A 144179-nucleotide genomic window follows, 5' to 3' on the forward strand; every position below is an offset into this window, starting at 1 on the left:
ATAATGAGTTTTGCATTTGTATGATAATAGGCTTAATGCACAAGCTGCATGTGAAAAATATAATAAAAATGGAGGTGTGACTTCAGAAGTCATAAGTAGTCCCATTGGAAAAACAGAGTGAGCAGAAAATGAGGAGACAGGTGGCAAGTAAAAAGCCTAAGAGGCAGCCAGCCAAGCTCTCTGAGAAGATGCAGAACATTCAAGGGTAAGTGTACCAGGAAAGAAACATGCCTGGGCCAACTTATGACAATTCCACAAAGAATTTTTCACTGTGTTATGAACGGCAGCATCCAACAAAACAACCATTCCTGTCACCTTCCTTTCCAGGAGGTGATAACTGATCCTTAGGAAAGTTATTCTACCTTAGCAGAAGGATGGCTTCACGTGGCACAGTATGGTGCATGACTGACTGGGCACTTGATACCTCGCTGCTTTTATACCAAGTGACTCTCCTAGGAAAAGTGCTGAGCTTGTGTAAAGTATTTCACTATAAAAATATTACGAAACAGTAAAGGCATCATTCATTGTTGGAAAGCAAGTCTCCCTACATATTTTCATTTGGGAAATTTACAGATTTCTGCAAAATCTCTCAAATAGGTCACCAGAAACGACTATGAAGAAAAAAAAATGCCAGAGTTGCCTCTGATGCCAGTTGCCCCATTGAGCCTATCTTTCGTCAGCACTAATATTACCCCTCATTTTTCTTTTTGGTCTTCTGAGACAAAGGCTAATAGATGCAATGACTTTCCAATAAATCGTGTGTAGAAACAAGAACTTGTGCACAGCAGAAAAGGAGGGAGTACCATTCCTTCCAGCAATGGCATGTGAGTGGCTTCACCCCATCTTCAAGTTTGACACTCAGGATTCACCCCTCTGCAGTACATTTGGCTGTAATGCCTTGGCTTCATTCAAGCCTCTGCCCAGCAATTGACACACAAAGGTGTAGGGAGCTGCCATCACCCATCTCCTGGCCCAACCTCCTCCCAAGTCCCAGTGCTTGGGGTAAGTCAATGCCAAACCTCTTTTGTAAGCCAAAAAAGCAGTGCTCTGAGAGGTCTGTGATGCTGGGAGAACACATGTTTTCCACTACAGCACTGCATGTGAGATCTCTCCTGGGACATAGTACAGCACTGCTTTTTCTCTTGCTTTAAATGTATTTGCAGAAGGCCACCAGAAAGTAACAGAATTTTCTAGAAGAAAAGTATGTCTGGTTCTTGTCTTGATGTAAATGAGCAAAATCACCACATTAAGCTTCCCAAAATGCAGCTTTTCACATTCACCATTTGCTTTTCCAGCCCTTCAGAGGCATTGCTTTGCTTCTCGCTGCTCCAGTCCAGGAGAGCACCGATGCTCAGGGGGCAGAGGAGCTGCCTCCCAGTACCAGCCCAGCCATGGTCACTAGGCATCAGCAGGGTTTCAGGACTTGGAGCACACATTTAAAAGTTGTATTTTTCCTAAACACATTTCTGCATACATTTAATTATTTTGTTGAACTGGAGCCGTGCAAGTGAAGGAATCTTTATTCTAAAAAAGTAAACAGGGGCAGCTGCACATTCCTGCAATTATCAGTAGGAAAACACTCTTGACTCCAAAGGAGGAAAAAAAGCAGGATTGTCCAAAAGCACTTACTTGCTCTCAGTTTGGCTCTTTTTGCCTCAGCCTTCAAGTGAATTCCTGCAGAAGACAGTTTTGGCCTGAGCTCATAGTGGCATGAGCCCACACACTCTGGATTTCAGGTGTAAATACTCTGACAACATAAGAAACCAAAAACTAGTGGTGTATTAAGCTTATGTGCTGAACATCCCAGTGTTATTTGCCAGGAAAAGGCTAACCCTAAACATACTGCTTCTCCCAAAGCTGCCCCAGGGACTCTGCAACTGCAGCAGCCTGGACCCTTGCTCAGCAGCACCTTAATCCAGCTTTGCCACCTCTCCCCAAAGAATGTTGCTGTCTGGAGACTCCTGGAGCTGTGGGATGGGTACCAAGGGGAGCCCCAGCCCCTCCATCCCACCACAGCCCTCAGCTGGGACATCCCTCAGATTCCCAGACCCAGCTAGGCTCATGAGAGCTGTCTGCCCCTCAGCCAGCACTTCCCCAGGAGAGTTATGTTTCTCCTTAGCACCAGCAACTTCCTTCTTCCTTTCACTTCCACCTTTTGTCACATTGAAAAAAAAATTACAAGTATTTCTTTAGAAGATGACAGATCAGTTTTATATTCCCCTCATCTCAGCACTCCTTATTTCCCCATCTTTCAGCTGCTCTTCTCTTGCTTCCTTCCTTTGCATCCTTTGAAGGCTGAAGGAATAACATCTCCGTCCCCTTGCTGGGATGACTGCCAGCACCCACCCTCCCTTTATGGGGGGTAAGGGATCACAGAATGGTAGGAGCAGGAAGGCACCTTTAGAGATTATCTAGTCTAACAGCCCTGCAGAAGCAGGGTCACCTAGATCAGGTCGCATAGGAACATGTCCAGGCGGGTCTTGAAGACTTCCAAGGAAGGAGACTCCACAGCCCCTCTGGGCAGCCTGTGCCAGGGCTCCCTCACTCTCACAGTGAAATAGTTTTTTCTTATGTGTAAACAGAACTGTTTGTGTTCCAGATTCATCCCATTACCCTTGTCCTGTTACTAAACAACATCGAAAAAGGGATGCCCCAACCTCCTGACACTCACCATTTAGATATTTGTAAGTGTTAATAAGATCCCTCCTCAGTCTCCTCCAGACTAAACAGCCCCAGTTCCCACAACCTTTCCTTGTATGAAGATCCATGAGGGAAGACACCCTCAAAGCATCACTGAACCAGTGCGAGAGATGCAGCTCTTGCTGATCAACTGAAGCAGCTCAACCATTGCTGTTTATCTAAGCCATCTGGGTAACTCTCTCTGACTACATTGGGGTGAGAAGCTAACTTGGAGGAGGGAAAGGGAGGGAATTCAGTTTTCAAGAGCTTCTACCAACATGAACCATCATCTTGAGACAGCTTAGAGAGTGGGTGAGAAGGCACCCTGGGATGGCTTCCCAGGATGTGGGATCCTAGGGAAATGATAGAGGCAACACAAAAGGGATACCAGCCCTTAGTCTGCAGTGTTGTGGGGAGCTGCTGCTGGCACCCACAGCAGCTCAGAGAGTGGAGCAGGCAGTAGGAGAAGCAAGAGAGGGAGCACTGACAGATGGTCACAGAGGATGCTCTCCAGTGGGAGATAGTAAGAAGGGAACTGTATTGAAAGGATAATGCATCTCTAGCTACTATAAACTCTGCTGACTCAAATCTGGTGTTCTGCTCAAAGCAAGCTTAGAAAAGTCAGACAAGATGCAAAACATAAAGGAGATCATCACTGCAACATCACTAGCCTATAAGCTACATAGGAGAAAGTCAGGACTGTATTCCCAGGAGATGAAAACTGCTCGCTCAGCAAATGGAACTGCTTGGAGTTATTAAACACATCTAAGCAAAGTCTCTCCTACTCCCATCTATACAAGTGGTTTCATTTTGCAAATGAATGACTAGTCACCATGCCAGACAACAAGGAGGTAGCAGGAAGGTACTCACCTAGATAAGGATCAGACCTACTTGAGACCACCCCAAGCCAACAAAGTAAAACAAAACAGCAAGACCTTAACACTTATATGTGCTACTACTGAGCAAGATGCAAGGTGATTTTCCCTCTCTCTCTCAGGCTTTTTGTAGGAGTTAGTAATTAATTATTCTAATTACAAAAAGCTGAGCCTCCTCTAGCAGCTGGTACCCTAATACAACCCTTTTTCCTTGGGCTGTGGGGAACAGGTGGCTCAAAGGGTTTTCTATCCACCACTCTAGCCTTAAGTAACAGGAGTGCTTCATGCTAGAAAAATAAAAACCTGAGGTGGGAACTGAGGAATGGAAATAAGAAGAATTTGATTAATTTTCACACATTTGAGTTACGCATATGGCTCACAGTATATGAAATTTCAATTTGGGCTTTTAATAGATGAAAAACTACCAGTGTTTGTCATCCAGAGTGACCAATACAAGCTGAGTTTTTTGTGTTCTGTACTTGATATCATTTTTCTTCTTTTTTCCTCATAATACTGAGTTTCACTGAAGTAATAAGTGCCTGGGGAGTGAGTGTCAAGCCCTGATGGGGTGAATCAGTGCTGTTGACATTATGGCAAAGAACGCTGAGCTCCAGCTGCTGGCAAAGGTGCATGAGCATGCAGCCCAAGGGATGCACACAGTTGTCCTGGGCTCGTGAAAGTACTGCCAAAAAACCGTGACAGGCTGGGATCGAAGAGGAGAAATGCTTTTCCTCCCTCCTTCCCAGTGCTCAGGTTGTCAAACTGTGCCGTCAGGCAATTCAAACCAAACAAAACACCAAACAAGCATTATTGTCACTTGTCATATTTATATTTTTGATTTTATTTTTAATTTTTATTAAAAAAACCCAACCATTATTAAAAATGAATCATTTACTGGGAGGCTTGAGCCAGGGAGAATTCTCACTGCAATCTCATGAACAAAACACAGGACAGTTAAAACCCATAGGCATAAACAAAACCCAACTTAAAAAACAACAACCCCAAAACTGACAGAACAGTTCAAACCATAGCTTATGATTATGCAGTTTCCTCAATGTCAATAGAGAGCCTTTTGTTACAAACCCTCAGTTCAGAATTTCATGGAAGACTTCTAAAACACAGGGGAAGAAAGAAGCATGTGCTTATTTAAAAAAAAAAAAATAATCCCACTCCCTCAAAAAAAAACAGGAAAAAAATTGCTTGGGTAATGGTTAATGAATTCAAGACATTTACTTCCTCCAAAGAAATTGCTGTTTGCCCAGCTCTGGCTGATGTATTTGCTCAGAAAGCTGAATATACAGATTTTTTGGCAAGTCCTTCTGCCGAAAATTTCCCAATTCTGGCATTGGTTTGGATAGGGTGTTCAGTGAGATCATACCTATCTTTCCACTTCGAGATCCCAGAGTCTGCAGTGCCAGTAGGTTCCACTGGACTGGGAGCCCGGATAAGAGGCTTCAATTCAGCCCCTTCCAGTCTCCCCCAGTGAGACAGCACCAAGGTGAGTTCTAAGCATCTCTAAGCTCCTGAACCAGCAAAGAATTAAGCACCTGCCCTTGTACATATGTATGAAGACCCAAAAATGCAAATTAGTGACTACTTTGTAAAAAAAAAAAACCCAAACAAAACAAAACCCACCAAAACCTACCCTCAGCGTGGGAACTTTAAAGTCAATCCCAAGTAAAAATGGTCTTAAAATATATACATATATATATGGCTTTTCATCTTTCCTATCCATTTAATTGGAAACAAAAATAAATTTAAGGGTGATATTTGGTTTTTTACAAAGGATTCTGTCCTTCTCTGGAGCTGTCAGCCAGAGCGGATGGGATGGGATGGAGGCACTGACTGCGACGGTCACGCCACGGCTCAGAATGCCCCTGGGCTCTTCATCCTCGCTAGTAACCGGGAGTACACAGGTGCTGCAAGGAGAAGGCCACGTTGGGTGGGACAGATACACAGCATTTCCCCATCCTCTTCCCTCCCATTTACGCTACATCTTGTTCGTAGCAAGACAACAGAATAAACCCCTCTTCAAGGGACAGGGACATACAGAGAAAATTAGAAACAAGATAGAGAAGTTGTTTTACCTAGTCGAGGATTCCTCTGAGAAACCTGCATGGAAAGAAAATGTAGGTTTTGCATAAATACAACAAATCTCTGTCAGATACAAGAACAGTTTGCACACCAATATACTTATCTAGGTATATATATGTAGATATACTAGGTATCAAAAAACTATGGATGAATGACTCCTCAATACCAGAGACAATATTGGAGGCTGACACAAAGTACCATGCCAAGGTTACATTCACAGTGAGCTGCAAACTGTAGGCTTCACATTGCAAAATGTGTTCTTTCCTTTATAATGCAGTCATGCAAGAAGAGAGGATCAGTCATTCCATGAAAGACATACACTCACTCTCTTTGGAAGTCAAAGTCTGAATGCGACATTATCTTCTGATCTCTACTCATAGAATACCGTTCTACCATTCTATAGGGGTTGGAAGGGACCTTTAGAGATCATCTAGTCCAACCCCCTTGCAGAAGCAGGGTCACTTAGATCAGGTCACATAGGAACATGTCCAGGCGAGTCTTGAAGACCTCCAAGGAAGGAGACTCCACACCCTCCCTGGGCAGCCTGTGCCAGGGCTCTGTCATCCTCACAATGAAATAGTTTTTTCTTATGTTTAAATGGAACCTTTTGTGTTCCAGCTTCATCCCATTATCCCTTGTCCTGTTGCTAGATACAGTAGAAAAAAGGGATGTCCCAACCTGCTGACACCCACCATTTATAAACTTCTAAATATTACATAAATATTACTATTACCAAAATGTAATTCCAGTAGTTTTACAGTGAGAGATTTTTTTTTTATCTTTTACCTTGGATAACGCAGATGCTTGTTTGAAGATTTCTAATGCGGGATCTGCAGGCTCATCACCTCTTTCTTGTGGCCTTGAAGCTAAGGGTGGGACACAGATAGCACTGAAATAGTCTTCAAAGCACAGAGGCTGCTTCCTTTCATTACATTGTATTGAAAGTGCTGTAACAGGCTAATCCTTCTCAATAAACTGAGGCAATTGCCATGTGTCACCACTCCCTCCCAAAGCAACTCTGCTCTAATGATGTGGCTCCAGACATTTCTAACCATGGACCTACCCTGTGGCTGTAAGACAGAGTTCACGGCATAAATCACACCATTTGTGGCCATGATATCGCTCTCAGCAACAGGCTCCTTGTTGACATGTATTACGTTATTTTTCTGTTCAGGAAAAAGAAAAAAGGAAAAAAAAGTAGAAAATGAGAAACTTTTGTCATCAGCAGTTTCCAGTGTTATTAAAAAACCCCTCAGTTTGCATTCATTCGTTCATTTACTGGATGGCTCTAGGCGTTCTCATTCCTCTTGCCAATTATGGAGTAAATAAAAACAAATTATAGCTTGCCCTGGAGTGGCTGGCCAGCTTCAGAGCAGGGGCTTTCTGCAGTAGCCCAGTACATCCACCAGTTCCCCATGGAGGTAGCATCAGGCGAGGCAATCAGCACTGGACATGGGCAGAATGTAGCCTGCTAATTGGCTATGCAGTATCCAATGCCATTGGAATCACTGGCCTTTCTATTTTTGCCCTGCATTTTCTCCCTTATGCATAAAGTGGGTCTTAAATCATTTACTATCTGAAACACTTTTTTTTCTCAATAGAGGATCCTCCACTTTCTTGATGTAGTGCAGAATTTGTGGAATGAAATCATACATCTCAATAAATCCTGCTGCATTAAGGGGACTCATGCAGAGATTATTTTTGTTATGCTAAAAAGGATATGTTAGCTGAACAAGCTATTTGTTTAATTTTTTTTAGGCTTTTCCCCCCATGACTCAGAGTTAAATTTATAACAGCTCCTGGAAATCATTTACAATTGGTCTTCTGGGGAGAAAGCTGAAGCACATTTCAAGCCTGCCAGCTTGTCAAATTGAACACATGGCAACAGTCCCTCCACTACAGCCCAGAAAACACTGGTGGGTCTGTGCATACATTCAGAAGAGGTTCCCACACCATACAAATGAGCATTGAGGTACTTTGGTCCTCGACACAGACAGCTGAACACAGATCACAGCCCTGCTGACCGTAACAACCCCTCAAAGTTGACTCACCACACTGACTTCCAGTTTATCTCCCTGCATGGACTTCAGCCTCACAAGGGCACCAACTGCACCGCTCACCAGGATCTCATCAGCCACATGGAACTTGAGGATGTTGGCAAGTTCCTTGGCATTACCTGGGACAAGAAATCATTAACATTTGCAAAACAGCATCAGCATTTGCTTCCCGTATATCATGTGCTGGAATGAAATGACATGGAAAATACCATCATTTCCTGGAAGTGCAAGGAAAAAATGTAAAATTGGAAAGAGCAGGCAGCAGGACCCTGTTTGGAGCTGGTCAGGACATTGGGGTCATTCCTGCCTGGGCAGGTCAGCATCTCAGCAGGTCTGGAAGGACACTCTTCCAGTGTCCCACTTTGGGACATCTCAAACCTGCCTTGTACAGAAATCTCTATCTCTTGGTTTTTCTGTCCCTCATCCTCTAGCTGTGCACAGCATGAATCTGCTTCTGTTGCTGCTTTCACTTCCCAAAGAAGTCTACGGGAAAAAAAAAAGACCTCTGTGAAACAAGGAAGTAGATAGAGCACTCTGGTATCTATGAATGTCAATACTTTCACCCATGCCAGCATCACTTGGCAATAATCCTCACGGCTGAAACTGCAGGTTTTCTGGGTAGGAAGGGAATAAGTGCAGGAGAAACGTTGCTAATGGCTCACAGATTGCTGGCCAGATCCTCACCTCACTGGGTCTCTATTCATCTAGCCATGCCTTGAAACTGATTTTAAGATGATAAATGCTTCCCCTTTGCCATCTATTTTCCAGAAGAGGCAGTGGTATGCACAGCAACTCTCTTCCGCCTTCTCCTTCAGAAGGTGCAGCATCACTGACAAAACTCACAGACAGATAATGGGGAACAGCTAATAGAAAAGATGGCCTAAATCTACAAAAACAGAGCAACTCCTTCTGCAAGGGAAACTATTTCTTCCAATGCTCGTATCGTGACCTACACTGAGAGCTTTTTCCATTGCAGTTGTTCTGGGGTGGCCATGGTTCACACTGCATACCCTCACCAGCGTGATTCACTTCTTCACCAGGTGCATAAGCTAAATATTTGTGTGAAAAAAAGAAGAACGTCTGAAGTGTCCACATCTGGGATCTTTCATTCCTGCAGCTGTTTACAATAGCTGCAAAACAATCCTGAGATATTTATATATGAAGCGCTACACTGGATGCGCAGCCTGATATGACCAGTTCCTCATCCCTGCACTTAAAAGGATAACCAGCTACCATGGGCAGATGCTTCCCAAATTATGATGTCAATGTTTGGTTGGGCTTTAATGACGAGAAGACGTTACACTCAAATACCTGACATTGTTTCCAACCACAGCCAGTTTTCAACATGAACAAGATGAAAGATTGTGCTGCTTATCCATTAGAGTGTTATTAAAGGTCCCCATGACTCTTTCCACATCCAGCCTGCAAGCTTGTGCTACTCAGGATATCGGTCTCCGTCTATGCTAGACTGCAATATTTGTTGTCTTCTCAGGATCAGGCCAAACTTCCTGTTTTGTCCATGGACACATAGATGGAGCAACAGTTCCATCCTTTTACTACTTAAATTTCATACAGTATAACTTGAGGCTGAATGTAGACTGTGTTTTCAATTTGCAAAGCTTCCTTTAGACACCCCAGTCCTATGTGGTTGACAGCCACATTCTCACTTCTTTTCTCTCTAAGAAAGGCAGAGACCTCATTGGTTCCTCTAGAAACAGCTTTGGGTTATTGTGCTTACACCAGCCAGCACAGCTAAACTGAAGCCATAGTAAGTTTGCAGCACACACCACAAACACATCTTCCAAGGAAAGTATAAACTCACGCCCATACTTCGAGTCAGAGTTCAGTGCCACTGCCCATCCTCAGCTTTCTGCTGGAGGGGGCATATTCAAATCAGTTGTGTAGGAAGCCCATTGCAACAGATAGTGTCAGAGAATCAGAAAGTTAGTCATTCCTCCCTTGCATCAGCCAGTGACACACAGCAGCTCTTCATTTAAATGCTCTAGAAATGCTCACCCATTAGTTTGTTCAGTTCCCCTTGGGGCATGGCTCGGAAAGCTTCATTTGTTGGAGCAAACACTGTGAAGGTACCAGGCCTGTTCAGGTTCTCTGTTAGACCTGCAGACTGGATCGCAGCCACCAACGTACTGCAAAACAAACAGAAAATGCTTCACCATAAACTATGACTATTGGTCTTTGAGCAATTGCATATTGTGTTTAAAAGTTTGCTGTGAAGTTGGAACTGCAAAATTCTGCTGAGATCCAGCAAACTAATTAACCAAAAGGTTGATTAGGTGGAAATAAGCCTATCCAAGCAGAACACCTGAGAAATGGCAAAGCAACTTGGGACTGCTGACTCTTTGAAGACCAAATGGTAGTGAGGAGAGAGAGGTCTGACCACAGTGGCTCTGATGTGCGGAGGTGGCTTCGGAGCCAGCTTCTTACTGTGTTAAGGAGGAACACACAGTCTTGGCTCACAGTTCATTGGAGGGTTATTTGAGGTCTCATTCCCTATGGTTTAGGGAGGAGACCATTGTTTTGGGTAGTCTTTCTACATTTAAAAAAAAATATATAGTTGTCACTATGATCCATAATAAATAGAAACTGCTTTGTCAGCTCTTCTGCTCCTAACTAGCACTAAGGAACAGCAGAAAGGTCACCTGAAGCGATGGTCTGCCTTGAGGACATCCATCACAGAGCCAGACGGAGGGGTCAGCATTTTGTCCACACTAAACAGCGTCCCAAACCTTCCTCTCTTGTCATGGGCAGCAATGCAGGCATTTTCAATGCAAAGGTTCTGCAAACAAAATTGCAGAAAATAAAGGGCTTTATTAGCATATGCTTCAAAAGAGATGCTTCCACAATGCTCAATGCCACTTTTTACGTGACAGACATAAAATTACAGACATCAAGCACCATTCAGCCATATCGAGCACTGCAAGAACTTACATTGCGGTACACAAAAACTCTCAGTTCCTTATCACCCAGAGTCTGTAGTTTCTGTCCATGGTAAAGATATTTAGAAGAGAGCTGGTCTCTAACAATGTGATTCAGAAGCAAGTTTTTCATGTTGCTGTCTACAACGGGGCGTCCATCTGCAGCAAAAAGTACATAAAGAACCAGTGATTCACTTAAAATGACCACGGAGACACTAAAAAATGTCCAAACACAGAGTATTAACCACATAAGTTTTTAATAGTAAAGCAAGATGCCACTGCTGATAGCTGAGGTGTTTGAGAAAGGATTTGCATGCTTGTGAACTGAAACTTGGCTCAAGACTTTCAGGAGTGTCAAATGTGTGTCCAAACTGATGGAAGAAAGAGATTTACTCCCCAGCTCACCTTTGAATACATCATTCACTGGGGCAAGGAGGGTCACTCGCTCACTGCCAGTTAAATGAGAACTGAGACCAGCTTGTCTGAAAAAGTCCATAGACTTGGAGACTTCAGATTCTTGTGCCAACTCAAACAGAGTCTTAGCTGAAAAGAAAAGCAACACATAGAAACCTTGTGTTAAAGACAATCCACTCATTGCTACAAAATATCTACACCTTCTAAATCCAGTATTGCCTTGGTAAAATAGACAAAAGAAAAGGAACAGAAAGATACAGAGAAGCAACAGTACCTGAGTCTGGGATCAGCAGCTCATTAACAAAATGTATGACGCCATTGGTTGCCAGGACATCCTTGTTGGCAATGATGGCCTTCCCATTGAGGGTCAGCTCCTCCCCACTGCAGCCCACATCCAAGGTGGTTCCTTCCAGAGTCTCCATTGTCAGGCCAGCGATGATGGCCTCAGCACACATGGCTGACTTCAGGATGTGATGGTTCAACAGGTCTGTAAGAGAGGCAAGTGTCTTAGTGAGCTGCAAAAATCAACTAGTAAATTATTGCAGCTTCTAGGGTTCCCGTTTTATGGCAAAGGCCTTCTGCTATGTACTGTACAGGGCTCCACTCCAAAAGATGAGCTGTCATTTTAAATTGTGCTGATTTTAACTCAACAGCCTGTGAAATAAAGTGCCTAAGCAGAAGTGAAGCTAGAGAAACAAAGCAGAAAGAAACAGACATTCTTGAGAAGTGGGAGATACATCAGGACTCCACACTGAAGTAAACAATAATGATTTTGGAAACAAGCTACCACCACATGCCCCATTTTAGGAGGTTTATAACTCTTACTGAAAGGTCCTAGCAATGCTGATTTGCATCTCAGCTCAAACCTGACAATACCTGAGAGAACCCCACCAAATGTAATTTTTACACAACTTTGCCATGCTCAAAAGGTTTCATGTGATTATTTGACTCATTCATCATGGGAAGTTACATTGATTAGACACTAGTTTTCTTGCATCTTACTGGACTGGTAAAAATCAGTATTGCATACAGTACTAGTAAAGGAAAACTCAGAAAAGGAACTGCTTCAGCTCCCTCCTTCATATCTGGATACCACTATCTCTGCCATGTCTACACATCTACCATGTCTACATGCAAAGAAGTCTGGGCAGTCCAGTTTAAAAGGCTAGAGTCTGACAGATCTGTTTACTGCAGTTCTTGTCAGAGTATATCAAGGAGCCATTCAGACATCCTCGAGAAGGAATTTAGACGGACTGAAAAGTACTCTTCTGTCTTTCAATGGGCTCAGTAAACAAGCACTTACCCCTCAGGGCTTCTGGGTCCCCTAGGATCCTGTTCAGTGTTTCTCGTGGGATCTTCTCAAAGGCTTCGTTGGTTGGAGCCAAGAGTGTGTACTGGCCTTCGCTTTCCAGCAAGCTGTTGAGGTCAGAAGCAGCCACAGCAGCCTTCAGAGAAATGAGATGAGAGGGTAAAACACACTCAGCCAGAATATAAAGGTCAGCAGCTTTATCCAGGCACACATTAAGGGCCAGATTTATTAAGGCTTTTATAAATTCAGAGGACTTACAAAAAAGTCCTGAATAGCTTCTTTCAGCACTTTGATCCCTTTATAAATTTGACCCAGCCCCATGGTTCTCTTGTGCTCCACAAATTTGAGTACAAGAGCCCTTTTTGGCCAGACTGAGAGCTAGTTCAAATACACTGACATGCCTGGAAAGAGTCACAGTAGTTCCAGTGAGTAATTCAGATCCGAACCCACTGTTGGCTAACTGCAAAACGCCTGTGCTTTTAAAGTTATTCCTTAACTTGGCAAATACCAATGCAAATAAACTGTTACTCATCAAATCTGAACAGTTAACATCTCCTAAGGCAAAGAGTCCCATAGAAGAGCAAGGAGACAAACTCAGTCTACATCTCTTTACTAACCGCAACAGTAGGGTGACAATTACTCCCATAAAACCCTATTGGCACTGATATCAAAGCAAATAAACTATATTGGTACAAGGATTTTGTCAGCAGCTTTAGAGTCACAGCACCTAGGCAAGCTCCTCATGACCAGTCACTGGGAGTGGAACTCACCCGAAGAGTCTCCAGGCTCTCCTCGGTCTCAATGATGTGCTGAATGGTGTTTGTAGTGGTGGCGATGACTTTATCGATGACGTGAACCACTCCGTTGGTGGCATGGTGGTCAGCTTTCAGCAGCCTGGCACAGTTCACAGTCACAATCTGCAGAGGGAAAGAGCCACGGGGTGTTACACGCACTAAACCAAGAAGGTAAAGCAGTTTCTACTGTTTTCTATTTCAAACGCAGCAAGCACCGTAATATTGAGTCAGCAGGGGCACAAATGTGGTTTCCTAAAAACAACAGAGAATGAGAATGCTCTGTCGAGAATGTTTGAAGCCTTTCATGTTTAAAGAGCTTGGAAAACAACCAGTGGTTTTGTCTGACTTGAATCATCAAGAATGAGAAAATATGCAAGAACCAATACATAGGCAAGCATACTGTCATATAGCAATGTGGGTAACTTCCCTGCTTATAAACATTCTTTTCAAGCTACTTCTAAACATGCATCCTAAATCAATAGCTGTCAGCCTAAGCATTCCAAAGACCTGGAGGTCCAAGGGCAGTGTAGGAGTTGCAAGGCAGCAGAAAAGCAAACCTGCCTTCTGTAGGTAGGTTTAATAACAATATCTTACCCCGTTGGGATAGTGGTGAATCTGGACAGGCAGGTCCTGGTACATTGACTTAAGCGTTGTCCCGTGTTTCAGATCGTCCGTGAGGACCCGTTTGTTCACCATGTGGTAGCGAAGGGCATTGAGCAGCTCAATGTTAACGTTACTGACTAAGGAATCCAGAGTTTCCTGAAAATCAGAAAAACTCATTTCAGGGCTGAATACAATTAAGCCAGTTGTTAGAGACAGACAAGAGGTCAGACTGCATCCAAGGTGCCTACAAGGTGTGTGTATGTGTCTGTTAAGTGATGTATTCAGCCTTAGGCCACCTGTGCAGATTAAGAGCTCTAACTTCCATAAATCTTTATCTTTTGCCTTACAGGAGTAGCTAGCAGCTCTGGCACCCTTGGCCTTGGCAGACAAAGGGATAATGGCAGCAAGCTTCTGTGTGGGAACACTGCATCAATTATGAGCAGTGAGATAACAAAAGGCATGACTCAGAGCCAAGGACAGTACACCAGGATACCTTGCCCAACAGCATCATCCCTGCAAGGAGTTTGCTGGTGCAGGTTTAGGGTAAAGGCTTGGTAGTGGGGATAACCAAAAAGATGTCCCCTCTCTGGCCCAGTAGTTGTTCCTACATATTCAAGGGCAAGTGATTGACATGTGGGATATAAGTGGATGAGAATTGTACATTCAGGACTTTCCTCTGTTCACAAAGACGCTTCATTAGGATGAGAGCATCAGCAGGACACGAATTACCATTTCAGGAGCGGAAATTTCAAAAGACACAGCATGAGAAAACCAAAACAATGTAAAGGAAATGTATATGTAACTGATCATTGGAATACATTGATGCAGAAAGGCTGAAGGTTTATAGAGGCTCCTGTTGGGACTGGCTACTGGCACAAATTACAACCAACCGGAGTGGTGAAGTAAGGCTCAACAAGAGAAAACAAAAGGGATGGAAAGTCTTGTGCCATAGGTCTTACTGCAATCTGTAGTGGTAAGAGGAAGGGAAAACTGAAGATGATTTTTACATCCACCTACTGGAAAGCATCCACAGCTCTCCAATGCTGGGTCTTTCAGAAACACAGCTCTGGAGCTGATGGACCAATGCTGTGATTACCACCTTGGAAATTCATAGTCACATCAGGACCGTGTCTGTTCTACTAAACAGGGCTGGATTCAACCCCCTGCAGATCTGAATCCCCACTAGAGAAAGCCAGAAGAAGAGGAGAAAGAGGAATTGTATCTTACAGCAGGCAGGGATGCCCAGGCCTCATTACTTGGGGCAAAAATTGTAAAACTTCCAGGTCCTTCAATTTCTGGCCTTAGGTTAGAGCGGTCGGAGTAGAGCTGCGTGGTGGTAGACCCAACAACTCCCAGGGTTTCATAGATGTTTGAGAGTGGTAGCGCTGAAAGAAGAGAAGATTATGTTCCCAATACATCCTTCCTACACTGTGGTTTAAAGGAAAGCTGCTGGTGAGAACCCTTAGGGAAATGAAGCACATCAGGGACCTCAAATCTGTTCATAAATTGGATAATAAATAATCATAGCCTGCCAGCTCCAGCCTCAATTACAGCAGTGTAATCCAGGATCTACTGCATCTCTGCAGGTTTAAAGGGAGACACTCTGGATTTATATGGATATGAATCAAGGCAAGCAAAGGTATTCATTGCTCTTACCCAAACCTTGTTGGTACTCAGGCTTTTGGTGTCGGGAGCTGGCAGCTCACTGCTGCTCAGTCTCCACAGACCCATCCACACCAGTTCACGTGGTTAACTGGGCAGCACCAAACTTGTGTGGAAAGAAGTGTTCAGAAAGCAAATGCAGAACATGTCTTTCTTCAATTAACCCAGCTAATTCCCTCCCAACCCCCATCACTGGCTGAACCGTGTTTTCTCTCCTAAATGAAACTTCGCTAACCTCATGCTTGCCAAAATAAAAAGTGAGCAGAGATTGGCAGAGCTGTCTGCTACTCTATCATGCCTTTATATTGTATTTCCAATAGAACTCTGTTACTTGTTGGAATAAGTAGTTCCCTATGGTGCTCCCTTGCTTGATTTGTTTCATTATGTCCAAGGTTGTAAGTTATCTGGAACATTTGTGTGCTTTAGAGCTGGTCTGGCACTCAGACAGTGGTCTGCTGAGTTCATTTTGACTTGTTCATGGCAATACTGTGCACAAATTACAAGAATAAAATCCACTTTGAGTATTTTTTACTAGGCAGCTGTATAATTTAAAGAAGTCTAAAAAACGTCAAACAGATTTTTACCAGCTGGGCAGCCTTTTTCTCCAGGAACTTTTTCATATCCAGGGCAGCACTCATAACTGATAACTCTGGAATAAGAAATGGATATAGCAGATTAACTGGTTTTTCTCTATGTGCTGTAGTTCTGTGTCCACCCACATTTGGTGGTGTTTCTAAGCAGATTCTTCAGTAGAAATATAGACTTGAACAAAACACAAATCACAATTTTTATCTCCTTCAGGGCAGCACGTTGCCAATTCCTCCACTGAATGAAAGCAGACACAATTTCTTTCCAAATTCACACTTTCTAGGAGACTTTGTACAAAGGATGGATGGCAACTGATGCCACAGTCCAAAGATAACCTACACAAGGCACTGCAAGTGCTGGTTCATTTGGATACATTTCCTGTGAGGTCTGGGGATCTCCCTGTCCAACTGTTGCTGTCATCTCTGATCACTGTTTGGGCAACACTGTTTGGGCAACACATTGCAACTTGGCATAGCTGCTTTACCAAACCAGCCAGGCATTTCCACTTCATTTCATCCCATTCTTGCCCACTACTAGAAATTTTTTGCTTCATTACAGAAAAATCCACAAGCCAGATCCAGAACAGAAGGAGCAACTCTGGTCTCAAATGGAGAAAGGATCGCAGAAGGGCTTGGGATAAGCCCTGCAAGGACAAACCTCGCTGGTGGTGGCACATGCATCCATGGGCAGTACCAGAGCACACCCATCTTTGCTACCAGGTACATTCCTGTTAGCCCTCTTAGTGCTAGCCCTCTCTGGCAGCAAACTGCTGTTCTGATCAAGCACTGTCCTCCACTAAAACTAAAGTGGCCAGAAACTGCATCTTGGGAACTTGGAGCCATCCTGCAGATTTGCAGACACTAAAGAAACAAGAGCTGCCTGAATGTTGCATCCATCATCTGCAACTCAATGGAAATAAAAGATTCTCAAGGCTGGCCATTTACTGGAACATATTTTGATATCAATAAGGGGAAATAAAAAAAGAAAAATAACAAAAAATCAATCTGGAAGTTGTCCATTTATTTTTCACAAGGGGTTCTTTCACCTATTGCTCTTAACGCTTGGCGTGAAAGGAGCAAGGCCATCTGATTGATGGGCTATAAATAGCAAGGGAATAGGTCTTCCTTCCAAAGACAAGCATTTCCTCTGTGCTCCTGATTGGATTTGAGACAAGTAGGATGCTGTATCGCTGAGCCTCAGCACATTCACTCAAAGAGAAAGGAAAATCCTCTAGCTTCAGATATTTGTCATCATTTTAACACTGTTAACAAACAGTGGCAATGTCTGGGGTTTAAAAGAGAATTCTTCAGGGTAATTAAGAGCCAATAAGTGAAACAAATACCTGCTTTTCTGTGACAGAAGCAAATACATTCTGTGTCACGGTTTCCTAAGAGAATTACAAAGCAAATCCAGACTGATTGTCTAGACATTATATATTCCATGTGGGAAAGAGTTTGCCTAAAGCAATCCCTTCCTTTGACTACTGGAGATTTTAACACCCCGCTGCTCTGCTTTTCCCAGCCCCCCTGTCTCGTGTTCATTAGGAACACACACTTTCCCCTACCACCATGTCCCTCCCTCAGCCTCAATTTTCCTTTTTTCTTCACCCTAGAAACTAAATCCAGTCTAGACGGTTCCCTTGGTTCAGACGTGTAATCAAAGATGAATCGCTGATTAAAGAGAAATCATTCCAAAGTTCAGCATCAATAATTCCTGAGTGTTGATGTAGGCTTCAAGAGGCTTATTTATAGATCGATTGGAGATGAATGAGCTGTGACAAAGGGGCAGGACGCTGACGCACACAGGGTCCTGCAGGAGGGGAGGGCACCGGGAAGGGATGGAGGGACCACACTGCCTGTCTCTCCAGCACCACCCCACAAGGGAAGTTAGAAGAGTGCAAGAAGCATCGAGACCAGTGGGGTCAGCTCCACTTGTGCAGGGGCTCCTTTGAGTGAGGCCCCAGACTCACTAACCCACTGAAGGTGACCCTCCAGCACCATCTGGTATGCATTTCATACAGTAGCGTTTTGAGTTGAATACCAGAAAACTTCTACAAAGGGACAGGTGAACACAGAGATGCTCAGCCAAGTGTTTGCACCTACAAGGAGCCAGAGATGAGGACTGTTGGGAAAAAAAAAGCTTCAGCCATTTGTCCTCCTGTGGCTGGTGGACTTGGTGGAAACACAAGACCACTCAGGCCACTCAAAAGCACCTGGGTATTGGTCAAGGGGTCACCTGGGGCTGGGCACAGAGCATCCTCCCAGCTGGTCCTGCAGCCACCTCCAGCCCCTGAGGAGCAGCAGCACAGCTGTAGCTGAAGGTGCTCTGCCTCACTTGCAGGAATCTGAATCCAGTGCTGTGGTATCCTATACATTCATATATGGGGAAGAGTCCTCCTCTGACATGTCCTCCTCCAGCTGGGTTGGAGTCAGTCTGCTGCCCAGGGAAGAGCATTTCTCTTACATGTGCAGGGGCAAACACTTCAAGAGAGAAAGCACTGAACACTTCTCAGGCACCACATCACCCAGCAGATTCTGCACAAAAGCCCTGTGAACTGTGCCAAGTTCATCCCTGTTCCTGGTGTCTGCCCCATGGCTATAGACCACTACACCAGGACACAGTGGATGCCAGTGATATGGGTTAAATAAGCAAGCCCTGGTACAAAGAGTATTTGTCATTCACTCTGCAATGCCTCTGATCACAATTTCCTGACCTCCTCATTGGTAATTTCGACTCAAATCTATAGTTTTTCAGCCTCTGGTTTTGAAACGCTGGATCTCTTAAATGCCTATTTGTGTCTGCAGAAGCAAGCTCCCTGGCTTTTGTTTGTCATCGTTTCACTGCTGCTTCATTCTTAGGACCTGAAATTAAATTTTAAGTGCATTTTTCAAGGTAATAAAAATAAGCTTAGACATATATTAGTGAATAAAGATCCATTTGTAATAATTTCCTGTAATAAAACCCATATGCTTTGTTTTGGTAAAATAAGTGTCAGAGAGTATTTTTTTCTCCCTCAGCTGAGGAAAGTACATCAGACAAGAAAAGGAAAGTTAATTTTAAAGGAAAAATAAGGAACATATTAAGGGGCAACTAACTGCCACTAGTTATTCCTCAAAAAGTAATCAAAACCTAAATTTAAGTAAGTTGCCTTCATTCCCAAGACAAAAAAGTGTGTGGAAACATGTTCAGTTTCAACTCTAATTCTGGAAAAATGAGTCCAGTGTAGGAGAGAGGAAGAAAAATATTAAAAAAACCCAGGCACAATGATGAGAATATACTCTAAATAAACTATTTCTTTGGCATTGGAATAACCAACAGTGGAAAATTACCTAATTACCAAAACACTCTTGTTTCAGTGCTCATTAAAATCAAAGCAATGTCAGACTTCTTGCCAAATGTCTTATCTTACTTCATCAGCAAGTAATGCAATGATAAAAAATGTACATAAATCCTCTGTCTAATGTTTCCCTAACTGTGTGAGCCAATACTTCAGCAAAGAGAAGGAAAACAAAGAAAAAAAGTAGATCAAGAGGTAAAAGTCCTCTTCTGATATATAAGCCAAAATTTGCACCACGCACATCCAGCCTCAGTAAAGCAGTTAATCCCCATGGACCAGAAGATGTTGCTCAAGGAGCAAGCCTCCCAAGCCTCACCACCCAGCCTCTGCCTTACAGCCATAATCTATTTGCTTCTGGTAAGAGTTATGGAGTAACTCAGCATGGGGGCCACTGCACCCCAGGGGGCCTGTAAGGTTCTCAGCCACAAGCCTGGAAGAGCAATTGAAAAGTGATGCATCCTGCATCTGGAGACAAGACAAAAGACCAGGCACATTTCCACTTTTAAAACTGCCTTTTTAAAACTGCTCTGCATCTCCTGATGCAGGATGTAATTGCCCAAGAAGAAGTGAAGTTATGCTACAGGCTGGCAGCAACTTTTCTGTCTTCCTCACTCAGGGGTGAATTTCTGTGCTCTGAGTCACCTCTGCAGAAGCTCCACTTTGCTTCTCTGCAGTGCCCAGTCTCTCACTGATCTCCCTCCCTACTACCTGTTTGAAACAGTTCTCAGAGCAGGAAAAGGTGAGAAGTCAAAACTATCTTCCTAGAGCCAGGTATTTACAACTGCAGCACACATCCAACTTGTGTTACCATCAAGCCTTTGAGCAAATAAGGAGAACAGACAGGTCAAATGTAAAGTAGGTGTGAGATGGGTCAAGTGTCTGCTGTCCCAGGACTGCTCTTCTCACAGATGGGAAAAATCTTTTATGAGGAGCAGAAAAATGTCTATGCTCATCCAGCTCCACCATCCCTCCAGGGCTGATGGAGTGGATCCTCCCAAGGACCAAGTACACAGCTGCAGGAGACGACTTCTGCCGGTGGATTCCAAGCAAAGGCTGCCTCCACTCAGTTATGCTGATGAACATGCCAGATTCTGACTCTTTCTAGGATTTAAAGGCATCTAGTATTCTCAAAACCTCTCACAGAACAGCAACGGGCCAGTTTCAAAGGTTTATGCTGAGCACCTTTACCTGTGTCCACATACTCTCTGAGCATGGCACAGCATCAGGCCCCTAATACTGGTTTAAGAATTTGACTGCTGTGCAGTGTAACGCCTCGTGTCCCTTACGGCCCAAATGACTCCTGATTGCTTCCATATGCCAGGAACACCACGTCCAGTGGGAGCCATCACCAGCAAACATTTGTAATCAGAGCTGTCCCAGAGTCCTCTGGAAAATCTGAGTAAAGGCACGTGTCTTTTGTTCTGCACAAATACTGCTAAAGGGCAAAGTAGGGCCCAGGCTCAAAAATTACTACAAAGAGAGAAGACAACAATAACACCCATTGTGGAGATGATGCAAAGTGAAGAATAGTGAGCAAATTCCATGTGTAATGGGAACATTATCTCATAGGTTAACAGGCAGGTTAATGCTCTGTGTGCTTTTCTCTCAGCAATACATCATTGCATTAGACACTTGGGTAATAGCAGATAAAATGAGGTTAGAAAAGATCATCCCATCTCCCCAAATGAAATCATGAAACACTGCCAGATGCCAGTTCTTCCACCTCTTTTTAGAGATAAGTGGATGCGTTTGTCTCTGCCAAATGCAGCTGCACACTTGGGTTACTTGAGGTTAGTTTCTCATTTGCTTCAAAGGCGAAGAAATCCATGGCTGGATTGCTTTGCCTTTCAGTGACTGTAAGAGCAAAGCTATCCTACATCCACAGCTGAGTTACATTTTCTTTGGAGACATACTAAGCTAGCCTGTTACCAGTAGAGGCAATGATGATACCATATTGCCATGCCATACTCTTTTCCACTTTAATCTATCTAATCTCTAATCACTCAAATTAAGTCTTTCCAGGTTTGGTGAGTCTGTAGAATTAACAGAAGGGGTGTTGGTTGGTTGTTTTTACAATATTGCCTTCCTTTTTCTCTCTGTATAGACAATTGGATGTAAGGGAAACCACTAAACATGCTTACTATACGGTACATCCTGCAGTACAGCCTCCTGTAGTACAGAAATTTCCTTTTAGATTAATTCCTGAGAAGCATAATGAAAGCCCAAAATCTGTGCACAGTGCCAACTCCTGTTCCACCTCTCTCCTCACCGTACCAACACCAGACAGAAACGTATCCCGATGGACAGCTATCACAGCTAAACCAATGAAGGCAACCAAAATAAAAGCAGTACAGCTTACCATAGTCCCAGATCTCCAAATCTGCTGTTGAGTACAGAAACAGAGTTTATTTCATCTGTAGTAAAGAACAGCATATTCCTATAGATCTAGGTACAATTTAGGTTGGACCTTACTGGAAACACATGAGATGATCTTCTGCTGTTTGTTCTTGACCCTCCAAATCCAGGATCAGACCTGGCCCACAGCTCTGATCCCCACGGCCAGCACTGTTCAAGGCATCTTTGCACTGATACTGGTGGTGTGTGCTCAAGTGTGGGCCAGTGTCTGAAAGCCCATTTTGGCCCACACCAAGGAAAAAGATTCTCTGCTCCCGAGCTACAGCCTGGCACAGAGTCAAGCATGCATTTCCTTAATTATCTGCTGACTACATCTTTCAGAATAATATCCTGAGGCTGCTTACACAGATACTTTATGCAACAGCTACTTGAATATTATTGTTTGTAATTTTAAACGTGGAATTGGCCTGAAAGTCTAATTAACTTTCCTGGTGGAGTCATCAGAGAGTGCTGGCTAAAACTGACACCTCTTTCCCCTTATTTCTGTTTCCCTTTCCAAAGCAAACATGTGTAGATGATTTTTATGTTGTCTCCAATATCCATCAGATCTGGACTAACTTTTATTTCCTTTTTTTTTAGTCAGGCAGCATTGAGCCTAGCACAGAAAGAGACACAGCTAAGTACTAGAAAACATCTGGTACACACTTCATTACAGCATTAAGAGCTCTGTAAGTATATACAGAAATGCAATTAGAACAAACCATTAGAGTTTGTATTTACATGGTACTTTCCATTCTTTGCATCCAAGTGTTTTAGGATCATATTTGTCAACTGAGAAAAACACAGATTTCACAGGGAGTAAAAGGTTAAAACTATTCTTTACATGTATACACATGCCGTGGTCTGCAACATCCCATGTGTGTCACACCATCTGCTTCTTCCGTCCAGCACTCAGCCCTGCAATGGGGGTTTCTTGGGGGACCCAAAAAGTAAGAACTCAGGTACTTACGTTGACTTCCCACAGATCTTCCTCTGGTACCACTGCTTGCAGTTGGTGAAGTATTTCCTGTTTGTGCCAATCAGCTTCTGCACCGCACACACATTGGGGCTACCGGCAACGACAAAGCAGAAGAGGGTCTGGTAAGCCTCTCTCTTTTCTGTGCTGACCCCCAGCATGGAGCCAGGTCCCACCTGAGAGCACCTAAGAAGCCCTGCTGGGGTTGCAAAGGAGGAAACTTTGAGACCTGCAAGTCATATTAACTGATCTGAGTGTATGATGACTATCATGAAGTGGAAGACACAGGGAAAGAGATCTCTCTTTGCTCTGCTAGGATATCTTTGTCTTCATTGGGTGCAAAATCTTGACTTCCAGCTCTCACCAATATATAAAGAATTAAAGTTAAAAATAATGCTTTGGTCAGTATTTCCATGGTGAACAGTCACTTACAGTTTGGGACTCCAGATAAAACCTGATAAAGTTATGCAATAATCCAAACCCTTCCAAAAACCCCCTTTATTGTTTAGGACATAACGGAGGACAGATATGTAACATCCTATGAACAGACTTGCAGCAGAACCAGAATGGGTACTTTTGCTGTATGATAGACTCATCCAGTTTTGGACACAGATGCTGAGCCAATGGGGAAGATGAATACTGGCACTGCTCACTCTGGTTTCAACACATCAGGTATGACAGCATGGATTAAGTGTGGCTACATCAGCCCATAAAGTGTCAAGAGCGCCTTCTCTATCAAAAAAGAAGACATTTGGCATCACATATGTGGCTAACTAAGAGCTGACTGTAGCCTTTCAGCTTTCTAAGAAGTGGTGTCATTTCGAGCAAAAATGTGGTCTAACGGGAGTTGGGAGTTTACTCACTGCTAGCTTGGCCAGCACAGCATTTCCTTGCTCAGGCTGGCTCACCGGCTCTGTGGTTTGTGGCCAGCAGCCCTGGCCACGGGTGTGGGCAATGCACGGCCAGTGCATGAGATATGATTTACAGATCTGGGTTGCCTTGCAACCAATTGCCTCTGGGCTTGAGCCAGAGGTCTAACAAACACCCACGCAACCTGAGGATGCTCAGCTCAATTGAGGCTGGATTCCCACCACCAACACCATGCTTTAGTTGTGACATCCTCCTGGAAAAACTGGTTGCCAATGGCTTGAATGGACCTACTCTGTGAAGGGTGAAAAACTGACTGGATGGCTGGGCCCAGAGAGTCATAGTGAATAGAGTTAAATCCAGTTAGTGGCCAGTCACCAGTTTTGTTCCCCGGGGCTCAGTGTTGGGGCCTGTTCTGTTTAACATCTTTATCAACAACCTGGATGAGAGGATCAAGTATGGTTGCAAATGATGTGAAGCTGGACAGGTGTGTAGATCTGCTTTAGGGCAGGAAAGTTCTTGAGAGTGACCTGGCCAGGCTGGAGTGATGGGCTGAGGCCAATTGCATGAGATTCAACAAGGCTAAGTACTGGAAGCTGCACTTGGGCCACAATAACCCCATGCAACACTACAGGCTTGGGGCAGAATGGCTCGAAAGCTATCTTGTGGAAAAGAACCTGGGCATGTTGATCAAAAAGCAACTGAACATGAGCCAGCATTGTGCTCAGGTGGCCAAGAAGGCCGATGGCATCCTGGCCTGTATCAAAACTAGTGTGACCAGCAGGATCAAGGAGATGATTGTCCCCTTGTACTCAGTGCCGGTGAGGCCGCACCTCAAACTCTGTGTCCAATTCTGGCCCATTCACTACAGGAAGGAGATTGAGGTGCTGGAGTGTGTCCAGAGACAGGCAACGAAGCTGGTGAAGGATCTAGAGAACAAGTCTTATGAGGAGTGGCTGAGGGAGCTGGGGATGGTTAGCCTGGAGAAGAGGAGGCTGAGAGGTGACATGATCACTCTCTGTAACTACCTGAAGGGGAGCTGTAGTGAGGTGGGGGTTGATCTCTTTTTATCCAGTAAAAAATTATAAAACACAAGGAAATGAGTTCGAGTTGCACCAGGAGAGGTTTAGGTTGGAGATGAGGAAGAATTTTTTCACTGAGAGGGTTGTTAGACACTGGCACAGGCTGCCCAGGGAGGTGCTGGAGTCCCCATCCCTGGAGATATTCAAAAGATATAAAGGAGGTGCTGAGGGACATGGGTTAGTTTATTGACGGGTTTTGCAGTGTGAGGCTAGTGGTTGGTCTTGATAATCTTGAAGTCTTTCTAATCATAATGATTCTATGATTCTGCAATCAAAACTATGTGCACTACTGGACACCAGACAGGTGTGAGGGAAAAAAAATAATTAAGCAAAACACTTAAATCATAACTTCAACCCATCAGGGCCCCAACAGCCCATCTCTGCAACATCCAGGGTGGAGTTTTCATTTGTGCAAATGAAACTCTGGATGGGGCCTGGAGATTATGTTGTAAGGGTCTCGTTTATTTGTTTGGGAAAGCAGACAGCAGCCTGTTTCACACTGGGTTTGACCAAGTTGCTGTCCACTTGCCTACCAAAATTAGCAAAAGCAGTTTGCAGCCCAGCCACCAAGTCTTCCAGTGGCCACACTTGCTTTTCACCAGCATCCCAAATCTGACTCTCTCCAAAACAGGCCAGGCTGATCATCATTAGCATGAATTAACTTGAGGGTCTCCTATATGTTGGCTAACTCCAGTGCCAGCCTCAGCAGGAGCTTGGCTTGACTTCAACAAGCCTTTGTTGATATCTTTGCTGCAAGGCCTTATGAGGCAGGATTTGACCTTGCTCAGCCCTGGCACCTTCATCCTGCCCTGAGGGGAAAGTAAGAGCCCATGGGACCTGAGGGATTTAGGCTCACCATCTCCCTCATTATTGCTATATCCAGCGACAGTAGTTTGCTTCTGCGTGAAAGCATTTAATTCCCTTTTGATATATAAGGTGAGGGAGAAGGAGAAAGAAACTATGGAAAAAAAAATTAGAAATCACAAAGTCAAACTTTCAGCTGGTGCAAACTGGCCCAGGCTCAGTAATTTCCACATCAAATCATCGCTTAGAGAGACATCTGTGCTCTCTGACTCAGCCCACCTCAGCTACCCCAGCCCTGACGCGCCAAAATATGGTTCCAATTACATCGAAATTCCAAACCTTGCCTCGATTTCAGCGTCTGGCTGACGGCAGTGGACAATCCCTCTAATATTTGTCTTGACAAGCCTGGCTACTGAAGGACTTGTTTGATCACTTCTCCCGTATTCCCAGGAGCAGCCTGCCAAGAAAACCTTTGTACCTTCAGGACAGCATCGAACCTGGCGCTGCCTTGCTCCCTCCTTCCTGCCTGGGACTGCAGCACTGCAGAGCTGCTGCTCCTTCTCTGACTGATGGGGGAAAACTTCCCAGTTTTTCCTCAGTGCAGAAAAATCCCCCCTGGGGCTGTGTTATCAATGATTCCCACAAGCAGGCTGTAGTAGCGGCTCCCCGCGGTGCGTGTTCTGGTCCTTTGCCCAGTCTGGCTTAAAATGAATTTGTCAACACTCTCCCCTCTCCTCGTTGGAGTTCATCACCTCTGCCATGCCGTTCCCAGCCAGCCATGCTGACTCAAGGATAAAACTTCCTATTGTTCCCCTTCAGCTGGAGCCTTCCACTTGGCAGGCAGCAGCTGGGAGCTGCTGGGGCAGGAGCTGCCCTTCAGGAAGGGACAGAGAAGAGCAGGACTTACTGTCCAGTCCCAGATACCTGCCATGACTATGTGCATGAAACTCCCCAGGATCATGTACTGCCCACAAAGCCGGGTGGGTTCGGGGTGAACGCTCCTGGGTTTTCACCTTCAAATGTTAATATTCCTTCTATACTTCTCAGCTGCTTCACTTAAAAAAAAAAGTGAATTAAGATGTACAAGTTTTGCTGCAGAGCCAAATCTGCCACCCAACTCGCTCTCAGCTCAATGGGAGCATTGATGGTGGGGGGGATGCTCACAGCAGAAAGGGTGGCAGTCCTGGTTGAACATCCCTGCTGAGCTGCCTTCTGCAAGCAAAACAACACGCCTCACATTCAAGAGGTTTTGGGCTGGTTTTGTGTTGCTGTATGTCTTTGGCACATCGTTAATCAACGTTCAAAATGTAGTTGGTGTTTAAAAATTAGCTTGGTATAAATTGCTCTCTCCAGCAGAGACAGATCAGTGAGGAAAGTGCTGTGGTCAGCTACACTGGGTTTATCTCAGCAAAACTTCATTCATCTGGAAACCCTGGGAATACTAATTCTTCACATCTCCCAAAGATCTCAGGCACCACCATGGACTACAATCAATATCTTACCCCGTGCCTCTGTAAATTGCACAGGGACCAACAGGTTTCATTGACCTACACCTGGACTGCACTGACTTACTGAGCCTGAGGAAACTTCTGCCTCAGGGCTATCAGCAGACCTGTATATTAACATTACTTCAGAACATGAAGGACAAGACTCACTATCTATATGTGAATCGCTGTAGTTCTTTCATTATTGAAATGTTATGAATAGACTTTGGCTGAGAATTTGTCAGTTGGATTCTGCACCTGATTAGACACAGACAGCATACCCTTTTTCATAAATACTGACCTGGATCCCTGCCAGATAATGTATCAAATTGCAATACTTAAAGTCTTTTAAAAGCCTTTCACGGCTCTGGCTCCAGCCATTCATTTAAATGGAAGCTGTAGTTCAATCAGTGTCACCATCCTGAGAGACTGAAGCCAGCTGAAAGACCTGTCAGCCTTCCTAATTCCCAATACATTTTAAAAACAGTGAGAACAACCCCAGGTTAGTTTTCTGCCTATCAATGAAACGACTCAGTCCATAACATATTGTCCATCTGGCAAGAGAGGTCTACATGCACTTTTTGGGTATACTTTATCTGGGAAGACTTATGAGGAAAGAAGTGATTGTGTTTGTCAAGAAAACTTCCAAGACTCACTGAGGACTCCAGTCAAGGAGTAAGTTGGTGCCCACTCCTCTGCCATTGAACCAATTGTCTTTGTTTTTTTCTATAAATCCACAGAAATGTTTAACTGTTCAAAATCTGGGGATGTTTTTTCCCTTTTTCCCTTAACTGGGATAGATTGATAAAGTATGACTGAGAAGTCTAAAATCACATCTGCATCCTGAAAGGAAGGAACTTATCCAAAGAAGAAAGAAAATGTTACTCGAGGGAGAAAGAAGAAGCCGTTAGTGGGAGCACCCAGCCGGGGTTTCGCGGGGGCAGGGCCGAGCTGCCGGTTGCCCCGCACCGGCCCCTGCCCCGGCGGCTCCGCACCCGCACAAAGAGCCCGACGGCCGGAACGCAGGGACGGGCGAACCGGCACTCGGGGTCACCTCTTCCCGCTGAGATTTGTGCAAATGTAAAAGGAAAAGTTTTTCCCGCTCCCTCCTCTCCCCCGTTTCCCCGCCAGCGAGGGCGGAGAGCCGCCCGCTCGCCGCTCTTACCCGTGCTGCCGGCCGCGGAGCCGGCTGTGCTGCAGGACCTGCTGGTACGGGGACTTGGCGGCGGCGGCGAGGCCCAGCGCCAGAGCCAGCAGCAGCGGCAGCGGCGGGATGGCCATGGCCGAAGGGACGCACTGGACGGGACGGGACGGGACAGGACGGGGCGGCGGCGGCCGCTCGCCCCGTTAAATGCGGCGGCGGGGCGGGGGCGGGAGCGGCGGCGCGGGGGGAGTGGGGTGGCCGCCCGGCCCGGCCCGGCGGGAGGGGAGGGGAAGGGAGGGGAGGGGAGAGGAGGGGAGGGGAGAGGAGGGGAGGGGAGAGGAGAGAAGAGGAGAGAAGAGCAGCCTTGCCCCGGGAAGGGCATCTCTTCATCCACTTATCCATCTCTCCATCCATCCATCCATCCATCCACCCACCCGTCCGTCATCCATCCCTCCATCCACCTACTCATCCTGCCGTCCATCAGCCTGTCTGTCTGCGCCCTGCCACTGCCGGAGCGGCCAGGGATGTCCTCCCTCCTCCCTCCCACCATCTCAGTGTTTCATCCACTGCTGCTTTTTGTTCAGGACTTTTCCCCCTACACACACACACACACACACACACGCACCCCATGCTTCCTCCAGTGTGGACTCAAGAGTGGGGTGCTTGGACTGACACGCTCAAGGGTACCATCAATCTCAGCCCCTCTCTGACCCCCTCCACACATGGAGCTTCTCTGACTGCTGCCCAGACAGTCCAGCCCTGCCCCATAGCCTGTTCAATGCCACCCCACACTGTCTTCCCTGGCAATGTCTCAGTATAACTCCCCTGGGACCTTCCACTGCTGTCAGGGGTCACTTGTGACAGGTTTCTGGTTTCTTTCAAATCAACACAGAGACAGTAAGGCTGCCATCAGTATGCCTCCTAGGCCAAGTTGCTTTTGTTACATATGTCTCCAGGATGAAGACCAGAGGTGAGCTTTGCAGCAATCCACAGGCCACCCCATTGTTCTGAAGGATCACAGACACAAAGATGCTGGCCCACCGTGGCCAACAGGACAGGCCCCCAGGAGCCAGGCTTGGCATCACAGCCATTCTAACAGCTCATGTGGGAAAGCCCCATTCCCACCAAATGTTTGGTTCTTGTAAAGATACTAGCAGAGGAGAAGTCAAACCCTCACTTGGGGCTGTCCCAGTGCTCAGCGCCATGGGATTCCTAGGAAAGATACTGTGCTGGAGTCCTGAAGAAGCCAAATCATGAACAAATGACAAACAACTGAGGAACCTTGTGTAACGCCATGCACAAACGTGCAGCAAAGACTCAGGTCACCTGTCCCCCAGTTTATCCATCCTGACTCACCTCATTAACCCAGTGTTTGTAGTGGATTCTCTCTGATGGGACTGACACCAAAGTTGGAGAGCTCTTTCACAGAATGACAGAGTCACAGAATCTTAGAGGTTGGAAGGGACCTTGAAAGATCATCTAGTCTAATCCCCCTGCCAGAGGAGAGTCTCCTAGAGTAGGTCACATAGGAACTCATCAGGTGGGTTTTGAATGTCTCCAGAGGACAGTCCACAACCCATCTGGGCAGCCTGTTCCAGTGCTCCATCATCCTCACAGGGAAGAAGTTTTTTCTTATATTTCTTTGGAATCTCTTATGTTCCAGCTTGTACCCATTGCCCCTTGTCCTATCATTGGACATCACTGAGAACAGCCTGGCTCCATCCTCCTGACACCCACCCTTTACGTATTTGTAAACATTAGTGAGGTCACCTCTCCGTCTCCTCCAAGCTAAAGAGCCCCAGCTCCCTCAGCCTTTCATCATAAGGGAGAAGCTCGACTCCCTTAGTCATCTTTGTTTCCTCCCTAAGTCCTCCTGGGAAGCAGAAGAGGTTCTTATGGCCACTTGCCCTTAGGGACAGGCCTCTGCAAAACCCTTGTGTGGATTTGCACACTGGGCAGTGGCCAGGAAGGGCAGCTGCTCAACAAAGGACAGGAGTTGAAATATATCAAGTGAGGAGCCACTGAGCCAAACAGAAGAAGTCTTTAGAAATAATAAACACTTTGAATTTACACAGATTTTTTCCCCCCGCAGTAAATAAATCCAATTAGTGTAAACAGTATTAACGCTTCTTGGATAAAATACACAAAACCATCCCTCAGTCAGGTTTCCTCTCCCCGGGACTGCCTGAGAGCTGCCTTCATCTAAGTAGATTAATCATGAAGTCTTACATGCAAAGGCTCATGATTCCAGCCTAAAAAACAAGAAACAGAGGTTTCAGCTCTTCCTGAGAAAAGTTTTTGAACCTTCTTAGGTTCAAACTAACTTTTGAACTCATTTCTTTCTCAGCTACACCTCTATAAAACAGAGATATTTCATGAGTGCCTCCAGTGCCGTGTTTAAGAAGGAGGAGTGATCTACGCTTTTCCCAGAAAAGGGTGACTTGGTTCCCTGGCTCTGGGAAAAGATTTAGGACTGTGAAGTCTGATCTGATGGATGTGAATTTTTCCAGGTTAGAGTTAGAGCCTGTGGCCCCAGGAGGGAATGAGCCTTAAAATTCACTCCTACTCTACCAGCTATAGTAGTTTATTGCCAGGGAAAGACTTAGAGCTCTTAAAAAGTAAAACAAAAAGAGGAGGGAGATCACAGCAAAGGCACTGCCCACTGCTGAGTCCTCTGAAAGCAGCAGCAGCCATCTGAAATTTCTCTGTAAAGAACAGAAAAGATCCCAGGTGGTGGCAGGGCCAAGCACCTGAACATAGGCTCCTGTGTTATCTCCCTTGTGTTTCAGGAATAGCAAAGTTCTTCTCATTCACAGAGTTGGTTTACACAGCTATGAGCTTCTTTCCTGGACATCCCCAAGCAGCGGGAATCCCAGACCCTCAGAAAGCATCTTCCTCCAGGAGCACAGGGCTGCCTGTCCCAGGATGAGCTCATGAGGATCACCATGTTCCCATTACAAACTTCCAAAAGGAGGGCTGATGTCCTTAAGACATCAACCCCTGCACTGTAGTCAGCATAAGTGTATTAAACTCACAATGTTGGAAATTAACTTGACAAAGATTTGTCCCAGTGAAGTGTTTCTTGGAAACAGCAAACAGTGGGTGAGGAGGGACAAGGGTCTGCAAGGGGCCAGGGCTGGGGGTAGGAAGGGACAGGGCAGCCCTGTTGCCTTCCTGCGCCCAGTACTGACATGCAGCCTGGGGCCCTGAGTGACACACTGCTTGTCCTGCCCAAAAAGTCTAGATGGGTTATGCAGAGAGGCATAGAGCAAGGAAAAGGCAGGATGAGAAAACACTCCATGTGCACAGAGCTGGGTAGAGCTGGTGCCTTTGCTATTTGGACAGCAGAGAGCTCACGTGGAAAAGCATCTCCTGCAAACCCCATGGACAAACTCCCTGTTTTTACCTACCACTGCTGGCTTCCTTCCTCCCCATCCCTCCCTCCCAGTCCTGCTGCCTCCTCGTTCTTCTCCAGTGCTTTCTTATTCATTATTCCTCTCCAGCAGGACTCTCTGTACTGAATAACCTTTCAATTACGTTCTGTGAATCTGTTTGAGAGCAATTCAACTGTTGCAAAGAAATATTCAAATATACTGGGCTACCAGACTGTGACAAACTTATTTGTGAATGACCACTGCTTTGGTTTGCACTTGTTTTAACCTCTGCTTTCAGACGGATGTTTAGTTTGAAATTAAATCCATGGGCAGTGGGCTCTCTGCACACTCATACAAATACTCTAAAATCAATCACGTAGAAAATTGCACTTAGACAAATAGACGCTTCTATACACACTTCAGACAGCTGCTCCCCCAAAAGGGAGGAATTTCAAGACATACCCTGTGCCAAAACGAAGAAATCTTCAGCAATAATAAACATCTACTATTTAAAAAGCTTTTCCTGTATAAACAGATCCGAAGGCTGAAATTACTGAATCATTAAGACCATAAATATTTTTCATTTTGTTCTGTGAGCTGCACAGAAAGGCCAGAAGGAAAATCTTCTAGAGGAAAACCACCTTTCTACCTCTCTAGTAATAGTTTCAGGAAAATTATCAACAGTATAGAATTAAAAGGCTTTTTTTGTATTTGCCTGCTGTATTACATTTCTACTATCCTCTTAACAGTATGAGAAATAATTCCCATAATAAAAAGTTATAATATCATTTCCTAAAACCCACATCCCTGCAACAAGCTGAATCTCTATTTCATTTCAAGCTCTAGTTAATGGTGATTTCAGGTCAGAATTTTCTCCCCAGACTTGCCTCTGGTCTCCTTTTCACAGACACTGAGCAAAAGCACTGAGAATAGCTTGGAGCATCTTTGTTGTGCTCTTGTTTCAAACTTAGTAGAATTTATTCAGAAGAATACATAGATGACTTTTCATTCCTTTTACTCTCGGGGTGTTAGTGAAATGCCCTGCAGGCACAGCCCTGCATGGGACAAGGCAGCACCTGAATGGCTCTGGCACAAAAGGTGCTAAAACCAACAAAAGTGATACAAGTAGATGAAATTGGAATATCATAGAAAAATGTTCCCTGGTGACCATTGTGCTGACAGCCATTGGTTCGTGCCTGGCTTGGATAGGGAGTATGGCAGAGAGGCAGGTTACTTGGTGGGAAATGATTTTAACCATGAGTCTCTTAATACATCCATCCATAAAATATATCCATCTCGTCTCACACTCCTGCTTTGCTGTCTGTTTTCACTATTGACACTAATATCTGGGAAAAGATTTCCTATCTCTGTCTTCTTTCCCCTAAACGTTCCCAAACTCACCTTTTTGGTTGTCTCTCGTCCACGTCCTGTGTGACAACAACATGCCAGATGCTCCTTCACACCAGCTCTTGCTTTCACACCTCAGTCTTGAAAAAAGATCCCGATAAAGATCACTGGATTCAATTCCCTTTGTAGACAGCTCCATCTGATGTGTCCAGACGCCACTAAAAAGGAAGAAAATTAGTCCTGCTTGCCTCCACTACACATAGCAGTGAATACATGGGATCTATTCTCCAGCTCAGCTCAAAATTGTGTCCAAAGGCTCCCTGCATGTATAAAGTGTTATTATTATGTACAATACCATCTAGGTCAGCAATTGGAACAGCAGCAGGCAGCATGAGCTGTCTTTGAAACCTCAGAAGAGTCTATTCAGCCCTTTAGAAACGTGACATACGGTGGAAACTGAGAGTAACATAAAAATCAGGGCACTGTTTGGGAGAAGAAGAGTGGGGAAGGTCAGAAAAAAGAAGAAATGAAACATGCTTTGGCTATCAAATTTAGTGCAAGGGACCAGTGCTTTGATAGTGCCTGAGAAAGCGAAAGGCAGGAGTGAAAGGCTCCTGCTCACTCCCGCACTGTCAGCTTATGCCTATCAAAAGGCATGGAACTGCCTGTTCCTCAGTCTACAGCATCCCTACAGGCCCTTCATTGTGAGTGACAGATGGTTTGGGTACCCATCAGCTCACAGAGCATGTCTTCCTGGGAGGAGCTGTGATGTTCCATGGCACAGGCTCGATTCTGACACCATCCTCTCAAAAGCTGCTTGAAGGAAATGGAGTACAGTTACCGCTTGTTTAGTCCCTGCTTTCTGATTAATGGTGGAGTGATTGCTGTATGTCTTCTTAGATCTGGCTCAATTAATCTACTCTGAGTGATGCTGAACTGCCTCCCCGCAAGCATCTCAGCAAGGTAGCTGCCCTGAGTTAGCTTGTGAGCTTCAGAGGGCATCCCCGTCAACCTGTCCTCAGGGGCCTTGAGGAGCACCAGCCAAAGAGGCAATTACAGATAATATTCTTCTTCCTTTTAATACATCATTGTGATGGAAAAAGTACGTGCTTTATCTTCTCTGGTATAAACAAAACACTTCTCTTACCTCATCTTGTAAGCTTGCAATTATCTTCCCGCATTAGGTACTTTGAGATAAATCTTTTTAAGAATGCCTCTCCATTGCTGTCTCTCTCCAGTATGTTGACAGGCACACACACAAAATAAACCCATGGAGCTCATGAGTAGTGCTGTGGGGCCAAGTTGATATCCCTTCATCTGTTTTCTATTTTCTCCTCCTTCTCCCTATCCCATATTGCAGATATACGATACAGTAAAATTACAGAGCAGGAAGTCACAAGAAGTAGCAATTCAACTTTCAGGGAATAATTCAATGTCACTTAGTCATATCGTCCATATATGAAAAAGAAAAGAGAGAGATAGAAAACAACTCCCACAAGGCATTTCTAGCTCTCACATGTTCTCATTTTATTCCTTATCCTACAATTTATCTTCTTGTTTTCAGCAAGCCAGCAATGAAGTAGAAAAATCCTAAGAAATCTTATTCTGACATATCTTTCTTGGGAGTATTCGTTTCCATGCGTGGCTGCATAAGCCACAGAAAAGTCTTGCCATCACTGGAGAGCAAACCCCTTGACAAGCAGTCTACAGACCTTAAAATGGATAAAAGCAAGTTTTTTCTGGCCTGCTTCAACTGATTTAAAGGTCTGATAGACGTCCAATGTCAGTGCAGTAATCTGCTGAGGTTGGCTGTAGGCCATTTTGTAATGCAGGAAGAGAGCAAACGTTTGCGCATCCTGAGCCAAATTACAACAGACTATTATTTTGGGATGCTAAGCTTTGAAATCTGAATTCATTTAGTTTATTATGATATATTGGAACTTCCTAAAAAAAAAATCCAAAAAACAAAACAACAAAAACCAAGATACTCATTAACTTCAGTTAAATAAAACAAGCAGAAGAAATCATTGCCTGCCAAAAAGATACACAAACTACATTATGTCAATAGATCATCTTGTAACTGGAGATGTGGAGCCAGAAGGCTTCTGTTAGCTGATAGACTTGGATGAAATTCAGCTCATCAAAAGCAATACAAATCTCTGACTTCAAGACCAACCTCAGAAAGTCCCTCTGTAGCTCAGCACAGTGATTTCTTCAGTGAGATTTTAATATGCTATATCCAACATGACAAGGTGGTCATTGCCTACTCATCCCAGGGCCTTTGCACAATCATCTCTCGGTACATTTCACATGCTGTTAATGAAGCAAAGGAAAAGAGATTTGAGAGCCTGAAAGTGCAAGCATATTCCCTACAGTACATTTTCCAACAGACTATCTGTATTTCTGAAGTAAACCCGAGGGTTTATGTAAACACTGTGGGCTCTTGCAGTTAGGAGCATATTAAAAATATTTAGAATTGCAAAGTGATGGGAAGTGAAGAAATGGTTTGGCAAATAGCAGAGTTGCAACACCTTGTTTGGTTCACACTCTCATCAGCAGGAAGATGCTACATCTAAGAGAAGACAGACAAAGAGCCTTTAACAATAACAATTTTTAAATGATTGATAGATGTTTCAGGCAGAATTTGTACATCACTGGTATTACAGTTCTGCAAAGTTATACAGTGCTGGGTCTTTTTGCCTGATTACCCCATTCTTCAATGGCCTCCTCAAGCACTAAAGTGAAGCAGGTAAATAACAAAGTGCAGGACAGAAGACTGAGCAGGCAGTAATAAACTTTAGGAAAACTGTGTCCTAATAAAGAAAAGTCTCCTGTTTTAATGAAGAAACAACAAACTTCAGTAACAGCAGAGGGACACACAACACACCCCGTCGTGTCTCATGCCAGGCCGTTATCAAGGAGGCCGAGCCCTCCCCCCACCATACATCAGACCAAGCAACCACTCTCCTCCTATGTGATCATAGACCTAATACAGAGCGGGCCTGTACAGCTGAGAAGGAGGAAACTGAGCAAGCTCTCCTCCTGTGTTCAGTAACCACTCAGACAGATGTCTACTGGGAGGGAGCCAGTTGTAGGACAGAGAGATGGACTAGATGACCTGAGCTGAAGGTGTGGATTAGATCCACTTATGCACTCCTGGATCAGCTTCTGCTGGGTAAAGTTTGACATTACAGCTGACTTGCTCCAAAAAGGATGTTCCTCTCTCTCCCACATTCCTGTTCTTCTGCTGACTCCGTCAGCCCATCGTGGTGGCCACATGCAGCTCTTTTACCCCAGCACAGTGGGATAACTTTGCAGATCCAGCCTCCTTATGGCTTTGTGAGCTAAACCATCTCCCCAACAGTAAGCCCATCTCCTGCCTGGCATCACACTGACAGCAGCAAAACACTTCCTCTCTTCACAGAATCGTAAGGGTTGGAAGGGACCTCGGAAGATCATCCAGTCCAACCCCCCTGCCAGAGCAGGGCCACCTAGAGTAGGTCACACAGGAACTCGTCCAGGTGCATTTTGAATGTCTCCAGAGAAGGAGACTCCACAACCCTTCTGGGCAGCCTGTTCCAGTGTTCCATCACCCTCACAAGGAATAAGTTTTTCCTTCTGTTTCTTTGGAATCTCTTATGTTCCAGCTTATACCCATTGCCTCTTGTCTTGTCATTGGACATGATTGAGAAGTGTCCAGTTCTGGGCTCCTCAGTTCAAGAAGGACAGGGAGCTGCTGGAGAGAATTCAGCACAAGGCCACAAAGATGACAGTGGAGCATCTCCCTTACGATGAAAGGCTGAGAGAACTGGGGCTCTTTACCTTGGAGGAGACTGAGGGGTGACCTCATTAATGTTTACAAATACATAAAATGTGAGTGTCAGGAGGATGGAGCCAGGCTCTTCTCCAGGTTTGAGACTGCACATTGAAGGTGATTATATACCTCATCAACTCCTTTATGTCTGGATTTCATCTTTTCCTTCTGCTATCTTGTGCCTAGAAAACTGAGATGGAGACATCCCATCAACCACTGTCTGCTTTGAGGGGCTGTATGCCAAGCAGAGCCTCAGCCAAGTCCATGATTCTGGAGAATTTCTGTCTGTGTACGGGCACACATACAAACAGAAAAACTGTACACACACATGAACACAACCCCCCCCACACACACACATGTCTCAGCTAGGTATTGAGAGTTCATAATCACTGTGAGGAATTGGAGGGGACACATGGCTTAATTTAATTGCAGTGGTTTTGTAGTTACAGCTGAGTAGATAACATGACAAGCCTAATAATCATTTCTAAGAGGGAATTATTTAGTAGTATAATCTACAGTGCTTGTAAAGGCTCCTTGAGAAAGGGCCAGGCAGAGTTGGAACACTTTGAATCCATTTCCTCACCACTGCTGAGAACGAATGTTGCAATATGTGTTAGGAGGGTTGAATGGAAAATAGCTGTGTTCATTATACAAGTTCAACGGACAGACGTATGTTCCTGGATAAACCTCTTCTACAACTAGCCAGGTCCACGTAGCTTATTTTCCATAAACTACAAGAAGTAGCATTTTCTACAGGTTTCAGTCAAGTATTTGAAACAGGCATGCACACTTTTATCCAGCAAAGCATACACAAGTTTCTGAGGTTCATGTGCATGAAGGTTTATTGCTTCTTACAAGAGATGCAGGTGTGGGAATAGGTCTCATAGAGGATGTCTGAACATGCACTAGGATTTTGGCATATCCAAAGCAGAGAGAAACTGGAGACACGGATTTTTATAGGAGGCATAGCACACTGTAAAGCAAGATATCTTGGGCCAAATCCAGCTCCTCTTATTTAGGCAAACTGGCCCCTTGGTTTCAGTGGAGCTTCTCACTCAGACAAGGTAAACAGAAAGTCAGCTTTGGGCATTTGTGGGAATAATCAGAGAAGAGATTTCTTTAGTGTGATACAATAGGACTCTGTATTAGTATTAGCCCCAAGTGCCTGGAAATGTGGAATGCAAATGAAACAAAACCTCACTATAAATAAAGAGCTTCTTAAAATCAAAGCTATTTCCATCACTGCTTTTAAAAAGCAGAGTTGCCAGCTACCAAGAAAGTGAAGAAGTACTGCTCTGGCCAGGGAGGATTCCAGTAGGATTAGTCTGGCAGTTACAATGCAATCAAGACAGACAAATTTCTTCATTATTAGTTTTTAATTCGTCTAAGTCTGCTTTTCACAATGGTTTGGCACTGTCTGCAGTTGTCACTCTCTGACTCTGAAGCTGGCAAGCAGACACATTTGCTTTCTTCTTTTATTATAGCAGAGGGATGGGCTGATTTACTCCCGGAGTCCAGTGTGGTGCGAAGCCGGGAGAGGCAGGACAGCAGCACGCCCTCGCTCCAGCTGCTGCGGGAGGGAGGTTTCGTCCGTGAGCAGGAACAAATATTTGTCAGACGGGCTTTCCAGTCATATGGTCCTAATCCTCACAGCAATGTGAAACCCCTAGGATGAGGTCATGGCTGTTTAATCCCAAACTGTACTTTTTTGCTAGAGGCCAGATCAGGTAGGTAGGAGATGAAGCATGCTTCTCCCTGCCTGGGGCTTGCCGAGAGCAAACCACAGGGCTTTCGGGACACGATGTGCAAATACACGCCCGCAAACACAGACAAAGATTTGCTCCAGAGCACAGCAGGACTACCAGGGCACAACATTAAATTTCTAGCACCAACACTAGGCACCTTTTACTCTGAGTTTTCAGAACTTATCAAAATCCAATTGTCAAATTCCTTGAAAGTTCCTTTAAACAAAAACTCTTCTCAAAGGTGAAAAAAAGAGTGTGAGAAAACATTTTTTAAAGGTCATCAGAAGGTCCTCCCAGCTGACTACTGCTGGGAATACTTTTTTTGGTACTTGAGGTATCTTTGGTTTGGTCGTTAGCCTTTCACCGGCCTTTGGTGATTTACACTTTAAACTGGTGAACCAGGGAATTCCCTGACCATCTTTCTCCAGGGACTGTTTGGATCAGGAATTCTCCAAATTAGGAATTGTATCTGAATCCTACTGAGGTCTGAGCTAACAGATTGGCTCACGGCTCCTGGACAGACCCTTATTATTTTAGCCCAGATGGTACTAAAAAAAGATCTTCTCAAAAACATGAGACATGCAATGGCATGTTTTGGGACCACACATTGAACACACAGACCAGAGATATTCCTTCAGTTTTCTCCTTACATAAAGAGGTGTGCCATGCTTGTGATAATATTCAAAATATTGTGTGATATAAAGGGAAACTACTTAAAATATGTTGATTATCAGTACACAATGTATAGCAGCACCATGTCTAGGGACAAGGTAATCTTGAGCAGGACTGAACCAAGGGAAAGAGCACATATTGTGTTGCCTTTTCAGCTGGAAGGTTTCACAGTCCTTAGACAAGATGAAATTTGGATCGCTCCCAGAACAACTTGACAGCCAAGTAATCAAGGGAGCTGGAAAGTCAGGTCATGTCTCTTATCAAAATAAGCCTTTGGCTCCATGATTTTTATGTAAAATTGAGTAATTTCTGAGCATGACTAACCCAGAGCAGACTGTTTACCTGAGGCCAAGCACTTCCTGAGAGGGAAGCTTGGATCTCCTACCGCCCAGGTGACCTCAATCACCATATTTGGCTTTGGGAAATCTCTCATTCTCCACAGATTTTTCCTAGAAGTCTTGGGTTTTATGTCAAACCAAAATTAAACCAACAATTTGGTTTTAAGCCTCTGGGTTTCACGTCTCTCCCCCACATCCGTGTCAGCGAGCAGATTCCCACATTTGTCTCAAGTCAGTGATGGGGTCTGCTTGGGTCATGTTGTGCAGCAAATGCAAGAGGTTATTGGGCCAAGGGCAGGGTCAGAGGCTGAGACTCAAACATACTGACAAAATCTGTCTGAGAGTTTGCACCAGGTGGTGGCTTGGGGTTTCATCAAAGCTCTACCCACCACGTGCCCAGGACAAGCATCGCTGAGCCCCAGACACTCACTTAGAGAGGAGAAGGTGGTGGGCAGCCAGCATGCAGCTACTACCCTGCAGACACTCAGACCCTGCAGGGCCGAGCGTGTTTTGGTCTCAGCAGATCATAGTCACCTGATAAACAGCAGGAGAAGGGGAAAGCAAAAGCAAACAGTTGATGCTGAAGAGCTAGGTTGTTTACCCTCTCTCCTGGGCAGGTCCTTTATTTATTTCACATGTGGCAAGAAACAGCCCTTGGATCTTCGGTTTTCTTTTCTTCTTCTACCTCATTGCCTTTGAATCTGTCAGCCAGGGAGATTAGCTGTGTCACAGGAACCAGACCTTTCTGCTAAATCCCTTCCAGATGTCCAGAGCCACAAACATGTCAGTCATTGACAAGAGCCTAATGACAAGTTGCTCCCTGTTCTTTAGCAATGGCTACTGTTTCCTGTTTCCTCCCTCCTCTCCCCTCCACCTAATGCTCTGAAAGCAGTTTTTGCAGGGAGTGTTTCTTCTTCCTTCCCTGGGAACAGGGCTGTTGTCTGAGAGCTCGCCACTTTTTTCTCCTAAGCAGGGATAGCCATGTGGTGATATTCCTGTCTTGCTACTGGAGAAGGCCAAGGGTTGTCTGTCAATAGGCATAGGATGCAATGGGATTTGGGTTCTGTTTGCCCAATCTGTTGCAATACATGAAATTTCACACTCTTCTTTGAGTGCATTTTGATCATCTGTGGTTACTGTATTTGGGATGTCTTATATACTCAGCTCCTCACAAGCTCATGAGGTACTTTTCCAAGTATCTTCAGAAAAATCAATGCTACTCATTGTGGAGGTTCCTGATGTTCGTATTTTTCCCTCTTTTTAGCCCAGTTACTAGATAGAATTAAAAGAGGGCAGCTGGCCAGGAAAGAGTGTTTCTTCCATGGAAAGTGCTTGTCTCCTTGCTGGGATGGGCCAGCAGGATGGACTGATGCAACATCCCTTGCCATGCTCCCAACCTCAATACCACAACAAAATGGTATTCAGCAGCTTGTCTCTCCTTGGCACAGAGGCTGCAGTGAGATGCCAAGCCAAAACTTGTGCTGAAGCCTCTGAGAACTGTTCTTTTAATATAGCTGCTTATTAACACAGCCCTGTCTGGGGAGATTTCTTTCTTTATCCTTTGACTTAGAAAAAAAAGGTTTCAAAACTTGATCTCCATGAAGGCTGGGCATTGTGTCAGCTTTAAGAAGCTGAAAATAGCGATGGGTTCTTTGCAGTGAGCAGAAAAACCCACTTGGAGTCTGTCATTTGGATTTATGAATGTAAAGTCTGCTCTTTTGACATAATCTTTGTGATTTAAGCTTGTGGTTTCCACACACAGTTTGCATTAAAATTAATGTAAGTCATCTGGGCAAATCTCTCCCAGGTTGACAGGATGAAAAGTTTGACTCCTGGAGTTTTATTGCTCATTTATAGGTTCAATGCTGACCTGTGCAGGATTCAGCTCACAGCCTGGATTGGAGCTTCCCTTCCCTGCTCAGCGGGACCCTCAGTGATCAGGTACGAGGTGCCTCATCTAGACACCCAAAGCAGCAGGGAAGGTCAGAAAATGGCTCTGGAAACTGTGCTCCTGAGTGCAGCCTCAAAACAAGCATCAGATGTTTGCTTGATAAGCCAGGTCAGACCTTGCTCATCTTTTTATGATGCAGAGCTGTTGTGGGTTATGATGTTCTACTTGGTGTGAAAACAAAGTCATTAGCATTGCTCCTGCAGCAAAGTACCAGAAATGAGCAATGCTGAAAACAGAGTAACTCAGCAAAAATCTTAAACATGGAGGTTTGGTTGCAAAAAAACACAAATGTGTGCTGTAAAAGAACATGTATCTCCTCAAATCCATTAGCTCTTCATTTTAAGTCAAAACCACCAGTTTTGCAGAAGTTTGCTCACATCACATTTGAAAAGCAGCTGGAGGCTGAATTCTTCCCGGATTCAGGTCATCCATGTGAGCCCACCGTGGGCAGCCTATGGAAGCATGGGCTGAGAGCAAGTCCTCCAAATTTCCCCAAATAAAACCACTAGAAGATGCATCTCTTTGTCAGCGAGTCCACAAATGCTGACTCAGCTCATTGCCTCTCACGCAGTTCCTAGTGATGTTTTGTTTCCTTTTTTCTCCAGTACTATCATATCCTCAATCCTAGGAAATGACTGCTAGATCTCTCCAAAGCAAGATCTATCTCTCTTCCCCAGCACATATTAACACGTTTGCGAGCAATCAAAAGTAAAGTGCTTCATGGTTTCCTCAAGGAAATTTGGAGAAACTCATCTCCCAGAGCCATCTTGCTCCTCTTCCCACCTGGGAGGTGGGCTCCTTTCTCTCTCAGTCCCCAGCCCATGCTGGGGGCTATACTCCCTGTTCCTTTCCCCAATGCCCTGAGGGGATACCTGTCATGGAAACTGTTTCTTAAGGCAAATGGACACCAGAAAATCTTACTCAAACCCCACAAACCCACATTAATTGGGACCCCTTGTGCTAATACAACAGCACTTTTCCTTTCCCTTGAGTCTTGCGCATCCCCAAGCCATCATCCACCTAAATACCTCCCAGTTGCTCCCTCCTGTATGCCTGGGCTGCCTCCTTCTCCTCCCACAGCTTGTCTCAGTGGTGGAGAGCAAGTATCTCAGAGCCTGAATGCAAGCCAGTTTTCTTCTGAGGTGCAGACAAGTACAGTGGAAAACATAGATGTAACCTCATTCCTCCCCACAAAGGATAAACTCATGCAATTCTTTTCCAGTAAGTGATACAACTGGTCCAGAAAACATAGCAGTCTCCAGGCACTGATTCCAGTTTGAGGAGCAAAGTGGAACGAAAGGAGACAAAACCAGAGTGAAAAATGATATTGGTGAAACCAGGGAGCAGAGCTCTCTGTAAATCTTTTGCTTTGACAGTTGTAACACTGGTTATTCATTTTCCAGTAACTTTATACTACCCTTAACCAAAATAGTCAGTGCAAAAAAATGGCATTATGGATTTATACAACATGCTTATATCACAGCACCTGTGTGTGGGGAGCATCCTGTGACGGCTGGGACTGCTCCATGGCCTGAGGACAGTCTGCAAACTGGAACTGCTGTCACCAGCAGTGGCAGCCCCAGCGCAGGTCCTGCTCAGGGCTCTCCAAGTTTGCACCACACCTTATCACATGCTCAAGGCTGAAAACTGTAACCTCCGCCAAGTAAAGAGTTTGGCTTCCTCAGAGCAGCAAGAGCCTGACGTGCCCATATATTCTGATTAATGCATTAATGAACACCTCTGGTACATAATTGCCAATTAATTTTTTTTAAGAATGATTAAATAAGAATAATATTTTGTTTTCCTAAACATTGGAAGGCTCTTATCAGCACAAACCCCAAAAGGGGATATGTGACAATACTGATTTTACTGGAAAGGTAAGTCCAATGCCATTTAGTGACTGAATTTACACTAAAAATTTGAAAGGGGAGCAGGTTCCATATCTACCATGGACTATTTATTTCTTATTGCTCTGGCTTCCCTACTGTCCTTCAGCTCTCTTGCCTTTTACACAGTACACACTGCACTATTGTCTCATAAAAGACGCAGTTCAGCAAATGAGAAACACATTGCAGAGTCTGACATAATTGCAGGCCATAATTCATCCCCATCTCAGTACCTACAGTAGACTCCTTGCTGCTGTGGAGGCTGCTTCTCATTTCCAGCATGGAGGGGACCCAAGGTTCTGGTGCTGGGAATGACATGTGGGAGAATGAAATCATCACAGTTAGCATCAACGGGCAGAAGAGAAAATACCACAACTGCTTTTGCTGTACAATACCTGGAATTAACCTATTACACCCAATTGTCACCTGCAAGCACAGGCTGAGCTTGTGCTCTCCACTATGAGCAGGTTCACTCATTTCTAAATCCCAGCGTAACATGAACAGCAACGGACTGGCAGCACCATGAAAAGAAAATGCCTGACTGCTGCCACCAATCCATGGGCAGTGATGGTAGGTAGCCAACTACCTGGCTCAAGCATTGCCTTAGACCCTTGGGCATCTTCACTGAGGATTTTTCCTTTCTTACAGTTGGAGTTTGACTTTCTCATTTTGTCTGCCCATTGGGAAAAGTCTCGCACTAACATTAGTCCCTGGTGCTATTGCCTCATGTTCTGCTTAGACTGTAAAAAGCAGAAAAGGAGGAAGAAAAAGTTCTTCCCATTTAAAGGGGAAAAGAAAGATAGAGTGAGGAAAAATGAACTCAAAAGCCTAGAGATTGTGAAACCTAGCAAATTTTCTCCTAAACCATAGCTCAGATTTCTTTCTAGAAAAAACATTTCCCTTTCTTCCAAGGGCTATCATGTTTTTTCAGAATAAAAGGCAAATGAAAAGCCTAATGTGAGGAATTTGAGCTGATGTTGTAAACCCTGTAACTCTCAAGTAATTAGAGACCCTCACTAGTATTTCACAAAGATAAATGATTCCATATAGTCTGAAGCTGATCTGTACTCCTGCTAAGTATCTTAGTCTTGGGTAACTGTAGGAATAAATAAATATTATATATAAATCTCTCCATGATCTTTTCATATAGAAAAATCAAGTGCAGTTGGTTTTGAAGGTCAATGGTGACACTGTTTTATTCTTATTTTATTGTGCAAGCATGCCGTGTAGGAATTTGGATAAAAAATGGTTTGTGAAATGTAAGAAGTACATTTATTGGCATTAGGGTAGTAAGTAGGATTTTTGATCCCTGCTAATGTATCATTCTTTTACATGTATATGTATATATGCGTGTGTGTGTGTGTGTGTGTGTGTGTATGTTTGCAATGTGTTACTACAAATCGTGTGAAAAAGTAGAGCAGATGTTGTGCAGTAGCTGGGATTATCGTGCCTTGGTTGTGCTTTCATGGGAACCGACCCACTGCGGGCTCAGCAGAACATGCCTTATGTATATAGTAATGGGGCTACTTGAAAAGGGTATTTACACATGGCACTAACCTAGTTTTTTTAAACAGGAGAGGTGACTTGTCCTCTTAGTCTGCTTTTAGATGAGTCAGACTGTATACAGACTGTTTCATTAGAAGAATATTTTCCAGTAATTGGTTATTTGCAATTGTCTGCACATCCAGAGGACAGGTTTTCTCAGACATTTCTCCAGCCCTTGCATGGGGATGCAGCAAGTCAAACCTCAGCCACACTTGAAACACTGCTGGACCCAAAAGATAAAAAAAGCCAGAACAGATGCTGGTGCTATTTATCACCACTGGGTTTTGTGTATTTGTGTCCCCAAAAAGCAGCCTGAGGGTAGATCAAAATAACTTGTTCTTCTGACTAAACTGCTTAGCTTACGCATGGTTGACTGCCTGAATTTCTAAGGACAATGCTTGCAGAGCTGTACCACTTTGCCACCAGTGATCCTCTAGAGTAGACGTTATAGGGACTAAAATCGTAACATACTGTATAAATATATAGCAATTTATAAGAAAACTAAGGATTAATGCAACAAAATCTGTATTGCTACCAAAATAAATACAGAAACAAATTCACCTTTAAGCAGCATCAGACAGAAAACATCACAAAACATTTTCAGAAACACTGGTATTTCGGAAAATTCAATGTAAGTATCTTGAAGTTTCTTAAGACTTTTCTAGACTTTTCCAATCTGCCACCAAAGTTCCCACATTTGAAAAATTACCAAAGCACCAGAACTGGATATTTTGGAGGAACTGGGCACAATGGGAGATCATCAGACAGGTGAAATATAAAGATTTATGTATAGAAAGAGGGGACTCAGTTCTGATGAGTAAATGAAAAGGTCATACACCTGCAAACTTTCCACATGCTGCTTTGGCCCTTGACAGCCTTTTCAGCAACTTTTTCCTCATATTTAGGGCTGTGCTGTCAGAGTATGTGAATTTGGGGCTGCCAAGAGCAAATATCTGTGTGACAGAGGGGAGCAGACGGCAGCACCCACGGTGCAAGGAGAGGCCATCTCAGCAAGGCAAGGCGGGACCAAAAATGAAACATGGGGGAGGCATTGCAACACCCTGCAAATATTTTCCACATCTGAGAACAGACAGTCAGCAGTGAATGAAAAATTAGAAATTTCACATGCGTACATACTTTTTGAAGAAAAAAAAAGGAAAAGAATAACCCTGCTAGTTTCTGTGCCGTGCTTGCCAAAGGGCAGCTCTAATTCATCCCCTTGGCCATCTCTGTTGAATTTTCCTCTCTCCAATTTGCTAAACAGCTGGATTTCCATGGTTACCAGGGCTCGCTGCTGATACACCTCAAACATACTGCACATTTTTGCTGGGGAGACACAGATACTGAGTTGCTCCCGCTCAGCTGCCTGGGGCAGTGGGCTGCAGCCAAGCTCTGCTGTGGTCCCAGCCAGGCTCCACCAAGGGCACAAAGGTGATGGCACGGATTAACCCAGGAGAGTGGTGATGGGACAGATGGTGCTTCATCCTTGCTTCTCCTTGTTCTAGGGAAGAGATGACATGTAGTGACCCCACACAGCTTTAGATACCTAGCACGGGCCACAGAATTGTGCCACAGGAACTCCTGGATCACCTCTTCTGGCCTTACTCCTTGGATGTGCACTAACATCTCCATCTAAAGAAACAAAATGGCTTTGTGTGGCCAAATCCCAACTTTCAAATCTTTTTCCCAGTTTTGTTTTTGGTACACGTGTGCATAAACATGCTCAGACGTATTGTGTCGGGGCGGGTTCATAGGAGGGAATTCCTATGTTAAATTCTGATTTTAAAAAGAGAAGCAAACAACATGATAATTAATTTCCACCAAGAGATTATATATTTCCCTACTTTTGAAGTCTAATAAGCTAATTTCCATCAAGAGGTTGCAGAACTTCATACTTTTGAAGTCTAATGAGTAAACTGCATGGAAACCTTCATAAAGCACGGAACGCATTAATAAATGTATAGTCCCTTTGTCCAAAACTTCCAACTTTAAATCAAATGCACAACAACCAGATGTTTTTCACATTACTGCATTTCAAGATTTTACTGGAAGTGATCTCATCATACATACTTAATGTAGGTGTCCAACTGTGCATGTTATTCGTATCACGAATCAGACCTTGCAGCTTTAGGACACCGTGTGGCAAACACAACTATTGTTTAGAGTGGATAAAATTTACGCTAAGCTTGCCACAGGGATATGAGGGAGATCAAACTGGATACAATGTGCTGAGTTTGATGAGTGTCAGAAGTGAGGAAATTATATCATTCAAACACTTGAACTTATTGTTAGGAAACAGTGAGCCACTGTTTCTGGGAAAGATATTGAATTTAGCCAATCTAGTAAATCAAAGACTCTTCTGTTTTTCTTTGAAGTAGGAAATTAACTGCAAATGCAAAAGACTGAGACCGGAATAGAGACAGAGTTGAAACAAGATATATGTTTTTCAAGGAGAAGGAAAATGAAGGTTCACTTTCAAGGAGGGGTGGAATAACACATCAGTAGGAAAACCTTGCTTCATCATTTCTGAAGAAAATACATACATAAGTTAGGATTTGAGCTTTTTGCTAGGAAGCATGGCAAGAGGGTGGAATGAGGTTTCCTTCCCTGAAGGGATGGAGAGTGTGGGATGTAGCTCAGTTGATGTGCTTGCACCCTGTGGCTTCAGCTTGCTTTGGTCATTAGGGAAATACCAGCTATGGACTCCAACCTACAAGTACTAATTAGTCACTTGTTAATTACTAGCAAGAGTTGGCTGAAGGTTATTCAGGACTGTTTATCATCAAAGCTGAGCAACAGGCAGCCTTTTGCCCTAGGCAAGCTCACACCTCCATTTCATTGCAGAAGAACCCTGGCAACTTCCTTCCCCATCCTGTCTAAATAAGATTTTGAGGGTTTTTAAGACTGTAATAAATCTCATAGGGAGTTTTCTCAGGGGTCTTCACACTCTTTGTGGTCCCCTCTCCCATTGGAAGCACCATCAGAGCTCAACCCATGCAGAGGATCCTGTAGGGTATTTACTGAAAGACTTGCTGAGGCACTTGGACACCATGGCTCCACTCTGAACTAAGAGGTCACAGAGATAGGAAGAAAAACAAGTGTTTAGTTTGAGAAATGGGTGAGATTATCTCATCTTGTCCTCCCCATAAATTAATCTCAATCTCCTTTGATGACACCCTTCTACAGAGATCAGGTTCCTTCATACTGCTCTGCCACAGCTTTCTGGGATCTGCTGAACAGCAAAGGGAGGGTTCACAGCCTTTCTACAAAGAAGTGACCATCAGAAATGAAAACACTGCCACTTCCTATTGGGTCAGCTATGACTCACAGCACAAATAATGGGGAAGTATCAACACTGACCAACACCTGGCTGGTTTCCTCTTTCAGAGATGTGGGAAGTTCACACGATTTTTCAACCCATTCACTGGGAAGGGAAGGAAGAAGCAGAAATGACTAATTTTCTCTTACTGAGAGAATAGTGTCAAGGAGCTGTTGAATTTGTCCCTCTTGCAGCCAGATCTGAGTCCATCTGAGTCCAACACATCTGAGCAAGTTCAGTGGAAGCTGTCCAAGGTGTGGTGTAAGAGCAAAGATATCATATTGGCATGTGTCAAAGAAGTGTCACATTTAAATAAGGAAATTTTCAAATGTGTTAGGAAGCCCTTTGGTGATTTCTAGAGACAGTTCAAAATAAATGAAACAGCCACGAGCAGGTGAGCATGTGGTCCTCATCTTTACCCAGACCTGAGCTGATGTCCTTGGTTTGGCCCTAAGACCTCAGTGAGATCAGCAGGTCTGAATATGGGAGCTGGATTGTTCAGTGCAATTCCTGCAGGATTTAGATCACTTTTTTGGTCCTCATTAGATTATGCACATGTCTTCTTGAGCAGCCAAGGCAAGGGGTGCCACAGCATTGCTGAAGTCTTGGCTCTCTCTTCCTTTGCAATTTGGCACATTGCTTACAACATGCTCACTGATACCCTGTCAATAATCCTTGCAAGATCTGTAGTTCATTATGAAGAGAATATAGACTTGAATTAGAAGGCTAAATTCAACTAAGCTATGCTGACTTGCAATGCATCAGGTCTTAAAGAAACCATGAAAGCCTGATCCTCTTTGAGACGTACAGATTACATGCTGGATGCTTGCAAAAAGCAGATTTCGCAAACCCTCAGATCATTTTTGCAGCAGTCCTCATTATCCCCATGCCAATTTCTGTCAATCATAATTGGTACCACAAAATAAATAAATCCCCATACTTGCTACCAAGGGGTTGGGAACCTTCTGGAGACTTGGCACTCACGTCCCACAGCTTGCCAATGGGTGAACTCAGCACAAAAGCTCACTGCTATGAGAATAACAAGACCTTGATCAACTCAGCCTTCAGCATCAAGTCGTGGTCTGTAATCTAGTGAGGTTATACCCTGCCACTTCTCACTGGGCTCTGGCATACAAAGGCAGCAGTGTGCCCAGCTCACACCAACACTGCTTCTGCCCAAGCAGATGCAAAATGCCTGCTGGCTTTTTTGTAGGACCAGTGTTTGGGTTTGGTTGGTTGGTTTTGTGTTTTGTTTTGTTTCTAAAAAAGTGTCAAAACAGACTTTTCTGGCCAAAGCAACTGCTTGGTTCCTGGCAATTCTCCAGTGCTGTTTGGCTGACCCAAATGGTGGCAGGGAAATTGTTCACGACTAGTTGATATAAGGATCATAACCAACTTCTGAAGCCAGAACTACAAAGGAGGGCCTTGTAATTTTGTTATCAAGTTCCTCCTGCCCAACCGTGTGCACTATGTGGACAGTCTTTAAAGCTTGTTACAGCAAGGGAGAAAAGCTTCTGTCAGTCTATACAAACACTGATAGGAACGGTCATTTTTCTGGTAGAGGTTTTGTACATGATTTAAAAGAGAGATAATTTTGCACAGTATTTGCATTTTAAAAGCAAGAGGCTAAAGGTTCAGATGGTCCAGGGGATAATGCTCTCCTCTGTCATCTGTGACACCAAGAACTTGTAACATGGGGAAAATAATATCCTGTTATTGCTACAAACACTGGGAACAGCATACCTCTGAAAGTATAACAAAATATTAACAAGCCAAACACAATTTGATTCCTAAAAGCTTCACAAAAGTATATAAAATTAAATATAAAGAACATTTATAAACTTCTTGTCTGTACCTATTAGCAAATAATTCATATAGCTTGATATCAAATAGTGTGTTCTGGATGCTGCTATACTTTTCTCTAAGATTAAGTAGAGAACATTTTTTTATATGGACATTAAATCATTTCGGTTTTCTGACAGGAAAATGCCCCTTCAATCCTTTTTCCTCCCTTTTTTAATAAAAAATAAACAAACAGAGGTGAGGGATGTAGCCGTCCTTTCCCTGAAAGCCAACTGTGCAGACAGGAAAACCCACTGCACCCTCTGCCGGGCACTGCAGAGAGGAGCCCCTAAGACAAGCTCTAGACAAGCTGCCTACATTATGTGTTGTCCTGTACAAGAGACAGAAATTTTTCCCAAAGATGTCTTTCCAACTGTACAGCACAGATGAAACCACAACACACCTCAAAGCAGCTCTCATTCCAGTTAGCAATAACCAGTGGTACAAACTGTGCTCTAGCTACCAGGAACAGCAAATCTGGCATCAGCCACAGCTGTGAGTGAGTAGGCAGCTGACAGGTCTGCTTCCAGAAATAATTAAAGATCTCTTAGCCTAGGTATCAAAAGTGGCTCAGGCAACAGACTTGCAGCCACATCTAGGAGCAAATGGGGCAGATGCATCCAACTTTCTTGGTTGGAGCACGTTGGGGTCAGAAAAGCTGCCCAAGGGGTACCCAGCAGGCAGTTGAAACAGCCCAGAGCACCCTCTCCCCCTGCACCAGGTTTTGGAGATCCACAGCCCTGCTTGATCTAGACTCATCCCACAGCTCTTGGTGGCACATGGGCTACTTATGAGAGGCCATGAGGTAAAACTGAAAGGCATCATCCAGCTCCCAAGCTGAACACTCATGTCCTGAGATAAAGCCATGAGTATCTTCCATAACAAACCTTTAGTCCATGAGGTTTCCCAGAACCACAGATCTCCCCATTTAACAATACAACTGATGAAAGCCAAGTGTTATGTCCAAGAAGGACCTTGTAAACAAGCAATGATTTCTTATGGGAACTGCAGGAGCATGTAGGCTACCTGCAGACAATTGATTGTTTCTTGAAAGGAAAAAAAACATCTTCCCTAGCCGTTGTTCCATCAAATCGACTTATCTGAGTGAGATTTTAATTAACCCTTATGCACTAACAGAAGGAAATGCTTAGCAGGAAAGTCTGTTTTCCAAGAGAAGCCATACAGGAAGGTTATCATCAAATCAAGTGATAAGATACAAGGGTAGAGAATGAACTGGGGATTTAATGGCTCAAGCAGGAGTTATTTACAAACCCTCTCCTAATGCTGCAGTACAGTTATCAAACCTGGAGTATGTGTTCAGCAGCAGGGGACTGATATCACTGGAAGGGGCATTTAGGGTATCACAAAGCAGCTGTGAGACCTCAAATGCATCAGAAGGGACCCTAGATGTGCTCATGTCCTCAACTCTGATACTAGCCAAACAGAAGAAAAGAGTTGCTGCTGGATACTCATTGGCAGTATTTAAATTAAATGGGGTGGGAGTTTTTTAGTTTAAACTAGGATTAACTTGGGTGGCTTCAATAGTCCACTCTAGCTTCAGTGTTTATGGCTCTAACATAGGATGCCTGCTCACTCAGAGGAGCCTGGGCTCATTTCCTGGCTTGCCAGCATAACCGTCACTCCTCTCTCCATCACCCCCACTCTGTTACATCAAACATGTCATTTCATCTCCATCTCTAGTCTCTTCACAGCTTATTCCTACATTGGTCACCTCCCACGTGCTGCCAAGCCATCAGTGCCCACTTGCAGTCTGTCAGCATTGTTCACCTCTGCTCCCAACAGCAAACTCTCCAGCCAATCCTCTTGCCCTGTCCCCTGCTTGGCTGCCTGCAGAAGAGCTCCATCACCCAACCACATTCCTTTACTGTCCCCTGGAAGTTTGCCCCTCCATGATACCTATGAATATGTAGGCAAAGCCCTTTACCTGTGGTGCTGGCCAATGTCTCCTTGCTGCTTTCACCCTTCTGAAGATCCAGCCCACTCGCCTTGTGACTATATCTGCTTCAGTGGGCTTTCACATGCCCTAAGCATGAGGAACCAGAGTGGCATGATGAAGAACATCAGCCGTGGCCATGGAGCCAGGGCCAAACACACAAACAGGGTAACAAATACTGTGCAAACTTTCAACTCGTAGCTTTTTTCTTTGCTGAGTGAACAGGAGTTTACTGATGACTTCCCACCTTTACCAAGAGACTTGTGTTAAAAACAAACTAAAGCTCTTGAGCCAGTTCTGCCACACAGATGGATGTATGAGCCACGAACAGCTTCAGCCAAGGCACTGACTGTGGATTCAGCTTCTTCACGGCCTGCCTTCTACTCTGGCAAAAGCAGGTACGTGCAACAGAAGTATGTAAGAGAAGTTATATTTAGACAGATATCTACATTTAGCAGTAGCAGACTTCTCTACTTTGAATGTTAATGCAAGCCAGCCTTCTTCCATGGAAAGGCTTAGGCAGGGAGAGAGGCTTCACCATAACAAACATTTAAGCAAATAGCTAATTTTCCTGAATCAGGACCACAGACTTTCGGAGGGATTGCTTGACCTAGTCAGCAACTTTTTCCACCAACACTAAAAATACACTTGAATGAGCCATGGAAATATGATAGCTTAAACACTTAGGAGTACTTAGACTAGACAGTGGTTTATAATTATATGGTTTCCATTCAGAGAGCTGCCAAAGGGCCATTCCCACACAACTGTACTTCAGCGAGGGCGGTGCTCTGCCAGCCTTAAGGTAAGGGGCACAAGTAGTGCTTGCCTATCTACAGAACCAGCCTCAGCTCCTGCAGCTTTTTTAAAATCCAACAACATTTCCTCTGAAAGTGTCAAAGAAAATCTGCTGAACATCAGAGTAGCAATCACCACAACAGCTGTATCAATGACTTTTATAGTCATCTTTATGTGCTTTCATATTTGAACATCCAGTAGATTGCAGTTCTCCACACAAATAACACCGAAGGACTGAAAAGATGTGGGTAGATCATGGAGGCTGGGGTGGCTGGACTGGGGAGATTTGGTATCCTGGGCACCACAAGGTCTGGTTCAAGATTTTAGTTCAACTGCTTGAGGTCAGGTAAATGTCTCTTTTCCTTCTTCCAAATGAAAGTAAATCTGCTGGAGAACAGCTCTGGATGGCAGGAACTGCAGGAATGTGTAGATGTGCACTGAGGGAAAAGCAAAGCAGTTTTTCCATTTCTGTCCATGAATCTTTGCTAAGAGCAACCTCCAGGTCAATGTTTAATGTCAGATAAAGAGCATGTCCCCAGAGGCAGCAAGGGAATCATTCTGCCCTGCAATCACCTTCATCAGCACAGGAGCATGAGGGAGTTTGCACACACAAAGCAGCAAAAGAAAGAAAAAAGTGTCCTGAGGAATCTGAGCAGGCAGTGGCTGCACTCACCAGTTCATCCCAGTGGGCAGATGCTGGTGAGCATCTTCATACACACCAGCACTGGGGCTGGGCTTCCCTTAATCAGAGAAGAAGCAGTACAGGTGGTAAATATAAGCAGAGATATTTTATATCCACTTATGTAGGCAGATATAAAGACCCAGGGAGACAAGGCTGGGCTGCTCAGCAGTACTGTAGTTGCCTGGTTTCCATCAGAGGCGGTGGCAGCTCAGCTGTTCTCACCAACCCTGGCACAGTCCAGTTCATCTCACGAACAGTGAGTCAGTGCTGTTCTTCCCTGCTTCTCAGGTGTCCAAAGTCAAGGCTGGTCTGGGACTAGGTTTTCACAGTCTTCTCCTGGTATGCCTTGGCCTGCTATGTCAAGATGAGCTCTTGCTCAATAGGGGTTTTTTCTGAAGAAGAAAAAAAAAGACATCTCAAAATGCTCCCTAACCCAGTAACAAGACAAGAGCAGAGACAAGGCTCCATATGGAGAATACACAAAGTGTGACCATTACTCTGGAACACGAGGGATATCATCGGGCCGATGCACTGTGGGTGGGTAGAAGGGACGTGGGGCTTTGCAGCCTATCCCATTGCATTCTGCCACCCTGAGGGGGACCCAGGACCTCAAAGACATTTCTTTCTGCAAGAGACAATGGGCAGTTCTGTATATAGCAAGCTGCAGGGTTCAAAGACAACAATGGACTAAATGAAAGGCTGTGTGCAGAGAACCACAAATTGCACCTTGCCTGTTCTCGGAGGGGCATCTCTGGGGAAGCACAGAGGCAGCTCTCAGGAGGCTGGGGAAGCATTGGAGAGACAAGTGCGTTCTCATGATTACACACAGCACCTTCAGTTGCTCACATTAACTAATAAAAAACCACTATGTTTCTACAGATTGAAACAAGGCTTTTTGAGGAACCACAAACTCCTTCTTTTCCAGGGGCTGAATGTTTCTAAACTATTTCCTGTGAAACTCTGCAATAAAGTCTCTCTCTGAATTACACTCATTAGTAAATTGCGTTTCATTACCATCCTTTCCCCCAGTGCCCATTACACCAGCATGATACTGCATTTCAGGAATCCATCACATGCTGACAGAAATGTTTCCTCTTGAAAAATAAGAAATAATAATTAAAAAAAAAAGGACTTTTTGGTAATAAATTAATTCCTATTTCTTTCAAGTTTTCCAAGATGTGATCACAGAAGGACAGGCAGATGAACAGCTGCCTTTTAACACCAGAACACTCTTTACAATACTCTTTTCTTCCAATTTATATTTTATAAGCATAATTAACAGAAGTAGTAACTTGATATCCACATAGACAGCTTTTTTTACTAATTCAGGCCCCCCCTTATGCACTTGGCAGTCACTAGAAAACACAGGCAACACAATCTAGCAGAGAAGAAGTGTACTAGCAAATGGGATTACAGCTCATCACCTCCTTAGATGGCTCATGGATGGCATTTGCCATCATCAAAAAAAAAAAAAAAGAGAAGAAAAAGAAGATGTTGATAATAGACAGTTGCAGACCTGCACCTTGGGGTTTGCTTCCCTCAATTTCACATTAGAAATTAAGCTAGAATCTTGCAAAACCTGGACATTTCCAAAACCTGACATTTAGTTAACCCAATTGCCCTCTCTTCTTCACTGCAATCTACTCACGCCCAGGGCTTTCACTCAGTTTGAATTTGAAGGTCTTTTAAGCCTATTTAGGTTGTACTAACTGGTCAATAGAAGAAAATGAGAATGCTACTGTCTGTTGGGTTTATATGTTGGATAAGCCCAGTAAAGCTAAAACCAGAGCAGCCTGTGAGATTCAGCACACCTGTGTTACCAAAAAGCTCAAAATTGAAGGGGTGGGAGGGAGAAGCAAAGAGTATTTTTATAAGTTGGTTGGGAATTTGTAGCTTTTAGAGCATTGCCAACAAACACGGTCATGCCTTGGTGCTTGGTAAAACAGAAAGGAAACTATTACAGCTATTTGCATCCCTCCATAACACTGGGGGAGAAAAAAAAAAAAGACACCTTCATGTTACTAATTGACAGGCTGAGTGAAACACTTCCTCTGTAATGAAAATTTTATTAGATCCCAGCATGGTTACAATCTGGGAAATTGCTTTTATCGAGTTTGATGAGTTTTGGAGCTAGGATTTAATGTCATTGTCTTTTAAATTTAATCTTATTTGAATTACATTTAATTTGATTACACTGTGGTGCTTACTTGCATAGAAGTAGTTTAGCATTTTCCTATTTATTCACCCCTTTACAAGCAAGGCATCCACCTCCTCTGGTGTTATCCCCACACACAGCACAGTGGGCATTCATAAACTACAGTGTGACCTGCAAAGCCCATTAAGATCCCGTGTTGGGCTTTTTTCCCCTCCAGACACACATGCTGCCCAGGTTCTTCAGCTAATGCTAAAGAGAATTGCCCTTCCCACACACTCATTTTACCTATTTCCCAGCACCATGGGAGATGAAGAAAAGCCTTGGCCTCCCTCACTTACTTCCTACCCAGTTTGCCCCATGTCCTTCGCAAAGCAGCATTCATTGCCTGCATCAAATAGGCTCTTGATCTTGCTCCCCTTGTCCTACTTTAGCTCTTTCACACACCTGCCATCAATGCAACATTCAGAAACTGCCAATTGCTGCCACTTTTCTGCAGCCATTTTTTCTGCAAAGATGAAAAACCCCACAACTTTGGCTACAGCTAAAAACAGGCAAAATGTGAAGAAATTGGTAGGTTGCATGCATTGCTTCAGTTTATGGAATGCTGGTCAGACACAGAATAACACTGTAAACCCCATGAAATGCAGCTTTCATTCCAAACAGAAATATCTGCTGTTCCTGCACAGTTCACCCAAAATCTACATTAATCCCTCTTTATCTCCCTAATCTTTACCTCTAGGTATAATGTAAAACATCAGCAAATAATTTAGTCTTTATTACATTTCACTCAACTTGTTCTGTAAAGACTTTTCAACTCAGTTGGCAAAACCAAAAGAAAGCCAAAAATGCCATGAAGGGGTGCAGGGAGCTGTGTTTCACAGACCTCTGCATTCTTCACAGACCCCACATTGCAGTCCTCCCATCATCCACACACCAGAGGCATCAAGTTTATTAAGAGACTCTGGAGAAATCAATAAGAATCATAGAATTATTTGGTTGGAAAAGGTCTTTAAAACTATGACCATCAAGTCCAATGACTCATCTCACACTGCCAAGCCCACCACTAACCCAAGTCCCTCAGCACTTCAGCTACACAGCTTTTAAATATCCCCAGGGATGGGGACTCCAGCATCTCCCTGGGCAGCCTGTGCCAGTGTCTAACAACCCTCTCAGTGAAGAAGTTCTTCCTAATCTCCAATCTAAACCTCTTCTGATGCAACTTGAGGCCATTTCCTCTCGTCCTGTTGCTTGTTACTTGGGAGAAGAGGCCAATCCCACCTTGCTACAGGCTCCTTTCATATAGTTGTACAGAGAGATCAGATCTCCCCTCAGCCTCCTTTTCTCCAGGCTGAGCAGCCCCAGCTCCCTCAGATGCTTCTCATCAGAATTGTTCTCCAGACCCTCCACCAGCTTCATTGCCTGTCTCTGGACATGTTCCAGCACCTCAATGTCTGTCCTGTAGTGAGGGGTCCAAAACTGACCACAGTATTTGAGGTGCAGCCTCACCAGTGCCCAGTACAGGGGCATAATCATTTCCTTGGTCCTGCTGGCCACACAAAGGCAGGATGTCATTGGCCTTCTTGGGCACCTGAGCACACTGCTGGCTCATGTTCAGCCACTGTCAATCAAGATCCCCAGATCCTTTCCCTCCAGAAAATTTTCCAGACACTCTGCCCCAAGCTGGTAGCACTGCCTGGGGTTGTTGTGGCTCAGGTGCAGGTCCCAACAGGCCCCAACACTGAACCCTGGGGAGAACCACTGGTGACTGGCCACTGACTGGATTTAACCCCATTCACCATCATTCCCTGGGCCTGGCCAGTCCGTTTTCCACCCAACAAAGAGTATGTCCATCCAAGCTATATGTAACCCAGGAATCCAGGTTTCCAAGAAAGCTCTTAACCCAAGATTTCCTGTGTGACACAAAAGCAGGTGCACATTTTCTGTAGTGTCTGTGGCCAAGAGTATTGATGACAGCACTAATTAAGGACATGAGCAGAAGTCAGCTGTTGTGGCTCATCTCTTGTTGGTCAGGAAAATACCAGAGATGCCATGAACTGGTGGCCAAGAGACCTCACCGTTGTATTTTATGAACATCCTTGAAGTTGGTGAGTTTTTCTGTTGCATCTCATCACAGTATGTCAACTTCTACTGCACTAAACTGAGGGTGCAACTTGAAACTGAGAAAGTATCTGGCCTTCAGGATATTCATTAGCAACAGAATTAAGGCAAAAAACCCCCTCACTTTATGAGCTTCTAAGGAAATGCACAGAATTACTTCACTTATTTGTTGCTCCTCTTTGATCCTGATGAATAGGCCTCTAACAAAATTAGCAATAAACAAAATGGATTCAAGATAATGCAATTTTATCTAGATGGGTTTGGATGAGCCCAAGGCATGAGAAACATTGCACAGATAGCTAGGTACTGCCATCTTTTTTCCTTACATACTCTATTTCATAGAATCATAGAATCACAGAATGGTAGGGTTGGAAGGGACTTCCAGAGACCATCTAGTCCAACCCCTCTGCAGAAGCAGGTCCACCTAGATCAGATCACACTGGAACAGGTCCGGGATGGTCTTGGAGACCTCCAAGGAAGGAGACTCCACACCCTCCCTGAGCAGCCTGTGCAATAAACCAGGAATGTTTTTTCTGGAGAAGAAAAAATCATGCAGGGATTCAAATGGGAGAGAGGGGTGTGGGAGAGTAACAGCAGGTCTAAAACCCCTTGTGTAACAGGACTGGTATGACTGTCCTCTTCTTGCTCTTCTGCAGTGGATTGTCTAGAGCTGAAATGTCTCTCATGGTGTCCAGCAGGCCATGAATCTCACTCAGCCAGGCTTCGGAGGGGTTCAGGGGTTGGCTCTCTTTGGCTGAGGTGTTAGTCGGTCATTGTTACTGTATGAGGGACATAAGTGACACAGTTGGATGACACTCCACTGGGAGAATAGGAAAGCAGCACATGTCAAACATCCTAAAATCATCGCCTCCTTTTACCATGAAATACAACTTCTGTTAAGCAGCATCCATCAGCAGTTGATGTTTCCATCTTTGGCAAAGACGGGTTTGCATTTTGTGCAGCAGAAATGCTCTTGGTTCCGTTTTGGAGTGTGAGGACAGTCTTCACCCATCTAATGCCAGAAAAGAGAGACAACAAGAGCACAGCATCCTGACTCAGAGCCCTGGCTCAAAACCATATCTAACCCGGGCTCTCAGATTTTAATTGCACAGAGAAAGAAAATGGTCAGTGGCTCCCAGTGTCACAGGCAGAGCAGCTGAAGAGCTGAGAAGACAACTTCCAGCTCCTGGCTGTAAACCAGGGCATCACATTCCCTCCTTTCCCAGAAACAGCACTTGAGGTGGCCTTGTTCATGCTCCAGTGTTCTCTTCTTCCTCAATTTCCTGTAATTTTGCTCAGCCACAATATTATAGGGTTTATAAAATTTTCCATTCAGGCACGGTGAAGATTGTAAACATGTGTCTCTCCCTCTGTTAACACTAAAGGTTCAGCAGCAGCAATATGGCAATATCTGGGATGCATTAATGAAGCTGGCAAATAAAAATGGTGTGCAAGTGTCTCATTTCACAAGTCGCCTAATCAGATTTTTCCAGTATGAGGTTGGCTGTGACGTGTGGCTCAGAGCTCTGTCTGCCTGGCTGAACTTCACATGGAGCAACAGCCATGATGGGAAGGGAAGGTACTCATCTGCCCAGATACTTTTTTAAGTTCATGTGAACTCTTTTCCCTTTCTTCACTAAAGTTGTCTTGCCAGGCAGGAGTAATTACAAATTGTCCTCAACATTTGGGTTTAATATTCACAGCTTTGTTGTAAACAAAAGCAAACAAAGCCACATGGCTGCTATTGCTAAATAAGTTGGAGCCTCTGCAAAGCCAATTAGCCACGCTGGTGGCACACCTCAAGGGCTGCTGTCAGTTCTTGCTGTTGGCCTGAATCTGCAAGCAAAAGAACAGAGGCCACATAAATTTTCTGATTGGCTGGAAAAATTTGAATACAGCCTCTGTTGAGATGTATAAATAGAAAGCAAAGTATTTTAGACCTTTCACTTCGAAAGCAGAGCTCTCAAGGCACATGAAAATGCACTGAGTCACAGCAATCGTCCTCATGATTGCCATCTCCAGTGGTGAGTTAGCTGAATTTTATTAAGCATTGCTCATTGTGACCTGCTTTGTTTTTCTTTCTCTGTGTTTCAGTGGTGGTGGTGTTTTGTTGTTGTTGCTGGTTTTTATGAAGTGCATTTGTAAGGATTTAGGAACTTTTTTTCTCTGCCATTTTTTGCTTTTGAAAATATCCCCTCTCTCATTGTACAGAGACCTCCAAGGAAAAATCCTGTTTAGATATAATAAAGAGTTGTGGCAAAATTTGGTTGGAGTAATAATGATGATTGAATAAGAAAGACTCACAAGAGTTATATCAATTGCTAATAGCATGCATGTTTTCTTAAAAGCTTTTAACTTAAAGATCAGCCCACTGGGCATAGTCTTCCCAGAGATGTTTCTGTGTTTAATGTCATCACCTTTGATTTCACAAAGAATACACAATTTGTTAAAATAAATGAAGACTATCTAGAACAAAGGACTGTTTTCCTTGAGGAAGGCATTAGAGATTTCCTGCACCCTTTTCGCACCAGACCTGCAGTGCCACTGTTTCCCCTGTTTGCGTGTACTCCTGGAGCCCAACGGGGATGGTGCCTGCCAAGCTGCTCACACACGCAAATAAACCTCAAGTCTTTGCTGCTTCTTCTAAAGCATCCCATGGGAAACCCTAGTAGTTCTGGTGAGGGGAGCAGAAGCAGGGCTGTCAGAGGCTTGTAGAAGGCACCAAGTCAGGGGTTGCCTTTCCCCAAATGTCTTCCCTCGCTCACATATTGCTAGGGGTCATAGTATCAGTGTGGATTTGACTGCAGGTGATAAGAGCAAGAGTCTGGAATAAAAATCTGAGGATGTTACCCTACTGGCTGCTATTTTGAAACACTAATCTAGAAACAATGAGAGAGAAACAATGCAATTATTAAAAGGTAAATGACAGATTGTGCTTTTGACTGGATCTCATGTTAAGGAATAGGAATGGACTTGGTGTGTCTCCCTTACCTCTATTTTTCGCAGTTACAGTGCAGTGGCTCAGGTCAGCTTCCAGGCAGAGACATCCCATAGCTCCAGCCCCACATCTGCCATGTGAATACAGTATGTCTGCCCTGGGCAATGAGAGAGGAGTGGGTCACTGCATGATGTGCCTGCCAGATTTAATTGTTCTGCACTTTTGCTTTGAAGTCACTGCCTAAAATACCCTCAAATGTCATTGAATAATGCATAAAACAAACAAAAAAATGCTGTTTCATTGCATCTCCAAAAATCCATAAAAGGTTAGTAAATTTCTGCTTCCCTGAAGTAAATTTCTACTTCCCACGGTTACAGCAAAGTCTAAAGGGACCTGGCTATTGATTAAACAACACAGGATAGGAAATCCCCTTTCTAGCTTGTGGGTTTCATCTCCTATTCTTCTCTTTTCTTCTTTCGTAGCTACTGCAGCACAATGGGCAAAAATCTGCCTAGGTCAACCTGCAAATAAAATTAGAGGCTGCAACTCCCAGGGCTGAGCTAGATACAGTGACCCCAGATCCTGGCTGGATGCTAACCTGCATTGGTCCTCTTCAGAGGAGGAGGGAGAAAGCACAGGGGAGTGGACGTGGTGTGAAAGGAGGGCTCAGTGGTGTGCACACCCTTCACAGCGAAGATCAGCAAACAAACCAGGCCCTATGGGAATGACAATGTCATCGACAGTGGAGTCCAGCTTTTGGAAGCAGGTACCAGAGCTAAGAGATGTGTGTCTTGCAAAACCCAATTGCAAAATGCTCAGATTCGTTTACAGAGCTTTAAACCGTGACAAAAATCATGAGCTGAACCCAAACTGCAGTGTGCTTGCATGTGAGCCCAAGTGAAAAGTGTAACTTTGCAATCCAGGTTCTTTTAATGCAGGAAAATTGATTGGAAAGATCACAGCAGTTCACCTCTATTGAAAAAGTCAAAGGATGAAGCTGGTCCTTTGCACATTTTAGACAATTAAAGGAACAGTTTCTGACTTGCTCATGCAGTTTTACCCACCCTAATCCCCTTCCCCATCCTCCTCCATATTAATTTACCTCTTACCCTATTCTCTCTTCTGGTTTATGTAGGATCATCACAGCATTTTCTGGAACTTTTTCTGCTGCTGAATCTGTTATTCTACTGTCATTTGTGTTTTGCTATTAAACATTAGGACTTTTCCAGGCTTTTAAACTGTTTCATAGGAGCCCCCTCTTCTCTCTCCCCTGTTAACAGGATTCTGCATTAAGACATTTTACATCAAACCAGTCACATACACTGGCCCCATTAAGAAGGGAGAGGAAGTTGGCATCCTGCTGCCTACGCAAAGGATCTACCAAGGAATTACCTCCTATGTCCATATCTAGAACTGTGACTTAATAGATCGTATTCCCAACCTGTAAACGGGTGGCTGCACATCAGGGGCAAAGTCTTCATCCCCTCAGTTGTGTATTCATTGAATTGCTTGGGCACAAGGTAGTAACTCTGGTCACTGAACCGTGAACAGTTGTTCCACTTAAAAAGTATCCATGAACAAAATACTGGTGGTTATCTGAACACAGACAGACTCAAATGTAAGGTGTAACACATGTTTTACAGCTGTTGTGTCCTGCACATCACTGCACTGATAGAAGAAGGCTGAAGAAGGGGGCAGGGAGGAGTGGCTGGAAGGGGTGGATCTTTGGTGCCCAGCAGCATGCAGTGAGCAGTGCTGCAGCTCACTCGGCTTGGACTTTCCTGCTCTTCTTGCAGCCAAACACAAAGATTTCTTCACTAAGCCAGAAATGGGCTTGCATATGGAAAGTCACATTATTAAAGAGCTGTTTCTCTACAGATTGCTTTGAGTGTCTGTTGTGCTGTCACAGAGTTTGGGCTGGGTTCTGGTTGTTTTAATGCAGCTGAAGAGAAACAACGTGTTTAAAGCTGAAACCCAAATCTTTCCTGGGGCTTACCACCAAGAAAACATAAAACAACATTAATGAAGTAACTCATTCTTTTTCTCCAGACTGCTGCTTCAGGATTGCCTTGGCACATCCAGGTTGCTCTTTGTCCAAGTGAGGCATTTCTTTCCATTAGTAAATCAGCTGAAGCCTTTTCCAGGACAACAAGTTCCTGTGAACAGGACAGGGCTTTTCAGGCCACGGCTACCAACAAGCTACTGGGAGTCTTAAGGGCTCAGACACTCAAATGCTGCAGGATCATGCATTTGCTGCAGGAACACGCATTTGCTGCAGCCTCAGATGAGCAGAGAAGCTGCTGTAGTGGGAGCTGTGTATGTCCTGACAGCAGATTTGTTTTTTCTAGGAAACTACAGAAAGACATTTTCTACATTTGTGAAAAGTGCTTAACCTGCTGTGTCCCATCCACCTTCCCCAGGAATCACTTCCATTTTGCTTTGAATGAAAATTCAACATGTCCATATAAAAATAGGGAAATCTACAGGGTCAGGTAGTAACCAGACATTGAAGGCAAGTCAATACAACTGAGATGCTGTGAAAAAAACAAAATCTCTTTTCCTTATCATAGAATCATAGAATGGTAGGGTGGGAAGGGACCTTTAGAGATCATCTAGTCTAACACCCCTGCAGAAGCAGGTTCACCTAGATCAGGTTGCATAGGAACATGTCCAGGTGGGTCTTGAAGACCTCCAAGGAAGGAGACTCCACAACCCCTCTGGGCAGCCTGTGCCAGGGCTCCCTCACCCTCACAGAGAAATAGGTTTTTCTTATATTTAAGTGGAACTTTTTGTGTCCCAGCTTCATGCCATTACCACTTGTCCTGTTGCTAGCTAAAGGAGAAATATTTCAGCCAAAAATTCCCATTGTTCCCCAGTTTTGACCAATTTTTTAAATTATTGTCATGTAGCTGGATGCTCACAGAAAAGAAAGACTCCCACCAAAATTTCACTTGGTTAAAATCCCATGTTTTGACCCAGCTATCAACTTCTCATATTTGGAAAGGGAAAGTCCCAATCAAGCCCTCACTTATTCATGTAAACCCTAACACACGAAACCTAAAGAGTGAGCTGACCTTGCTGACTGAGCAGGGCTCTGAGCCTTCAGCCAACACACCAGCTTTGCCACTTTTTAAGTGATAATTTCACCTGTATATTAACGACCATAGCTCAGCACTTTTCTGGTCTGTCCCCACAGACTGGTTTCAAGAACCTATTCAGGGAGCTATTTTTTAATCTGAATGTTTTCAGCAGCACAGGGAAGTGCAGTGCTTTGGTGCAGCGATGTGGGATGCTCCTGCAGGTGCCCGAGAGAGGTACAGGGCAAACCCTCCCAGTTTAGCTGGGGCTGTCACCCAGCAGCAGAGAAGAAAAAGTAAATATCACTTTCTATTTTAGGTTACAGAGCAGTTGGGGTGAACAGTGTAAGTGAATCCAGCTTTATGTTTTCAGTCTAGTAAAAAAATATAACTGTAAAATATAAGGAAGTTACAATTTTCTCTGGAAAGAAAAAAAAAAAAAGGCTGATAAAATACACAGGTCTACAAGGGTTCAAGGTGAGGGGAAAGGGTGCAGGGGGAAATAACAGAGGCAATGAGGCTTTTCAGGAAAGAGCTGGCAACCTCAGACCCTGAGGAACTGCTTTGCTTCTGCACCAGTTCTGCAGGGATCCTTTTCTTTTCTCTCCTTTTCATTTCCTAAGTTTGAACCACAAGGTCCCAGATGAACTACCTAAGGCTGCAACTCAAATCTACGTCATACCCTTCTATTTCCCTGAGCATTAGAGGACTTTTGGAGGATTCAGCAAAAGCATTGTCTTCCCCATGAGATGGGACACGTAACAAAAAGATTTTACGTGCCTCAGTCCTTCTCATCAGAACCTGCCTAATTCAGGCTTAGCAAGTACGTTAACAAAGGCAAAATAAATTTGAAGTGGAGTTTTCTATCAATGTGCACCAGCACAAGTCAGCTTCATCTTCAGCTCGTACTAAGCAAAGACAGACAGCTGTCCCATAGCCGCTTCTCTGCAAGTACATGCGCAGCCATGGCTGTGGGCTGAGCAGCGAGCGCAACCTGCTGATATTCTAGTGGTACTACACCATAAGCCGTGTACACAAAGCTCAATTCATGGTTCTGGCAAAATTCCTCTTTACCTGAGAATCGCCAAGGGATCAAACCAAATAACTGGCAAGTGCAATTTGCTTTATGTTGTGCCAATCCGAAAGCCTGCACTGCTAATTGCACAGCAACTTCTTCTACAGTTAACTTTCAAATCATAATTTGTTAATGATTAGTGCAAAGTATGTTATTTATTTTCCAGAGAAAAAGCTTTTAAGGTTCTTTAATAATGTGTTATATGAAAATCAGTGGAGAGGTGAGTGCTCGACATTGGCTTGTTCCCACACTGATCATGCCAGGCTAGCCAAGAAGGACAAAGCCAATTGTTCTGTAAGATACATTTAGAAAGAGGGTTTCCCTTTTCAATTGCCTGCTAACAAGCCTGGCAAACCCAGGATTACAATACCATAACATTAATAAGCAATAAGATGTGCAGCTCTTATTTATCCAATTCACTGTGGCTGCAGCCCCACAGAGGTTACAAAGAGGAAGGACTCTGTGGACCAAACCATTAGTGTTTGGATGTTGGTTGAATCCTGAAATATGTGGAAATTATGGAGAAACCAGCCCTCAATTGCAGGCAACCAAAGGAGAATGGCAGCACAGATGGAAGGAAACTGCAGGCCTTGGCTGGATGAATGGGTTTGCTCTGGTTCAGGGTTTAGACCTGTCTTTTGCTGATGTTTCTGTTCAAGGAGTCCATTAGCATTGCCCAGGTGCATCTCATTTTTCTGCCTATTTTCCTCAAAAAACCCACATTCCATATTTTACCATATGACTTTTCTCATTAAGCATAATGCTAAGATAATGAATATGTTAAGAGAGACTAGTCTAACGTTTGCAAGGTTTATGCATGCGTACATGGCAGGTGCTGACTATCCAAAATCCCTGGTAACTAGCAGTGGACCCTCTTGAGACACTACATAATTTACACAGCACAGTCCAGGAATCTTAGGAAAGGTTGAATAGCAAAGTTGGGATTTCTCCTGGACAGTATCAGACTTAACTCACTCCCTGGTTGTTGTTATCAGCCCAAACACATTTGCCCACTGTGCTCTTGCTCAGTCCATAAGTAGACCTCAAAGGGACTTGGTCAGGGAAGTTACTACTGACTTAAAAGGGGAAAAACTGGGGAACTCACAGCATCCCTGCAAGAGAAAGAAGTCAGCATTGCCCGACTCAGCCCAGTGAGCTCCTTGCAGTGCTGTGTGCTGGCTCCTCTCCATCTCCTGCCCACTCCCCACCACAGGGAAGGAAATGATGCAACTGTGGCTCCCAGGGCTGTGCAATGCCGGTCAGTGGTTCCCAACCCTTCTGTTAGCATGTGCTAAGAGGCCATTTCACAACTGCATCTACCAACTGTTATATTAACATCAGTGTTGCCCAACAGGAATTCTACCAGCTTGGGTTTGGAGCTTCCTCATGCTCAAGGTGAGAGATCTGCACCTTCCAGCTCACCCAGGAAAGATGGGGAATGCACTGAGAAACCTCAACTGCAATATCCCACACCTGAAAACTCTCATTAAGAAAACTTCACCAGAGGTACATTAGATATATTAATGTAGCAAGTAACATTTTGATACATTTTAGAACAAGATACAATGTTGTTAACATCTGTTATAGAGAAAATATTAAAAATGTACACAGCTACAAGCAGTTTGAAGCCAGCTCTGTAACACAAATTAGATGGAAAGAGCCACAAAGAATGGGTAGCTTGGAGTCTTTTTCCAAAGTATCACCCTGTAAAACAGGATTTGGAGAAAAGCTTCTTCAATATCTGTGCACCTATAATACAGTTTCTTGAGCCTACCAACTTGGCATGTTTCCTTTACAGAACACTGTAGAATGGGCTAAAGTGATGAGAGTCCTTCCTTGGTAAAATTAGGAGCATGTGACTCCACAAAAGGCTATAAAAATCATTAGCTTTTCAAGTCAAGTCTGCCTCAGGTCAAATTTCTACAATGAGATATTTCAAACTCTACTAGTGCAAACTGACAGTCAGGAACAAATCAGAAATAAAGTCTAGTTGAGAGAGATCACTATTACAGAAACCCCACTAGAGACCCTTCAACTCGGAATGGCCAGGCACCACCCAAATAAAGTGTTTTTAAATGGGTTTGTTTCCAGCAGGGAAAAAAAAGCTTACAGCAGCTAGTATCAAGCTAGCCAAGCTTGGAAACATCTCTATGCTGATGAAATCTTCATTGAAAGATAGTGCCCATACCACCTCCCTTGATGACTCTCTGCTAAGGAGAGCTGGAGGATTTTGCAGACAGTGTGTGCCCAACAAAAGTGAATAAGCCTGGAAAGCTGGAAATAGCATTACATGAGCTCTCGCAGCTTGCAGCAATGAGAGCTGTTTCTGGCAAGGGTCACAAAACACATGTACTCCATCTTTCAGTTCAGAGGTAAGCACTATCCCCAAACCCCAAATATCTCACTAGCATCCTGTCTCATTTATAAGCCTAGACTCATTATACTGAGCCAGTTACAACCAAAAGATCCATCAAAACTAGGCTGAGGGGTCGTAACATTTATGTAAAATTTGTTTGGTGGCTCTGAGTGTGAAAAACAGCAGATCTTTCTGGCAAAATGGGTAAGAAAGCAGCAGGGGTAAAACCAGCAAAGCCACTTGTAATAACTCCAGGGAAGGTTAAAAGATTGTTTGGGAGTTAAATACTGGCTGTAAAAAAAAAAGCTTTGGAACCACAAACAAAAAATTTACCTCCGGCTGTTTGTTCCATGGAGATTTGCACAAACCACAAGGTACAGATGCTCTTTGCAAACTAGATTTGGGGCAGAGACATCTGTTTCTCCTCTGAATAAAACCTGCAGGACTCCCAGAGGTTTCTGTAACTTGGAATATCAGATAGGTTATGTGAAAGCACCATGACTCATTTCAATTACATTTTAACTAAGACATGTCTGTAAAGAAAATGTAAAGCTTCTCTGCTAAGTAGTGCAGAAAAATCAGACTGAAGGATTAAGAGGCACTAAGGAGCCTGATTGATACAGGAATACAATATCTGAAGTCAAGCAGATACTAAATAAATCTTCTTAAACCCAAAATGTTTTAATTCCATGCCTGTTATGCCATGCAATTTGGATCTGTCACTGTTTGTTTCAAAATTTGAAGATGTTTTATTAAGAATTTAGTTGTCAAAAACCAGGGTTTCAGTGAAAACATTTCACAAATTTTAGTCCAGGCTAGGTGGTAATTTCAGCTGAAGAAGAACAAAAAAGGCATTTCCATGCAAAATCATCTGTATTTCTTAGCCTAAGTGAATGCTCATGTTACATCAAACATTACACCTTCATGTATTCTCTGTCACTATGTTAGAAAGCTCATCTGGGGAGGAGTTACTGGAGAGGTACAGCAGAGGTCAACCTGGTTACAACCACTGCAGAATTTTGCCCTTCTTTTCCCTCCAACCCAATAATCTGCACAATATTCTTGTTTCCTACTATTTTTGGCCTAAGCATGCCAAGCTTTCTTCAAGAGGAGGAAGAAAAGGTGTTAAGAAATGGTTGAACCAGAGCTTCCTGAAATGTGGGATTGTGCGTTTCCATCTGTTACTGTGTGCTAAGAGACTGATTATTTTATCCATCTTTCTCAACTAGCTCTAACAACCGTTAAGAGTTTGTAGACATTCTCAGTGCCTAATATGGCAACACCACCTGCCCAGAGCCGTAACACTTCACTCAAGGCTGATTGGCCAAGACAGCACATAAATACTCCAGGCAGCTACTGCACAACGTCTTTGATTCACTCAAAGAACACTGGTGAAACAGCCCAACATGGCCTCTCTCAGCTTGGTAACTCTGGTCAGCGTGGTGTCCACTGGTGAGTTGAGATTGCCATATTGGGGTTTGTCATGACTGGTTTTAGGCAGATATTAAGGGACTACTGAAATTTGCTCAAATGTAAAAAATGCTAAGTATTTTCAATATGTGTTTTATGAAGAATGATGGCAATGTGCACAGCTATGGTTCATAAAATAAGGAATTAGTGTGCATCTAGAGTCATTGATTAACATATTCAGAGGTTTCAAGAAGAAAGGGTAAGTAGCCTGACATTTCACAAACTAGCATTAAAGATATTCATTTATAGCTTTTCTTTGGTTTTTTGTGTATGTGCCTTAAAGCAAGGGATCAAATCTACGTAGCAGGTTGTACAACATCCTTTTACCTAGTTTCAGAAAGCATCAGCTGCCATGAGCTCGTCTTCTACCTCAAACCTTAACATGTTGTGCTGTACTGTACTAAGAACATGGTTGAATTTTCCCCATTCTCCTCTTTGGCACATGAAGTTTTCGCCAGGCAGCTGGACGCCCACCCACCCCAGCAACAGCACAGACACTGGGCCCAGATCTGCAGCGGGAATCCCACCAACAAAATCCGGGGCTGTGACCGCTACGGCTGTGGCCAGTTCGGTGCCGACAGGTAACGCAGCAGGAGGCTGGAGGTGGGGGCTTCGCTGGTGCCTTCCTCAATGAAATGAGTTTAATCAGAGCTGATGAAGTAAGAGCAGCCTGTTGTCTGTGGGACCTTTCACTACTTTTTGAGATGTTACTTAGAATCACAGATGGTAGGGGTTGGAAGGGACCTCTAGAGATCATCTAGTCCAATCCCCCTGCAGAAGCAGGTCCACATAGGTCAGGTCACACAGGAACCTGTCCTGGCGGGTCCTGAAGACCTTCAAGGAAGGAGACTCCACACCCTCCCTGGGCAGCCTGTGCCAGGGCTCCCTCACCTGAACAGTAAAATAGTTTTTTTCTTATGTTTAAGTGGAACTGTTTGTGTTCCAGCTTCATCCTGTTACCTCCTGTCCTATCACTAGATACAACAAAAAAAAGGGATGTCCCAATCTCCTGACACCCACTATTCAGATATTTGTAAATATTAATGAGATTTCCCCCTCAGTCTCCTCTTCTCCAGACTAAACAGCCCCAGGTCCCGCACCCTTTTCTCATAAGGAAGATGCTTCAGTCCCCTGATCATCTTGGTCGCCCTGCGCTGGACTCTCTCCAGCACTTCCCCGTCCCTCTTGAGCTGAGTAGTCCAGAACTGGACACAGGACTCCAGATGGGGCCTCACCAGGGCAGAGTAGAGGGGAAGCAGAACCTCCCTGGACCTGCTGGCCACACTCTTCTTGATGCATCCCAGGATGCCATTGGCCTTCTCGGACACGAGGGCACATTGCTGGCTCATGTTCAGTTTATTATCAACCAGCACACACAGTTCTCTCTCTGCAGAGCTGCTCCCCAGCAGATCAATCCCCAGCCTGTACTGGTGCATGGGGTTGTTCCTTCCCACTTCATTTCTACTTGGCAGCCTTGTGAAAGTGCAGCAATGCCACTGCTACTAACTGATGCATGGGGGATGGAGTGAGACCTTTACAGGAATTAATCAGCCAGAGTAAAGAAAATGGGAAGTGTTTCAAGGATTTGCACAATTTATTCTTTTTGCTTATGGACCAGATATTTTAACTAAAACTCAGCAACAGCTTACAGGAAGCTAAGCAGATTAATTTACACAAGCTAAAGGTCTCCCCCTATCATCTTTAAGTAGGGACCTCATAACAAGAACGGGTTCTATTTCCCTGAAGGGTACTTATAGGTAAAACAACTCCTGCTTTCCCTGCATTTTCCTGTCTTCTCCTCCACTCCCTGTAAGTGTTCATCCTCATCACACCACTTCCGAATTTCTAAATGAGAAAATACCAAGCATAAAAATCTATTTTACAATGGTATGGATGTATTTTGGGGTAGAAAAGGGGTGTCTGTAACAGCTTGAATTACTCATGAAATTGGGAAAATTAAAAATATACCTAAAGTTTGAAATCTCATCCCCCTTTAAAGAGGGTCAGAGCAAAATGAACATTTTGTAATAAAAAAGATAGATGAAAGACAGGATTTCCTTCCAATTTCAATGAAGATGCAAAAATTTTGTTAGACAAGCTTCAGATCATCGAATGGTGAGGTTTGGAAGGGATCTCTAGAGATCATCTAGTCCAACGCCCTGCTAAAGTAGGTTCACCCCAATCAGGTCACATAAACTCATCCAGGTGGTTTTGGAAACCTCCAGAGGAGACTCCACACCCTCCCTGGGCAGCCTGTGCCAGAGCTCCCTCACAGGAAAGCTCTTCCTTGTGCTCAAGTGGAACTTTCCAGCTGTCTCACCCTGTTAACTGATCTGCCCATAATGCTCAGCCTGATACTGTGTCTCCAGTTCTTTATTTCTGGTTCCAGACATGAGGGTAAGGGCCACCACAAGCACGTGGGTGTGGATGTCATCTGCGCTGATGGTGCTACAGTCTACGCTCCCTTCAGCGGACAGCTCTCCGGACCCATCCGATTCTTCCACAATGGAAATGCCATTGATGATGGAGTCCAAATCAAGGGATCAGGCAAGTCCTAATAGCAGATATGCTCTGAGGCACACACAAGTCATTTTGTTTACTTGAGTAAGGTTTCTGGGGCTCTTCTGTTCAAGCAAAGTGTTGATTAAGCTACATCCAAACACTAGACTGCTGCTAAATCAGCACCAGCAGGATGTAGCTTTTTCCCTATGCTTTTATTGGAGTGAAGAGGGAGTTGAGGAAAAACAGGCAGCAGATAAATAATCATCCCAAATAAAAAAAAAAGGAAACAAAAAATAAGGTAAATCTATAAAATAAAGATAAGAGATCAGAAATATGCCCTCAGTTTTGCTGAGGGAATGTTTTGCAGCTCCCATTTTTCCTCTTTTCCACAGTAATCCAAGGAATTTTGATTTCAGGATTGCTGGTACCTTGACTATATTTCTGTTTCATCACTGCAGTCTCCAGTAAGAGGCAGGCACGGAAGGTCTCTTGCTCACCCCAAGAACAGATGCAGCTGATGTTTCCTGACCCTACTTCCTCTCCTGTCTCTCCCAGGTTACTGTGTGAAGCTTGTCTGTATTCATCCCATCCGGTACCATGGCCAAATCCAGAGAGGGGACAGGCTTGGGAGAATGCTGCCAATGCAAAAAGTATTTCCTGGCATTATCTCTCACATCCATGTGGAGAACTGCGACCGCTCTGATCCTACTCATCTACTTAAGCCTGGTAAAAAAAACAACCCACACTCAAGTACTGTGATGAATTAAAATCATTCATTTCAAATAAGGACAAAAATATCAAATAGCAAGAGTCTCCTCTGTCTTCGGTTCTCCCCGATAGCAACATCCAAATGACAGAAAATGTGCACTATAAAAACAGCAGAACAGGGCTGCAGAGAGCTTTACAGGAAGGAGAATGTATCAGCTTAAGCTGTATTTCTTGTCCCCCACCCTGACAGGGCAGCATCAAGTCTCAGCAATAAACTTGTCAGACATCTCTTCTGTTTGTATACCTTCAACTACTAGCAATGTTTGCAGCACTGCATCTTAGCAGACTTTAGGATGATTCTTTGCAAATACAAATACTTACTGGTAGTAATGGAGAAGAGGACCAGAGTAGTCCAGTTCTATCAGCCTGGGCATAGAAGAAACAGAACTAAGCCTTTTCCCATCTCTCAGATTACACCCTAGGAACTCTTTGAATTTTTGTCTTTAAAGTATGCTCCTTATACAAGACAATCCTAATCTGGAAACATTACAATACAGTCTTAGGTGTACATTCTATTTATGTTACCTAAAGGATGATAAATTTTGTGAAGGAACAATGCAACTGCATGGTTGGGATGTAACTCCAGTATGTTCCTAACTAAAATTAAAACACAGTAGTTACAAACATGCAGTGCTTGAAACAGAACCTAAAAGTTAACTTTGATGTGCTATGTTTCTGTATTTCAAAGTTGTTCCACCATTCCCACAACAAGACAGACGCTGGGCAACACTGTGCTCTGGGAATCCTACAAACGAGATCAGAGGCTGCGATAAGTACGGCTGCGGATACTACGGAGCTCCAAGGTACTCTAAAAAGAGAACGAGTGGGGTTTTATCGCTCCTCCACTGAAATAGAGTTGAACTCTATTGAAGCCACTTAAGAACTGTAGCTTTGAAGGTTTAGGTTGGACATGAGGAAACATTTTCATCACAGGGGTAATACAGCACCAGAACAGGTTGCCCATATTGTTCAGAAAACCTCTGTACTTGGAGGGTTTTATGACTCAGGCTAAGCCATGCCAGATCTGAGCTGGTGGTAGGAACAGTCTTGACTCAAGTGTAAAGTTGGGCTCCATGTCCTCCATAGGTATCTTCCAATCAACATTTCTGTGACTCTAAAGTTCTATTTAAAGGCTTGGAAGGAAGGCCTTATTTTTTTCTCTCCATTTTGCAAAACTGCAACTGCACCAAAAAGCTTCTGTAGAAGATTCTTCAGCCTGTCAACTATGTGACCTCTGTCTCAGGCTAAAACTTAATTTCCAGACGTTGCTGCATGCTAACCCAACCATCTCTACAGGATGCTAGGCCTGATGAACGACTGCTCTAAACACACCTTTGTTTGCAGACACAGTGGTAAAGGAAAGCACATGGGTGTGGATGTCATCTGTGCTGATGGATCAAGCGTGTACGCCCCCTTTTCTGGGGAGCTCTCTGGACCCATTAAATTCTTCCACAATGGAAATGCCATTGATGATGGAGTTCAAATCCAAGGATCAGGTAAACTGTTTTTTATCATTTAGTATTCAAGACCAGCCTGGCCACGTTCCTATGTGACCTGATCTAGGTGAACCTGCTTCTGCAGGGGGGTTGGACTAGATGATCTCTAAAGGTCCCTTCCAACCCCTATCATTCTATGGTTTGTCTGGAGGTCGTATAGGATGCACTACCTTGCAAGTAGCCAAGTAGTCAATCCAGAGAGATGTTCTGAAACATTGTCTCTTCCATCTATTTACATGCAGAACTTTTTGCTCCTATGTTAGAAAGTTTGAGTTCTGTAGAACATCTTCAAGCTCTTCTCATCACCAAAGTGGGAATTCTCACCTTCTCCCTGCCTCCCATCCTCCCTCAAGCCCACAACTATAACCACCATCTCTGCTTTATATGACCACAGTGTCTTTGCTATTTTAGTATTTCCACTACTTCTGTGGAAGGGACAAAGGAGAAAATGTTAGTATTTTTGAAACAGTACAGAACAACAAATGCTTCAACCACCATCTGATGTTTTCCCTTCTTGTTTCCATCAGGCTTCTGTGTAAAACTACTCTGCATCCATCCCGTCAGATACAGTGGTAGAATTTCTAAGGGACAACTCCTTGGGAAAATGTTGTCTATGCAAAGAGTATTTCCTGGGATCACATCTCACATTCACGTTGAGAACTGTGATCACTCAGATCCTACTCGCAATCTTGAAGGGGGGAAATCACCAAGAGTGTGAAATGGAAATGCAGCAAATTCCAAATAAATTCATTTCAGCATCCAAAAATTGTTTCTCATGCACAACAGTTTCTAATACCAACGTTTTCTATCAGTACTTTGAGCCCTGTATAAAATTGCAAGATGTTAACATGAATACAAGTTTCAAGTGCCAATTAGGTATTGGTTTTTAAGTGCCTGAAATTTTTGTGAACATTGTATCTTAGGCTAACTGACAAACTTTGCTGTATCTTGGCAAACAAGTTCACTTTAGGCATTTAAACTAGCGAAACTCTCTTCATCTTCAAAGATGCTGTTTGGAGTTGTCAGGCCAGGACAAGTGGTGTCTCCACTGGATGGCAAAAGGGACTCACATAAGGAAAAAAAATACTCTAGATTTTCTGGAATTTGTGTTTTTAACAGAATTTTGCTTAGAATTAGTCACTGCTTTCTCAGAGAGTCTGAAATATCAGTATTACAACTAACTCACCCCCTCATGTGGCAGAAACGGTGAATTACCATCAGCTTCGCATTGTAACTTGGACTTTTCAGATCCTAGAAATCTCCTTAGTGTATCGGATGTAAATGCTGTACTCTATTTAGAGGGGTTTAGTTACTTTAACAACCCATATCACCAGCTTACATGCTTTAGGTTTGGGGTTTTAGAAAGCCTTTGTGGGGCAGTAAAAGGCAATAAAACCGACAGAGCTTGCCTTAGTAACTGCTCAAGGGACAGGAAAAGTCCAGGCAGCTATCTATAGGTTCTTTCCAAGTGCAACATCTCCATTGTGGTCATGGAGGAAGACCTAAGAAGGAAAAGAAGAACTAATACTGCCTAACACAGGGTAGCATTCTGACGTGCTTCCCCAGGGCATAATGCATATACCAGAACACCAACAGATGAAGAAATTTAACACTAAAACTGTGAAACTCAACATTAACGTGTCAGAAGTTGTGTTACAACTAAAATTAGCTTCCCATACTAAATGTGAAGCACTTACTCTTTACTGGGAGACCAATGTATCAATTGTGTTGGCATTTAGTTACGAACTGCAGTATCAGTTGTACTTCAGATCAGTTAGCAGAGAAAATGAACAAGAAAAAAACCACACTGCATTAAAAAAAACCAACAAAACACACTATTAATGTAGACCCATTTGTCTAGGCAGAGAAATGGACAACATTCAAAGAATCCTTTTAACAGCTTCCTCCTGAACTCTATTTCTGTATACAGCCAATGTGTTCGATACCTTATGAACGCTCTAATATTGGCTAGAGACATGAAGGACTCCAGGATGTACTAACCATCTGCAAGATTTGTCCACATCCCATTTTACGGTTTCAGCACATCAAAAAACCTAAAGTTGGAGGCATGAACACGAAATGACAATAACTACTTTGCTATAATCCAAGAGTTAAACATCTCTCCTGCCTCTCTCCAAGTTTGCCAAGTACATGGCTTCTGACAGGACAGAACTCTGCATAAGGGTGGTGCAACAGAGGGACAAGAATCTAACATCAGTGCACATATTACATCACTTTATTGTGTTTAAGTTTAAATCAAACCACATATTTTAAACCAAATATTCTTTAGAAATATTTCAGTCTTTTCTTTAAAAGACAATCGTAACTCCTTTGATTATGCCAGTGCATGCTTGGGTAAGAGGTGCTAGCAGCCAGAGTCAGACGCTTCGGAACAGTGCAACAGGCAGTAACACATTACTGATTCTGACAGGCATTAGATGTTTCCCTAAATCGTTCAGCTTGCAACTGGGAGCATGTTTGTCCAAGACAGCAGCAACTTAACCCATCAGCTGTTATTTTGCAGTAGAGAAGTATGGAAGAAACTGACATCTTACCCGATGTGACAAATACCACCAGCAAATCAGATGCATACGACTCATTATAAACAGGAAGAAAACACAACTACAGCATGAAAACAATTACAGCAGAATCTGTATACAATGCATTTCAGTTTACAGTGCATAAAAGGTCAACACAAAAATACATACTTAATTCACATCAACTTGGTCTATTCCTCTACCCTTCAAAGAAAATAAAGAAACAAAATCTTCCGTTAATGAAAATAAAGAAATAAAATCTTCCTCTCAAAAAAAAAACCCAACAAACCAAAAAAAAAAATGTACAGTAAGAAGTATTAAACAGCCCTGAATAAAAAATTTCAGGATCAGCTCCAGAGACCCTTACTCTAGAAATCAGGGTTTACAGCACAGCTCTGTGAGATACAGGCAAGATTACTACAGGCCACTTTAGCCTCTAACTGGCAAATAATTTATTTTTTATGTGCTTTAAATCCTTGACCCCAGATAGAAAGTGATCAGAGTCAACTGTATTGCACTTGATCCTTCCTTCTCACTAGCCACATTTACAAGATCCTTCTTATCCCTCAAATAACGAAAGCATGGCACAGCCTTTGGACATTGTCCTTTGTAATCAAAGGCCTGATCTCTCACGAGACCAGAAGTTATGCCTTTATACTCTGTCAGTTTCCAAAGGGCTCTGTCATCCACCCAAGCAACCAATCTATATCCAAACTTCTAAATTCAGTAATTTTAACAAGGTCTCTTGCCCATCTTTTTAATGCATAGGACAGAAGAACAACATACTGTACAATGCAGTTTCTACAGTTTAGGTAATTTGACAAAATGACTTAAAAGTGCAATTTAAAACTGTAAAGTTTTTTGTAAGTATAAGCTTAATTAACCACAACATTCTAATATATTGGCATGAGTTTAACCTAGATTATATTTGAGTAACCCAGGCTAGCCTAAGTATTCTAATGCACAAGCTTTTACATTTACAACATTAATATTTTGAAAAATAGCTGCATAAAACATCCTGATATAATAATACTGAATTCCAAACTGTATCCACCTTCCCATAAAAATAGATTTGCTAAAGGAAAAGAACTTCTCTACTCCTCTCATGACTATATCCGAAAGACTAAACAAAGGTATGAAAAAACACAACTTCAATGTGAATGAAAAATTTAATCCAAAGCTCAGAGAAGCCCAAATTCACTAAAATCAGAAGCATCTGTAAACCACAGGCATATTTTCAGAAGTGTCAAGTACACTTGATCTACTTTCTACTCCAGTACATATCTAATTAATGCTCTAGAATGCTTTGCTGTTCTAGAGGTTCTAAAGGTAGAAAAACTCAAATCTGGAAATAAGTTTCCACACTTCATTTTTAAATTCTTTATTTGCATAGAAAGCAACACCCTGACTCTACCATTTTATTCACAAACATAGAGGATTTACCATGTCGGCATCATGTCAGGAAACCACATTCTTCCAAGGTGTTTGGAGACTTCCAAATGAAGTTGATCTAAGCTATAATCATTATCTGGAATCAGTACCTCCTCCATTATAGAAAGCTGGGTAAGCCTGCCTCCACACATCTTTACAAATTCAATAAAACCCCTGCAAGTTACTTCACATTCACCAAGTCCCATCGCTGTTAAGTTCTTACAGCGCTCTGCAATCCGAATGAGCTCATCATCCAAAGGCTGAAGTCCATTAGCACACACAACCAACTCAATTAACCTGGGGCAATTCATGCCAATACGACCCAGCATTGCTTTGCTTACTGCACGACCAAAGTAAAGGTGGGTAACGGGGGTTTCCTCTCTGAAGAAGGCATCAAATTCTTCTTCATATAAGAAGAAATACATCACAATGTTGACTTTGGGGGAGTGTTTCACAAGAGCATCCCAGCTTTGCTTTTTAATAGTGTGAAATTCAACCTGTCCAGGATTTTCACTCACAACATCTATGCGAAGATGTTCAAGATCAACATGTTTTTCACTTGAAAGTGCCAGCAGCAGTTCATCACTTAATATGTAGTAGTTCAAAGCCAGCTCCTTAAGTCCATGACACTGGTCAGCAACACAAAGAATTCCTGAAGAACAAAAACAAACAAACAACTCCATAAAACAAAAGTGAACATAAGTACAGCTGTTGGCTGTGAAGCTCAAGCACGTATTAATTCTATCGGCTTGAGTATTGATGGCTATAACCAAAACCCAAACAAAGTTTCAGATAATCACATCCTCTTACAGGATTTTGGCCACAAATACTTATCAGTAAAACAAGTAAGCCTAACTAGTCACAATCACCTTGGACCTGCTTATCTTTCTTCCTCTTTGCCCATCTCTGTGCAGAATTTCCTCAGCTTTGAAGAGCCACCTGAAATCAACCAAGGTTCAGTTGAAGTTGCCACCATTCTCTTCCCTTTTACTCCCTCCTTCAGCATTCACCTAAGCATTCCATTTAAATTATCACAAGTAGCCTTTTGTGAACTCTGGTTAAGAACATGGGAAAAGCCAGCCAAGATTCCCTTTCCTTAGCACCAGGGTTTCAGGAGAAATTTAAGTGAGTAGGGACCCAAAAGCCCTCTGAACTTTATGGCAAGCCTCTGTTTTCTAGTACCAACCAAGGCTAAAAAGACCAAGCTCATGCTCCCAGATCTGGACACATGAGGGCACTACAGAAACTGAGAAACTCTTGGTATTACACTACTAGTTTTGAAGATTTGTATGCATTCCATGGGTTTTTTACTATTACTTTGAAGTACTAGCACTTTTATTCAGTAAGTTACACTCAGGGATTCTGCATGCGTGTTCCCACAGAACTCCAGTTAGTTAAGTTTACAAAGCTGCACACATTAAGCAACACACATTTCATCACCCTTGAAAAGAACTGGCAACAAATATCAAGTCTTTGGAACCTGGGTTAAAGGCTTGTGCTAATTTTAGAGGCTTTTCCTCCTCGAGGTCTGTCATTACAGTTATTGAAGCAGCTGAGAAATCTGTAAAAAAAAAAATCTCCAGGATTCCAGAAGATGCAGTCACAAGCAAGGAGTACCTCCACCTGCATTAATCCAACTCAGTAATGCAAGGACATTATTCTTCTTCCCCTTCCAAATGTACAAAGCCAAAAGCAGGTCAATACAAGGCCTCTTCTAAGAGACTCAAAAGAACATTATGTATTATGTATAGCTTGTTTCAAACTGAGTCTTGACTATTGTTTTATGATACTGACGGAGCAGTGGAATAGGCTGCCCAGAGAGGTTGTGGAGTCTCCTTCCTTGGAGGTCTTCAAGATCCACCTGGACATGTTCCTATGCAACCTTATCTAGGTGAACCTGCTTCTGCAGGGGGGTTGGACTAGATGATCTCTGAAGGTCCCTTCCAATCCCTACCACTCTATGATTCTGTGATATTTTTCATGGATATTCATTCACTACTCACCAGCAGGCGATACATGAGGACAGCTGCTCATTTTCAGCAGTTTCAGAGTATCACTATTGTTAGCAACAAGAACCTTCAAGGAAGGATCATCAAGTGGCGTGTCATCTACTTTAATTGATGATAATGACTTGGAGTTTACAAAAACTACTGTCAGCGCTGAAGCAAAATGAGCCTGTTTGGAGAAATTGGAGAAAATGAGTCTGTTTAGAGAAATCTTATTAAAAGATAGGCAGAACTTGCATCTAAACCTCAAAATGTACAGAAATAATCACATCTTAGGCATTCCCTTTCTGGTGTAATAAAGGCTTATTTGAACGTGAACGTAAGAAATCTGTTTAAAAATACGCTCAGTATTTAACTCAACCACTATGATTTATCTTTTCAGCATAATAAAACATAATAAAACAGGGATAAGAGGACATAGTGATGAGCCTGAAGTATCTAGAATACTTAATTTGTTTTATTTTCCAGAAAGTAACTCTGCTGTGACCTAGGCTCAAAGAAAAAGTTTCCCAAACATTTTAACAATAAGTTGGAGCACACAGTCATTTTATCTTTTAATCTAGAAATGAGGAAACTCAAGCCTTCTCAATTATTCCCCATCTCTACGTCACAAAGTATCAGCACTATTAAATTTAATGAAAGGAATCAACGTATAATTACTTTCCTAATACTAATGGCTGCCACATATTAAAGAAAATGTGCCAATAAACACAGATTATTGCATAAAAATGACTAAGTGAATAATACAGTCAGAAAGCTAAACTTGTTTAAAAGTGAAATGTCAATCCAGTTACAGTCTGTAGAACATTACCTTAGAGACATTCATAAAGCTTGGTTTTGCTGTAGAAATCAAACCCAGTGTCTTGATAGAACAGTTCACCAGCTGAGAAAGGATGTTACAGGCTGCTTCTGCTGACTCCGTGCTACTATCAACCTATAAAAGCAATTTTTAGAGAATGAAGTCATTCTTTATTATTATTTAGAAAACAGTATCATGGATACCCAAGACTGGGAGTTTCATACCCACTTGGCTGTACTGCACCAGACCGTATCTACTACAAGGACAAAGTGCAACATTAATCAAATCTCAAGAAAAAATAAGAGTTCAGGCAAGTTACTATTAGAAAATTCTCTAGAGTATGACCGATGGGTACTTCTAGTATGAACAAAACACTTACATACAAGCCTTTTCTTCAAATAACCTCACATCTTCCTAAACAACTGTAACTAGTATTGGTCTTATAATACAGTGGTATGTATGTATCCTTTTTAAAATGCCAATTCCAGATTCTTAGAGAAAAAAAAAAAAAAACCTTGATAAAGTCTAGATATACTCCAGCAAAGTAATCCATTTTACCTGCAAGGACAACACCTTTGCTTCTGGAATAATCAACTGATTCTCAATTCATCTATAAGCCTGATTAATTTTGGAGAAATCACTATTTCATCTCACCTTCCTCCTCTGTAGTAGCTGACATGATAAAAAAGTAGTTGAAAAAGCATAAAAGTTGCATTAAGACATTATAATGTCAACTCACTATCATCAGTTACATAAAGTACGAAGGTTACAGATATTTAATAACTGAGTATCCATGAATTGCTGTGCAAGCAAATAATGACATCTCCAAGTGTAACTCTGCTACCAGTGCTGAGAAAAAGAAGCTTCTGATTTTCATCCTAGCTTTAATATCAACGCTTTCTTCTGCTGAGAACTGTGACATCTTTGATGGAGTGACTGCAAAAACAGTGAACGAAGCACCTGTAATTCCAACTAAGATCTTTTCAGATACACAGAGTAAATGGTATCGAGTATTCAAATTAAGGAAGTCCACATTTATGCAATCCTGAGGCTACAAACACAGTCCTCATTTAAACCAAGTTTACTTAGTTACGATCTTACGTGTCAGGCACGGGGATATATGGGCACAGCATCTTTCTCCTTTCATAGTTTTTTCAAAGCATGGTTCTAAAATTTCAGACATTCTCCCCTGTATAGCTTTGTATCACAGATAAATTATATACACAAGATAAATATATTTCCTCAAATGCTTCCATGTGTGAGACATTTATCTACACAGTAATCTGTTAAGTCCTCAGATGGCCACTAACACCGATTCACAGAAAGTACATTTTCTATTTATTCTGGAAATGTATCATTCCATCTTCAGCACTGTATTGTGTGACCTTACCTCCTCCTTTACTGTGTAGAGATTAGATTGGAAATTATTGAACGAAATCATGTGCACACGTGGAAATAAAACTGTTGCTGTAGTTAAATTTTTAAATGTAAGACTTCCCAGGTACAACACTTGAGCAAATTGAAAGAGAAGTCACATACATTATGCAAAGCAATGTGACAAGACAAGCCTCCACCATCTAAGACTCACCTTGAAGCTGACGTACTGCAGGTGATCAGCATGCCTCTTGATAATCTGCTGAATGAGATCAGGATGTGTAGACTTTAGGTAAGACGTAGCTGGCTGGTTGAGTTCGAATTCAAACCTCCTCCAGAGATCTGGGATGTGAAAAACTTCATTCCACCTTCGACAAACAGAAGATGCCCTGGCTCGATCTACTAAAGGTAGAAACTGGAAAATCTGCAGAATAACGTGGTGGGGGAGGCTTCCCCAGTCCATGAAGGCATGCAAGTCAGATTCACCAAATGCTGAGCCACATGAACAAGCTTTATGTTTTTTGCTTTTCTGTGATGTTTGAGGAGCTTCATTTTCAACCCCAAATTTCTGCCTAGCTCTCTTCATCGTGAAAGTTTCAGGTACTGGAACAATCTGATGTACTGAAACTGCAGTTTCCTGAAATGTTTCAAGTACAGCAGGTCTCTAGAAAAATACAGAGGATTAGGGAAAGAATGGAGACACGGCATTGGAAACACAGTAAGAGACAACAAGTCAGTAACATTTAAATATAGCACATTACTATGAAAAAAGGTATGTCCATACGTCAGTGTCCAGTGTACAGATGTCAGCAAGGACCTTCTTTCTTGATGTTTTTTATTGACTTGATTGAATATGGAGAACTTGGGTTTGTTAATTGACCAAATGTAGCTTCATGTGTTAGTATTTCATAGTATATAACCCACTTTGCAGAAAAGATAAGTATTTAACAGCAATGTAGTTTAGCAGTAGAAAGAACTCAATCCAGACACTTCCTTTTTAAACACTGATGCACTTGGAACAGACATGTTCTGAAGAATCAGATTCAAAAGCTTTGCCCACCTCCTCTACAGCTTTGCCTCACTGTTTTTTTAGTTTGATTTTTTTTTCCTTTTTTAAATCATTCCAGGCAGAGGAAAAACACTGGCACAAGAAACTTCAGAGGGCACTTATTAAAACAGACTAAAGTAAGCAAGGGTCACATGCTGCTCTCCCACAAGAGAAAAGGATGATGACCCTGGAATACGGCAGATTACATGAATCTGTTTCACTGCGGAATGTATGCCCCATGAGCTGCAGTTTAGAAAAGAGCAGCATATTAAAGAGCCCTGCTTTCACATGCTGAAGCACTGCAATCTACTCAAGCCCATTCTAGAATGAATTATGTTATTCAGTTCTGAACAACTGTCCGTTTCAAATGCCACTTCATTTTGCAGTGGGGTGAGGGTCTATCTCTGCCCAATCAGTTTGGAGCTAAAATGTTCAAAGCAATCACACATTCTTCAACAACAAACAGATACATCATCTATTTTTACTGAACAATCTTCCATGGCAACCTTTACAGTGTGCTTTTTCTGGACCAAAAATTTTCCATGCTGCCTTCACAAACCAAAATCCAGAAACAGAGGCCAAAACACAGACTATCTTATCAAAAACTTATCTGGCCTTTTCCTTGACTTACAAAACCTGATCGGCATGGCTGTACCTGATGAGGTGTCTGACACACAAGTGTAACTCCATGTTTATGAAACATGAAGCCCTAATATTTACTGTGAAAACATGAATGCTCACTTGTTCTGGTACCGAAAACTATGAACAGTATATATTGGTAGACACAACTGAAGTTAACCAAACTCTAGTTCCATGTGATATAATCCAGGTAGTACTCAAGGAGAGGTTTATATGCACACATACCTCCAAACAATGTGGAAGTTCTTGTCAAGTTAACAGCACCTTTCTGGCATCTGAACAGGTTAGTCATCCCGTATGTGTGCATGGATTCCTTAACCAGAAGGCAGGGACGGGTCCCAGAAGATGAACTGACCTGTGAAGCCAATAATCAAAGAAAAGTTGTTCTGCAACGTCTAAGACCCATAAGAAGGACTAAACTCAATTTTGGAACAAAGATTAAGATGAACAGTAGACACTGCACTGCAGGGCAGACATGGAGGTAGAACAATGGAAGGTAACAAGCAAATTAGTTTCACCAAACATTACCTGAAAACTATCCTTTAACTAATGGGAAGACATAAGTGTTGCCACAAACCTACTTTTTTGCATTATCTACAATTTTAGTCACATCAAAACTCTCATGCAACACAGACACACCTCTGTATTCCTGAATAGTATCTAAAGAAGGTACAAAATTGGACAAGAATCATTATTTTTTTCTCAGCTTACTGCATACCAAAAACATGTGAATAGAAAGTTATACCTTATTTTGAAAATATTAGAAGTTATACCATTAAGGGCTCCTGGCTTTAAAGATTACTCACTTTTACACCAAAAGTATGCTTATTGCATTCATGATCATCTTGATAGTAAACAAACTACTCTGGCTAATTAAACTCTGTCTGGAAAGAAAGATACTAATAATGTACAAATATACTCTCATACACTAATACAAAAAAATCTACCCTGTATCTCAGTATGAAAGAGCATCTTAAGTCTGCTGTAAGAAAGTATACCCAAAACCTCCACATTCAGTTACCCATCTCACATTATTTGAAAACAGTTTAACTCAAAGCTATAGGAACAGCAACACACATCTTACTAAATCATGACAGATTTGAAGTGAGAAAAATAGATTTAGAAACTGAAGATGTTTACAAAGTATTGTGTTCAGCCAGTAGTAATCTCTTTACAAACCTTGTGATGCTGAACTTCATTTCTGTTCACAAGACATGAAATAAGAGGCTTTAGATTCTCCCAGGTCTTACCATCAACTTCTGAAAAACTACCTAGCTAATAACAGCTTTACAGTTGCAAAGTAGTACATATGTGAATTATCAGTACAAGAGAAGCTGCCTCCATCTCCTAAGCAAAATCAAACTCAAGTACTGACAACTGTGCAGGTAATGCTGTTGCTCAGCTCACACTTCAGAAAATTTAAGTAGTCATGCTTGTCTATAATTAGAAAGTCAATATAGATTAGTAACTCTGTTCATAGAGGGCATCTGAAGAAGTCTGTAATTTATGGTGGCTTTATATTGCACAGATAGTCCACAAGTATTCCATGTTCTGAGGCAAGTAGACTGTCCTTTTGCAAACTGTGTGGCACGTAAAATTCACTTGCAAAAGTGCTGTCAGTTTCTAACACAAGTGTTTATAAGGACCCTTGTAAACAGAACACATAAATAACACTATAATTGAGAGGGCAAAAGACCAAGATGCAACTTTCAGATTCAACATAGAACTCTATGTTTATAAACCGCATGACATTTTGAAGCAGCTTTCTTACCTAAAGGATGCTTCCAAGTTACAATAGGCAACAAATGAATGAACTGAGGCAGCTGCAGCCATGGGGCACTCACAAGCATCTGTCTGCTTTCACCTCCTGTCCATATAAAATGCCATAAAAACCTTCATTAGTTTTGAAAAAAAAAAGCCTTGTATTATGTCCTATGCAAAAATGAGAGGAAAATACACTCACATCAATTTGTATATTTTCTTGCTTTAGTAAAGGAGCTTGAAGGCATCGTTTTATTCCACATTGCAAATACTATGTCATCAATAGAAACATGAGATCAGATTTAAGTATAAAACTGATGGAAAACAAATGTTGCAGCTGCATTTACACTGTACTGGCCAACAGCACATTGCAAACAGCAAGTTATTCAATACTTGCATTATCATACCATCAGGAGTGAAGTCTGGTAAACAACACTGCCTATAACAACTAACATAATCCCAGAGTCGTGGAAAACACAATGGGGCTTTCTGAGCTCTCCCCTTCATTGATGGGCTGCCCATTGGCCTAGGAACTACGTGACAGTTGATCCAAGCACAGAGGTCACGCGGCACAACCTCCTACCACCAAAGGTGCGGCACCCTCATCCACCAGCAGCACAGCCCTGGGAACAGTCATACGGCGAGGAGCCAGGCAGGAGCTGTGGCCCATCAACAACTAAGGGCCCAGCCCACAGCCTCCTCCCTCTTTATGAGCTCCCAGAAGGCAGATGACAGTCCATGTGATACGCCCACCAAGTTGCAAACTACCACATCAGGAGGGCTTGCATTAAAAGTCCCGTACCTGTCTCCATACTATTTTAAGTATTACATTACAGAGAAGCTTGTGCTTCAGTGTCTTCCACCATAAATAATTATTAAAAACTTCATCCCCAAGAATATCACTAAGTTTGCTTTTATAAAAACACACCAAACAACTGAAATCTTCCTCACAATAAACTTCATATCCTCATCACAGGGCCAGGGGGAGGTCTACCCTTCCATCTGTTCTAAACTCAGGATTTCAGTGTTCTGCTCAACACTTCTCAGTGTGGCTGCAAGCAAATGAATGATTAAAAGCAAAATAACATCTGAAAGATAAGAAAATGACAGTAATATTCTTTTATAGTAAAGAAACACATCAAATAAAGATCCATTAATGTAGCTGATAAAGACTAGTTACAATGTTGAGCAGGCTTCTGGATTTCACAAGGGTTTGGATTGGTTACCTAGATCAGATGAATTACTTCCTTCTAACCACAGACTACTTCCTGATGAAGTGAGCTGCTGTGTAACAAACCTGTCCTAGAATCCCTCAGTGCAGAAAAAACTTCACACTTTCACATCATAGATAACATTAGCAACATTTTAGATTTAGATTATGTTTTTATCTAAAAAAAAGTTACTGAAAGTTCCTGTTAACAAAAAAATTTAATTGGGTGTACAGTGTAATGAAGCTTCCTTCAAGTGTCCAAGGCCACAAGAAACATTCAAAGCAGCTTGAACCAAGTCAGCTCACATAAGGTGCAATGCTTGTAATAAAAAACCTAGTTATCAGAGATACAATCAAATACAAGCTTCTTATGTAAACAACAGTGAATTATTAGTCTAAGCCAGAGTTACCCAAATTATGATCCAAGATAAACATCAGCAACACCGTAGTTGAAATGAAACGCTCTGATAGCTGATGAGGCTTAGCAAACCTACTCACATCCTCATTTGTGTAGAAGAAAGTATCAATTAGTGCTACACTACCCTATACAGCTGTTTTCCTCTACAGACTCTTGGACCTCCGGGTCTACCATCAACTTATTTTGCACAGCTGCATGTTACCCTACTCAAACTGAAATCCGCAAAAAAACAACAGGAATCCAGAAAAATTCAAGTTAACTGCTTCTGCAGCATATTCTGGTAACACAACCATAAACTTCTGCTAAAAATAAGATATTAAAATCTCTCCCAAGACATGGAGTCTCGGCAGGAGATTCTGAGAGATCGTCAGCAGTGGCTTGGTTATACTAGCAACTGTTTGCTACCTCACATGTTACAATGTCAGTTGCAAAAAAGAGGTTTCATTACTATAATCTAACATATCACACACACATAAAAAAAATCCTGCTTCCTCCAATCTGTAGATTCCCCTTTCAGTTCTCAACACTTGGACTCAGCAGGAATTAACAAAATAGAACACCATAAAATAAGGTTTCTAATAGAGACAGGAAAAAACCACATCAAATCAAAACAAATACAGCAGAAATTAAGTTCCTTGGAACTAGATCTTTCAAATAACTAAGCCTGGAAATCTACAGGGATAAAGCATGCATCATGATAATTAAGCTTTAACTTTCTAACAGCTGGAAATCAGTGTTTAGGAATCTGCCTTGAACAGCTGAAACACTTGTCTCATTAATCAGTGTCTTTAAGAAATCACAGCTCAGTGATAGTATCAAGGTCACCCACTCACAACGTTAAGGAACCCTGAGTCCGTCTGGGGAATGGGAGCAGCAGATTGTGTACAGGAGAAAGGCGGCGGTGGAAAGCTGTTGCAACTGCTGCTGCAGCCTCAAATTCAACTGCTGAGTGTGTTTCCAAACATAGATCAAATATGGATTTGAAGCTTAAGTCTCAGAAGATCTGGTCCTTCGGTATGACGAGCTTCAAGATAAAGCTTTTTTTAGATTTAAGACACCACAGTCTTTTAACGGGTGGCATTTTTGCTTCTGAACTGGATTTCTCTCTTTTTTTTTTTTTTTAAAATCAATCCTTATTTCTCTCAAAACCGAGCCACCACATTTACAGTAAGTTTATGACAAAATCTGAGACCTGAAAATAACAGCACCTAGTTGAACATCTCAACGGTTGCATTAGTTTTAACTGAAAGAACACAAACACATTGACACTTTTAGTGTTATTTAGGTGAGCAAAATCAGCTATTCGTGTTATGCTATTCGCTGTTTTTAGAAGAAAGCCACCTGTACCTGAATAGCCTTTAGATTGTGAACACTCAAGACTCTCTTTGTTTTCCTATACATCTGAAACTCTACAGCTCCTCGAGTTCTCGAGGACTTACACAAACATTACACAGCACAAAACAACAACAAAATTCTTCTACGTTTCTTCTTCATTCTTCTACATTTCTTCTACAGGTTTCCTTGAAACGTTCCTGCCCGACTTTACCAAGCTATTTAAGCTCTTCACGACGGTAAAAAAATCCCCTTTACTTCCAATCACCGGCTCAGGGGCATCCCCCGAGCCCCACAGTTATTTCGCCTGCGTCAGGTCAAGCCTGTTGACTTAACGAGAGGCTACAAACGCGACGGCAAAGCACATCGAACCCTTCCTGAACAGGACAGAGGTCTGGAGGTTTCACCTGAACGCTCGGCACACGGCAGTTCTAAGAGGACGCAGGCCAGGGCCGGGCGCTGAAATGCCGGAGGCGTTCCCCGCAGCAAGCCCGACCGAAAGGAGCGCCGCCGGGTCCCTCACCACGGCCCCGACCGTGAGCTCCCCTCAGGCCGAAGGCGGAAACACGCATGCAGGAACGCCACACGCACGCAGGAGCCTTGTTAAGGTCAGGCTGCCGCATGGCTCAGGGAGAATTAAGTGTCTGTCCGTCCGGCCCCGCACCGCCCGGCCGCCGCGCAAGGGCTGGCTCCCCTCCTGCCCCCCGCGCCAAGGCTGGTTCCCACCCCAACCCCACGCCGCTCACCGCCGCCTCCGCACGGTTCCCTGGTAGTGGCAGGGCCGAAGCCAGCCGCAGAGCAGGGTGAGCAGCCGCCAAACACCCCAGAGCCCGCCGAGCGCCCTGGCCACACCGCCGCTCGCGGGGGGAGGAGCCGGCGGCCCCGCCGTGCCAGCGCGCAGGCGCCGTGGCGAGGCGGCGGCGCGTGACGGCAGGCGCCATTTCGTGGCCGGGCGGCGCAGGAGGGCTCTATGGCAGAGGCTGTGGAGCTGGCTGTACCGCCTGCTAGGCGGGGAGGAAGCCTGCCCGCAGACACTTCCACTATTCCTCTCGCCAGAGCGGCAGGGGCGGGTGGTTCTGAGGTCCATGCTGCAGGCTCTGCCTCCCACTCGTTTTCTGCTCGGTGGTTTTTGCATCGTTTCCTCACGTGAGAAGTACCTGTAACCCCGTATCTCCTGTGAACTGGGGCATCCCCGGCGTTTGAAAACTGCCCCTTGAGCCCCCTCAGAAGGCTGTTTCCTCTAGGCGTTGCCATCTCTTGTCCCTCCTGTTGTAGCTCGGCCCCTGAGCTGCAGCTTTATGGTGCTGCAGGGAAGAACCCTTTAGTCCTTTCAGCCTGGAGACCCAAAATCCATGCAGGAGCAACACCCTTGTCTGAAGCCATGCATTTCTACCCCCAGCAGAACAACTTGGACTTCAAAAGAAAATGGTTACAAGCAGCTTTCACTGTTTTTTAGCAGCTTGTTCCCCAAAACAAGCCCGATTTTGCATTTGCTGTGCGTATCCTTGCAGCAACTTCTTCAAAACACTGCCAGGGCTGGCTGCTGGGTTGTATGTCCAAGCCACAGATGATGCAAGTTTAGTGAGGTATACATGTAAAAAATGGCAGGTTTTAATCTTGGTAGACAGTGCATAACAGCTCATCACTAGTCAGCATTTGTTCGTGGTGTAATTATGTCTGAACAGTTCAGCTTTTATTACCATCTGCTACCAAACAACCACACATTTCCTGGCTCCTGCATAGAGCAGTAATTAACCAATAACAAGTCTTTACAGCATCTTTTTATGAAGAGATAATACTAAGCATGTGAAGCATTTTGGTGGTATCACAGATTATATCTGCCCTATATAAAAGCAATGCTGGCAAAATGCAGATGAGCGTTTGTGTGACATCAAAATGGGGTTTCTTCATTTGCGTCTGAAAAAAACAAAGAATGTTGAAGGACTAATGAAACAAACTGAATGGAGTATTTATCATTCAGTGACTGGCATCTTCAAAGTAAAAAATTTCTTGAAACAAAATGACAGGACACACCACACATTTCAAAATCAATTTAGTTTAGAAAATCTACCAAAACCACTCTTAACTATATGGTTCTCAACTGCTTTATTCAGACCTTGAAGGAAGTAATGATATTAAGTTCCTGGTAATTTTTTTTTGCAGGTCTTTTGTTCCTGGTACATGTTTTTAAACTGTTTTTTCAGTAAATGCTACACAAAGCACCTCTAACCTTAGAGTTGCTGTCTGTAGTCGGTAATAGAGGATAAACTGTAAACAGAGATTAATGGAGATTTGCAGCTAGTGTCTAAATCCACCAGTCACAAGTTTCTTTGAAACATTGCCAACAACCTTTGGGCTGCTGTACAAAAACAGGTCCAAGTGTACTTTAGAAAGATTCATATACACTAATCTCTGAGGGTTTCTGTATGGAAGAGATTCCTCTTTTCATCTAGTGTAGCACAGACATATACCTAATTTAAAATGAAGCATAGAATAGTATAGAAGAATCCCATGCATTTTATAGTGGTACTCATTGATCTAAAATTCTTGCAAGTATATGTGAACACAAACAACATCATAAGAAAAAAACCCTACCTCAGCTATGGATTTGTCAGTACTGGAAAGAAAGAAGCACACACATGGACACACACCAGGACTCTCTAACTTCTGGTGATCTTCAAGGTATCCCATATCTGGCACAGAGCTGCAGCTTGTATCTCCATGTCCTGCATCTCATACACAAGATGCAAAAAGCGGAAGGCAAATACAGTGCTGGTTATTCCCTCGCTTATCTAACTCATTGCTGTGGGCTGCCCACACCATTCAGGCACTTGCAGTCAAGCTTGGCCTTCCTCCTGTGGTTGTTTGCCCCAGAGATTTACAGAAAGAGATACTCTACTCACATTGCATATTTATGGTGGTTACAGGAATATTTTGCATAGTATTTCACACGAGTTTCATAATATAGTCTTTCTGTACATCAGTCAACAGTGATATTCACTTTTTTTTATCATTGAGCTTTGAAGTAGTACTCAAGAAAAACAATTTGAGTAAACTCATTAGTTAATTAGTACAAGAAAGCTTTCACAAAATTGTTTTCTGAGACTGAAGAATGAACGTGCATTAATTCAACATCAGCAGGCCCTGCACTTGGAAGATTTACAAGAACTATGTGAAAAGTTAAAGACAAGTCTCTTGATATTATTGGCCATTTCTTAGTTTTCTAACAGAAGAACTCCAGAAATGAGAGGAAAGACTTGGAAAAATGAAGGAAATAAAGTCAACAATGTTTATGGTCAGCTCAAGTAGGCAGCCATGCAGTATCTTGTGCTGTACAACACTAGCTCAATACAGATAGTTCTCACAAAAAGAAATCCTTGTCAGCTTGTTTGGTATGCTAACTGCAGCATAACTGCATTTCATAGCAGGACAAATATATTTTAACAGAAGCCCTGCTTCATTTTCATTGTGGCCGTGATTCTGACAAATCCAAATAACCAAAGGATGCTCATGGTCACATACCTGCTATCTCAAATTCTTAGGAGATAACACAGTGCAGGGCTTTGGTTGAAGTTTCGCACAGGCACCATCATTGCCATGCTGAGCTCGACTTTAGGAAGAACCATATATTTTGCAAACAGTATTAAAAACAAAATGACATACTGTCATTCTTCATTTAAAATTCAAAGATTCAAACTTTGTGATCAAACATTGCAGCTCTCACAATTTAAAACTTAACCAAGCAGACTGGAGTGACAAATTACAGTCGTGCCCAGAAAGTAGGTTAGTATGTCATGTTTACTGAAGGCTTTTGAGCTGCTCTGCTAGGCACCAACTGCTGCACAGGCAGATAAGAGGAAACAACCTGTCTTAGGAATAGAAATCACCCAAGTTCTTTTGTAAAAGTTTCTATAATCCATGCTGAACCTGAAATCAAATGAGTGAAAACAATAGCTTATTTACAGGCCTTTTTGCAAATGCCCTGCTTCGTAAGAAAGAGTTAAAGCATGGGTTTATTTGGACAAATCTTTATGAGGTGCTATTAAGCTTTTAGAAGTGCAATAACAGTATAATATTAACCTCTTCAGAAAGAAGGATGAATTGCTAAAGGAAATAACTCAAAGTACATTGCAGTCCAGTCGTTTTGTTCAATTATGTGGGTATATAAGACGGTATATTACAGTTGTTTTATGTGTATGCTATATGTATGGCTTTCAGACAAACTTGATAACAGGTACAGTTAACACTACCCATTAAATTGCAAAACAAACGTAAGAATGTTATTGACACAGATTCTGTTTGCACTTTCTGTGGAAAGAGCCATCACAAAGACATAGACATATTCACAGCTAGCTGTCTGAAAGTAAATTATGTAGAGATGCTGTATATCTGTAGTTTACTATAGGCTTGTCATTAAAATCCCATTGGACAAATGTGTTTTAATCTCTTAATTTAAAAATATGTACATCATCTCTCACTAGCAGATAGTAGTTTTTCAATCATTAACTTTTTAATTAAGTTTCCAGTTGGGGCATCACAAGAGCTGGCTGGGGAGCAGCAGGGTACCACAGCCAGCTGGACAGAGGCCTCACCAACTAGCTCAGCAGGGCAGGGCAGAGCCACATTCAACCAAGAGTCCATATCATCAGACAAGTCCCTGGTGTTGAGGCTGGTCCAAGGTCAAGCCAGATCCCTAGCCCTGCACAGGAGCGGCAGGGGCTGCAGGCCAGAACTCGCTACAGCATTACTCAGGAAAGGTTTGAGGGCCTAGGGTGAACTTAAGTGGGCACCCTGGGCCCTGGGCAAGGGTGTGGGTGTGCTCCCAGATGAGGCTGATTGGGGTAATTAAAACCTATTAGGGTATTAATGTATTAGCACCCTGACACTTTCCATGGGTAACTGCCTGCTAATCCATGAAACACATGTTATTTGATCATTTGCAGCATTAGGAGTAAATTGCGAGCTACTTCAACTTTTGGTTATTGGTGTTGCTATACAGGTTGTCATTTTGAGGTTTGGTTTTTTTTTTTTTAAAAAAGAGTTTCTCTTGATTCATATTTTTTGTGTCATTAATTATTTGATAAATATCACAGTGTGTCTGACTTGAGTAATGAAATCTTCAGAAAGGGCCATATCCACTTAAGTTCCGATAAATGTCTTTGAGTTGAACACACAATAAATCGTCTTTAATATGTTTTCTCGAATAGCTGTGGTTCTGATTACCTGCTTTAACAAATAGATACTTTCCATACTGGAGAAATCACCAACCTTGCAGGACTAAGGCTGTCCAAAATAGGCAGCTGAAGATTTGATCTGATCAGAAAAACAGCTGATAATAGAACTAATTGATCATAAGTCAGCAGTGAAAGTAGAAGCAAACATTTTATGTTTTAATATTTGGAAAGACTTTGTAGTTTTATAGCTGAATTATACCTCCAACAGCCTACCTATGAAGGCTGCAGAACCCTCTTTGGAAGATTTCAGAGCAGGTAAGCAAAATTTTGGTTAAGGATAGCCTAGACATACACAACTCTGCTTCAGAACAGAGAAGGGGATTCAGTAACCAATTAGGTTCACCTTCAATCTTATGTTTCAATCATTCATGCTCTCTTTATGTCCATATCTCCTTTTTCTGCTACTGGTAAGTGCCCATGTTTTTTCAGAGTGGAGAAAATCTGTTCACCCAGTTGGCAGGAGAAGGAAGTAGGTTTGTTGCAGTTCCTCTGCCAGGAAATAAAACTGTAAGAATGACAAAGCTTTTGAAAAGGGTTTTGACCAGTGTCCTCTGCCCTTTTTGGATTTTTTCTATGGGGCCTAGGATTCATGCATGGATAAAACAGTATGTTAGCTTGTCTTCTTTTGGTTCATATTTGAACCTTGCCTTCTTTTTTGGTTCATACTTGTGACAGTCTTTTCCAGAGACACGTTTCTGTTACTTTTTTTTCTGTAAAAATTGTTGGTTTTTGTTTTTTTTTTTTTTTAATGTTAGATCAATGGCCAGTGGTTGGTTGCTCTCTGGAGGTCTGGGGTTTTTAAACGCTCATTTTGTCGTTACTTTCAGGTGTTGCTATAGCATCAAGTGGTCACAAGAGGGAACTCACATATCAGCCTGTATGATTTATTTTTTGTGTTAAAACTCTGAGGACTCCACAGACCAATAAAGAGACTCTCTTAGGCTATGCACGTGTGTGGGACATGAAAGTGTGTATATATAAATCTAGATATATTTATATACCCATGCCTTTTAGGAATTAAATAAGGGAAACTATTCATAGGAATAAGGAACAATAACTGTAGCAGGCATGACAGCCCAAAAGAACCTCAAAATGTCCCAGAAATAACTTTCTTACAGCTATATATCTGACACTCATGAGTATATGCTCATGGGTTGTGGTTTAGCTCTGTTTCTACACTGCAATTTTATAAATCTCAAAACTAATACTAACTTAAAGTATCAGGACATGGATAGAGCAGAACATGCTCCCTCTGGCAGAACCTGACCAGGAGAAATTCACACCCATAGTTTTGAGCACCTTCAGTTTTAACTGAAATAGTTTTGAATGGAGTTCTTTGCAAGCCTAAACTTGACTGTACTTGGGATCTGTCCCAGAATTTGTAGTGTTGAATGTACAGGTTTATTGTTTGATTGTTAATTGTGTTCAGTAAAGGAAAATTGTCAAACACTAATTAATTTCCAAATTCTGCTGGATGCCAGTGGCAGCAGCATGGATCGTGTCCAATCTGCTAAAGGCTCATTTTTCTAAAATAAAAGCCCTATAAATCCAGAGCTTTCTGACCTGACAGTTAATGTTGTATTCAAGAGCTTTGTGTCACACATCTTCCTACACTAATGTTACCACAAGTCGAGCACCTGGCTGGTAGTCCTGCTAATGTATTTGCAACTTCCTTTAAGAACATGTGTAATAAATGCCTGTAATAAACTGAGCACAGTATGGGACCTTTTCTTCGAACCCTTGCTGCTGTTTCTGTCCAACTGGTAAAGAAGACAGCTTACAAGATAACCCCTGGCAGTTCAGGAGCTGGATTTGGACCTGGATTTGTTGACATTTCTGTTGTAGATGCTCAGGGTGGTTGATTTCCTAGGAATTGGTTGCAACCTTCCTATGTGAAAGTGAACTACCTTGCCTCACCCCTGGGGGGGATGTCTGGTCACTCACACAGTTCTCTTAAGCACAGCTGTGTCCAGCACAAATTGCAGTGTCCCTTTAGCTTATCCCATGGCTGTGAAGCTGTGCAAACTCACTGTGCTGTGCCAACATGAGAGGATAGTAGCTGCAGCATGCAGTCCTGTTGTTTTGTCTTTCAGATATGTCACGTCCCTTTTACACTTTCTGTTTTGTCCTCTGACCTTGTGAGTTCCTTAGTTATGTTCAACTTTTCTTTCTGTGCAACTGCTACCCTTTGAATACAGCATTATGAAGAACATCCCCACTGTGGCTGGTGACGCTGCTACAGATGCAGTGGATATTGGCGACACATTAGTGATGTGTTGCAATGAATTTGAGGCTCTTGAGAAAAGAGAAGGCCATAGGGCTGATTCCTAGAAGAACTATTATGCCTTTTGTTTGGGATCTGGGAGTAGATGTTTGGAGAGAGGCAAAAGTTTCGAGAAGCACAGAATGGATTCTGTTAAGCGATACTTGTTTATGCAGTGAGACACTGCAGATAGGAGAAGACAGCTTTCCTAACCTGAGCTTGCTTACTGAACCATGAATCATGTGGATATGTCAGTTTTGATAGATGGTAGAGCTGCTGGTCTTGAGAAGGTTACACATACCTAATCATTATCTATAATCTGCACATCTGGTTTATTATACCATCCCATTATTAATTTGATTGCACCACACCTGCATACCATTGTTCTGTTTGTTTAACTTGGTGGGTTAAGAAAGTTTGCACAATCTAATGTTGAAGATCATCAAAGTTTGGGATTAGTCCAAGAAAATTAAAAATAATAGTGTTAAACTTCCAGCCAGGTGTGTAGTCATGAACATGTCTCGTGCTGTTAGATCTTGTCACGTGATACCACAACTTGGATGTAAGCAGAAACACACTGGCAGAGAGGTGAAGACTTTTTCAAGGCTGTATCTTTTAACGGCTATATTTTTGTGTGCCGTTGCTGATTCTAGACTCACTTGGTGTCTCAGTATGCTTTTAGATGCCCTTTACCACTGTAAATGTGTCTTTCTGTAATAAATACAGCCAAATTATGGAACTGGGTAGTCCTCCTTGGAAAAGGATATGGAATAGGATACTGTTGTCATACTGCAAGTCTGGACTGTAGCCACTCTCATCCTTTGATTAATCCGCAGTAACTGATCTTGCAGCTTGATCAGGAATTTTCGTAGGGGTCACTGCAAATACATAGTTACCAAAGTGTGAAGTAAGACCAAAGCATGGCAATAACTGAACTTCATTTCACAATGGAGCCAGAAAAGTGCCAGCTGTAGAACTATGTGGTAGTGTTTAGTTGATTCTAAGAGACTATGAGAAAAAATTTAATGAGAACAAACCACAGTTAGTCCTCATTATTAATTCTCCTAAGTTTTTCTCAGAACACCTCTTTCAAAAATAGTTTTTCCTTAGATTTCAGTTGCTGAAAATGAAAAACATTTCCCTAAGTTTTCCACTGAGAGTGTGAATAGATAGATACTACCTGAAGATATTTCTGTTTTAAAGACGCAACCATTTTAATCATGCATTTAGCATGAAAAACATTGAGTTAGATCTTGTAAGAATTCATTACAGATCCATCCATTATATTTCCATATTAGACAAGACTTGTAAGGAGTCACTTATGCCAGGTTTCTTTTCATTATTGATAAATCTGAAGAGGATGAAGCATGTTGGCACAACTGCTTACTTGGGTGTTGATTGAAAAGATACCTTTAATGAAGGTACTTAGAATTGGCCTTTGTGAACAGAAAAAAACAACAGCTTGTCCAAGTACAATTTAATGATATGCCTAAACTTACTTAACTGAGGGCATCCAGTACAGGTACAGTCCTGTTCTTCACCCTCTCACAGCTGTATGAATAGAGATAGAAAATGAAGGGTTACTTTTAGATTGGACAGTTTTCCATCCCACACAGGCCTGTGATTCCTGCATAGGAAACTTTAGTACAGCCAGGTTGTTCCAAAGCCTCAGGTATTTTCTAGTCACCGGGTCACCTCCTGGGGACAGCAGGTAGCAAAGCTGTCAGCACTGGTCAGTATCTTCAAACCACCACCCTGGGGAGCTTTTGGACCTTCTGTTGATATCTACTTCCCAATAACTTCAGTTACTTGTTTACAGCAGGAATTCTGTCTGTATTTTGACTCAGTACCTTTTAAGTGTCTTCATAAGGTATTTGTATTCAAGTGAATGACCCCTGCTAGGGCATGTAATTTTGATAAAATATCTCTAGTATCAAACCAGTACCAGAGTAGGCTTCCATATGCCTACTAAGTATTTCCTGATGTATCCCTCTTGTATACATTCAGACAGAGGTTTTCTTCATTCATTTTTTCATAGGTCCTGTTCTTTATATGAAATAAGTGTAAAATAAAAGTAAAATTCTCTGTTAATGTCTGTAGCTGATGTTGCCTTGCTCTCTGCGGTTGTGAGGCTGGCAGCAGAGCATTCCTGCAATGGACATCTCTTGCCCCTGCTTCACCCACATTGCTCCACTTCCTTGCTGGTGGCCCCTCATGCAAGAGGGTTTCTCAGTTTACTCTCTGGGGGTATTATATTGAAATATGTAGAATATGTGCTATATATACATAGCTTTTCTTAACTGCACACAGATCCGTGAGAGGATTATTGGAATGGTGAAAGCTCAAGTAAATTATCCTTCCCTTGCCCATCTTGTCCTCTGTGGCCCATCAATGTCACAGAGTTTGCAAGGAAAAAGGAGACCATAAAGCACCTCAGTTTCTCTTCCCTGTTCTCCAAAGCTGTTCCACAACTTTTGCTGCCTTAATCAGCCACCGATGAAGAGGATCATTGGGTCCTAAATGCCTGTTTTCTTAAATCACTGTGAGATGTGCTAAAGCAACTGGTCTTTAGGGGTGTGTGTCTCTAAATAAATCATAATGATTAAATGCATTTTTACACTCTTCTTTCCTCCTGAGCACCGTAGCCTTTATTTCTAAGTGCAGTGTGTTGCTGAAAACTCCTTGTGGTCAACAGGGATCTTTAAGTCTTCATGCTTTCCTTTCTGTTGCATTTTACTTAGTAGTACGATGTCAGATGTATGGAAGCACAGCAAAATGAGAGTGAGAAACTTTATCTGCCACTGTAGAACAATCTTATATCTCAATGGCTGATTTATATCCTGCCTGAAGTCTATGTCAGACAAAACATCTCTTTTGTCTCCCACAGGCTGCTTGCAAAGTCAGAAGTAGACTGATCATTATCTGCATCTCTGAAGTCATGATTTCCCTCTTATTTTGCTCTTTTACAATTCCAATTTTATGGGGAGTCAAGGGAAATTCCCCTCACTCCTGGACTTTTTCTTGACCTATGTTGACCTGGAAAATATTTGTTTAGTCTGAAAGTTATTAAATTAAAAATGAGCATTATGATTGCACTAAAACAATTAAGGGCATCTATTTTCTCTTGAAGGCTCTTGATGATACTGTTTCTGACATAAATAAAAAGAAGAAATCTCACAGATATTTTATATGGAAAAATATATTTAATGTAGTTTCTTACTTGTAACTTTTTCTAGACTGTACCCTAATATAAGCTTAGGATTATTTCATGTATTACTACAGTACTAGATTTAGGAGAGCAAAAACAATTTGGAAACACTGCTCATTTGTAAGCATCTTTGATTTTTAAAGCCTGTATGTGAATCAGAAAAAAAGATCACAGTGGCAATCTAGGTGTTGTGTTAGGGAAGCACTTTGCCTTTCACTTCTTTGTTTGCCATGTTGCTGCTGCTGAGCTTAATCCATTTTGTCTCTCAACAGAAAGAAGACAACATTTATCTTGTATCTCATAGCAGTAATGTGAGTGTTTAGAATTATTTACAGATGTTAATGTAAGGCAATGAAAGATAAATATTTGAAGTTGTTTTTGATGTGCGGATTACACTGCAGAATGTGTGTCCATGGAGGTACTGTAGTTTATAGATCACTATGGTTGCTTCTATGGGAGATGCACATAAATCCTGGGAATTTTTAGTTCTCACTTTTGGAGATTTTTTTAGTTGATTGAATCAAAAGTGGGAGACAACAGAGGAGATGGGAAGGGAGCAGATACAGGTTTATCTAGGGGAAAAACAGCCTGGAAATGGAGGTAGTTTTGGCTTTGTTCTTCCCAGTAGCACCACTTGATATTGTGTGTGCTGTCATTTGTCTTGGTGATGTTAAACCCTGGTGTGTGTTGAGCTCTGCAAGCAAATGCTACCAGTCTTCAGAAAAATGTGAAATGTAGTGTTGGGAAGAAATGAGTTTTTTCACTAAAGTCTTGCTCCTTTACTTTTCTGTAAAACAAGAAGAGTGAGGCTTGTCCCCATGCCTCAGGAGGGTGGTATGAGGATTAGCCAGATAAGATCAGCTTTCTTCTACAACATATAAAACTGCTTTTAAATAGTGACCATGATTCTGCGAAGCTTTTGAAAGGAAGCCCAGTGCCTCTCTTTCCCATAGCATGGCATATACCAGACTTGTTCTTAAAGAGTTGGAAGAGATTCAGGAAAAACCAAGAACATGGAGGTGCACTGGGGCAGTTCCAATTTTCTAAACCAGTGTTTGCCTGTGTGTCATTGGAGATAGCTTCTTATTAGCTCATTGACACTGAAGAGGGCTGGAGCTTGTCCTGCAGCAGGTTATGGAGTTATGTTACATCAGGGATAGTGGACAGGAGCACAAGAGCTTTGGCTCTCCCTCTGTTTTTTTGTCTTGATAAGTATCTAGCAGCCACTCAAACATAAAAAGCTGTCCTAGCCAGGCTTCTGAAGACAACACTGGAAGTTTTGTTATAGTCATTCTTCTACTAAATGGATGCCTGAACTAAGAAACTGCTACTGTGGAAGAGCAGATTTTGTGAATGGGTTTCTGGCTGACTGCTGTCAGCAGCAAAACCTTTTGAAGACAGCATTGTGTGCTGGCTGTTGTAACAGGACTGATAGAATTCTTTCTTGCTCAAGAGTAAAGTAGCTTCTCAAGTACCATTGGGTCTCTCATATCATGCAGTTTAGTATTACTTCATGCTAATAGAGAAAATAGTTATGCTGGTATGCGCTATGGAATTGGTCTGCTTATTCCCAACACTTACCTCTCATGAGACAGACATTCCTGAAGAGAGAAGTGCCATGTACAGAGATAATGGTGTTACTTTGCAGAAAGTAGTCACTCCTGCCCTGCATCCTTAAATATCCAGGGTTTCTGTCTCAGAAATTGGAAAGCAAATAGTGTTCAGAACCTCCTCCTGATGTGAGTTGTAGAAGCAAGGCAGTGCAGAACTGTATGTACTTGAAAACAAATGTCATGGTTTGGCATGACAGCTTTTTCTGGTAAGGGGGAAGGGGCTGTAAAGATGGCTCCTGTAAGAAGTTGCTCGCAACTCTCCCCAGCTCTGAGCCAGACCTACTTCTGGGGCTGAGCCAATTAGATGCCTCCACGATCACTTTTTAAGAAGAAGCCAGAAGAGGAGGTTTTCTTCCTCCATCTTCTTCTTTCTTCTGCCCCTTTCTTTTCTTCTGGCTGGTGGTGGTGCAATGAGTAGGAACAGTGAGAGAAACAACCATGCGGACTCCAAGGTCAGTGATGAAAGAGAGAAGGAGGTGTGCTGGAGCAGAGACTCTCCTGCATTCTATGGAGAGAACTGGTGAAGCTGAGATTTATTGTCATTTCTTTGAAGACCCTGCATCGGCAGTAGAGACTCATTTTGATAATGAGCCTTTATCAGGGGCAGAGATTCATTTTGCTAAAGCTGGCCCCAGACCAGGGGTAGCGATTCACTTCATTGAAGGCCCTGAGCCAGGGACAGTGTCTATGGCCGAAGGAGGCCGTGTCCCGTGCGGGGGACCCAACCACTTCACTGCAGACCCCGAGCCTGGGGCAGTGATTTTCTTCTTTAAAACTATGGCCAGAAGAGGCCGTGTCCCGAAGGAGGGACCCTTTATCACTATGGCCAGAGCAGGCTGTGTCCCGAGGAAGGGACTCAATATCCACAGCTGTAACTGAGGGGAGGAACCCATGACAAAGCAACTCATTAAACTTATGCCCAGAAGAGGCCTTGTCCTGAGAGAAGGACCCTGTAACTGCAGAAACTGCAACCGTGGTGAAGAATCCACACCAGAGATATTCACCAAGGACTGCGCCCCATGTGAGGGACCCTGTATGGGCAGAAGCCGCAGCTGCTGGGAACAACCCACACCAGAGAAGTTTGTTAAGGACTGTGTTCCAGGGGAGGAACCCCGTGTTGGAGCAGGGCAAGAATGCCAGGAGTCATCCTCATCTGAGAAGACAGAAGCAGCAGAGCCCATCTGTGAGAGACTGACCACATCCCCCACTCCCTGCCCCTCTGAGCCGCTGGGAGGGGAGGAGGTAGAGATATCGGGAGCAGTGAGCTGGGCCTGGGAAGAAAGGAGGGATGGGGGAGGGAGATCTTAAAGTGCTGGTTGTAATTTTCTCATCACTCTACTCCCTTTTTGCTTTTATTCCATTCTGTTTCTTGTAGAATAAACTTTCCTACTTTCCTCTCTAAGGGGAGTACTGGTGTCTGTTTTGCCCAGAACCGTAATTGGCAGTGAGCCCTCCCTGCCCGTATCTCAATCCACAACAACCTTGCTTATCTTTTTATTCCCATTTTGCTGGGGCCTTCGCCATCCTAACCAGGGTGGGGGTGAGTGGGGGCACTGAGCGAGAGACTGTCGTGGTGCTGCTGTGCTAGCTGGGCCAAACCATGACAACAAGGATGCACCTTGCCCTGGACACCTGGACAGATTTGAAAGGTTGGAAGAAGGGCTTTATTCTGAAACCATGGTTGGTTATCAATTCCCCATTGTAAATCTATTCCACGGTATAATTGACTTGTATACCAAATGTCTTCACCTACTCTGTCCCTACTGCACTATGCCACATCCTCTCCATCAGAGTGTAGTATGACACGGCCTGATAGAAAGAGATAATGGAGACCACAGGAAAATGTAGTTGTTACAGTAATTAATGGAATCAGTTTCCTTTTCATCTGGCAGTTTCATAATCCTATTGTGAACCAAACTGAGAGAGAGAAAGGCTTATGAGCATTTGCTGCATCCCACATCTGCTCAGGGGCTGGCTCAGGGCTGGCTGAAGGGGTGTTCGGTCCTGCCAAGAAACATCTAGCCATTCCCAGCAGCTTGCAAAGCCTCACAGGTCATTAGAGTCCCACGGAGTTCTGAATATGCCAGTGGGGAGACAGAGGGCTAAAATACTTGAGGATGGAGGGCTACTAAACAGAAGGAGTTTGGGGAAGGTCACCAGTGCTAGCAAAATCAGTTCACAGATGGAAGTGGAGTATGTACAATGACAGATGGCACGGCAGCGGAGGCTTTTTTTTCAGGTTGCACAACCCTGCACTGAATGATTTGAGTACGCAGATTGCAAACTGAGGCATCTGATGAGCAGATATTTTGCAGATTTATCTCCTGTAGTTTAGTAAGTTTGGTTGGGTTTTCAAATTCTGTGCAAGTTTCCCAATCGCCGTCTTGCAGAAGTGATTTGACTACATTTGACTCTCACCAGCTTATGTTGGGTCAAACTGAATTTATAATGTGTCTTTTGCTTGGGCCACAATTGTACAATTACTGTACTTTTTTCATAAATCTAATGAAGTCATTTTGGGAGTAAAAATATTACACAAATAATTTTCTTTTTCCTTGCAGGGGCTGAAATCATAGGTTAGAACAGCTGCCTGCAGCCCTGAGACCTGGGGAGTCTTTTGCTTATCTATAAAAATGAATCAACATTTTTCAGATTTTACCCTTGCCACAGATTTTGAGTAGACACAATGCTGGTGAGCTGCACACAGAAAGATATGAAAAGCAAAGCATCACAGGAACACTGAAACAGCTCGGGCTTGTCCTTGGAAAATATTAACAAGACTGAATGTCAGTATTTGGTGAGACAATATTTGGAAATTTGAGATCCAACATTGTAGATTCAATAAGATCTGTGGATGTTACTGAGCCTTTTTCCCCGGTTCAAGGCCAGAAGCATGTGTAAACATTCTGCTGATTTATCAGGAATATGGATGCTTTTTCTTTGCACTAGAATCCAAAAAGATGGTTAATTAGGAGAAAGCTCTGTGAGCTAAACTTAGAGTAGAAAATGTAGGAAGGTAGGAAAATGTGAGGAAGGCAAAACAGTTGGGTTTTATTTCTTAGTTTCATTTGTGTAGGTGTTACTGCAGAAATAGTATTCTGTATTTTAATACTTATTATCTTATACTTGAACCAGGTGTCAGAAAACACATCAATAAATGCATTTGATCTGGTATATATTACATAATTTAACTTCTTTTATATAGTTGTATCAGATCCATTTCCTAAAATCTAGTTCTGTCTTTTCCCCCAAGCCCACATTAATGGAAACGTTAAGAACAATATTGTAGTTGATGAGTGTTTCCATCATGCTTTTGTTCCTAGAAGCGTGTTCATCCCGTCAACATCACACTTTATGCGGAAATGAAAGACAGTAAATTATATGCCTGGGTCTGTTCCTTGAAGTCTGAAAAATCCACCAAACTCCAGTAGAGGTAGTGATGAAATAACATCGTTGGAGGTCCTTTAAGACCCTTCATCTCAAGGGCCAGCCCTGTTACAATGCCTCATCACTTTTGTTCCTCTCTGAGGCACAAAAGAGATGAAATCTGACCTTCTGTCACCTATTTGGGATTTTCCCTTGTGTGAAGAGATCTAAGAAACTACCAGTAAGGCTGGAATAGATGGCTGAGATAAACATCTCCTCTTCTATGTTGGTTTTTTTTTTTCCAGTAAATCTCCCTTTTTGCCTCTTTTGTTTCTGTTGAGATGAGTGGAGAGGTGATAGAGAAGCATCTCTGAGCTCATGGCACTATTAAACACTTCTTCAAAGGCAATGTTTAATATGTCCTGAGAAAGAAACAGCTGCCAACATAATCCAAATACAGAAGCCTATTAAGAACTTGTGATGTTCATGAGGTCTCTACTACTGAATACCTAGAAGGAGAAAAAAAACTGTCTATGGGCAGGAAGATCTCCAGCCTTGCAAGAAGAGAGATAAGGGACTTATTCACAATGTGTAGATATTACAAAGATCTAAAGTGATGCAGAAAGAAAACACACAATTTCTGTTTGAATCTCAAGTTCACAAATGTTTCTGGTGCTGTACAGTGGTCAGAGCATGCATTTTGCCTTGGCATCTCACATGAGTGAAATTATTAGACCAGAGCTTTGCAGAAGCATTTTTACACCCACTGGTATGAAAACAGGATGCTCAAACCTTTCACCAAGTACAACATATATAAAGTGAAAACTCTTGAATACTTTTGGTGCTCAGGTATATGATAGTTTTATTGGTTTAACAGTTCATATTTCTACCTTTTATAATTCAGGTGGACAAATAAATACAATAAATAACTTTTCTGTCCCCCCTTCTTACCGAAGAGTTTTGGGGGATTTTTTTAAGCTTTTTTAAAAACAAAAATTAAGCTTTATGTTTATTGATTGCTTGATAGGTTCTCAGGATTTTACTCAAAAATTCCTTCACATTTCCTTTGGTCTTGTACCGGCATTGATCCCCACGTGCCAGGCTCTGTGGCAGAAGAAAGAACAAAGATTGGATTACCAAAGATTTTATTAAAAATAAAGGCTTTAGATTAAACAGTTAAAATATACTTTTTTTTTTTTTTTAGCTAAGCAAGGGTTTTAAATAACAATTCCTAAAGAATTGTTCCCTGAAGTGAGTGTAAGAGTGACTTTTCATGGTGACTAAGAAGGTAGCAGCTGAGCTGTCATATAGTTAGAGCTGCAGTAATTAAAACAAGGCTGTTTCAGCCAAAAACCAGGGTGGACAGAGCAGTATGAGAAGCTGAATAAGTCTAAGGCAGTGGGTCTACTCAGTGTCACGGTGCCATTCTAATAGTCCCCCTTGCAAGTCTGAAGCTAGCTTAAAGGAGTTCGAGACACTTCAGCATCAGCATCTTCTGTGGCTCATTGAATTACTCAGCAGTTTTGCTCAGCATAAAGAATCCTTCACTGCCTCAGAAAAGGCATCTGGGGATCTAGGAACCTTCCTGAGCATCTTAATGAGGTGCTACTGCAGGTCACAGCAGCATTTCATGCCCAAGTACCCTTGAAGAACCTGCACTTTAAGTAGAATTAATGCCCCAGAAGAGAAGGATACCTGTCCCCAGCCATGCAGCTTCTGCACATCTACTCTTCAGATTTACATCATTACTATTTAGTGCAGAAACACATTTCGAGAAACGAAAATAGAAAAGCAATTTAAATAAAGCTCCTCTCCCAGACATCTATGCTTAATGGTCCTCATGCCAAAGGGTTTTGGAGAAGGGAAAGGGCATAGTGGGGCAGAACCCATCCCCCTGCTTCCTCTGCTAATTTTTATAGCTTTCCATTGCCTCACACCTGTTGCAGCTATCATATCTGGCTCTTGCTTTAAATGAGTATTCAAAACATTTGAAATTAATCAAACACTTAGCTACAGATGTTTAAATTATTGAAAAGTCTTTTATTTTGTGAAAGAGAAAGATCTATAGAAATGTACTTTTTTCTATACTGATTTTCTATAGAAAAGTAAAAAAAGTAAGAAAAGCCTTACTCCACAGAGGTTCCTGTCCCGTTGAATCTGAAAGGTTAGGTTAAGCCACTGAATTACTGTGTTTGAAGAGAAGTTGCTCTCCAGCATGTGCCTGGTTCCTTCCACAAAGCATGCCAATTCGTGGCCCGGCTGTTAAGCAAAGAAGGCTTTAGAAAAAGCTACAATGCATTTTGTGTTTATCTACAGAAAGGAGAAATATTTGTTCCTAAACATGGTAGCATATTGCAATTAAATGGAACATAGTTTGCATTCTGTTGAAAGCTGGTACAAGAACTTTGAGGGGGTTGTAAGACAACAAATCATTGTGTATGCAGAAAGAAGCACCTGTTGCATCTCTCAGAAAACCTCAAACTTTAAAAGTAGCCTCTTTGAAGTATAGTTTCAGCTAATGCTGGGTTTCACTATATCTGAGGTGGCTTACAAAAAATGAAATGGTGTTGCATACACCTACACCCAAGGCCTGAAAACTCTGGCCCAGGTTCACTCAGTATTTAAGCATCTAACCATAAAACAAGGTCTGGCAGAGATTTGCAAAGCAAGACCCTGTACCTTTTGATTTGTAAGTCAAACCCACAGAGGACTTTTGTCTAACTTGGTTCTGATTGCAATGGTAATGGGAGAACTTCTGCTTCCCTCCTCACCTGTCTGTATCAAGCTCTGTTATGCTGCTACTAGTATATTAAAATATTCCTCACAACCGAAAGCAAAAGTTATACAAGGAGCAAAGTGAACAAACTTAGCCAACTCAGTTAATACTAGACTTCTTTAACACCTACAGTAGCTTAAAAAAATAGACTTACCTCAGCAATGGGAAGACAGGAGCATGACTGAAAATGAAAAGAATGAATGTTAAAATCCAGCATTGCTATAGCATTCAGCACTCAAGTACATTTTTGTTTGGTTTCACGGTATTTTCAAAAGCGAAGTACTCACATTGTCAGCTGTCTCCCTACATGGGCAACTTGCAGGACTTTCTTTCTGAAAGAATAACAAGTGAGAAATCAGTATTTATTATCACCTACTGCACAAGCATTCATTTTACAGAATTAAGGTGCTAAACAGCCACTTACTATTAGGAGTTGTGTATAGCGGATAATATCACGGACACTGCAAACCTGTGCTTGCACAGACAGCAGCAAACAAGAGAGGAGTATGTATGACAGCATGCTGGCATTCATGTGCAACTCAGTCTGGCAGGTGGTAGAAGAATAGGAGGACTCTGCTTTTAATTGAGTCTTCACAAAATTCCCATTCTGATTTGGAAAAACCCAATTATAAAACTGATACCAGGTGCCCACTATTTTTTCCCACTAGCTTGGACAGCATTTTAGAGAAATCAAACGTGGAATTGAGTCACCTACTGCAGTGGCTTTTCTTTCTTAGTGTGGAAATTCACAAATGCTCCTCAGAGGTGATTAATTCAAGCATTATGATATCACACCCCAACAGGAAACAATGGTTAAAAATCTACGAAAGCATCTCTTTCTCAGATGAGGGCTTTGTCTCCTATGCTTATGTAAATTATAGTTCCATGAAAGTGAAGAGACAATAATGTTCAGCATTGCCAAAGTTCCTGAGGAAACAAACTGATGGGCTGCAAGCTAGCTTCCACTGGATTCCAAGCAGGACCTTTCTCCAAGAAAGCTCGTAATGCTGCAGGAGTCTGTTGAGCAGGCAGAAAAACAGAGCTGTGGAGCAGACCAAGTGGTAGCTCTTCAGATTTCTTTTACGTTCTCAGGGTTGATTTTTACGCTTCCCTCTTGTTGTGCATCAGATCCTGTTATGCCTCAAAGACCTTCTCCAAAAGCTTGAGCCTTCTGCTGGTCAGTCTGGCTGAAGGACGAGTACAATCCCTCTGGAAATTGTCCTGGGAAAAGAAAACATCAGGTTGAAATTTGCCAATTTTTTCTCTGGAATTTGCCTACCAGCAAGGGATTCCCGTGGCTGAGCACAGCTCCACCGCCTGCTTGCACACTAAGGGAGCAGAGGACCCGCCTGCTGCTCCTGCCTTGCCTTGCTGCCTGCACACCCAGTGCCAGCACAGGACTGGGGCTGATGCTCCCTGCATTTCCTTGAAGTTCATCCTTAGTTGATTGAACGTGGGAACTTCATATCTCATTAGGCACCCATGGCTTTCACACAGGCTCCATGGAATACCTAGAAAAAGCCAGAGACCCTCCCTTGTCAAGTTAAAGCTTGCAGAAGACTATGTTATGATCAATAGATACACAAAAGCATATAATGGAAGTGGCTGGCATTTGTGAGACAGGCAGTGTCATCTTTCAAGGCACTGGGCTGTTAGAGAAGGGCTAACATCATCAATTTGTCATCAAGAGCCTGTGGTTCCTTGAAAAGCAGTAGAGAGACGGCCATGAGGCATTGGTCTCCCACGAGGAAAGAGCTTTTTGCTCAAGCAAAGCAATGGATGTGCTGCACTGTTTCTTTAGCCAGTAAAGCCTTGTGGCAAGAGCTAGAACAATTAGTTCAAAGCATAAACCCCTGAAGGAAATAAACAATGTGTAACACTTGTGAGACACTAGGTTTCTCAGATGGTTAAAAGAACAATTTTACATGGGTTTAAAGGAAGGAATTCACAAAATCTTTGATTTAGCCAAAGTTGTGCAAGGAACAGGGGAAACCATGGGAAGAGAAGGGCAAGGCAATCTTTGTGACAACAGGGAGTTTCTACTGCTTCTTATTTTTAAGGAAAATATGGTCATTAGAAATCCCATTTTGCCCAGTAACTGCTACAGTCTATCTTTGCAAGGATTTTACAGAATATCATGTATTTAACAGGATCTCTAGGGCTGCTTCACCTAAGGAATGATGCCTCAACGCAGCTGCCGTGCTCTGCAAGTGAAAGCAGATGGTGGTGTAAACTGTGCGCAAGATCCATCATTAGAACCTCTCCATACGTGAGATGTAATTTATGTTCACTGGACAGGGAGCAGATCAGGTAACTTCTTCCCAGGCCTATAGCCAAAAAGGACAAGATCTTTATTTTTGTTACTCATTGAAAATCTGAATGGCAGAGCTTCCAGAGCTGCTCCCAAGCTGCTCCCAGAGGCTGTGGTTGCTCCTCGCAGTCTCTCTGCAGTGGTGCCAGCACTATCTCTACATCTCTTCATTTTTATGTGACTGCTTAGTGAGATCCCTCTCATGATGTTGTTGCTCCAGGGAAAATAAGTCACCAGAGAAGTTGTGTTCAATTTACCGTGAATCAGAAATCACCAGAAATCAAGCTGGCAGAGAAAGAACTTTCCATGTATTGCTTAGAGCAGCAGTGGATTGGGCACGGAAGTGAGCAGCACTGGTTACGGATTCTTTGGAGAGTTTAGGCTCTATTCCAGCATGTAGAGGAGAAGAACGTGGAAATTAATATTTACTGCCATCCCAGAACAAACCCTGGCTTTTTTATATACTCTTTAAACTTTTAGTTTTGATATTTTTAAAGTCTTAATTTTGATGTCCAGATGCAGCAATGTATTTTCAAAAATACATTGTCATTTGTGTGTCAAACACCATCAGCAGTTTATTTTCTATCCTCATGTCTAGATACCTGATCTCCTTCTGTTCCTTTCCCTTACTCTGTCTTTCAGCAGCTCATCCTAAAATGTATATGAAACAGATGTTTTTCAACCATCACTCAAAAAAACTGAACCAAATTCATAATGAATTCAGTAGCCAAATTGCAGTAGGTAGGAAGGTGATTGTGTGAGTCCACTCTCTCCGAGGACACAAACCCACAAGCCTCAGAAGGATAGCTGTCGAAATGGGGAGCCACAAGGCTAAGTCTGGTCTTTCTGAGGCTTTTTGTTCCCTTTTAAGATTTCTGATGGGAAAAATCCAAAACACATCAAAAAACTGAAGCTGAGAGCTTTTAGTGAAAGTCACTAAGCTCAAAGGTAGCGGGTGCATTAGTCCACTAGAAACATCTCCTGCATTGCCATTGGGTAACCTGAGCTGAGGTCATCCTGGGGCAGGATCGTATATTAGCAGGGCCTATAGCCCCATACTTATCATTTCCCCACACGCTAAAGGATGCAGTGGATGAGCAGAGTAGGGAAGGGGGTCAAGAGTTCCTTTGGCCAAGGATACTGGCAGTACCAGGGCATGAGCTGCATGTGCCTGCTTCAGAATCACAATTCCCGAGTCACAGGATTGCAAGATTCCAGCCCAAAACAGGTACTTGGAAAAGGTGAATGCAAATAGCTTTCCCGATATATTTCTGTGGTCTCTTTCAGGCAGTTTCCTCTGGCTGTTTTAGATCTAGTGTCCTATACAGTTTTGGGTTATGTAAATACTTTGAGATACAGTCTCGTTTAATGCAACTGTTCTGATGATATGTTAACTGACCAAAAATGCTGCACAAACATCCAATTTTCAGATCAGTATTTTAACCTGGTTAGCATAAACCTTCAGATCTTCTGAGTTCTCATGAAAGAATTTGCATCCCGCTGTAGTGTTTCCAGTAGTGGGATTTCCTACCGTTTGGGGTTTTTTAATGTAGGAAAAAAGATTCCCTAGAGAAGAAAAACACCAAGATAACATATCAGTTTTGTTTTGGTTTTTTTTTTTTTACATTTGCCTTGTACACTGATCAAGATCTAAGAGCTTGCAAAGACTGCAAATGAAGAGATGCTATTGGTAGTTTCATTTTCTAGAGATAGGTGGCTTTGACTATTTTTTTTCCTTTCTTTTAGATAAAGATGACACATGCTAGTGTAGAAAAAAAGGAAAATAGGGTCATTCTAATTCCCCTCAAAAAGGGTAAACCATGCATAGTAATAATAAGATTGCCTATGACAGAAAGATGTAAAATCCAGATGAAGTCAGGGAATATTTCATATGCCAGCTTGAAGAGTGCGGTAGCACCTCCTGACAGCTACATGCTCTGCTCTGTCCTGGCAAATGGATCATGGGACATCCTCAGGACTCACATTTGTTTCTGTAGGTGATGGAGCTCCCATTACTTTCAAAAGAGTTTTAATTAATTTGAAACCATATAAACTAACTAACCAAAACTGGTAGTGAGATGAGCACACCTGAGAGAGACCTTCAGAGCTGTGCACCATCCTTGTTTCATGTGACAATACATGAGTCACTGGAGCTCTCATGGGTTTTCTAGCAGGGGAGCCAAGCTTTCAGTGTTGCAATGACATTTAGCAAGAGCTGAGGCATCTAAAAGCAAAAAGCCCTGACAGCATCATGCCAGCTATGCTGGGCATTGCACAGGTTGAAAGTGCATCTCACAACCAACAGCTTCTAGTAGTAAGCAGAAGAAAACACAAATTGTCCACAAAGGTCATCAGTTCTCTTTTACTTTAAGGTTTTCCTGATGCCATTGTTCCTACTTCAGCGTCCTCTTTTGTGGGCCTGACAGATTTCACACCAGGAAGGAGAAACATTGCAGAGTCCACTCACCCTTCTTTGCTTGTCGCACTGTGAGATGACCCAGGGTGCTGGATTTCCCTCTTGGTGCAGTGTGTAGAGGAAGGTTGAACCTGCAGGACAGACTGGCAGCACAAGCATTCACTCCGTGGCTGTGGTCAGAGCCCTCCACCAGCCAGATGCACATTTAAGCTTGCTTTTCATGCTGGACGCATTGAAAAACCACGTGCAGACTGCTTGACTGAAACAAGGCAAGCACAACTTAATAACGAAATATGCACGGATATTGGTTCACACCTAGCTGCATGAGCAAGAATAGGCTGGCCCTCTTCCATAGCAATTGGCAGGATTTTCTATACTATATGTAACGTAGCTGTATTAGTGCTAAAATGTTTTGAAACAAGGGGGAGTAAAGCATGAGCTGGTCCAGTCAGTGAAGATGAGCTATGTAAGCCTGGTGCTTTTAAAACAGGCCAGGCAATGTAGGTGCCAGTCTTGAGGCACCCAGTTGCAAGGTTCTTATTTCTCCCCATGTTTCTCCTTCCAACACAAGGTTATCCATTCCTTTTGCATCACTCGAGGACCTTCATTTTCTTTTCAGAAATTTGGTGTTCCATGGTCCAGTAGCCTTAGTATTTCACCTATTCTAAGATGGCATTTCTTGATGTATTCAGCATTTTCCGTCTTACAGTGTAACCTCATATGGGACCTCTGAGACATCCTTAAAAAGATACTCTCTTTCTGTTGCATGTATGGCTCTTAACAGGTGAGTTGTTCCACAACTGTCTTATTCTGAAGCTGTACTTTAAGAAAATAGAGTATCTTAAGAGAAAATATTTTAAGAAAAGAGAGATCTAAACTTTAAGAAAACTGCTTTAAAAATCAATGTAACTACTTAAATTTCACCTCACTGCATGGCTTAATTCCTTTTGGAGCCTGTCTCTGGAAGGATATTTTACATGCTACTTATCTAAGTTGACAGTGATTAGTCTATGTATCACTATAGAAGCAGGCAAAGGAAAAATATGGCTTTAGAGAAAGGAAGCTGTTCTTGTGCGTTGCGTATTCAATTTAGCAACTTGAACTTCTTCCCACTTGTCTCCTTGGATTTCACCATTTCTTCTAGCTCTACACTTTTTTCTGCATGGGTACAAGGCAGGCATTGGCCTTCTTGGTTTACATGAATGCAATGTCTGGGAGAGAAATCTCTACTATAACAACTTTTATGACAAAATGAAGGACTTAGATAAACCAAGGAGACAGATATATCTTAATGCCTGCAAAGATGTCATCTACTCCTCTGTCTCAGAGTCCAAGAGAAAAAGAGAAACTGAGCTAGTGACTATGATCTCACCTTCCCCAAGGTGTTGATATGCCACTCCTGAGGCGTGAGAAAATCTCAGCCTGGCCCAGAGCCATGACAGGCAGGGCTTCCGCAGGCACTAAAACTGCTGGGGCAAGCTCCTGCATGGGATACCAGCTGCACCTTGCCTGGGAGAAGGGCTCAAGGGTGTTAAAGGTGTCCAGCAGCAGCGGGGATGCAGAAACAGGGAGGTGAGATGGCTCCCTCCTTGCCTCCTGGCCTGAGGGCAGCCTCAGCCTGCTCTTACCTCACATCCCATGGGCATCATGGAGCTTCTCCCAGCACCAAAGACCTTTCTCCAGGTGGGGGTTGTTTTCCAGAAAAATGGCTTTTCACTGGGAAATTGGTTCCTGTTTGTCATCCTTTTTTTTTTTCCCCAATGGAGAAATAATCTGCTGTTACCTTTTTTTTTCCTCCCATAGCACTACATAGCTTGAAAAACAGCTAAGCAGCCAGCATCTCATTAAGTAATGTAAGTAATATGGGGTGTTGTAAGAGCTGGAATACCACCAGCAACGTGAAAATTGGGCAATTACAGACTTATTTGAGGCACGACAGGTCTGAGAATGCTTTCATACTCTAGGCAAGAAAAGTATAGAAGTAGGTATCCCTGGTCCTTCTGGTGTCTCTTCTCATTTTTTACCATTTTCAAGATTTACTGCATTTATCTTAGAAATGTGGGGCTCTGTGAGTATCTTTGAACATGCTGTCAAACAGATGGTGTCTCCTACTGCAGCGTGCATGGTGCTGGGAACGTGCTACCTACAGCAGCCAACTATGGCCACAGCCCTAACAGAGGAGCAGGTCCGTATCCTGAATTCCACTGACATGGGCAGAGTATTCTTTTGTGCAATTCAGGAACAAAAATTACCAACCTGTGCAATCAGTGCCCCAAACAAAGCATTCAAAACAGCCGTATGTGTGGTTGCTTGCCTGTCAGGCAAGGCACTATTTTAAACTCCCATCATCAGGTCCCTGAAGAGGATTCCTTAGAGATCCTAATTTCTATCCAAGGATGTTCCTATGTGACTTGATCTAGGTTGACCTGCTTCTGCAGGGGGGTTGGACTAGATGATCTCTTAAGGTCCCTTCCAACTCTATGATTCTATGATAATGATATTGCTGTTATCTCTAAAAATTAACACATTTGATATATCATAAAGAAAATAATTCACAAGAGAGAGACCTGTCAAGTCTCTGTGTGCATAAACTGTAACTGCTCTTCCTCACCTTTGAGACATGGGGCTGAGCCCCTGCATGTCACTCAACCCCACTGCTGGGCCTCTCCTTGGTGGCATAGCCACTCACTACTTCAAAAGTAAGACTAAAGTATTTATCAGGCTGTGTGTGCAGTGATCCACTGGGATTGATCACACTGATGGGTACAACCGTACCATAAAGTGCTCTGCCTCAAAAGCTACTTGGCCCAGGCCGGCATTGCTTGGCCTCACTCACGATTTGACTGTGAATGCTAATGGGGTGATACACGGATTGGCCAGCACACTGCTGGGCTAGGGAAGTCATTGGCAGGGCAGGGGTCCCTCAAAATCACTTGCAGACTCCCCAGCGTGGGGCTGCCTGTTGGGAAAGGAGCGTGTGCTGATCTGGCAGCAAACCTGGACTCGAGGTTGAATGGAGAAAGACACAAAGAGATTTCCTGGCAGCTCCAGCCAGGGCCACAGGGCTGTGTCCTGCCACAGACGAGGATGCCATCATGTGGCCAAAGCTTTTTATTCACATCCCATTTGCTTTTCACATTTTTATATTAAAAGCTTTTTACCCTCTGCTCCCTTTCTACACCTGACAGTCCACAGCTCTCCTTGATAGCCTCTTCTGGCAGGTATGTGTTACACAAGAGTTTTCTCCAAGTAAGTCCTGGGTATCCATCTCAAAACTGGTTTAATTGGATGAAGAAGATCATGAAAAATCACCATGTAACTCCAACATGGGTCTCAGGGCCTTACACTCAGGTGACACTGAACAGACCAAACCTGGGCACTGTGAGAGCAGGATCATTCAGATACACAGCTTGTTGCAAACCTCATAAATTTAATTAATTCAGGGTCCATTGTACATCATGTAGGCAGATCAGATAAGCAACATCATTTCTTTGCACTGAAAAACCAGTCTTCCCAAGTATTAACCCTGGAGACATAGGGTATCATGTGTCTAAAGAACACGTTTTCCTTATAAGCATTAAAATAGGTAACATGGAAAGGATGAATCCTTAAATGCAGCCAGCAACAAATACTTGTGTGAAGGTTCATCAATTTTATCCACATTGTTTATCAACAACAGTTCCCTGTGTTCTTGGCAAGCTCAAAGGCACTGTGAGCCTCCTCACCTGCAAGTCCTGAGATAAAGCAACACCAGCAGTCTCTCCCACTTTATAAGGCTAGCTCTGGGGGAAGCCACACTTCTGGTTTTAATTTGGGCCCTAGTGAACAGGAGCCCATGGCTGGTGACCTTATTTCTTAGAACTGCTCCTGACTTGAGTTTTTAAGTGTTTTCTGTAGAGGTCTTCAGGTCTTATCACCAATAACTATTATTCACACAGGGAAAAGAAAACGGGAGTTTCTCTTTCCTTCTCCTGCTTTTTATGGAGAAAAGCTGGATGGCTGCTCCAGGTTGACTTCAGAAACCTTTATTGACAGCACCTGCTAAAACTGCCATTGCTGGGCTTTTTCCCAGAGCTCTTCTTCTCCAGAGGAAGATAAATGGGGAGACCATACATTTCCCAGACGGTATTGTCCCAGATACGCCACATCCCTCTGCATGAGTGATCGTTACCCCTCAGCCTCTCCTGCCAGTGCCACCAGAGTCCCTTTGTCCCAGCAGAGCTGCCTCTTCTTGTCTTTTGGCATCAGAAGCTCCATACTTAGAAAATAAAGCATGGAGATATTTATCAGCATAAACAGAAATAACCACAATGTAAAAGATCTTGGAATACTTGGAAGGCTGAGGTAGGCCAAAGAGAAACCTGGGTCTGCCCCAGTTGTCTCAGTGGGATTGTAGCACAATGCTGGAGGTCTGCAGCTGGCCTCTGTTTTAGAGAACAGTTTGGGATAAACTCTGCATCCCTTACAAAGACTTCCTTTGGTGACCTTCCTTTGGTCTCTCAAGGCTGCAAAGTGATGTCTGTAGGATTTGGCCATTGGCAAGCTGGATTGTCATGTCAGGGAGATCAGAAGGTCTAATGAGATACTGCTAACAGGTCCCTGGAAGGCTACACAAGGCTAGTTAGGTGAATTAATAGGCAGTCATCTCTAAGAAATCCAGACTTGGTTTGTGCTTTCTGAAGAAAATGAGCAGCTTAGTGTCTGAATTTAACATCCTGTTTCCCCATTTAGTTTATACCTTGGATAACTGAAGTTGTTGAAACTCTCTGCATTTTTTCATGATAACGTGTTAAATGGTGGCAAACTGGAGTGTTCTGTGACATAAAACACAAGTATGCATTCATATGTGTGGAGTCATCCATTTCTTTGGTCCTGAAAGCAAGCTGGGGTTTGGTGGGAATCCACACCTTCCTACCCAAAAAGGCACCTGAGCACTCACCACACCTCCTCCTTTCCTTGTTCACAAAAGAGACAAGCATCCTATGCAGTGTTGTGCAAAACACACTCCAGTGGGCTGATATCAGGCAGGATGGGTTTGGGTCTATCTCATTCATATGCATAACTTGTTCTCTCAGCTCTATGGGAAAAAATGTCATTGGTAAAAAAAGCCCAACACCACTATGAGAATCATTAAGGTTCTCTGAGACAACAGAGTGAAAGACTTGATAAGAAAATGGTCTTTGGATTTGATTGAGCTGTTGCAGTTTCCAGAGTCCTCCAAGGACTAAGTCCATGGTAGAAGAGAAAGGAGACGCTGTAGGTGCAGGACAGGAGTCTTCCGTCAGAGCAGCTGAGCCCTCACAACACCACACTGCTGATTTGGCTCGGGAAAGTAGGAGACTTTCAGGTCTTCTGGTCAACACTTTTGAAATAAGAGAGAGGAGGTTATGAAGTACTGTGGAAAACAGCAAAGACTGCCAAGAGTAACTTTGAGTATTTAACTGCTAAAAAAGTTTCTTTAATCAGGTATTTTTAATGCTGCTCCTTTATACAACCCTGGAGATATGAAGGAAAGAGTAGAACCGAGAGTTTCATAGTCAAGACACTTTGAAAGGGCTTAATTTAGGTCTTTGTGGATGAAAGGATACTGTGCAGGGGCTTTAGTGAGAACGATATTTCAAAATTTATAAAATGTTAGAGAATATTCTCCTTTCAAATTTTCTTTTCTGATTCATGCTAATCAAAACAATCACAACAATCATAAGAGATTGCAGGAGATTGGGAGAGAAATCAAAATCCATTGGCACATCTATTGTCTGCTCCAAATCCCACAGACCCAAATTTGACAAGTGTTTGACTATTCAGATGTAGGTACTCATGTAAGTTATCTGACTTTCAGAGGATCTATACAATCGCAGCTCCATTTGATACAAAGATTAGTTCTCTAAATTCAATAAAGCTATAGGGTCTTTGTGTGCTGACCTGGAAGTTAAGGATTGGTCTCAGTTTGGTCTCTTTTCATTGCTTTGAGGGAAAGTTCATAGCCAAGAAACATGGCTGAACTCACTGGGAATCCTCGAACTGCATTGACCGTGATGCCCCTAAAAAAGACCTGTTGGGGATGAAGAAAGGTTAGAGCATAAGAATACACTGGCTCCCTTAAGAAGAAGCAAACACTGAATGAAGTCACAGTGGGATTTTGAAGAGCTAAGTCTCGATTTCCTCAGAAGATACACTCTCAGTGCTGGTCTGTGTTGAAGTCTGTGCTGGAAAATGGAAAAGTAACAGCCAAAAGTCACTGGTTTTCATTATCCCAGTGCTCCACGCTTCCATGGACCTCCATCTGTATGTCAGCAACAGCTACAAGAGGTCGAGGGTAAAAAAATGGCCTCATGCCACTGGCATAAAGTAGAATGCAAGAAACCTAAAATGTCTTCTAGTGTTGTCCTACATAGTTACAGTCCCTCCTTCCTTTTGCATACATAAGCGTGCGGGAATCATGCAGACCCCAGGGTACAACAGCAAGGCTGTTGCTTTCATGCAGCAAATGCTCTGACCCCCAGGGCTGGGCCTATGGGTGAAGAAGACACTTGGGAAGCGGAGACGGAACGGTGTGGCTGTGAGCCAGCCCAGCCAATGCAGGCACTGTGCCACGCAGACTGTTTTGCAGGTCTCACCTTTAAGCATAGAAAGAATTTCTCAATCAACAGAAAACTAGACCTTGCTGAGAACTAGCTCTCACCACTGGCTTTCAGGAAAATATTCAATAGAAGCCGATATTCTCACAAGTGGGTTCATAAAGTCAGGTTTTGCTACCTGTAAGTATCCCAGAGTTTTGTTTCAGTAAGATAATAAATATCCACAGCCAGGCTTCCTCACGCTGCTCAATGTTTTTTGGGTTTTTTTTTTAAGATGCTGGCACTTAGAAGAGTGAAAGAACCCTGTGGCTCTTAGGTACTTGCACAGTACAGTGCTTTCTGGAAAGTGGAGAGAGATGCTTGTTGTTCCTGGCTCCTGGTGCTGGCAAGTCTCCCTTGGAAACTTGCCCTTGCTACAAACACTGTTGCCTGGTACGTGCAAGGGTGTGCACAAATCACTCGTTCTGGGGTGAGACTGTTTACAAAATGATGGTTGCACGGAGTATCTCTGCTGGCCTATTTCTCACAAAATCACTCTGTTAACCACCTGGGATTATCACTGCGGTCACCAACCTACCAGAAATTCAGAAGAGGTGTGAAAACCAACATCAGCAAAGTAAGTCCTCTTCCAGCCTTTACAAACGCAAAGCTCCTATGGATACTCTAAGAAAGCATCGAAGGCCTCAGCTCCAAGACCAGAACTTCATTGATTTGGCTAACCAGTGTTTCCCCTGAAATACTAACCTCTGCTAACCACTATCATATCTTATATCAGTAAATCCGGTGTGTGGTGCTGGCTTGTATGAGCCAGAATCAAAATACGTTCACATAGTTTAGGATGGAGTTTACAACTTGAAGTTGCAATATTGGGATATTTAGGATATTGTTTGATTTATTGGGGTGTTCTATTTTGTTAGGAAAAGTAGGATCTTCTGAGATGAAATTCAAATTTTTGCAGTATCCATAAAGTAACATGAAAGAGACGAGTTAATAATGAAGATTTACAAATAAAAGCCCAGATGTATAATTTTTTTCTCATCAGAATGAATACACTTGACTATGAAGAGAGGGCTATGGAGGGCTTCTTCTCTGGAGGGCTTCAAAATCCTCCTGGACACGTTCCTATGTGACCTGATCCAAGTGGACTTGCTTTAGCAGGGGGGTGGACTAGATGATCCCTAAAGGTCCCTTCCAACCCCTACCATTCTATGATTCTATATTCACCTTTTTGTATGTACAAATTATTTTCAGCACTGCAAATGCTATTCCTTTGTCCCAGAATGTAAACATCCAGACCTGTTTGCTGTTTATCAGCTGTGTGTCTTTCAACATATAAAAAGGTTTTCCTTTTTGAGAGGAGGATCCAATCTTATCATCAACCATTACTCAATCCTACTGTTGGCTTTAGTCTGGGTGCCAGGCAGGATAGCACGAAAAATGCAAGCAGCTCGGACCTCAAAAAATAACCCCACTTAAATGCTTGAATTACTTACTAATATTCAGATAGGACAGGAAGGGTAGGGTGTGAGGATGAGGATGGAGAGAGAAGAGAAAACACATAGAAATTCTTTTTTCAGCCACCCTATCTTATTGTGAAAGCACATGATGAACTGAATGTGCAGGGCAGGTAGCCTGTGTAAAGCCTGAGGCACCTAACCCTCCTCTGACCATCTGAGCAGGGCGTTTAGCATCTCTGCAGGTGCTTGTGCTTTGTATGACTCTGTCCTCCTTCACTCAACGGCAAACACTGAACCAGAGAGCAGGCTCCTGTGATGGCTGGTGTGACACCATGGTGTGTGGGCAAACGTTGAAATCACACTTGTGGTTTTTCAGGTTATTTTTCTTTTTGTAACTTGTAATTTCTCCCTCAGAATGTGAAAATTAATGCACTGGAGCTAAGAGCCCACGTGAAGTTTTGATGACAAGTTAAATACAGGTTGATTTCAATATTAGCAGGTGTTGTTTCTCATAACCCTGCAATGGCAATGCAATAAAGCTGCAAACTCTACCATTCATTTTTAACTGAGGCAAAGTTTCCAGGTTGAATAAACATATTTTATTACACTAATAGAGAGAGTCAGAAAAAAAGGAAGAGTAGAAGGTTTTTGGGATGCAGCCCTTGTTCACATTTGAAATCAAAGAATTTGGATTTAAGAACATTTGCAATCAGCTTCTATCTTGATGAAAAGAAAAAGTGCAGCATCAGTTCCACCAATGCAGTGCCCACAGCAACCAAACTCACCTGAGGTGCCAGCACGGCCCAGCTGGAATCAGTTCCCATTCACTTCAGCGTCAATGGGAAATATTTGACCTCTGCACTTTGCAGAAACAATCACAGAGGCAAGATTCTCTGATTTCTGATAAGTCATATCATATCCACAATTAAATGCACTGACATGAAGTGGTATTTTGAGTTAATTACATCAGCAGACTGTGAAGCCCAGTTATTCATTTTTTCATTGCTGTAAGGCACATTATTCCTCTATTAGGATTTAGAAACAATCTGCACTATAATTACCTACATTATAAATTAGCAGTAAGGTGCTTTAGCCGTCTTATCAACCCAGCAGATAGGTTTTTGACAACTAATATATAACCCAACAGAAAATTAAATGCCTAATACCCAGATTTTACTTCAAATAGAACTTACTTTGAAGCCCTCGTTCTGGTAGCTCTGCAAGATACAGTCAAGGGTCCCTTTGTACTTGTTTAAATAAACTCCATCTGCCTGAAGTCGACTTTTCACAACATCCATTGGAGTAGCAGTCGTCCAGGAAATGGCTCCTAGAAATATGCAGAATGAACAATTTCTTCTCTGTATTTGCTTGGCCACAGGTCGGTGAACTCAGAAATTCACCTCTTATCTACCATATCATATGCATGGGATTTTCATTTCAGCACATTCACCCTACTCAGGCACAGGAACGGTGTTTCTGGGAACAAAGTTCCCTGTTTCTGGAAGAAGCATTGAGATTTTTAGGGGTTATGCTGATAATCAAATGCCAGCAGCCCAGAAGAAGGTCCTCCTCCAGGTGCAAATACATCTTCTGCTGTGCTTCTGGTACAGCATGGACATGCTGTGGGAAGAGTCTGAGCTGCGGGGAGCTGCCACCTGGGGTGATTTCAGAAAAACTCCAGTTCTCAGATAATACTGTTGCAAAGTCTGAGCTGAGAATGCAGATAAGAGACATTACACCAATTAGCCTGCATTTGAGTGCAACATGTTGTGATGGCAATATATGGCCCAATTGGACAGACAGGGGTTTGTTCAGACCTACATGAATGTTGGGGTATACCAGAGAAGCTGTCGAGATGGGCCAGGGCTCTGTTTAACTGGGAGGAGAAACAGAGAGGGCTTTTTGCAGTCATTACCTGAGCTAAGGACTGACTTGCATTTGGAAGTCTGCAATTTAGAAATGGCCAAGAAATGGGGAGTGAGTGTAGGGGCGATCTTACACCTGTAAGCATGGTGGAGGGTGCACATGCCAGTCCTACTGGCAGGTGTGTACAGGAAAAAATAGAAGGAGGAGGTCACTAACAGTCAACTCTGCTTCTGCTGCATGAGGGTCAACTGCCTGCCCTCCTGGTGGTCAGTCAACAGGCTGAAGTCCTCTGGAGGCATCTTGGCCATGTATCACTGGCAGTGTGATATGCAGGCTGCTGTGAGACATCCAAGGAAATGAAGGTGCTGGCTTTTTGCTGATATCATGCCTGATGAAGATCTGTTAACGTGACTTCCATAAAGGCTGTCAAGTCATAAAGTGCAGCTGTGATGCCAGGAGACCTGGCCCTGGAGGAGGAAGGCCATTCAACCCTGTGTCCTCTTCTGGTGACCAGGAGGATGTGGCAGCCAACCCCAAGAACCTTTCTGTGCTTGTTTTGCCAATGTTGTGGGAAAAAAAAGGGTGCTTACCTGCTACACCCCCTGCCAGCCAGACAGAGAAGGGATTAGGGGAAAGGCATCCATCTGGGGTAATCCAGCCACAGAAAAATGTGTAAGGGATAAAATAGAGGCAGTAGCCAGGAACATCCCTCAGAAGCATTGCTCCAGCGCCTCGGTATACTCCTGCTATCCCCTCTTTCTGCAGGACTGTCCTAAAGCAGTGAATGGGGCCCCGGTACATTGGAAATCCAGGAACTGTAGGGTTTAGCTTAATGTTCGCTGCAAAAAAAAGAGAGATAGAACCATTATAATAGATATATTACTATATGGGAAAGGCAGCTCCCATGACTCCTGGTCCTGAGCAGACCTGCCCCTGAGTTCATTATGCCAGCAGAGATCTGGTCAATGTCATTGATAAAAGCCTCTCCCTGAGCTGAGTAGGATGGGGTCTGTCCTGATGCAGAAGGAAGCGTTTTCAGCTCAACTGTGGTGGCAGAAGGCAGCAGAGAGATGGGCTTTGAAGCAAAATTGTCCTAAAGCTCTCCATAAACACCAAAGGCTGGTGGAGAATCATAGAATCACTTTGATTTGGGTTGGAGTGACCTTAAATCTCATCTTGTTCCACCCCTCCTGCCATAGGCAGGGACACTTTCCACCAGACCAGGTTGCTCCAAGCCCCATCCATCCTACCCTGGAACACTTCCAGGCACGGGGCAGCCACAGCCTCTCTGGGAAGCCTGTGCCAGGGCCTCACCATCCTCTTAGGTTAACAAGAAAGAAAAAAGCAGCTCTTGCTTCCTACCTTTGATGTAGGGCTGCGTTTGCATCTGTAGCCTTATCTTTACCAGGTCCACAGGAGAGCCGATGCCCACAGAGACAGCCCCGGCCACCATGCTGGCCAGAGTCACGTCGGTGAGCGTCGGGCCGTGGGCCGGGTCGCTGTTGCGGAGCTGGCTGAGCAGCCGCTGCGTGTTGCTGAAGATGCCGAACACCACGGAGCTGTAGACAGCAATGCTGGCCAGCGGGAAGGACATGCCTTTGAAGAAGCCAGTCATCTACCCACGGAAGGGAGCAGAAGTTAAGAGAGTGAAAGGGACCCAACAGAGTAAACCCCAACTTGTCAATCAGGCCAGAAATGTAAATCCAAGTACAAGACGTCTCCTGGAACCAGCCATTCACACATGCTGAGCAAATGACAAGTAATTCATACTGCTGAAGACTTCTAAAGATTATGCAGCATACAGGATGTCCTGAAAGCACAGGAACCCATGTAAAAGTCCTTCTTATGGCCAGTTTCAATCCTGGCATCACCAAAGTCAGCAAAATACCTCTGGCAGAGCTTTGGCAGAAAGTAGAGGCAAAAGAGTCACTGTGGGTGTAACACCTTGAGCCTTGCAGAGACATGGGCAGTGTCATTTATCACTCCATGCCAAGAGTGTTTTCCCTGTAGGAGTAACCAAAAGAGTTACCTTAGAGCTAGCAAGAAAAGGCTGTAGGAATTTTCAGGCTCAATTGCACCAACTTTTTTGGTCTTCATATAATTGCTGGTGTCAACAGTGATTTTGTATAATTGCTTTATGTATTTACCTATTTGCATTTTCAATCAGCACATTTTAAGTAAGATAAAGCACTTACTGACTCATTTCTGTACACAGTGAGAACACAGTTGAGTGTACTTCCATATCCTTGGCCAGCTTGCAAACGAGTCTGCAAAATACATTCATGAAATGCAATGAAAATCCCATGCTTCCAGCACAGTGAAAGCTCATGCTACGTAAACAATGTGTGCTTTGCTTTGAAGGCAAATCCTTCCTTAGTTGTAAAGAAAACAGAGCAATAAAATAAGATATATATGCATCCTCCCCCACCCTTCGAACTTTGCCAGAAGCAGGGCTAAATGGGACCTCAGAGGTCTGATGCTTTTTGCAACATCTGGAGTCGATGACTGCCAAATTGCTGTCAAGTCCAGAGCAGCCGTCTTAGCCCAGCACAGCGTCACAGCAGTCTGCTGGTGTGTGGTGCTGTCATTGGCAAGTTCAGGATTTATGTGGAAATTGAAGAGTGATGTGGTCTCCTCCATGTGGGGACTCTCAGTGAAGGCTGAGCTACATTGCTAAAGCATGGAGAGGAGAGCTTCCCCGGGAGGTTTCCCAGGCCCTTCCAATCCATGGTTGATTTTAAGACCTAGAAATACTAAATGGAGCCAAACTAATTTGTCTCCATCTCAGAAATTCTCCATGCTTCACTCAGAAGCACATTTTAACATCATTTCCAACGAAGACATTTTGTATCTGGAAAGCAATGGTTGTACACCTTCCAAAAAATGCTTACAGCAGCTGTACGAAATGGTGTCTAAGTCATGACAAAGCCTGTAAGATTCAACGTACTTTCTCCTTTTCACATTATATTTATATATATATATATATTTACTCACACATATATTTAGAACATCTTTCATTCAAGCTGCTCACAAGTTTGCACTAAAATTGTCCTAACAAGTGAGACATTTTGGGGAGCTTAGAGGTGTGCGAGGAAATGGAGATGCTGTTTGCATTGCAGGACCTGGGGCTTCAGCAACTCATCTTGGCTGAGGCCAGAGCTCATTTTTTTACAGGAAAATGCTCATATATGACAAAATGAAGTCCATAGGGACAGTGTCCAGTCCTTGATGGTGCCTCAGCCTCAGCTTACAGTGGAGAATTTCATTTGGGAATTTAAAGCCCAAAGGAGCATGTGTCCTTCAGAGTTTGTGCCTGGTGAGAGCTTTTGGGCAGCAAACAGAAGGCTGAATGGCACAATCGTTTGCCCAGAGGCCTGCAAGAGGCTGGGCGGTGGGATGCCACAGTGGGACTCTGACCAGGAGTGGGGAGGACCACCCCTCACCCCAGGGCTGCTCTCCACAGCCCTCTTCATGCACCGGGCCCTGTCGCTCCCTCCACGCCTGGCCAGAGGTGATGGAGAAAGAGGCAGCAAAAGCAGAATAATTACCAAGCCCTTATCAACAAGCTGGTCCATGAGGATGCCGGATGCAGCTCATGCAGCATACGTTGTGCAAGGCAGGCAGTCCCAGGCCCTGGATGCAAAGTCGTGGCTCATGCCAGGGTAGCGGGCTGGTGGGACTGGTGGGGAGGCTGGCTGTGCCCCAGGCAGCCTGGGACAGCATGACCACAGTGCACAGCCCTGCCTTCCCTCTTGGATTCACTCACATACTTAACCCAGGGTTTTTCAATTTGCCCCATGAGCTTGTTTTCTTCTCTTTTACACAGTAACCAGGTATCGAGAGGTTCAAGTTAATCCATTTTTTTAGTAACTGAGGGCAACTGAGTGTCCTCACAAACTGGTCCTCGCACACATGCTCCTTAACTAAGCTGTTAACACCCAGTGCTAAAATCCCTGTTGGCATCTTTTCACAGAACCACAGAATCACAGAATCGTAGGGGCTGGAAGAGACCTTTAGAGATCATCTAGTCCAACCCCACTGCAGAAGCAGGTCAACCTAGATCAAGTCACACAGGAATGTGTCCAGGAGGGTCTTGAAGATCTCCAAGGAAGGAGACTCCACAACCCCATTGAGTAGCCTGTTCCACTCTTCCGTCACCCTCACAGTGAAATAGTTTTTTCTTAAATGGAACTTTTTGTGTTCCAGCTTCATCCCATTACCCTTTGTCCTGTTGCTAGATACCATCTAAAAAAGGGATGTCCCAACCTCCTGACACCCACCATTTATAAACTTGTAAATATTAATGAGATCTCTTGTCAAAGTCAACTGGTACCAGTGTATCACATCCATTCCTCAGGAAAATTCTCCTTTTTGTTATGTTTTGGTTAGATGGAGCTCTTGAGTGACACCAGAAACTGAAGAAAATTCTGGGGAAATTAATGCGATGTGGAGGATGAAAAGTGAATAAATGTGAAACTATTTATAGTTTTTCAAGGCCATGGAGAAAACAGCTGCTTGGGTTTGATCGAAGCTGCAATGTGGGGAAGGGGGCAGCTGAAAGACGAGGCCTGCTTGATGGGAAACATGGTGTGGATACCACCTAGCTCACCCAACCTGACACAAAGTCCTGCCTCCCCAGAAGGAACCCCAGCCCCCGGAGCCTGCAAATGCTGCTGAGCTGCCCCTTTGCTGGCTCAGTGCTGTGTAAAAACTCTCCCTTCTTCTTCCCTTACCCTGAATTTGGAAAGCTAACAAGTCTGCCTACTTGGTATTCACAGGCCATGTCCAAAGCCAAAGGTGACAGAAGGGTCAGCCTGACAGTTGTTTTTATAAGCACTGAAGGATGGACTTACTCTTTCTTGGCATCCAGAACTCGATACTTTGCAGCACAATCCTCCCTCAGTTGCAGCTAAACTCCTCCAAACCTGGCCTGATGGCCAGTGTGAGATGATGATTGCCTTGGCAAGCCTGGGCTGAGTCTGCCTGTGCTGGCCATACCCTGGCGCAACACTGAGATCACCTTAGCAGCTCAGAAAGAACAGGGCTGCATGCCATCTCCCGACCCTAGGAGAGCCAGCTGTGTGCAATGGCCCTGATGGCTGGGGAAGGGATGTGGCATGGGCCACAGTAGACCCTGCCTCCTCCCCATCACCTTCCAAGGGTCTCTAAGGTGCAACCAGGACCACTGGTTCTTGGGTTTCACACATCTGACAGCCCTGCTTGGGCTTGAACCAGATCAGAGCACCTGGGCAGAGTAATGAAATCTGGCCAGAGGTATCTGTCACACTGTACAAAAAGAGAAAGGATGAGGATCTTCCTCTACTGCTCTGCATCAGTAGGGACAGTCAACTTAGTTGGGCCAGGCTGTGTGTCTGGGCTTGTCTGCATCATGGTAGCAAGTACCTTCTTACATCTCTAAATCCTTCCCTCTGAGGAATAATTGTCTTGCAGCAATAGTAAATACTGTGTCTCATAGCCCTGAGATAAAAATTTCCGGAGTCTGCCCTTCCAGAATTGCCAATGCTAGGAAAACACATTAAAATGTGCCTGCAGCAAAACAGATATAGCTCCCCATTGCCCTTTGAATACTTGTCTGTGGCAGAGTTCAATAAAACATTGTCAGAACTGTTTGGTTAACCACACATTGAGTAAGGCCGGGTTTAATTTTCACCATTAATCCTCACCAGAGGAACTCACATGTATCAGCCAGTTCTTTTAGTTTCTTGTTCAAAGTGAGCACTGGAGAGGAGGAAAGTCTATGGAAACATTTCTACACAGGCTAAATTCCCCCTTGGGATGATGGAGAAAGTGAAGGTCTTTTGAGGTGTCACCTAGAGAGAGGCCACCCACCCTGTCAGTGGGGTTTTGAGTGGTGGTGGGAGAGCACACTTCAAAGCATTTACCTTGACCATGTCCAGGGGGTGGCCCACAACCACGCTGGCAGCTCCTGGGGATGAAAGCAAAGTATTATACAGAACACTGAAGAAGCTTTTGTGATGGGACAGGAAGTGATGGGTTTATAGGGAAGGATAGATTTCCATAGGATTTCCAGAGGGCTAAGCCAGAGCAATGCCCAGTGTCATGCCCTGTCTCAGACAACGGGTAAAAGGTGGGCAGAAACACATGCTCATCTTTCCCAAAATATTCCCTTGGACTCCATCAACTTGACATCTCAAAGGCATCTAAGCAAGAACAGGATGCGATGTATTTGTATGTTCTGTCCATTAACAACCTCTCTTGCGCTCTTGTAAGTTCAGGCAAATTTTTACCCTTGAAATGGTGAGAAATGGTCATTTTAAGAACAATGTCTAGAAATACTTGTCAGGGATGATTCAGATAAAGAGGATCCTGTTCTGTATAGATCTCCACAGTCTCATCCAGTCTCATTCATACAGTCATAGAATAGTTTTGGTTGGAAAAGACCTTTAAGATCATCAAGTCCAACCACTCACCTCACACTGCCAAGCCCACCACTAAACCATGTCCCTCAGCACCTCAGCCACATGGCTTTTCAATATCTCCAGGGATGATGACTCCAGCACCTTCCTGAGCAGCTTGTGCCAATGTCTAAAATGCTTCCTTATGGTTCTTTAGGAGAAACTGGCCCATTCCCCTTTACCATCCTGGCCACCTACCCATGCCACTTACTGCCAGGAGCCCCTGTGGGAGAGCAGAGCACAGCTTGGTTTTCCTTTTCTCCAGGAGGATGGAGCAACCCATGTGCCAGGTTTTTTGGGTGTTTGTGGAGATGGTGGGTAATTTGTGCTGCTTCCACATCTGCATGCAAACCCTAAGTGTCCCCAGGTGCTTTAGAGATTTGTAGTGGATTAGGACTGAAAAGAGCACCATGTTCTTGGTCAACACATTATGACTCTACTCAAAAATATATTATAAAATGACCCCTCTCCTTCCTGACCTTAACCTGAGACGACCTGTGGTCCAGAGCTCTGCATGAAAACTAGCCACTGCCACTGAGACCCCAGAACGTCCAGCCTAACTCCTGATGTCAAAATATCAAAAGAGAAAGGTCAACTTTGTTAGGAACGCTGCAGAAATGATGATTGAGCTTGAAACAATCTACCATTGTAAATGCATATCAAGAGCAGAAACCTAGGTAGGATTAATGGGAAGCAAAGTCAAGACACTGCAACAAACCACCTGTGTCTGCCAAACAATGAAGAGGCAAGGTAGAAGGTAACTTGGGCAGAGGGAGATGGTGACCACTAACTCACTGACCACCTACCCAATTCATACTCCAGACTCAAAAGAAGAGGATGGAGAAGGGCATGCATGCTAATTGACACACTAGACAAAGAAATTCAGACCAATCATTTAGTGCAATATTAATCCATAGGTATTAATGTACTAAATATGTAGAAATTGTGTATAAATAACCATAGTTTTGGGACCACTGTGTGCTGTCTTGGGACAGGCACCATGCACGTGAATCCACGTAATGAAAGAAAATACCTCCATCCTGTGTGTGAATTGGCATCTGTGCACTGAGTGACAAATCCCATATTTTTGGGACAACACTGCTAAGGGTGTGCGGCAGTAGAGCAAGGTCGATAGGGCAGAGGGAGTAACTGGTGCTGCACAGCCTCCATAGGCTGCCCAGATCCAAACATTAGCTGCGTGCTTGACCTTTTGGCAGAGGTTCCAGTTTTCTTAGAACCATATTGACCTCAGCTGGCTGGTCAGGATCGATGAGCCACTTCACCCCACTTCCTGAGCCTGGTGTGAGCAGTAACCAGGGCAGAGCTCTGGTCTGTGGTGGCCAGTGCCAGCACTAACCCTCTAACCTGCCACTCTTGTGGCCTATCCTGTGAGTAGGGCACATTAGTTGTGCTCTAAATCAGCTGCTAAACCTGGTGGGATCTGAGGCTGCATCTCAAATACTGAGTTCAGTCTTAGGCCCCTCGTTTTGAGAAAGACATTGAGGTGCTGAAGCATGTCTAGACACAGGCAACAAGCTGGGGAAGGGTTTGAAGAACAAGTCTGATGAGGAGTGGCTGAGGGAGCTGGGGATGTTCAGTCTGGAGGACGATGTGAGAAGCTGGATGGGAGTCGGTCCCTTCTGCCACGTAACAAGCAAGAGGACAAGAGGAAATGGTCTCAAGTTGTGCCAGACGACGTTTAGATTGGAGATTAGGAAGAGGGTTGTTAGACACTGGCACAGGATGCCCAGGGAGGTGGAGTCCCCACCTCTAGACATATTTCAAATCTGTGTAGCTGAGGTGCTGAGTGATGTGGTTTAGTGGTGGGCTTGGCAGTGTGAGATGAGTGGCTGGACTCGATGATCGTAAAGGTATTTTCCAACCAAACAACTCTGTGATTCTATGATTCTATTCCCCAGTTTCTGCCGTCAGTACTTTCAGCAGATAGGGTCGATACTCCTCCCTGCTCTGGCCATCAACCCGTTTGCCCAGCCGGGCCGGCAGGGTCAAAGCCCGGTGGCGCCTCCCCCGGGGGTGTGTGCGGCAGGGAGACCCCGGGTTGGCTGCTCCCAGCCCCGGTAGCCGCGGCTGCTTGCCCTCCGAGCCCGGCGGTGCCGCCAGCCGTGACAGCACGGCGGGAGGGCCGGCGGGGCCGGGGGCGTGCGGATTGGCTCTGGCCGCCGCCCCCACCTCCCTGGATGCCCAGCAGCATCGCACGTACCGATACTTAAAATTTAAGTATCTCGTCTGTGGAAATTGGATTAAACTGCAATTCTGAGCCAAAGCAAAGCAACCCGCACATCCACTGGTACCAGCAACGCCGCTCGCAGGCACAGACCGTAGGTGACACGAAGGATTTTATTCACACGCAATCTCCCGTGTCCCCTCGCTGCTTTTCCCCACTCCACCCTCTCCGAGCCCATGGCACCACTTACCGCCCACCCAGCCCGCCGCGAAGTCCTGCAGCTGGAGGCTGCCCATGCCGAGCCGCCGAGCCCGTCCTGCCGGCGGGGCGGGTGAAGGGTCCCCACCGGGCGGGGGGTCCCGCTAGGCAAGGTCTCACTTGGCAGGGGTCCCACCGAGCAGGGTCACACGGGGCAGAGTGTCCCCGCCGGACAGCGGGTCTCTACCGCTAGGCAGGGTCCCCACCAAGCAGGGGATCCCCACCGGACAAAAGTCCCACCGAGCAAAAAAGTTCCACCGGGCAGGGGATCCCAACTGATCAGGGATCCCACCGGACAGAGGGTCCTCGCCCGTTAGGGACCCCGTACCGATCAGGGGTCCCGCCGGACCAGGGGTCCCCAGTGAGCCGCGCTCCCGCCGCAGGCGCGCCGCGCGTCGCCCGGTGCCTTGCGGCCGGGGTGACATCACGCACCCGGCTTAAAGGCGCCGCACAGGGGCCGGCGGCGGCGAGACACCCGGGGCGGCGGCGGGGGTGGTCCCGGGCTGGCGGGAAGCGGGGGTGGTCCCGGGCTGGCGGGAACGGGGCGAGGCGCGCAACGCGGGTGCTTCTGGTGCGACCGGCTGCCGGGTCAGCAGGCTCCTCTTCCCGCTGGTCGCACCGAGAGCGGAAAGCAGTATCAGTCCTTTGGCCAGGCACGGCGGGGGAGGTGGGGGGGGTGGAGTGTATGAGGGGTCTATATGGAGGGGAAGAAACGGTGCTATAAACGCTTAAGATATAAGTCCGAAGATAAAGAGTAGAACTCACAGCCTTACTCAACTGAAATACTATTTGCTTCGTTGAAATCACACTGCCTTATCTTTCCCGGAGATATCCCCAACTTCTGTGTTATTGTTCCAAAAGATACCTCCAATTTCTGTATTTCGACGAGCAATTAACAATTGCTCCCTACCCACTTCCTTCGCCATAGCATTCAGTATTTTCTTAGACACGATCTCGTTACACCTCTCTTATCTGCTTCTCCCTTACTCCTGTCTTTCCCAGAGCCAACACCCCAACTCCATTTAGTTACTTTTTCAGGAAAGATGTTCCTTTTCACCCCCTTCAGTTACCTTTTTTAAGGCTTTGAACTGGGCAGCCAGCACCACAAGCAGTAGAAAGGAACCAGGCACTCAGCAGATTGTTTTCTGTTTTGATCTCAAACACTTTTCTGGCAATTCCTGACATGCTTTTCTGGTTGGACTGAAGACTGGGCACTCTTTCTTGAATGGTAAATACTTGATTTTGAGCCCAGCCTGGCTGTTGTGTCTCCCGTGTGGCACTTTCAATTAGTAAATATAATGTCTTATGCCTGAAAACCACCCAGCCACTCAATAGCAGGACATCCTTCTGGTCCTTAACCAGATCACTGATAACCTTATGCCCACCAATTCCATCAGCAAAATCCTCTTGGACTCCAGGGGCACGACTCTGCTCTGCAAAAGATGTGTTGGCCCTTCACTGCCTTTTGTATATATCTACTTCATCTGGCTGTGCTTTCCTACAGCCCAAAGTGATTTTTTTTTTCTATGGAGGTCAGATTTCTGCAGATAGCAGTTCCTTGGATCAGTGTTGGAAGCTTTCTAAAAAGATTGGCATCAGGTTTGCTACATGGCCTTCCTGGAGTACAAGACTGGGTTTTGTTGCAATGTATTTTGTCTATGTATACTGGTAACCATGGAAAGTGTTTACAGTTCATAAACGAGAAATCCTGAATGCCAAAATAGTGGCTGAAGTTATCAATATATTATTTTGTTTGTTTAAATAATTACTATTTTACTTTCCATTGATAAATGAGTATTTTCCACCAAAAGATCTGAAAACAATGTCCCCTTATGTGCGTGCACATATACACAAGAAACCTTATCACTGAGTTGGCTGAAGGGAGCTTTTGTCTGGAAATTGCTTATAGAAATTCGATATTAGGTGCATAGTTATCAGCTCAGAGAATCTACACCCGAAACTTTAGATTTTTCAATGTATATAACAATGCACATTCTCCATAAGAAGAGTTTTCCTTGAGCACCAGGTCTCTAATGGAGATCTCAGGGGGGCTGTGGTCCTGGATAAATGCTGGAGACAACATGTGTGCACAAGCATTGTCTGTTATTTGTTTTCTCAAATAAATTTGCTTTCTTGTTTTCAGAAGAAATGTGATTTCACATATGCAGTAATAATGAGAGAGGATATTGTCCTCATTTTTCATGCATATTTTCTTGCAAAGCCAGAAGAAAAGCTGGCTGAATGAGGTAATTATTCATATAACAACATTGATCATTAATCATAGGAATTCTCTTTAACTGTGAGCAACATATTTCCATGCCAAATTCAGAACATCTGCTAACTCAAGGAGAACCGTGGAAATGGTCTTTTATGATGCTGAACCAAGAGTTGAAACCAAATGATATGGAGATTTCATTGTAAACTACTTATCGCCTAGAAGAGGAAGACAGAGGAGCTAGGATGGAGGCAGCAGGAGTATCTCTGGACATGCTCACCCCAGCAGCTCATCCCAGCTCACCCTACACATCAGCTCCTGAACAGAGACCCATGTTCCTGCTCAGAGTGATTAAAAGCTGTTTGGCCTCTCAGTGCCTGTCTCCTATGTAGTTTGTGAGGGTGCATTTTCCCCTAAAGTGGAGTGGCTACAACTCAGACAGAGGGTTTACCGTAGCTGTCAGCTGGGCATTGTGAGATGGATCGATTCCATGCAGCCTGCAGCATCTGTCAGGTATGCCAAAGGAAACCTGTGCCCCTCCTGCTCTCACTACAGGCTTTTTACCAAACCACTGTTAGACTGCAGTGAATTGGGACCCATTAAAGAAAAGCAGAACACTGCTTCTTTGGCCAGTAGCACTAACAGGGGCATCTTTGCTCTCCAGAATAGTTTCCAGCATGCTGCCAAGCCCTTCCCATGGTCTGAGTAGCTCATGACTCTTACCTTCAGCTGACAGCATTGGATACACTGCTGTTTGTTGGGACCTATGCACAACCCTCCATCTCCCAGCTGACAGAGGTTCTCCTTTTACTGCTAACAGCCATCAGTGCCTTATAGAGAACTGGGAAGAGATTCATCCTTTCTGCTCTTCTGAATCTCAGCATGGGCTTGTAGCTGCTCAGAAGTGCTGGTCAGAGTAGATGGTTTTGATTAGGGATGAGGAATCTGCCTTCTGCCAGGAGGGGAACAAGATCATGTCATCCTGAACACTCTTGATTCTGCCTTCTACCTCAGCTGCAAACTCATTGTTTTTTACCACACCACTCTTTTGACCAGTTTACATTCTTTCCCCAACAGGTTTATAATACTATTGATAAAACCAATAACATTTCCCACTATTTTACCAGGAGCCCTGTATTTTCTCTGGGCAAGCACTGCAGTGCAGGGACTGGGGAAGACTCAGGAACTCGTGGTATATTTCCACTTTACCGCTCTGGGAATTAAAGAAATGACTCAGCAGGGACAGAGTATGTTAGAGATTAAAAGGGATTCCAGATTTCTTGTCCAGCTGTAAAAGATTGTGAGGCTTGGATGTATTTCACTGGAAATACAGCTGATCCAGGGATATAGTCCCTTTAAATATTAACCTATTCGTGACATAGAATGGCTTAAGCTGCTGGGCAACGTAGAAGCAAAACATCATTAAACCTCTGCTGTAGCCAGAGCCACCAGTCATCAAGATTTTATGGTATCTCTTTGAGAGACTGGGTCCCACGAGCAGAGGCCAGTAAATTAAAAAGCAATGCACACAAACACCCTGAAGCAATGTGCAAGTGTGATAAGAGGACAACTTGCTGGGCTACAGCAATCAGACAGATACAGACAGCAGGAAGACATGTCAGGGGCCACATAGCACAAATAGTTACCCCCTCCAGGAACTACCCAACAAGCTCATTCCTGTGGGCAGCAAAATATGAATGCTTTCTCTGCAAGAATGTGCATGGAAGATGGATTAGGGACTATTGAGGACACCAGAAACAGACATGAAGGGCCCCTCTATGAATGGCTGCAGAGCTCTTCTCTACCCTTCCTCACCGAGGACCTGGGCAGGTTTTACTGGAGGAATAGTGTCCCAGGAAGAGTTAGACAGTGAGGGAATCCTCTTTTTCGTTTCCTTTTACTTATGTTGTCGTATGAGGAACACCTCTGAGAAATGCCCAAAGTAGCTGGTGTTCCCATGAGAAGATCCATCTCCAGACCTATAGACAAGACTCAGCTGACATAGTTGCATAATGCTGGAACAGATCTCCTGGGAGAAGCTGCCCTCAGCCTAGAGGGACCAGGAGATTTCTCAGTTGCATCCAACATAGCCCCAGATCACAATCTATTTGAGCACTAGCCAGCAGCCATGGCATGTGTACCACAAGCAGCTCCCTAGCACTAACTTCCTCACTTGAGGACCATGAACAGCCCTTTCTGGTGCACCAAGGTCTTCCTCTGCCATGATTTCTGTCAAGCAGGAGAAGCAGCAGCATCTAGAACTTTGTGAGCTGCAGCTGCAAGACTGACCTTCCTGCAAGCCAAGGAGGTTTTGACTGAGATGAGACAGCTCAGTAAGGACATGCTTGAAGCTGAAAGCAGAGCAATGCTGCAACAGGCGGTTATGGTATAGAAGAAAAGGCATTTTTCTCCATCCTGTCAGGAGGAGACAGCCAGATGTGACTGAACCCCTGGGGTTCATTTTTGACACAGCAGCTATTGATAAGAACTTGAAAGAGCAGGAAGTTTCCCTGGCAGAGGCATCTTGGCAGGCAACGTGTGGTTACACTGCTAGTGAGCCTAAGTGGAGCACTTTGCTCAAAGTTTCTGAGTTTTGACTTTAGCATTAACGGTCACCTGCCCACAGTGCTCAGCTTGCCACCACCATACTTCATGGTCAAAGGAACACTTTCACCAGCACCACCATTATATTAGCTTTATTGTAGCCAGAAAAGAGAGAGAGCTGCCAAAGAGGAGATTAAGGGACTGGTTGATGTTCAACCAGAGCAGAATTTAACAGTGCAGGTTGTGCTGTGTACAATAGCAATGTGATGGTCATGGGAAAAATATTTTCCCAGATCTCACTAGGAAATGTTGAGTCCTGTAACCTTCTTCCCTACATGTCAGACCTGTCTCAGAGGAACATGCAGAATGAGCAGCAAATAGGTTTTCCCTAAGTTTAGAGACAGGAATGTCTGTGGAGACTCAAAAAGCAAGATGCAAGCTTAGGGCGTTTCACATCCCATCAGCCAGTCACATGCAATAGTCACCTCCAAGTATTTACACTGCAAATTGCTGCAGGAGAGATCCTGCATTTGCTGCCCTCCAGTCTGCCCATGGCTGAGAGTCAGAGCCCTGCCAAGGCTGCCCAAACTCTCTTTCCAAACCCCAAAATACTTCAAGTGTGACCATCACATGCTATCCCTCTGCCAGTGACCTCCTGTATTTCCTTGTAAAATGCCCTTGGAAGTTCACCAGGCTCTCTATGTTTTCATTTCTTGGACAATGGTTAATGTTTCAAGCAGAAGACAAAGTCATTTTGCTCAAATATATGAATGAGAAAATCTGAGCTTCAGACAGCTTTTACTGGAAGACAACAGCAGAAGCATGGCAAAAACTTTGAAATAAGTGTCTAGCCCTAAGAGGTGTTTGTCAGCTGTAATGATTGTCCTGACCTCTCCAATGGTGGAGGAGAGCTGAAAGGACTGGAGATAAAGCAGGGCAGGAGCAGAAGCAAAGAGGAGCAGAAGAGGAGGCAGAGACAGGAGACTGGTATAAGTCTGCAGGGCTGAGAGATGAGAAGGTCTCAAGAGAGTAGTGGACAGGAGTCTTCTCAACATTTGGGACATGGTTTGTCCCTCTGAACTTTACATTTCCCTTTTGTAGGTGTCTGCCTGAGCTGGTCATCTCAGCAGCCTTGGGCATCTAAGATGAACTGTGTCTTGTGATCCAGTGCGAACCTAAGCTCATATGTGCACATTTCCACTACAGAAATCCACATTTAGATAAAATAATTCTCACTCTTAGCTTTCAGATCTTGTGTCAAGTCAGACACCAGACAGAGACTCAGCCAATAAGATGAGCTCTGTTTGAGCTCCTGCTTCGTGTGATCAAACCCCTCCAGCTCATATGTACATTCTAAGTACTACATCTGTAAGAGCAGCATGTAAATGCACACAAACCCCACTGGCAAACAAAATTTAGAATAAACCATTCTTTTCAGCTTGTGGGATATGGGTATCTAACTCTCTAGGAAAATTAATGGTAATTTGGAGCTTGGCTTTTATAAATTTCCTTTAAAATCTCAGTAATTGTGAGTAATTACATTTTTTTTGTCCTAAAATTTAGTTTAAATGGGGTTTTGTGTGTGTGTGTATGATTGTCTTTGGCTAAATAGTTTCCTCCACATTCAACCCTCCAAACATCCTTCAACCCTTTTTTTCTATTTTTGTCTTGTAAGAAAGGGATTTTGTTAGGTTGCCAAGCCCAGCTGGGCTGGGGTACAGGCTCACCATGGGGAAAAGAGAAGCAGGCTAATTTTACAAGGTCAACACTCTTGTTTTACATGGAAATCATCAGGAAGAAGAATGGCAAACACAACAAACTGAGATCTTCGAAGCCACAGATATTAATCAAGGTATTTGAAAACTGCAAGAGAATTTACATAAGAGAAGCAAACACCATTTCTTTGTGGGCAAGTTTGGATTAAACAAGCACAGTGAGACAGTTTCTCATTTGTGTTAATGGAGAAGCCTCCTTTGTTCATGTTCAGTCCCACTGATTCCCTGCTCACAGTGTCCTATTTAAGCTCCATTAATCCACTGTGGAGCCTATAGGAAGCATTCCTGTTCATCCTTCCTGAAGGACTCACAGCATCACTGCTAGTGAAAGGAAAAGTCAAGACAGTATCTGAGAAGGGCTCAGATATAAAAACTCAGTAGAGTGGGTACTGGAAAATGAGGAGTGCAGTTTTGAGTCTGCTGAGCAAATCCTGGTGATTGTGCCTGAGCCAGGAATTCTCCCTTGGCCAACCTCTTTATGATAATTGTCTGACCTTATAAATCAGGAAGGCCAGTAAGGCAAGGAAGAATACCGCTCCTTTAGCTGAGCCTGGATGCCTCCTTGTGTTTTTTCGCTCCATAAGCTATTCAAGATGAGCAATGCCTCAAACACCAACACCTGCATGTGACTCCTTTCCCTCAGACAGGTGTGGGAGCTGCCCTGATGCTCCATGAGGGGCTATGTGACTAAGTAAGAGCTGCCCATCTCTGGCTGCCTGGATAAACAGAGAAAGCAAACATACTGGAACAAAGAGCCAGGCCTTCTGCTGACCTTTAAAAGAGTAAAGCTGTAATAAGTATTTCAAAGGAAAAAATAAAGCCAAGGTAATGATGGCAAATCCAACTGCTCATCACTTATATTCACATCCAGACAATTGGGTCTCAGCAGCCTGGATGCTATGATGGGTTATCTCCCTGCATAACAGCGTCTTACACTGGTTTTTGGTGCTGCCATGGGATGTGGGACCATCTCAGCACCGCACCAGGGGAGGTTTAGATTGGACATTATGAAGAACTTTTTATCTGAGAGGGTTATTAAGAACTGACACAGGCTGCCCAGGGAGGTGATGGAGTCACCATCCCTAGAGGTGTTAAAAGACGCATAGATGAGGTGCTGAGGGACATGGTTTACTTTAGTGATGGGCTTGGCAGTGTGAGGTGAGTGGTTGGATTTGATGATCTTAAAGATCTTTCCAATTGTAATAATTCTGTGATTTTATGATTCATGTTCCTACTCTGGGCTCCACATATGAAAGGCTGATGGGCCTTACAGCAGGGGTTGGGGCTTATTTGGATGCTTTTTGCTCTAGAAGAACATGATGAGCTCATTCAGAGCCCAAATGTGGCCCAAATAGTGCATTTGGAACATCCATTCAGAGTTCAAGGAAACGTGTATTCTTCAAAATGTGTTATTCTTGTAAGTGGCTGATTACCGTGCATCCTTGCTGTTCATTTCAGAGTCCTCATCAGTGTGACCACTACCAAAAGGAAGCTATGCACAAAAAACTTAGGTCCAGCCTAGATCAGTATTAGGAGCTGCTTTCAGATATTCATTGCTGTTGAGTGAATCAACACCTTTCCTCCAAAATCTGTAGGGCAACAGAAATAATTTGCTGCAATGCATTTTTCCAACAGTAAGAACCATGTTCTAGTGCCTGGAGGAAGCTAAATCCTCATGGGGAGATTTCCAACTGAAACAGCAGCTGATGGTTTGATAATATTTGGGCTGACAGTGCCACCAAAAGGAAACGTGATAAACTATCCGGCCTAAATGCCTTTCGCTGGTGCTTTTCCAGCAGTTGCCATGACTACTCTCCCTCCCCAGACCCCTGCTTTCTCTCCCCATCAGCTCCTCAGACGGTACCTCAGACTTGGGTGCATCCATCTCTGTCAGAAACACACACAGCCCTCCTAAGGTACTAGCAGTGAGCAATCAATGTTTTCAGCTGTTCAGCTAAGGGACAGTCTCTTTTTATCCTGGCAGCTAACGAATTTTCCATCCCCATTCGGCACAGTCATATAAAAGTGCTTGAATATTAAATTGCAACACTGGGAGAAACTTTATTCTTGGAGTTTTTAGATGACAAGTTCCCCTATATCCTGCAAAACAACACTTTGCTTTCTCCTGATCAACTGGAATACTTTTTTTCCTTTTGTTTAAAGATAGTGAGTTACCAAAATATTAGAGCTTGCCTGGCTTGCTGAGTACTCGTTGCCGTAGCTGACTTTGCCGCGGGATGCAGCTCAGAGCCTGAGCACGGTCCCGTCCATGGCTTTGGAGCTTGCATGGCTGGAGCCCGAATCCGCCGGACAGAGTCTAGGCGCTTGACATCTGATGAGCTTTACATCAAGCCCATATCACAACTACGAGGTTCTCGTTAATTAACAAGAAGCCGAAATAACGGTGTCGGTTTCTAGGGGAAGATGGATGGAAACGCTTCTGGGAGGCGGGCTGCGGCGGCTCTGGCTGCCGCGGTGTCTGCAGAGGGTGCTGTTAACCTGCGCTCACCAGGCAGCAGCACGGACCCTGCGGGCACTGTGCGCATTCGACGGCGGATAGCGAAGAATTTTACTGCAGGATGTAAATGTAGGCTCTGCACAGATCTGTCTGCTGCAGCCCCACCTGAAGGTTTAATTGACTATGGCAGAGAAAGGCCCGGTTCTGTTGGCGCATCCCACCCGGCTGCCTTGAGTTTGTATCAGAAAAAACCAGTCTCCCCTGTTTTAATATCGCGTGTTGCAGGATCCCAACGCTTCCAGACAGATCCTGCCGTACTCTGGGTGCGCCCAGACTGGTGTGTCTGAGAGGGACAAGATGGGTGAAAGGAGACCAATGAGACCAGGCTATCTGCTTGGAGCAGAGAAGAAAGGATCAATGAGCTCAGCACAAGTTGTATTTTCTTTGCAGGAAAGGAGGATATATATCCATATTTGGGTTTAATCTGATGATGAGAAAACTGCAGCTTGGCCTTTCTGAACTGCTGAAGTACAAAAATAGTCCTTTATCTCTCCAGGGCCATCCCAAGGGTCTTTATCCGTTCTCCACATTTGAATTTCATTACCAATGACAGCCCCCGTTGTTATTTATTTTACCAATCTGAAAACACCCCATTTGATTGTGTGGAGTAGGATGGACTCAGATGGGCTGCATCAGCCCTGTCCTCGGGGTTGAGAGCCAGAGCTTTCATACAGCATTATGTCTCAGGATGCAGTAAGGGTTATTTCTCTCCTTTGGTAAGATTCAAGCTTTCATTTTCTGTTTTCAAATGCATCTTCTTACCATAAGTAATGATAAAAGCAGACTGTGCTCCCACTGCCAAAGCCTGCCTTCTGCCCTTTGATTTTCCCTGATTTGGAGGAAACAGTCACTGGGCTGAGCCCATGCTGTGGGTTTCACAGGGATGCTTGCAGAGGGCACCAGGCTGGGGCAGGGGGAGGACACGGACCCGGGTGGCAGGCAGTGGTGGGGGCTGTGAGCCTTCTCCAGCTGCTAAACATCCTGGAGGAGCTTTCAGAGGACTCGGCAGCTAAAATCATTTTTTTCATGATGGCTTTTAAATCCATTTCATTTTAACATTGAGTGGATATGCCTTGTTCATCATCAGCTATGCAATGGTTTAAAAAGCTGGCTTTTTTCCCCTTAAAAACCCTGCCATGGTTTTGCTCCTGGTTGTTCTTGGGTTTCCACTAATCCTGCTGCTCCAGCAAAGGGTGGCTGCAGCTCTCCCATGCCTCCACTCTGACACAAACCACCTCAAGGACTGTGAATTTCTGTAGTTTGGCTCACCACCCTGCAATGATTTTCCATTCAGCAAGTACACACAGGTGCCAGTTAACAGATGCACCTGACACTGGTCTGAATGTGCCAAAGGTGGTGAATGCCCTTTCAAGTTGGGACTGTGACATTTTTACTTAAGGAGTATTGCTACTTTCTCAAGTTTTCTGTTTTATTTTGATTGGTTTGTTGTTTGGTATGGGTTTGGGTTTTTTTTTAAAGAACAGTTTCAGCATAATTTCTCTGTCTTTCTGCCTATTCATATCAGGAAGGGTAATTTCAGAGGAGTCAGTCCAAAGCTGATTGAATTTTTGGTACTGCTGCTGTGTGAGGATGGGAGGAGGAATAGACACTGCAGGGGGAGGATTCTCCCATGAGCAGGCTGGGGCTGAGCAGGGAGGAAACAGAAAGCTCCTGTTTCCAGACTCAGCCCTTCTCAGATAACATGTGGTACCCAGCCCACTCAGCCCTGTCTCTCAATCATGTGCATTTTAATTGCAAAAAGGCAGAGAAGAAAGACAAGGAGGGGGGGGGGGGGGGGGAATGCTCCCAGTAAGGAATTTACAGGAAACATGGGAAGACTAGTTCCCAAATTATCCCAAGATCATCCCACTCCATCAACTGCTGCTACTCAGAGAAAAAACATTGATAAATCATATAAAAAACTAGTCCTGAACTGCTGTGTATGAAGACAAACTAAATCTTTCAGCTTATTTTATTCCCACATAGCTCCTTGATACTGTATGGTGTTTTCTGTATTCTCAAAGCTGCGCCTGTAGGCACTATGTCTGGATGAACTTTGACCTTGTGCCCACCTTTCCTTGAGCATCACAGTCCCTTTGGCAGAGCTGCTCCAGGAGCAAAGGTCCATGAGAGCCTGGAGGGAAAGAGCTGCAGCAAGTAGTGCTGTGAGCCCCAAAGTCAGTGCAATTAGCAGCATTAGTGCCATTAGCACACATACATGCTGAGGCCAGGTTTTAGCCACCTGAGCTGTTACCACTTGCAGCCAGCTCACCTCCAGCATGGACCTGCAGCCAGGTTCCCTGCCTGTATTGTCTCCTTTCCTTTTTGTTCTATGTGGTTTTATTTTATTAAACTTCAGAGTTCCTTGATAGTCCATAAGAACGGTCATCCTCGAGCTGAAAAAAAACACAACCCAACCCCAAAAGCCACTCATTTGTACTTTTCTACACAACTATTTCCATGATAGTGATTCAAGAGTGCTGTGATTCCCCTTAGGCTCCTCCAGAATTTTCAGTAGTTCCTTCTCTTGCCTATTTTCTGTGATAACTCAGTCTGAGAAACATCTGCACCCCATTAGGAGCAGCTTTGAGTACATAAAGCTGAATAAAAAGGGTAAAAAAATGTTTGATGGCCAAGTCACGCTCTCATCGAGGAAGCAATCTGGCAATCTGAGTAGGGTCCCTGGGGTATCCGAGTTCAAAAACAGGCTCGACCCTTATTTGTAGCACATCACTGAAGCTACTTACTCTGTTAAAATACCAAAGCTGCCATGAATCATACCTAGAGCATGAATAAGCAGATGTCTTCTGTGTCACCTGAAGATGCCAGCTTCCTTTTTAATGAAAGTCACCTGGAGAAGTGCTATTGCAGTGTGACGCCCAGAGAGAGGACCTTCCCACCACCCACTTGCTGGCTGCTGCAGCGATGGGCTTCCCTTGATTTTTTTTCACAAAAGCTGGAACAAGGAGATGCTGGAAATCTGACTTTTTGACAAGGGGCTTCAGGTAGATCAGACTTTGGTAAATTGGGGGCTATTTGGCAAATGACCCATCAGACAGCAGTGGTGTTCCACCTGTGCTTCCTGGTTAATCTTGGCTGTACATCTGAAGTCAGCAGGGTCCTTTTCCAAGACCACTAGCTCAGCGTGGCTGTAGTGAGACACATCTCCATTGGTCTTGAGTCCTGAGAACCCCCTGAGCCAAACCCTTCCTCTGAGTGACTTTACACCCCATCTGCTTTCTGTGACCATTTAAGAGTACCCTCTGCAATCTTTTCTCAGAGAAGTCAAGGCGACCTGAATTCAATTTTGGTGGGCTTCAGGCTTTTTTTCTGCTACCTGCTGATGTCCCATGGCCCTGTTCTTTATCAGATGACAAGCATGCTCCCTGAGAGTTCACATACTCTTTCTACTGTCCCATTTTCTATTTAAGCATTTCTGTTTTTTCTTTTTTTTTTCCGAGAGCAAGCAGAGATAAAGGCATTTGAAGATTTCTCTTTTTTTGTTTGTAAGCTTCTATTCTGACACTGTTCTGACTGTGAAGCTCCTTCCATGCCCATTGCTGTCCACAACAGACTTGTCGCTAGCTGCTGCAGGCTGTGGTGGTGGGTGAACTCAGATGTCCTCACCATTTCCCCGGGCTGGATGTGGTTAGCTATGTTTTCACAGCCACTGGGGCATTTCCATTAACTCCTGAAGAAAACTCACAACTGTGCACTCGACTATTTTTGGGATTTTGCATGCAACCTGTTCATGCTTTCTCTGTGCCCACGTGTTTTAACAACTTCTTTTAGAAAGTCTAAATCTAAGGTTGAAGTCTCTACAGGCTGAGGAATGTTCCAGGCACAAAGCCTGACTGTGTTTTACATCTTCATCTGCTGATTTTCTTAGTCTTTACATGAACATAGTTGCGAGATTCATGTTCCTACTTTCAAGTTGAGACTACAATCAAAGAAATCATATCCAGCCAGCCAGGGTTCAGGCATGTCTGGGCAGGGTAATAAAACAGTAAAAAAATTGAAACTATTTCTTATGCTGGCTACTGCTGCAGCTGACAGTGCATTGCTGAGAGCGGGGAGGAGATTCTTCCAAATGGAATAGCCAGGACTTAGACGGATAACTAGAACTAAATCAAGACAATCATAGACCAGAGCCAAGTGGTTTGCAATGGTGTAGAGGGAGGATCATGGTTTGGAAAGCACAGCGATTAATTTGTTTTCATACAGTAATTAGCAATTAATCATTTGGCTAATGATGGTGTATTATGAATTAATCAGACTTCAGCCCCATTATAAGGACTCAATTAGATCATTTAATTGAATGTTTATTCTTCCAAAAGAGCTGCACAAGACTTTTTTTTTTTTTTAATAGCAGCTGAACACATGCATCTAACTGGGAAATAGCAAACATTTAAAATCACTGGCTGCTGAAAATTTCTTAAATTACACCTTCTTGTAATTAGGGGGTTCAGAGGTGTGTCCACAGCTGACCTTGCCCTCTGTGATAATGCCAGTTGTTTAAGTGTGTAATCATTCTTTTACATCAGATTCTTTTTCCTGAAAACGTCAGTATTTAAGTGGGTTTTTTACTTCATAAGATGAGGGGCCTGAAATAAACATTCTAGACTGACATGTGACAGCATTAACAATGACTTGAAAATACAATTGCACATAATACGCTATGTAGAAGAATGTCCTCAAAGTTCCTGTAGAAAATACCAGCTGTACATAGCAGACTAATACCGAGGAATTCAGATTTCCCCTTGGGGGTACATCTGCCAGATATAAATATTAATGAAAGGGAATTGTGACAGAAATATTAAGATTCATTAATCATTATTGTTTTCCAGCATCAAGTGCTAACAAGGCAGCTGCTTGGGGCGAGACGCCGTCACCTTGACCTGAGGCACACATTGGTGAGGGTGCTGTAAGAAAATGAGCTCTTCAAAGGAAACAATAAGCACAGTGCTGCAAGATGAGATGTACTGAGGGAGCAAATCCAAAGCTCGATGGCTGTGGGTGTGTGTCAGGTCCCCAGGAAGATGTGATGGGACAGGGAAGGATCTGGGGCACAACCTCTGGTTTAGGCAAACAGCACTGCAGCCGCTGTCCCTGCAGTGCCGGGGTGATTCCATCTGCACATGGGACCCACGCTTACCTCTCACACTGATGGTAACCCCGCTGTTGAGGGAAAACACAGCCAGAGAAAGCAGGAAAAGCTGCAACTCCCATGCTGCGATGGGATGTAGAAGATTTCATAAACTTTCCCATCTAACACGTTGTTCAAAC

At 43.5% G+C, this 144179-nt stretch overlaps 4 protein-coding genes and 1 pseudogene across 4 annotated transcripts; 2 read left to right on the plus strand and 3 right to left on the minus strand.

The window, feature by feature from the left end:
• Nucleotides 1–4378: 4378 nt before the first annotated feature.
• TGFBI (transforming growth factor beta induced) lies at nt 4379–28269 on the minus strand. The gene is made up of 17 exons (XM_062002316.1): nt 28121–28269; nt 22713–22811; nt 16008–16072; nt 14989–15146; nt 13753–13917; nt 13135–13281; nt 12359–12500; nt 11330–11542; nt 11047–11184; nt 10655–10800; nt 10366–10502; nt 9722–9852; nt 7700–7824; nt 6712–6814; nt 6435–6514; nt 5642–5666; nt 4379–5473 (listed from the first exon to the last, which is right to left on the minus strand). The coding sequence occupies exons 1-17, from the start codon at nt 28234–28236 to the stop codon at nt 5421–5423; spliced, it is 2043 nt and encodes a 680-aa protein (XP_061858300.1). The 5' UTR covers nt 28237–28269; the 3' UTR covers nt 4379–5420.
• Nucleotides 28270–59608: 31339 nt separating this feature from the next.
• On the plus strand, nt 59609–62021 carry LOC133626027 (leukocyte cell-derived chemotaxin-2-like; annotated as a pseudogene).
• Nucleotides 62022–68464: 6443 nt separating this feature from the next.
• On the plus strand, nt 68465–74074 carry LOC104561928 (myeloid protein 1). Its single transcript, XM_010207792.2, has 7 exons — nt 68465–68534; nt 69001–69133; nt 70942–71099; nt 71610–71780; nt 72511–72625; nt 73167–73318; nt 73846–74074. The coding sequence occupies exons 1-7, from the start codon at nt 68489–68491 to the stop codon at nt 74034–74036; spliced, it is 966 nt and encodes a 321-aa protein (XP_010206094.2). The 5' UTR covers nt 68465–68488; the 3' UTR covers nt 74037–74074.
• Nucleotides 74075–75532: 1458 nt separating this feature from the next.
• Nucleotides 75533–88745, minus strand: FBXL21 (Putative F-box/LRR-repeat protein 21). The gene is made up of 7 exons (XM_062002863.1): nt 88620–88745; nt 84924–85019; nt 83378–83507; nt 81680–82129; nt 80104–80226; nt 79290–79461; nt 75533–77938 (listed from the first exon to the last, which is right to left on the minus strand). Exons 4-7 carry the CDS (start codon nt 82049–82051, stop codon nt 77295–77297), a joined length of 1311 nt encoding a protein of 436 aa, XP_061858847.1. The 5' UTR covers nt 82052–82129; nt 83378–83507; nt 84924–85019; nt 88620–88745; the 3' UTR covers nt 75533–77294.
• Nucleotides 88746–116408: 27663 nt separating this feature from the next.
• On the minus strand, nt 116409–129879 carry SLC25A48 (solute carrier family 25 member 48). Its single transcript, XM_062002791.1, has 8 exons — nt 129834–129879; nt 126865–126908; nt 123157–123228; nt 122324–122576; nt 121552–121800; nt 120289–120422; nt 116983–117112; nt 116409–116422 (listed from the first exon to the last, which is right to left on the minus strand). Exons 1-7 carry the CDS (start codon nt 129877–129879, stop codon nt 116990–116992), a joined length of 921 nt encoding a protein of 306 aa, XP_061858775.1. The 3' UTR covers nt 116409–116422; nt 116983–116989.
• Between the last annotated feature and the right edge of the window lie 14300 nt (nt 129880–144179).

Source organism: Colius striatus, chromosome 9 (genome assembly GCF_028858725.1).
Source record: "Colius striatus isolate bColStr4 chromosome 9, bColStr4.1.hap1, whole genome shotgun sequence".
Classification (NCBI taxonomy): Eukaryota; Metazoa; Chordata; class Aves; order Coliiformes; family Coliidae; genus Colius; species Colius striatus.

Bases quoted from the DNA above. Each gene is read 5' to 3' on its own strand.
- TGFBI (XM_062002316.1), bottom strand. From the start codon at position 28,236: ATGGCCATCCCGCCGCTGCCGCTGCTGCTGGCTCTGGCGCTGGGCCTC. The intron at 13,282-13,752 runs GTAAGATATTGT...TTCCCTCTGCAG, and splicing joins TTCACCACTATCCCAACGGG to ATTGTGACTGTGAACTGTGC. The intron at 5,667-6,434 runs GTAAAAGATAAA...CTTTCCATGCAG, and splicing joins AAGCATCTGCGTTATCCAAG to GTTTCTCAGAGGAATCCTCG.
- LOC104561928 (XM_010207792.2), top strand. From the start codon at position 68,489: ATGGCCTCTCTCAGCTTGGTAACTCTGGTCAGCGTGGTGTCCACTG. The intron at 68,535-69,000 runs GTGAGTTGAGAT...TGGCACATGAAG, and splicing joins GGTCAGCGTGGTGTCCACTG to TTTTCGCCAGGCAGCTGGAC. The intron at 73,319-73,845 runs GTAAACTGTTTT...TGTTTCCATCAG, and splicing joins AGTTCAAATCCAAGGATCAG to GCTTCTGTGTAAAACTACTC.
- FBXL21 (XM_062002863.1), bottom strand. From the start codon at position 82,051: ATGAAGAGAGCTAGGCAGAAATTTGGGGTTGAAAATGAAGCTCCTCAA. The intron at 80,227-81,679 runs GTGAGTCTTAGA...TTGCTTTTATAG, and splicing joins TGCAGTACGTCAGCTTCAAG to GTTGATAGTAGCACGGAGTC. The intron at 77,939-79,289 runs GTGAGTAGTGAA...TTTGTTCTTCAG, and splicing joins TCCTCATGTATCGCCTGCTG to GAATTCTTTGTGTTGCTGAC.
- SLC25A48 (XM_062002791.1), bottom strand. From the start codon at position 129,879: ATGGGCAGCCTCCAGCTGCAGGACTTCGCGGCGGGCTGGGTGGGCG. The intron at 123,229-126,864 runs GTAAATGCTTTG...TGTATTTTGCAG, and splicing joins ACCCCCTGGACATGGTCAAG to ACTCGTTTGCAAGCTGGCCA. The intron at 122,577-123,156 runs GTAAGTGCTTTA...TTCCGTGGGTAG, and splicing joins CTGTGTACAGAAATGAGTCA to ATGACTGGCTTCTTCAAAGG.